Below are 121,817 nucleotides of genomic sequence, written 5' to 3'. Positions count from 1 at the left end.
TAACATGATCATTTTTTGCTTTGGGACGTTAGACTCATTGTTAAGCTTCAAATGGTCTTATACATTAGCTCTTTTCATGCACTAAAATGCTCTATGCAGCCACGTGTGGGATTGCTGGGATTCACAATCCATAACAGTACTGAAGTGATATGGAAGAGATTTCCCATGCAGTTAAAGTCACAGGGCTATTTAAGGACAGCCGTAATGTGGGAAGGATGGAGAAAGATTCCCACCTCTTTACATGTCGTGCCTGCTAGTCTCCACTAACTCTCTTGTCAGGCTGGAATTCTCCAACTCATAGCTGTTGAAATCCAAATCCAATTTATTTATATAGCACATGTAAAACAGAGGTTGGAGTGGGCACAGTAAAAAGAGTGTCAGTCAACTCGGAAAAAAATCCTGTAAATGATAATCTTTTAAATATCCTGTGATGACTCATCAACCTTACATTACTTATTAGTTTACATAAAATCTTAGATATAAATAAGAGATAATAATAATGATCATTCTCTGCCAGAGAGATATAGTGTACTGTAAAGGGTGACAGAATGAGCGAAAGATTTCTTTTATGCGTCCTCAGCAGAGCTGAATCAGGCTGTTTCAGACTGCTGCCTGTTCAGTAAGTGGTGCAACAGCTGGTCAGGATTCTCCATAAACTAACAGCTTGTCAGTGACCTCCTCTCAATCACAGCTTCAGAAGTGTCCAGTTTGCCACCAATCACAGGGTCAGCCTTTCTGATCATTTATTCAGTCCATCTGATGCTGCTCCCCCAGCAGACCACAGCAAAGTACACTTCCCTCATAACAACTGAATACTAGAAAATCTTAATCATTTTGCGGCACACACTGAAGGACCCGCTCCTCCTCTTTCAGCCTGCTATCAGTGCCCAGGCACCCCATCCATCCATATCCTGTCTCAGGATTAACACAGACTGTGTGGTTATTCTCTTCCTTCTGAAATTAATCATCTCTTTGTTCTTATTCACAGAGGATTTCTTTCAGATCACTTAGTGTTTTTAGTATAATGTGATCACTGTTTTTGTCCTTGTCACATGATCTGTAAATAGTGTCTCTGCATGTTTTTACTAACTTGTGTTTAACACCAACCTGCCAGAGGGTCTGCAGGTGGAAATTAGCCCAAGGCTATAATCTGGCATATTTACATTTGTTAAGATGTTCATTAATATGTATTGCCCCTCTTTCTAAAGAAAATAAATAAAATAAATGTCACAAAATCATCCACTTGTGCTCATACTCCTCCTCCTGCCCATCATTAATGCATCCAACCACTGCAGAATCATCTGAGTATTTCTAAAGATAGCATGACCCGGACTTGTGCTCAAAGTTTGAGGTGTTCCAGGTGAACAGGAATTGATACAGCACATGAGCTCTCCCTGCTTCTTTACTGCACATCACAAAATCAGGCAGAGCACTTCCTACTTCCACTTATACATCCTGTCTGTCAGGCAGTCAGTGATCCACGAGATAGTGGATGTGTTTAGCTCTCAGTTGCTGCTGGATCATGTTAAATGCATTTGTGAAATCAAAGAAAGCCATTCTCACCATTCACCTGTCACTTTATAGATGGAAAGAAGCTCTTTGCAGCAGGTTGATGGTCATCCACTCTCAGATTTGGTCTGTATGCAAACTATAGAGTGTTGAAAGGTGTTTTTCAACTGTGGTCTCAGGACTAGTCAAGGCTAGTCTCTCCAGCACCTTCTTCACATGTGATAAAAAATGATGGTCCAGGATCAGCATTGAAACTGAGCAGCCACTGAGCTTATGCTAATTAAATCTGGCTAGCAAACTAACATGAGTAACTTATATTGGCTCAATATTTTACCTCAGTTACACTCAAGAGAATGCATATGTAACTGGTGTGTTCCTGCGTTATGTCTGACAATGAAAGGTAAAAGAAAGAAAGACCTCCAAGTAATTAACTTGCCCGCTCCAGCTCCTCTCCCACAGGGGAATTGTAGAAAAGGGCTGCATTTATTTTTACATTTAACATAAAGTACGAACTTGCATGGAACATTTGATATAAGTTTAAAAAAGGACACCAACACGAAATCAGACATAACTGACAATGAAAGGTAAAAGAAAGAAAGACCTCCAAGTAATTAACTTGCCCGCTCCAGCTTCTACAACCAAATACAAACAGTAGGGAAGAGGGTTAGCTCAACCCACCACAACTTCCAAGCTAGCCAGAATTATCTATTCATGCTAGCGTTAACTGTGCCTATAACACACAGGATTTACAGGATCTAGGAAAGACAGGCATAATGATGATAAAATTGAACTAAAAACACAACCAGAAATTTCAGGGTTGCTAAATATACAGTATGTGTGTTTTACAGTGTTGGAAAAGAAATTACACCAACCTCTCCCACAGGGGAAGTGTAGAAAAGGGGAGAGGCCAAAGGGGTACCCTGTATTTATAGGGTTGCACCAAAGAAGAAGAAGAAGAATGAGGAGGGGCTCTAACTGATAATGAACACAACTACACGCTTGGAGGTCCTAAAAGTCAGGTTTAAAAGGAATGGTTTGGGGTCACATTTTGTTTAATTATAACAATATGTAATTTATGACCCAGTTACACATATGTCCACAGTGGATACCTCCAAAGCTAGGCAGTTCACGCTAAAATAACCAAGAAGAATACATTTATATAAATCAGATTTTTCTGACATACTTTTTGCAGCATACCTGAACACTGAAGTGCAGTTGAAGTTTACTCCAAGCTTACCTTGGGGCCCTGTGTTGGATAACTTGCACAGACCCAACAGGGTAAAAGAACGTACAAAACAGACAGCTCTGGTTGGGGTTCAGGATTTGATGACTTGTTTTGATTTTGGGACTTCTTCATCAAACTCTCAGAGGGGTTAAAGGCTAAACAAAACAGGGCAACTAAACATAAAAGCAGCATGATACCTAACATTTCCATCCAACCCTTTTTCATTCAGTTCCTGACAATGAGCTAATAAGTTTGCTGGCCAAAATCACAATTGATTGCCAGGATGACAAATTCAACTCATGGACACTCATTCACCCTCTGAGCTATGATGTAGTCAATAGTTACTTTGTAAAAAAATGTTTTTACATTCATATTTTTTTTTTCAAATTCATGCCAAAATGAAAAAGTAAACATTCAATGCACAGTCCAAATACTGTTCATGCATATACTAAGTAATGTCTTTATTTATTATTTAAAGCATTTGTCGGCATTTGTGTTTTATTGTATTTATTTTAGTTTAAGACTTTTTCTAAAGTGTGCTTTGAATTTGCTGTGATTCCTGTGTTTTCAGCAGCAGCTGGTCACAAGTCATGACTGAGTGGTATGAGCACCAGCTTGCAGAAACGTGCAAGCTGCTTGACATGTCATCCATCACAGTGAAATACAGTGAATGCTCACACTTACTTTACTCTTGGTGTTATCACTGCATTGAAATGTTGATGCCTGAAAGGAGTCGTAGGATTTTCCAGCTGCCTGTGTAACTCGCTACATGGCAACTGCAACGTACGGAAAAAAGACTTTTTATTTGGAATGTAGCATCGAGTGAGTTAGTAGTGGGATAATTATGTGGTCAGTTAACTAGCAGAGGGGTTTTGATCACTTTCTGCTGCTTTGGTGTTAATGAAATAACAACAGGTGCACTAGAGGGCCAACAATGAGACAACCCCCCAAAACAGGAATGGTTTAACAGTTGGAGGCCTCTGACATTTTGTCCCTTGTCATCTTTTCTCAATGTTTTTCGCCTAGTTTCATTTGGCTAATGTCAGTGTCTACTGGCAGAATGAGTTGATACCTGGACCCTAAAGACGTTGCACAGATATTCCAGCTCTTCCAGAATGGCACATCAATACATACCATTGCCAGAGGGTTTGCTGTGACTAACAGCACAGTCTCAAGAGTACGATGGAGATTCCAGAAGACAGGCTGTAGAAGACCCTTAAGCAATCCGGAGGACTTGTATCTCCTTTGTGCAAGGAGGAACAGGATGAACACTGCCAAGGAACAATGAGCAAGTAGTGTGCAGTTAAAATGTCATTTTTTTATCCTCAAATCTCCCATTTTTAAGTAAGATCATTGAAAAAGCAGTTTCTCAACAGCTCAGTTACTTCTTAAAACAGAATAACTGCTACGATGCCTTCCAGTCAGGTTTTAGACAGAACCACAGCACTGAAACTGCTCTGACCAAAGTGTTTAATGACATATGTCTGAATACAGACGGTGGAAAAATGTCAGTCTTAGTTTTACTGGATCTCAGTGCAGCATTTGATACAGTTGACCACAACATATTACTCAAACGACTGGAGAACTGGGCAGGTCTTTCAGGAACTGTACTAAACTGGTTCAAAACATACTTAGAAAACAGGAAATACTTTGTATCAATAGGTAACTTCACATCTGAGCAGACAAGTATCACATGTGGAGTTCCCCAAGGTTCCATCTTGGGACCCCCTCTGTTTAACATTTACATGCTCCCACTGGCACAGATTATAAAGAACAACAAAATAAACTATCATAGCTATGCAGATGACACACAAATATATATCACAATGTCACCAGGAGACCGAGGCCCTGTACAGGTTCTTGGTAAATGCATTGAGGAAATTACTGACTGGTTGTGCCACAATTTTCCCCAACTAAACAAAAACAAAACTGAAGTAATAGTCTTTGGCGCCAAAGAAAAACGATTACAGGTCACCAGAGAACTTCAATCTATACATCTAAAAACCACAAACCAGGCGAGAAATTTGGGTGTAGTGATGGATGCAGACCTAAACTTAGAAAAACACATTAAGGCAATAACAAAGTCAGCTTACTATCACCTCAAGAATATATCAAGGATAAAAGATCTGATGTCTCAACAGGACCTGGAAAAACTAGTCCATGCATTCATCTTTAGTAGGCTTGATTACTGTAACAGCATCTTTACAGGTCTACCTAAAAAATCAGTCAGACAACTACAGCTCATTCAGAACTCTGCTGCTCGAGTCCTCACTAAGACCAAAAAAGTGGACCACATCAGTCCAGCTCTGAGGTCTTTACACTGGCTGCCTGTCCGTCAGAGGATAGACTTTAAAGTTCTGATGCTGGCCTATAAAGCTCTGAATGGTTTAGGACCAAAATACATCAATGACCTCCTGACCCAGTATGAACCTTCCAGATCCCTCAGGTCATCTGGATCCGGTCTTTTATCAGTTCCCAGAGTCAGAACCAGACACGGAGAAGCTGCATTCAGCTTTTATGCTCCTTATATCTGGAACAAACTCCCAGAAAGCCTCAGATCAGCTGAAACACTCAGTTTATTTAAATCCAGGTTGAAGACTCACCTATTCTCAGCTGCATTTGAATAAAGCACCAAATCCACACTTTTAAGCTTAAATTTCAAAACTTACACTAACTACTGATCTTATCTATTTCTGATTTTATCTGTTTTGATTTTATATACTGTTTTGTTTGTTTGTTAAGCTTAAATTTCAAAACTTACATTAACTACTGATTTTATCTACTGTTCTGATTTTATCTGTTTTGATTTTATATACTGTTTTGTTTGTTTGTTAAGCTTAAATTTCAAAACTTACATTAACTACTGATTTTATCTACTGTTCTGATTTTATCTGTTTTGATTTTATATACTGTTTTGTTTGTTTGTTTGTTTGTTTGTTTGTTTGTTTGTTAAGTGGGTTTAGAGCTCTGGGTAGCTCCCCAACTGGGTCTAGACTGGGTCTAGAGAGTATTTTAAATTCAGGGAATTTAAAATAGAAAGTAGCTCGTCCACAGAAGGACTGGTAGCTCCCCTTACGATAAGGGTTCAGATCGCGCGAACAGGTGTGAAATGTGTGTGTTTAGTTAGTTTGTTTGTTTGCTTGTTTTAATCAATTTTAAATCATGCTTTTTATTTGTTTTTGTTTCTAATGTCTCTGTAAAGCACTTTGAATCACCTTGTTGTTGAATTGTGCTATACAAATAAATTTGCCTTGCCTTGCCTTGCCTTGCCTCTAAAATGGGCAGAGTGAGTCAGTCATCAGCTTGGTTATTTTTGGTTGATCACTGTTGAACATTTTCCAGAACATCTTTGGGCTTAGCTAAATAACTGAGTTACTCGTGTTTTCTTTAAGTTCATTTTGACAGTTTAAAAAAAATATTCCCATTCCAAAATGTTATGTGACAATCTCATTGGCTTACAGACTGATGATGTCACAAAGACATCATGAAGGATCTTAGACCCTTTGCATGCAGAAAGGAGAGTAGGAATCAGCAATTTTTAGTCAGTTTGTTCACAGCAGTTGTGCTCGTAGCCTTCAAACGTTTGACCAGAGATACATTTGGAAACCTGTGTACAGACTCCAACATGTATCCACAAAAACGCCAACAAAGAAGAAAAGATTACGCCGCCTCTCCTTCCTGGCGTGGCCAGCAAATTAATCATTCAAAGGGCATTACAAAAAAGTAGGAAGGAAAACTACGACCTACAGAACAAAATTAATCAACTAGAGGAGAAGTGCAGACGAATGGAAGCACAAAATAAAGAGCTGGAAGAAAAACAACAATGCCAGCCAGACATAAAAAGAAAACAAGAAAAAGAGTGCTTCAAGACAGAAACGCTACTATTGAGGTGATCCAATGGGATCTCCAAGACATGGAGCAAAACAATCAGATGCTCAGAGGAAAGCTCTATGAAGCGCTGGAAAAAAAATAAAGAAATCCTCCAACAGAAGGAAGAAAAGGACATAAAGCAGAGAGAAATGGAGCGTTAATTCAAAGGCATGGAGGAAGAAAACAGAGTGCTGAAAGCCAGACTTGGTCAAACACTGCGCAACAATGAAGAGCTTCTTCGAGAAAAAGAGCAACAGAAGGAAAGACAGGAAGAAGAAAAACGTATTCTGCAGGACTTTAAGAGGAAAAACCTGCAACTGCAACAATTCTGTGATAAAATGAAGGGCAAAACAAATGAACTTGAAGGAGAAAAGGAAAGACTGGAAAAACGATCCTCAGAGATGCAGCATAGGATCAGTGGAATAGCAAGAAACAACTCACAGCACATTAAGGTGATGTTGTTGAACTACAATGACTTGAAGCGTGAAAACACAGAAATGCAGGCACAAAAGCAACAGCAAGAGAAAATGAATGAAGACCTGCAGCGTACGCTTCAAGAAGTCCAAAGAAGAAATGAGCAGTTGCAAAACGAAGGACACGAGGCAAAATCGAAAGAACTGAAAGAAAAGCTTGAAGAAACACAAGCAACGTTAGAAGTGAAGCAAAGATACCAGAAACTCGAGAAGCAAAATGCTGAAACAATCGATGAGTTGAAAATCCTCATTCTGGAGAAAAAAGTGTCTGAAAAAGAAGGAAAAAGCGCTTGCACTTGTTCCAAAGGAAAGACATCTCACCCCCAACCAGTCCTGGCAGTTGACTGCCCCCTCCTGAGCCTGGTTCTGCTGGAGGTTTCTGTTTTCTGTTTAAAGGCACTTTTTCCTCCCCACTGTCCCCAAGTCTTGCTCAGAGGGGATCGTTGGGGTTTTCTCTCCTCTGTCTTGTTTCTTTATTTACTCGTTTAACTTTTTTTGCTCTTCGTATGTAACAAAATAATAAACCGACTGAATTGCTCCTTTGATTATTTTTCATCTATTCATTACAGAATTTTTCCAAAACAATTTCAAACATTCAGATCTGTCTTTTTTTCCCTGTTGAAGCCTCATAAATGGTGAACTAAAAACACTGGAATTGTTTCAATTGAAACCGGCAAAGTCATACGTACGTGTGTGTGTGTGTGTGTGTGTGTAAAAAGAAAGAGAGAGAGAGACATCATAAGGCCACAGAACTCTTACCCCTGCAAGAACCAAGTTTAGTAGACATGACTGAATATGTTTGGCATAGAAGCTGACTGGCTTGCTTTAAACCCTGACCTTAACCCCATCGAGCACCATTGTGATGGACCGGAATGGAGATTGCAAACATCCAACATCGGTGTCTGACCTAACAAACACTCTTCTGAATGGGCAAAAACAACAACAAAAAATGAAGAAAAAAAAAATCCACAGACACTTTAAAAAATCTTGTAGAAATCCTTGGCTGACAAACGTAAGCCATTAAAGCTGGCAATGGGTGGAGGGGATAAAGAACGTGACATCATGCTGTAGGTGTAATGTGTAGGTGGCCCAATACATGTCTGTAGAACGTATCAAAAAAATGAGTCCATTTAATGTAAGTAAGGGAAAGTCTCTCTTAATGTGCATGTATCAAATTAAAGAGAGTATGGTTACAGTGTTTTGTACCACCCAAAAATTAAATGAGTATACTGAACATTTGCCTGTATAAACATCTGTGATTGTAAGTAGCCCAACCCATCATTTTAAATCTCTTGACAGTATGGGTACAAGTGAACTTGTATAAACTCAATATTTGGGTCTTTTTAGTTTGGGGTGAATTCTTAAGAAGTTCTTCGGAACTTTTAGGAAATGGATAACCATGTACGCAAACTGTGTATTAGCATAAGTGGGGTGGTCATGTTTATATGTGAAAGAAGCTGATAAAACAAACGCTAATGCTCATAAACTCTTTTACAATCATATGGTGGTTGCAGACAGACTTGGATCAAACACTGCATCCAAACTCCACCACATCAAATGCGTATGGTAATGCACACACCCTGTCATTTTGTAACATGAATAGCAAACTATAGTTTACCTCCTACAATTCATCACTCAGCCAGTCTTCCTCATGGGCTTCCATTTAGAGGCTGCAGTATTTTCAGTGCCACCCCTGTGGGTGCGCTCAGTTACAGGGTGGGAGGAGAGAGACATAGTGCATGAAAAGGAGCTCTATGAATGAAGCCTGACTCCAGCTGCCCACAGAGCAAACCCGGAAACACGAGGAAGAATATTTTAGTTGATGCCTGCTAAGAAACCTCTGCTTTGTATTGGTGACATGTGTGCAGCTAAGGCACTTGATGAGCTTCTTATAACTTCATTATTACAGGATTATTACTACTGTTCAGTTAACTCACTCCGGTCTTCACATATTATTACATAGTGATAGATGGTGGCTTCCTCACTGACCTATAAAAATGTTTGTTGCTTACAAACACAAAAAACGCTAGCTAGTTGTGGGCCATCCTCCATTACTTCACAGTAGAGTTGCTATCTTGTGATTCAGCCACAGTGTTCACCTGCTTTCTTCACTCATACTCCAGTCAGTCCAAGTTTGCTTCAATCCTTTGTAAAATGTTCTTCTTTATTCAACTGTTTCGCGTTAGTGTCACAGCACACCTTGCTCCTAGTGTCATGATCTTCACCTTAACACCTGTAAGAAGAATGATGTGCAGTATGTTTTTCCACAGACTTTTACACGCCACGTTTGTGCAACTCTTCTAATCCTCCATTGTCCTGAGGGCTCACTTTGGAAGCGCCCTGATCAGTTGGTGGAAAAATGTGCAGCTCTCTTTTGATTGGCTGAATGTAGCGCTTCTTTTCAGTGAAGGAAACTGTTCAAACTGTCCATCAATATATTAAATGAAGTTATTCTGATGTGCTCTGGTATGTTTTATGGTACGGCTGAAATTTGAAAATGATTTTCTTTCTTTTTTTTTTTTCTTACTATGGCTCTCTGCGCTTTATGAGCAAAAAGTAGAACAGTATTCTTAAATCACAGGGCTAGCACACTAGAAATGCTGACTACATTTCCGCTCTGTCTTGTAAGACAAACTTACCCGAGATCTGGATCTGAGCTGTTATTACCTGTGGCTCATATAGCATACATAAAATAGTAATTATTAAGCCATCTGAGTTGTGAATATCACAGCACCCTTGAAATTATACTTTTATCAACCGAAGCCATCATTTTAGATGCCTCTTAGCTACAGCGTGCTCAGACGGAAAGACATTCCTGACTTTCTGAGACACATAAATGGCTTATTGCATGTCTGGCTGCAAAATTGCTGCTTTCTTTCTCTTATGTGCTGTAGCATTGAGTTGCTTCCCATTAAGAACACCTGTAGACCAGGCCAGACTGACTGCAGTTCATTTCTTTTTCTCTTGGCCCAAAATAGTTGACACAGATTTGTGTTTTTTATCCATATAAACAATAGAGGCATGTTTGGAGGAGCTTTTATCTCAGGCCTGCTTAAAACAGAATGTTAAATTTAATAAGCAACACAAACCCCATATAAATAGTTCTCTTGTGCCCAAGAATATCCTTTAGCCAGATTTTTTGTTAATTATTTGTGTGTGTGTGAGAGCGAGAGAGAGAGAAAGTCGTAAAAGATACATATGTTTATATAAATAGAAAGATACATATCTTTATATTTACTGTGCAAAAGTCTTGAGTCGTCTATCATTTCTTCATTTTTGCTTCGAAGGAACCATATGTTCTTGTTCTTTTTTCAAAGTGGTCTTGAGGAATAGTTCTCCAAGCTTTCTAAAGGTCCCTCAGAGTTTTCTTTGGATATTGGCCTGATCATTTTCAGAGGAATGTTTTTTTAAGCCAATTAACACTGACCCATGAATCATTCAACCATAAAAAGGCACCTAACTGGTGAGACAAACCAATATTGTGTCTTTAGGCACATAACAGAAAATTTAGCAAAGAAGTCATTTTAGATTGTGTTTCAAGAGACTTTGTTACTAGCAGCCTGTTGTAAAATCATGTAAAATGCCAAACATAATATAGTTTGATTGGCACAAGATGGCATTTTTTAACCAATAAGATGATTCCCAGACTGCTATTAGCCAAAACTTGGCAAAGCTTGGATTTATTCTGAAAACAAACTATCTATACTAACATATGAACGGTATCTGAACAGCACACCCTTAAGAAAAAGACAAAAAAACACCTGACACACGACCTCAGAGGTAAAAAAAGCCAAATTATACAACAACTGGACTGAAAATCAGTTTCAACAGGTCTTATGAAGCTATGAATCCAAATGTAACATTTTTTCATGTTGTATGTACAAGAGGGAGGACCAACAGTGACTGTCTAAAGCCCTAAGTTAAACACACTGAAGGCTCCATCATGGTTTGAAGTTCCTTTTCAGCCATTGGTGTTGAGGGTTGAAAGTGATGAGTCAGTTTTTCATCATCCAATATCAGCTTGAAACATCTAATTGTCAACAGTTCAATTTTTCAGCATAACAATGACCCCAAACACACTGCCAATGTGGTAAAAGCTCAACTGGATAGAAAAACACAGTACAGACCTTAAAAATGATGGTAGCAGTGTGGAATCATCTCGACAAAGCGCAGAAAAGGCAGAAACCTCCAAAGAAGAGCTTTGAATGTCCTTCAAGAAGCCTGGAGAACTATTCCTGAAGACTACTTAGAGACATTACAAGAAAGCTGTGTAAGAGAGTTCAGGCTGTGATACCACCAAATATTGACTTTCAAGCAAATTAGACTTCAACTTTTGCTTTATATACTGTATTTCCTTATGTTTGCAAAAGTTTCAATAAACTTCCTTCCTTTTCCTAGAAAATAGAAGCTAATGATTGTTGGCTCAAGACTTTTGCACAGTACTGTATATATCATTTGCAATACAGTAACAGCCAAAAATAATATTACTGAAGTCAGGGAACCTTTTCTTACTTGTTTTAGACAGAGGACTAGAGTGAGTGTGGAGAAAGAGCTCTTTATACTCGCCTCTGTGCAGTGTGTAAACAGTGACAGACAGTGGCTGGAGGGTGGCTCAAGTTTGCCTGTGAAAAGTGCTTGTGTTTCAATACCATGTCAGGTAAAAGTCAAAGCAGGTTAAAGAACTCTAATTTTTACACTTCTGCTTATATAGTATTTTTATTGCAGGTCTATTTTGCGTTAGAAGGGTTCTGTGTTTTGTGCTTGAAATATCACTGACTGCTGTTCCATATGTTTAAATTAAGGTTTTGACAAATGGCAAAATAGTTGCAAATGATTTGCAATCCTTAACATAGATTTGCATATTTGCCACTTTAGCACATTAACACACAAGCTTGCTTTTATGCAGACTGATTTTTATTCTGACCTTCATTGTATCAACAACACACACAATTTCTTTTATGTCTCTTAACACTCTTAGTTATAAAATAGATTTTTTCCTCACATGAATGAATAAATTATAAATCCCTTTATGTGTTACTCGGTCAAATGTGTCGAAATAGTGATAAATTGCTATCAGTTTGCAATTGAATGCGGTCAAGTTGGCAAATGCATCACATCAGTTTGTAATAATACAGTGAATAACTTTGATAAATAACTTTGATAAATCAACAAAAATTGCAAAATTTCAAATTAAACAAAACCTTATAGATCTGAGACAAAATTCAGAAATTCCTCCACCTTTAGTGACACAGCAGCATGGTGATTGAACTGCATAATGACAGAGGCACTTGGGAACCTTGCTTTTACATACGAATAAAACCAGTATACTGCAAACAGCTGAGTTAAGTCTCCAATTTCAGAGAGACGATTCACAGATGTGTTGCATTCTTTGTTGCAACCTGACAAAACTGGTTGCAACATGCTGGAAATCTGTTTGCATTTTTAAGTTAATATATTTGCAAGCCTTACCAGTCTCGGGGTGATTACTAGAGGTTGCCTTCCTACAGGTGACCTTGGCGACCATGCAGTCACCTAGGAACTGAAAGCAAGGTTGAGAGGGTTGCACGTTCAACCGCTGGACAATCAGCTGCTCACCTCAATAACTTGCAACTGGTTAACAAATACAAAGAAAAATCAGCGCAGTCATCAAGCAACCATCAATTCTTCCTAGCTGCAAGGAGGTTACCGACCTATTATAACTCTATTGTGACTGAGCCATAACACAGCATGCTTGAACTAAACCAGTATTAACTCCTCCTACACTTTTCCTACTGTGACCAAATAATAACTAATAAAAGCATTCTCAGCAGTTTCTGGATATACATGTAATAATGAATATTGAATTGTATAACTGTAAATACCATAACCCCAAAGTTGTAGCAGAGCACTACCCAAACTCTTGTGCAGTTATAGTCTTCATACAGCAATATATACTAATTTTGGCTGTAAGACATAAACACTTATTTACAAGTTGCTGAACAGAATCAGTAATCATTACTGTGGAAATAGTAAGAGACTAAAGCAGATAGCCAGAGAGATTATTCATCACTTCTCTGGCAGCAGTTAGTTGGCTTTGGTTCTTTGGGTTTTAGGGCCATCTCATTAGTGGAGATGGTAATAATTTTGAACAAAGGCTGATTGTTCTAATATTCACAGCTGATAACAGCTACATACACACGCTGGCAGTAATTACGGGAGAATATCTGAGACAGACTATATATCACACTGAAAGAGTTTTTATTTTATAAATAGGGACCATGAAACAGTTAAAACGTCATTAAATGGATGTCAACTCTAAAGTCCACCTCTAATGTGTCACTTTAACTATACATGCATTTTGCATACATTACACCCAACAGATTAGGCACATAAAGCTTTCTGGCACTACTTGTATTTAGCTATCTAATATTTATAACAACATAAATAATCACTAAGTACAATTATTTGGTTGCGCCCTATTTCTAAAACACAGGGGAGAATTTGCTTTACTTATTGTCCAACAGGAAATCAAACCAGCCTTAAGTGTGCCTCAATGTCCCCGGGGCTACCATCTGCTGCTGTCACCCTGGCATCTTTGAACTGTACTGTAGCTGATTCACTCACCCCAACTTTATCTCCTTTGAAGTGCACTTCTGACTCTAAAGCAATAAAAATAAGTGAAAATACACACAAAAATAAGATTCTTTGCCCTGAAAGACTTGCCAATCATGCAAATTTCATTTGACCAGATGTTTTGTTAGACCAATGTAGCAAAGTTACGTGCATGATTTACATCTGATCAGGAAAATAACAATAAAAACAGTTAAGATCCTACAAGCTAGATACATTGACACCAAATGTGTCTTAAATTTTTAACTGGAACAATTTCTTATGAACCAAAAAATAAAATTACACTCAGGATTAAGCAGACCTCCAAAAGAACCCATGGACGTCACTGGAGCCCACTTTTCTTGAATGACTGCCCCTGCTCTGTGAACCATGCTAGGATGAGATGTAGCATGAAACCATCTCTGACCAGACAGCTATTCTTCCCAGCCATGGATTCGGTCACTGGGCACTGGGACTAGCATCTGATACGATTTGGCTGGGAGCTGGCTGGGCTGGCCTGGGAGGATGAGCTGGCTGAAAAGACAGAGGCTGATCAGAGCTCTTGCCATCAGTGGAGTGAGCCAAAAGACATACAGATCTGACTCCTAAATCCTGGAATGCTTCAACTTCATTCAATTACAAGTTAAAGTTGTTTAAAAGAAAAAAAAAACAAAAGAAGGTAACTTGCCTTAGTGTGTTGTGGTCCAAGAAATTGAGGAAGTAACTCTCTGTCTTTCTGTCTTTTTTTTCTTTCCTTTAAAAAAACTTTAAAAGCAAAATGACCTAATCACTGATCTAGAAAGCACAACATAAGGTTTATTGGCTTTGAATAAGAGCATGGTGTAAGTATAAAAAAGCGATAACATTAGCAAATAAAATGAAATGTATCTTCAGGTTTTGTTGTTATTTCTTTTTTTAGTTTAACTACACATCAGGAGAACATTACCCTTCATGACCAAAAACAAACAAACAAACAAACAAATAATATTCTGTTAGCTTGTTGAAGGTCAGTGTATGACTAAAATATTCCGTAGGTCTAGTTGGTCTGGATGTTTATGAGGCATAACATCAAAACATTTATTGATCTCTCATACCCCAAAGCAAAACATCTGCATTCCTCTAATTTATTCAAGTGTTTTCTTTCATTCCACACCCGCAGGACCTTTCAGGGTCGGTTTTCTTTTCCTTTTTCATGTTTCTGTCCACGGAAAATCCTGTTGATTAGTATTTGTAGTGATGTAAAATATTGAATCCTCAGTGACTCTGTAGCACTGTCTGGTGTTTTGTTTGATTCAATGGTGCATTATAATTCACTACTATTATTTTTGAATGGTGTATAAGAAAACATTGTGGATAACAAATGATGTAGTCTCTGGTGAATTGTAGATATTATCAATGTTACCGAACATCCTGCGTGCACAGTTTTCCCAGGTCATTATGAGCTGTGTCAGAGTTTTCTTTCATGAAAAGCGCTCTGAAGAGACTTCGGGGGGCGCACAACAAAGCCAATGGGTGGACCCGAAGGAGAATTTCCAGCCCCGTGATTTGCTAATCGGGGGCTGGTTCACTTGTCATTTCCCTGTAATCCTTGCTCTGGTTTGTGGAGCTCGCCCAGCCCTCCTGTCCGTGGACGCACCAAGTGTACCGATTGCACTCTTTGCGTTTTGGATAAAGCCCGACTACCTTCACTGTGAAGGCTGGGCACGGTACAGGAGGATCAGGGCCTCGTTGTGGCTGAGAGAAGAGGCTTAAATTCGTCACATATGGCTTTTTTGTAGGACAGTATCTATCATTACTTGGGATTGTGGAAGGGACGTCAGTAAAAATCACTTAAGTCGCCCAGAAGTTTTATACACTTGTGGGCGCGCGACCATGGAGATGCAAAGGTGGTCCACAAGGTGGAAAACGAAAAGGTGGCTTATGGATTCCACTGTAACCGGATTCATCACTATAACCTTGGTTCTACAGGCTGCTAATGTCAGAGCAGGTAAGATTACTAGGTCCCAAACGCCTCTAATAAACTTTGTATTGCCGAAAAGGGGACGGTGTACGGAACGCCGACTGGATGGCAAACCTAGGTAACTGATGATGGAGATTGGGGGGTGGGGGTGTAACATACTTACCTGGAGAAGGCAGCGTTATGCTCGCATCGCAATTAGACGTGTTTTCCCGTTTCACAAACAAACGAGTCACAATAAGGTGAGACTGCCCCATATTTAGAAGCCGATGAAAGCCGAACCAAAGGCACCGCAAAGGTGTGCCCTGTTACTGCCACTGTGAGGAGAACCGTTAAATACTTTGAGACAGGCGGCGCAGGTAGTGCTCGTGAGGAATCGCTTGAAATGCGTGTATTAGTTGATCAAAATCCCGTTAATTAAAGCAAATTTTACCTCGTGCTACTTTTACGCATGAATGAAAAGCGTCTGCGGCAAATATGAAACACATGGCCTAATTAAATTCATCCTAAGCCGCTGGTATGCACTTATAAAGATCAGGAAACAGAGCATGGTGCTTTTTCTCTCTCTTTTTTGTAAGATTCACTTGGGCAAAAAGAAACCTCTTTGTTTGAACTGTGGTCCCCTAGGTGGATTGGAACACGGTTAGCAGGGTGGGCTTTTCCAGCCAGATGGCACTGGACATTTGTCGGACCCTGGACTTTGTTCACTTGTTTCTTACAACTGTTTAACTGCACCACTCATATCAGAATGCAGTTCTTTACTTCATGCCTGGCTGAAGATATATTCAACAGTGGATTGGTGTTTAACTTTGGCCGTGATCTGATTGCCAGTCTCATATTATACAGTGGGTGAAATTCTAACGTGTGAACGTGTGGAAAGATATTTAATTGAAGGTTCTTGGGCACAAACATTTTGACGTGAAAGTTGTGGTTTGCGGAACAGCAGCAATCGTTTCATGAAATCCGCTTTTATGAAAGGTCTCAGTGGATCTCCGACCTGTCAGAGCAGAGTGCAAATCAACTGTCGGTGTGGGTGCTAATGTGGTCATGCAGGTTCACCCTATCTCCACACTGCCCTGGTCCACACCAAAGCCCAAAAACTGGCCTGTGCATCCCCCCTCCCCCTTGCCACCCACCAACTTTGCACTTAAAGGTTTGGTCAGCTGCAGGACAAGGCTGTGTTGTGTCCGTGGTGGGAATGCTTCCTCTCTAAGTATTGAGCAGTTATTTGATGATGGTCCTTTTTGAGCTTCCCTATGATTTAAGAGCCTTCAAAGAGCAGACCTGCGTATGGGCCTAGCCTACCATTACAGCCACAAGTGACATGGTTCAGGATTACATGGGTCTCACATCTTGGCCGACAACTCTGTAAGGACTCCTTGTTTAAAAAAAGGCTGTTGGAGATAAACATGAACTTCATAGTGATATTTATCCAATACCTGCAGTTTGTCTAGTGGGTTTTCAGTGGTAGACTGAAAGCGTGTTCTGCAAAACAAGAGCATTTTGGTATCATTTGTTGTGTTAAAGTACTACAGAACCTGTTAAATTTGATGAAAATTACTGAATTTATGGTCTAAATTGAAAATGTACCGTTTAATAACTAAACAACTAGAGACATTTTTATACAATTTAAATATCCTCCTGCAGACTTTGTGCTCTATGGTCCTAATTTCTTCGCCACTCTTTATGGCAGTAGGAGCTGTTCCTGTAGGGTGCCCTCTCCATCTAGCAGTGTACAGACACGTTTTCTCAGCCCCTGGGGCGTAGGCTCAGATGTGCATTCCAGCAGACAAAGCTAGCATTTCCAGAGTCTTCTCCTTAAAATGCCCAACTGTGAACAAGAGCTAATCAGCTCCTTGCTGGACCTTTGTCTGCTGAAGCTGTCACACATTTATTGTTATTGTCAGTTCATTTAGAGATTTAAACACAATGGGGCAAACAAACCCATATTTCCATATGGAGGCATACAGTAAAAAGAGATAGTGTGAGGAAAAGTAAAGTGAAGGAAGAGGAGTGGGGGGAAATGCTTTGAAAACTGGGTTGGTCTCAGTGAAGTTTCTTTGGTATGACAGCAGCATAAAGCCGTCTTGTTTTAGCCGGCAGCGTGGTGGAAGTTAAAGGAAGCAGAGAGGGAGAGTGGGGGAGAGGGGCTATATATATAGAAAGAGAGAGAGAGGGAGAGAGACACTCTGAAGATGTTATTAGAGTCTCAGGGAGCTGCAGGTGAAAAGGTCCTCTTCTATTTACCAGCCAATTTTACATTTCTTTACCTTAAAAGACAAAAATGCTGAAAATGAGAAAGTGAGTGTGGGATTTATTATAGGAGTGTTATGTACAGTTTAGTTAGAGTTGAGAGTATTTGGCCTCAGATGTGAATGATGATATCTTTTGGAACATGCAGTTTACAATGATGTACACTTGTGAACATGACAAATAAATTAAATCTGTCCATTTTGATGTCTTATGGCAACAAAGCTTTATATTGCTCCTCCCATTCTCCTCTTTCTCTATAGTTTGCATTATCATCCACGCAAGGAGTGATGAAACAACAGAGTATTTAGCAGCTTAGGTACTGGTTCCTCCTCCACACTAAGGAAGGTCCATCCTGAGTTCTTCTCACAGCTATGTGGCCTATTTACTTAGCCTTGAGGGCAAACACACCAGCTCATCAGATGCACTCTTTTAAAATCTGTGCACACTCATTTGGCCACCTTGATGGATTGGCCAGTATTGACGTTTTCACAGCACCACTGTATGAGGGTCGTAGCCTGGCCAAATTGGCACATCTGGAACATATGAGTCCTGGAGTCTGAACTGAAAGCGACTCTGCGGGAACTCACAATAAGCTCCTCAGTTCACGCTCCAAAATAAGTAGTTGCTTCATCCTCACAAGCTACAAAAATGACCATGTTGTCCTTAGTGAGGGTATTCCCACAGTCACGGCTGATAATGCTCTCAACTTCGCATTTATTTAAGATGTTTTTAGATACTTTGCCTTATCTTCCTTTGAGCGTTTTGTTGAAATGCGAGTGAGTTAATCAGCCAACACAGATTTTTCTTAGAGGGATCTATTAGCGGTTGGTGTTTGTGAAGGCCTTGTGACTTCTTCAGATTTCAAAGTTCAAAGTGCACCAAGTTTAAGGAGATCAGCTCTCTGCTAGCATTTTGACCTGTTGTGACTATCTAATGATCTTATACAAGCCTTCTGTATGAGAGCTGCTAGTGGCACATTCAGTATTCAGTTGTAGATGTTAAGACAGGAGCTTGTTCCCAGAGCACATGCTTCTCCGAATGAATGAAACATGCTCTTTCTTTTCTTTTCCTTGCCATTGCTGGAATGTTAACCAGAAAGTGTTGAGATCGACATCAGTGACTTTTTTTAACATCCTCTTGTGTCAAGAAGTTAGAGAAATACAAGAGTTATTTGACCTCAACATGCCAACCATAACAGCGGCTTGAGAGCGATCAGAAGAGGCTTACTGATGCTTTCAGGCACCTTTGCATGCTTCCGCTCCAGAAAAACACATTAGTGTTATTACATCCAGCAGTCTGCAGTTGTATTGCCTGATTTATTCAGATACCGCTGTCTGCTTCATGGAGTAAACTGAGCAACTGTCATTTGAGCATATTCAGGAGTTAAACTCATTTGTCTATAAATAACGCTTGCTGAATTTATCCATCAAATATTTCACATTTTTATCAGACCTTGGGCAGGAAAAAAAAATCTTCCAGCTGCTAATGGCCTATATGGCCAATGTTGGTATATATACATATGGTATATGTTGCAGTTGATGTTTTCCCAACCTAATGTTTTATGATGAGACAGTGGTCTGAATAGAAGGCATAATTACAATGCTTTCCCATGGGAGTCCATTTGCACCCACATAGGCTCCTTTATGTAAAGCACATCAGATTGAAGAGTCTTATCAAGGTAAACCTATCCAGGTGTTATAGAGCTCGAATTCTGTTGGTGCATTGTTCATTGGTATGCTTGGCTTAGACATTTCCTGTCAGATGAGATTGTAGAGCCTGGGCAAGGCCACATTTCCTAATTTAACTATTTATTGTAAGAAACTGAACTCCACATTTAACCAGCATAACACACATATTTTTGATAAAAAGCCATAATTTATAAAAATTTAATTTAACATTAGGTAGAAGTCCTGTTAGTGCCCTGCATTTATTTACAAGCACAATGACATGTTTATTTATATAAAAAAAAAATGTTAAAAGCCCCAACACTCATCATTGTTCCCTTAATATCTTTGGACTTTGTTGAGAATGCACCTTCACTTTAGCATACTATCTTGATGGACTGCGTTTTATGTTTCCAACCTGAATCGTTCATGAGGTGGTTATGAAAAGGAAGCGCACCTTCATGTTGCCCACAGAAATCGCTGCAATAACCTGATGTTTTCTTTGCCTTTTAAACAGCAGAGCCAGTGGATGTCCTAAAAGTATTAGCATTTGAAAATTACCCCAAAGGAGTGACAAAAACAACAGGATTTTGCGCAAACCGAAGAGCATCGACGCCAGATACAGCTTACAGAGTTGCCAAGGAGGTCCAGATCAGTGCCCCCACCACACAGCTATTCCCTGGTAAGTACCTTTAACCTTAGGCTGCTATGTGCAAACTGCTAGTGACTGCTTTTATCACGACATTAGGTGAGCATGAGAAAAACATACCATGCAGATATGTGTAGATTTCCATGCGCCTTAATATTTTACCAAAATTAAAAGCGAGTAATGTCGCATCATTATAGTGTTATTATTATTGTAATTCACTGTGATAAAATGAGTATTTACTGAGAACGTACTAAAAATATTTATTGGTAGTTATTTATTACTTTTGAAAAGAAAAGTGATGCTGGGCGAAATTAAATTTTATTTATTAGATCATCTCAGTCACATTAACTTTTCTGTTTTGACCATGCAGGTGGTGTTTTTCCTGAGGATTTCGCCATCCTAGCCACAGTGCGTCCCAAATCTGGCATCCAGTCCTTCTTGCTGTCCATTTACAACGAGCAAGGAGTCCAGCAGCTGGGCGTGGAGGTTGGACGCTCACCTATCTTCCTGTATGAGGATCATAATGGCAAGCCAGTCCCAGAGGAATACCCCCTGTTTGATGGTCTTAACCTTGCTGACGGAAAGTACGTCAGATCTCGAACATTCACTCACGTAGTCACGTATTCGAACACATGCACAGGACCTCAGAGGGAATGGGTGTGGAGAGTGAAGGGTGTTAAAATGCAACATGGGGCAAAGGAAACATGCCAGTGCTTTGGCATTTTGCAGCACTGAATAGTTTTGAACAAAGTGATCCAGCATTTATTTATTGGTGCCAGTTTTGCTGGACTATGCGTTCCTATAATGCATTGAATGCTATTTTAATCAGCCTAAAAATAGTTTAATGACCATGTAAAGCTAAATATTTTCTGATTCCCACTGACTTGTTCTTTTTAATAAAAGTGAGAAAACAACCCAGATCTTCCCCTTGTTGCGCTGCAGGTGCTCATCACCGGATTAGCCATCTCATCAGGGGTCTGTGGGCATAGAGACAGGTCAGAGACAGACACTGGATTATTGGGGCACAGCAGGACTGCTATGGACAACCTGACCTCATCTATGAACTCACTGCCTCTGCTATTTTAGAGACAGAGGCAAGGGGCAGTACCAGAAATACAGGCCTCTTAACATTTAGCATAAACCTGATTATCTTCTCCCATGTTCAAAAATCACAAAATGCTCAGTGGGAGTTTTTAGGTCACTGTCAAGAGTCCATGTGCAGGGACAGGCTGGGGATAAATAATCAGAAAGGATGCTGTGCTTTACAGTTTCTTCCAGTGTTATTAAAGGATTTTGCACTTGCTGAACATGCTGAACTTTAGAAGGAAGTCAGAACCCAGTCACAATATTTTTGTGCTCTAAATTGGCTTAAGATGAGTTATAGTATATATGCTGTTATCATAATAGAAATAAGCTTGACAAATCCTTGAAAAGTCAGCAATAATGCTGCTTCGTGAGCATTTTTCAGCAAATGAAAGATACTCTGAGCCGGCTTTGTGCTAGTCTTGTAGGCGGTTTTGCCCATTATGTGCTACTTGCTTTGTTAGAGAGTGCACTGTTTTTGGTGGAGGACTTTCCAGCTCAAGGTCTTGTTTAAAACTTCAGTGGCTATAGCTGCATGCATGGATGGATTCACTGGTACTAGCAAGCAGACACTCAGGCTGAATAGGGAGGTACAATGATCTGCTATTAATGAGGTAAAAAGGAGCATTCTTTTATTTAGAAAAATGGATAAGATATGATGCAACTTAGTTTTGCCATAATTACACTTTTTAAATATGATTTATATAATAATATGCTATTTCAAATATAATCTTACCCCTCCGATCAATATGCACTTAAAGTCTGAGAAAACTGACTGAAGTCAACGATTGCTTTTCTGCCACATAAGGTGACAAATAGTCCTTTGTGCCGTAGTGCTTATCCCAGAGAGTGTTGCACATTTATTTTTCTCCAAGCTCCATTTCCTGCCCTGGAATGTGTCTGTATGACTTAGCTGATATTCAAAGACACATTTTCACTTTTGGTAACACAATTGACCACGCAGATAAATGAATTATCAGAAACAGTTCTATCTGTGATTAAAAAAAAGGTCTTTGATTGCTATCTTAAGTTAAGATGTTGTCAGGTCTCATCTTCCACCTGTGAACAATGTTTTGACTGTCTGTCTCCTGCTCTGGCAAGGCAAGCCTTCCTGGATCTTGACACACACTTTCCACAATGTTCACAACGTCTGTCATGCTAAGTAACCCAGAAGGAGGATTAAGTTTGGAGTTTAATGAGTGTAATCCCGTGTTAAACAGGGCCAAAGTGTGGGGGCAAGAATGTGGTCCAGTGCTGCCTGGTATGCAATAGCCCTCAAGTGCAGCGCAAATGGTGCAGAGGCAAGGAAGGTGTCAGACTCACGTGTGACCCCAGTTAACCCATTGCATCGATGGCGGTTGCCGATCAAAATATACCATAAACACTGGAGCATGTATTGTAATGAGTATTGTGAATTTCTTTCTCCTTGAGTTGTGTTGTGAAGCAGTCAAAGTGGACTACATACTGTTAAAGTGCTGATGTTGTTTTAGATTATGATTAAATTAAATTAAATTAGATATCCTAATTTGTACTTGACACCTATAATAATATTTTTTTAGCAGCTATCTGCTGTGTCAAGGCCTTTTTATTATGTGAGAATTCCCACAGCAACAACATGCAACAACATTTCAAAAATGATTAAATAACAAGCAGTTAACTTATTGAACTTTATAGATGTTTCCTTTTTTTCATTTATTGCTTTTCTCCTTGTGTGTGTCCTTGATTAGGTGGCATCGTGTAGCCATCAGTGTGGAGAACAAAGTGGCCACTATCATTGTAGACTGTAAGAACAAGGTCACCAAAAACCTCCCCAGGAGTGACCATGCCTCCGTCAGCACCGATGGCATTACTGTGTTCGGCACCAGGATACTGGATCAGGAGGGTTTCCAGGTAAGGTTGTCAACGTGGTGGATTGCATATGTACAGTGTTTGTGATTGAGTTTTCTAATCTGCATTTTGACACATTTGCTTTGTATTTTGGCACATTGTTTAGGAACCATGCATCTGCCATCTGTGACTGAAAAAGTAGAAGTTTAATCCATTACTGTGTGTATTAAATGCATTTTTCCCTTGTTTAATTTGAAAGAGTATTTACTGTCTACCCAGTTTTGAAAGTGCGTTGTTTAGTAGGTTATAGTTTAAATCCCGCTGGCACAGATCCTTGTGATCCTGACAACATGCGTATCAGATATGAGATATCTGAGACCATTTGAGCTTTGTCGCTTCTCATTTTCAGTAAAGCTACCTTGTGGCAACTTTAACATTTGCTGTTTTATTTGATCTTCCCACAGAAGAATTTTCCATAACTAAGGGATATTGAATATAAATCGAATACAAATCTGCTTTGTTCTGCTTCAAACTCCCAGACTGTATGAGTAACTGTCTGGGAGTTTGGGTTTGTTACCATTTGTTCGTTCAGTGTGATGTTTGTTCTGCTTTGAGGCGCAGGTCATCCAGAGGTTGATGGTGGCAGTGGGTCAGGCAGACGTAAATAATGACAAACAGAGGCTGAATTGTCATGATATTTATGGTGAAACATAAAGGTCACTGGGTGGCTGCATGAGAACTATTTTGGACTGAGGTTTGCCTAAGTGGTACAGACTAGATTTACTGCCTACTTTTACTTTTATTTAAAAAAGTAACCATTGCAGGTGTATATTAAAGCATATATTTATGTGGATGATTCACTTATGTATTTTAATATATTCCACAAAGATGAGAAAAGATAAAACAAAGACATCAGTGTCTAATATATAAATCCAACATTAAAGACCTTTAAAAGCTCAAATCAGACACAAAGACATAGACAGCACAAACAGTCACACCACTTCATGTTATGAGAACATGTTTGCTTATCCTGTTTACGTTTATAAAGCATTATTTTGCTTTTTATGTTGTATATCCTGATTATTTTTGTGAGAGCCCCTTAAAAAAGGATTGTTCATCTCAAGTGAATAATCTTTCTAAAAACATCTAAAAAATGTTTATCAGCTGACAAAACCAGATTGTAGTTTATGATCTATGATGGCCGACTTATTCCTATTTGTTGTACTATTTTTTAAACGTTTATAAGCAGATTTGCTTTCACATATCCTGCCAGTTTTGATTAGATTTATGGGGGGGGGGGGGGGGGGGGGGGGGGCCACTGAGGCCCGTGTTTGTATCAAACAGTGTGTCTAGTCAGAGGCTGGCAGTGGAAGGGCTGAAAATATGAGCCATAAGTCACCTAACAGGATCTTCTCTGTGTAGTTTTTGGAACAGGTCTCCTGTCTGTTCTCTGTCCTTGCGCTCTTCAGATATCCTCAGTGCCCATTGCATGCTGGGATGTACAGTAGAGGGGAAGGAAATACCTCGACCTTTTACATTCATGCCAATTTTTTTATAATGAGAGATGATGTCAGACCTCCCCCTGATGTTTTGATCTTTTTTTTTTTTTGTAAAATTGGTCATTGCTCGAGTTTTATGAGATTTGACCTGGTAAAAATATAACTATGTATAAGAAAATTTAAAAAATGTTTTGAAATGTAAGAAATACAAAATTGCCAGTTTGTCCAAAAGTTTTACTTCTCTGTTAAATGAGTAGTGTTCGATTTATAGGGTTAGATAGCACACATTGCTGTTATGTGTTTCTTTACTCAAATTTTGGAATTTATTTTCCCAACTTCACCTGCATTTTTCATAAATGTCTATTCATGCAGTACCTGCCTCAGGTTTGAGGCGACCACCATGGCAAAGGGATCTGGCTTAGATGAATGGGAGTCTTTCATTGAGCCTTCAGGCCTTCTTAGTTGCTCATCTCCTCCCCTCCCTGCATACTCACCCATGCTCACCACCCCCTCCTCCCACTGTATCCTCCCTAGGTTCAGGCCTCCCTACTGTGTTAAACGAGACTGTCTATTCATGCCTGGTGAAAACACTCACACATATACACACACATATATATATATGTATAAATGCACAGATATATCACTTTGCCTTTTGAGTTCTTTTTCTTACTTGCGCATTCTAGTGTTTACTAGGATTATAAATCACATATTGTTGTAATTGTTGTATGAGGCTGTCTAATTACAGCTGACTGTGGTTAGACTTAAAGGTATGTTGCCTTTGGCTACAGTATGTCAAAGGACACATGCTGATGATAAATTTGGCCAGTGATAACTTGCCTCTGTATTTAGAACTTGAAGTAGGACTTTAACTGAGAGAGAAAAACAAACAAATAGCTAACTGTCACAGAAAAAGGTGACATTGCTGCATGCTAATGGTTCAAAAAATAGATGTTATTTCAATATACCTCTCGATTCCAACAATTTTACTATGCGTGGACCTCTTCCATGTTTATTTATATCCCAAGATGCCTTGTGGTTAGGATGAGGTAGAATGTAAAAAAAGATATATGTCAGAATTTGCCCTTTGCAGATCACAAATATGATTATTTTCCAGGTTTATTTCTGTCACTTTGTGCTACATAAAGTATAAGACAGATGCAGTTTTTCCAAAAAAAACAAACATAACTTTTTATTAGCGACTCCTTGACTTAACTAGTACATGTTAACAACGATTCGTGAAATAAACAAAGACATGTTTCAGATAATAATGTAATAACTGGTAAATTTATTTGAAAATTATAATAATGTTCTTCGTAACTGCTTTGACCCTGCTTATCCTGATTAACTAAAATTAGCATAGCTTTAATTTTAGTTACTTTTCCCTTGTTAGATTCTTTAACAGATCCATTGGATGTGTGGGTGAGGGTGATTTAAGTGTCTGATTACATTTGTTATGGTATTTGTTTTTGTGACAACAGATGCGGTTTACATTGGCAAACTTTGTGTCTGCACACACAGTGAAGAGCTTCCATGCTAACGACATGTTAGCATGTGGCTGTGAGTGCTGTGAGCGTGCACACGTGTGGATGTTGCGCATGCCTGAAACAGACCGCCTTGAACAATTTGGAAATCAGTTGATTGTGGTCCCTGGCTGGTTGATCAGTGCATCTCCGTTTCTTAGTCTTGTATTTTGCTTTAACTTCTTTGCCAAAGCCCTTTGTGAAAGTGGATTTTTTTCAAAGGCATTACATAACTTTACTATTTTGGTAGCATGGGATGCTTCACAAGGTGGATAAAGCAGGTATAGAGTAGCAAACTGATTTCTACAAGGACTGACAAGTATCAGCTGTTGATCTTAGTCCCACTGCTCTTATTCATGCCCTCCCTTTTCTTATTGACCTCTAACAGTGCAGTCATTAATGTATAACCTCATGGGCTTGCTTCCATGCTGCACAGAGGTATTCTGTAGCCAGGAGGGGCATATTTTGGAGTTCTGGCTTTACTCCAAGTTGCTTTGGCTTTTTTCACCCCTTTTTTTCTCAGCAGTCCACATTAGAAGACAGGCTTAGAACTGTGGTGTAACTCTTCCCAGGTGTTTCCCAGTACAAAACATCTTTTACCATCCCAGCTGCTCTCTCTAAATCCCCGTCTGTCTCTGGAGCCCTCATGGTGTTACTTTCCAGATTTAATATTAGTTTCTCTCTTACCTTGTCTTGGTTTTGTGGTTTGGCTCTTGTTTGTAATGCAGGTCTGCAGCAGTCTTATTATTTACTGGAAAGACATTTTAATGAACCGTTAAAGGAAGAAGCTGTCTGTGGGATTTCGGTTTATACCTGAGAGATGAAAGAAGAACTTGGCAGGTATATTGATGATGAGATGATTCATATAGATTTGCTTCAACATTTATCATCCCAGCAGTCTCCAAGAATAAAATCTTAAATTTAATTTAAAATGTTTTTATCTATTAAAACTTTACTGGTGTTCTTGATTGTGAATGCCCATCTTTGATCATTTTTTTTCTAATTATAACTATTGTTGAATATGTTGGTCATGACGCAGTCAGAAGTTTACTAATTGTGCTGAGCTGGTTTTGAGTGAGAACACCATGTCTCCACAACCTATTTGTGTGCAGAAGGGTGGCTCTCAGACGTGGACTAATTACAGCTGACTCAAATCAGGGTTCAAGCATTCACTGTTGGTCTTATGGTGACACATGTGAGGTAATACATGTCAGCTTGATTCAGGAGAAAGCTTGATCTTACCTTTTTTTATTGAGTCCCCTCCCCCAAAACACTTGGACTGAGGCACACACAAATCTCTTTCCAGGCTTGATTTATAGCTGTTCAATGATCATTATACAAGTAAAATTTTGATTTAATGAACAATATGGCAAATGTCTTCAAATGATAACACAAGTTAATTTTTTATTTGTAAATGTATACACAGACAGGTATGTTAAATCAAACTAAACAAAAAGACATCACCCTTAAGCTTTATAAATGTGTGTTTGGGCTCTGTGTCTGGCATTTTGCTGCTATTGTTTGTCTCCATTTGTGTCCTTAGAGGGAAGAGACCGGACCTTGGTACTGAGTGGTTACTAAAAGCTTAGTTGTGTGGTATCTTTCAGACACTGTGGGTACAGCTATTTAATTGTCCCACTGTGCGATCCAAGAGTGTGGCTACTAAAATGTAATATATGTAGTGTAATGACTTGGCATGAGCAGAAATGTTGTGACTAGCCTAATAAAACAGAAAGTTTGAATTAGGCATGACAGATAAGATCAGATGTTTGGCAGTCCAAGGAATGGAGCAACTGCAGTAGCTAGAAGAACCAGAGACAGAGAAGATGCTTTCTATGGTACATCAGATAGACTTTTGTGTGCAGTTGCAGTGTGTTTAACTTTAAACTGACAGTATGAGGTTTAATTTTTACAAATGCATTCCTACATTCAGAAACATAGGCAGGATTCTCTGGACTGCCAAAGTGATGCAGTCAAACACGATGCGGATGGATCGTTATACACGGAGCAAGCCCCAACACATTGATGTTTATTCTGAGGTACATGTCAAGGATTCCATAGATCTGTTTTTTTAACAAAAGGAGAGTTCATGCATGCACACACAAACGTGCACACAGACACACAAACACATTCTCCTGCCAAGTTTCAGCTTCCTTGATTCCTCTTCTGTCTGACTTCCAATACTCTGTTCTGCTCTTAGACCTATAGTGCCTCTGCTGACACAGATATGTTGGGATTGTACCTGTGAGCTGCCTCAGATCCAACACCCTTCACCCAGCCATTGGTTCAGTGGTGGTGTAGCGTGTAGATGCACAAAGTCAGTCTGCAGAGACTCAGTTCAAGCAGTTCTAGACGCCAAAGAAAAAAACTGTTTGATTTGGCTATAAGACCAAGGGCTTGGCAGTGCTGGAGTGGTGTCAAGCGTTGCGGTATCCGGTCACACAGTAAACATTCATAAATCATGTTTGAAATCTACCTTTGTTTGTGTTTTAGGAACTTAAAACTGTGTGCAATACAAATTTTGCTTAATTGGTTGTCTTTATTTAGTGGTCAGCTGAGCTGTAACACAATTGCCTTTCGACACTCACTACAATCGACTTTATGGGTAAACATGTCGTCTTGTGGGTTTGCTAGGCAAATCAGAAAATACTGAGTTTGAGTCAGATAGCTGGCTGACTTGTGAACAAGGATTCGAGGGGAAACAAAGATTCTTGTGTTTGCTTTTTACGTACCCAACATTTTTGGCAAATATGTTTTTTATTTTTTGAAGTGGTGTAAAAAAGCTGTGTGCTGTGGCAGGATATGAAGTTAGAATTAAATGATCAAAACCACAAATGACACTTAAATTTTATTTTTCTCAATGTATATTCCCTGTGCACATGTGATAAGGCATATGTGGGATAAAAACAGAAATACTGCATTGCCAGGATTGTTTGCATTTCATTTTCTTATCTTTCGTTCACTATAGTTGTTGTACTGAGTATAAAGTCTTTTATATTTATAGTAAAACACACGACTACACCAGGTGTTTCTTGTGTCTTGATGATACTCGTTTATTTATTTTTCCTGAGGTAAAATCCAGTGCTGATAACAATAATTTCCCAGTGTCTGAACTCGGTTTCCTCCCAGCGCCTTGTCGGTGTGGATTCTGTGGTCTGTGCTTCAAGCTGTTTAATCATACAAGACTCTACTCTGCCAGACTCTATAAGTGTCTATAATTTAAGATTTTCATTTATTCCACTTTACACAGTGTGTGTGGATGTTGTGTGAGTCTGTGAGCAAGATGAGGCATGACCCTCATGCCAGTAGGCCTGGGTACAGCATTGCCTTGTCAGGGAGGTAGTGATCAGGTTTCATAATCCTTTAGGGAGTTGTCAGTACTAGTAATATTCATGCAAATTAACATGCAACGAAATAAGGATTTCAGATGTTGACTGTATATTTTTAAAGCTGGCAAAGAAATTCATGTGTGGTAGAAATTTGCTTATTTTTTCTGTTTTTCTGTTTTCTGCAGGGGGACATCCAGCAGCTTCTGATTGTAGAGGATCCCAAAGCAGCATACGACTACTGTGAACATTACAGCCCAGACTGTGACACTGCCCTCAGCGATTCTTTGCAGGCACAGGAGCCAGAAGAGGTCAGGCAACCACCAGGGAGGGTGGTGGAGATTCCACAAATCAACCATAGTAGCTAACATAAAAATAGGAATATAAACTAAACTGTGACAGAGGAGGGGCTTAGATGTTTTAAAGCCTTAATTACCCTTCTTTTTATATTTTAATGTATTAAAATAAATTCGATATTGGGAAATACTCCCCAGGGTAAAGTGCAATGCTTTGACTTGATCTTTCACTGTTTCACAAACCTAAAGGTTTATGATCCTGGAGAATCAGTTCATCATTTGCACTAGAGTGATGCATGCTGACATACCGACAGACATGCAAAGCTGTTAGGATTTAATAATCATGACTAAAACTTCTACTACTACTGCAATGTTGTATTTTTGTTGCAGACTATACAAATAAGGAGTAAAAGAGTACTGATTGGCTGATTTTCCATTTGTGTTCAGTACAATACAGATATATTTATCCAACACATCCATGAATTCTCGGTTATCTGGAGCTGTCCAAAACCTGCCCTTTATTTTTTCACATACTCAGAAAGATGCCATAAATTGCACTATTGATTATTCATTGGTGAATACACAGTCATGTCAGAAGCTGCTGTACATCTGGCCACAGCGATGTCCTGGAAGGTGTATTTGTACCTTAAGGGCCAATATAAGTGTGATCTACCTGTTTTTGATCAATTAGTAACTGCTAAAAGAAATTCTACCTGCCTTAATATTTTAATCATTTAACCATGAAGGCATCATGTTGAGACTGCAAATTAAAGTTCAAAAGTCACCATCACTCCTTAATAAGGAACTGCTATATAATAGTTCCACTTTTATTTTTTTTAATCAGACCAGGTATTCCAGCTGATCTTAGAAGTCCTGTCGTGTATAATTTACATGACTTCTGTGAGAAATTTCTATTACGATGTCCCTGAAATGCTGCTTGTAATTTAGTCTCTGTTGTTTTTCTCTGTTTTATGAGATTTGACACCATCCCCACCTGTTTGCTTGTAGGTCAAACCTGTATTGCTAGATTCAGTATTAGTTTCCTAAAATAAGACTACTATTTAATTTAGCAACTCGTTGTTATTTGAAGAGACCATCATAAAAAATATTAGCTATAAAATATACATATAATTTTCATGCATACACTATAATGGAATATAACATTGCATTACATTGTGTGTCTTGTAGCAGTTCAGATAATGCTTATTGTAGTTGAACTGTCAACACCTTACCTCAAGCATATTTTCTAACTGTTTGCTGTTTAAACACATCGGATGATGAAGCTGATTTAAATTATGTGTGTCATTTTCTTGTTGAAAGAAGTTGAAAGAAGATGTGTCTTGCTATTGCTAACATGAAAACCTCTCTCCCTCCTCTGTCATCCTCTCCAGTACACTACTGATGATTTAGATTACTCTGTGTTTGATGAGTATTCAGAGGGAACGACAGAAACCAGTCCAACCTATGATGATTTTGAGCCGCAGGTAAATGGAAAAAGCGAAGGACAAGATGTTTTTGCGCTGTCTCATTTAGATTTTGGTTCTTTCGTGTATTGTCTCCGTGTCCCACTGTTATGTTTACATTCATGTCAAAGCTAAAAAGGTCGACTTGCCCTGCGACATGAAAATATTGAGATCATGCCCTTAGTGTGCAGTACTGCAGGTGTAAATTTGAATGTGGATGCAAACATACACAGTGTGCTAGTCCTGTCTTGTCTGTCTACAGCCTTCTCTTGGAATGCCATCTGCTTTAAGTGAATTTCCAGCATATCTTTGAAAGTACTGTATACACTGTGGAATATCAGCAACTCTGTACTCTTCTGTGGATTTCATATCTATGCATTTATTTATTTGTTTTTTGTGCGCTTGTGCCTGACTGTGTCCTAAAATTGTTCCTGTGTGTCACATGAACAGCTCAGTCCTTGATTGTTGTACAGCACCCTGTTCTACCCAACTGTCACGCAGTAGTATTAACATGATCAGGGCTCCAGTTGCAGCCCTTTTTAGTTGATCTGCATGAACAATATGTAAAGTGATACGTGCAGACCAAGTACTGTGTATCCAGCTGCTTCTGGAAACACAATTGTATTGAAAAAATACTGTACATCAATCAAGGAGTGTGGCTTCAAATCATTTCCATTTTCCATTTTCCATGTTTGGTATTATTTATCACCGTCACCTCTTCCAGAGAAAGAAACGTAGTCTGTCCTCGAAAAAGAAGATGACCAGAAAGCCCCCCAGTAAAACTAAGCCCAAGCCCTTAAAAGCTAAAAAGTATTCCACTAAGAAGAAACATCAGATGCCTGGCTACCAGGCTACAGCACCGGAGCAACACCGAGGCGATATTAGGGTAAAAATTCATTTCGAGATTAGAGAACATCCCATCAAGATCTTCCCGCCCTGAATTCAGAAGGGAAAATCTGTGATGGCAGATTTCAGCCTCGCTAACCTTCTCAGTGTAGAGGTAGCAGCGACTTCAGTCAGCTTGAGAAGACCTCAGCAAATAACCTCTAGTCTGAGCTTTTATGCTAACCTTTATTCTTCTTTGCTTTTTTCAACATGACTCAGATAAACAATTTAGAAGGAGATTACAATACAGACATTGACTACGGAACTGTAGATGGTACTCACACTCAGTCCCCCTTTGCCACGAGTGGACCCTATGAGGTAATTTTCAACTCACTTCTGTGTTAGTTATTTTGGGGAGTATGAACCAGGATTTTACCCAAGGAAGTGCCTGGTATGATATGACAAAGACATGGAGATTCAAGTCAGTGAATCTCTGTCTTTTGACCTTTGAATTGATGGACAGAGGATAATTTTAAATGCTTAAAAACAAAAATACACACACACAAACACACAAACATATATATACATATATATTAGTGCTGTCAGTGTTGATCTCATAAAAATTACGCTGTAACCGCATTAACGCGGCAAATCTCCATTAGCGAGGATTGCCCCGTTTGTGGGGCTGCACGGCGTCAACGGGTTAGCTTGGTTAGCTCGTATATATACATATGTGTGTGTGTGTGTGTGTGTATATATATATATATATATATATACATATGTGTGTGTGTTTGTATGGCAGAAGCTGTGTCATCCAAAAATACTGATTGTAAATTATTTAGCAGAGATTATCTGCTAAACAAAAAATAAAATTCCCTGTTGTCCATCACAACATGAGCCTTGTGTTGGTCACTATTTGTTCTTATTACCTTGAAAAGAACTATGATCAAAAGGCTTAACGCTCACAGCCAGCTATGACTGTGCATTGTATACTGCAGTTTTTGACAAAGTTGATGTGATTATTTTAATGCTTAATTTGCCTAAATGTCCACAGCAAGTGTAATTGCATCCACTTTGTCTTGCTCTAGAACTAAATCCACAGCGATCACCACTGTGTTTGAAAAGCACTATTGTGCCAGGTAATCGTGGTTGTGGTGAAAATCGCTGTGGCTAAAACATTTTAATAGAAATTGATTTGCTAATTTTGATTTTATTTGCGTTTCAGTTACTTCACTTCAAATAATTTGATGTTTTTGCAAGTTGCTGATGTCTTTAGTGACATCTGTTTGAGCCTTTCTTTGCTTTTTGCATCAGTATGCCATTTACAGAACGGCCGTACGATGAGAGAGAAAAGCAGGCTCGGATAACATCAAGCCTTTCTTTATATCTATGATTGCCAAACTGATAATGATTATGTTTTGTTATCATGGTAACACTTTATTTATTCCTTTTTTTCTGGTATAACAAGTCAATTTATTGAAATACATATATCACAGTACTTGGCTGTAATGGAGTGATATATTGAAGAGTGAAAAGAGTGTAGTTGTTTTTCTCACATTAAAGATCATCTAAGATTGACAATATGGTATTCAAAATAAGTGAAGTGTTACCATTTCTTTTCTTTTCTGCATTTCCTGTTGAATGAACTTGCAATTTTCTTTAATAACATCTTAAAATGGATTATTTTACCTCAGTCGCTTAACTAACATTGTCATTTCCTTGGTTGCTCACTATTATCCCCACCCCCTTGGCTTGGTTAACACATGAAAGGCTGAGGAGGAAGATGTTGTCGGTGCATATGTCACCGAGGCCACTCACGTTGCTCCAGAGCCCACCGTTGTTGCAGAAGCACAGGACACCTTGGATACTGGTGCGGACGCATATGACTTTAAGGAGTATGACCTAAACCAGTATGACTTGGGCGAGGTTGACAGCAGGTTGTATGATTATGGGGCGTATGATGAGTATGGCACAGCCCTGCCTAAACCTGAGGCGACCTACGATGATGAGGTGGGGCCTGGGGTCGCTGCTGAAACCGATGTTTCGGAGAGTACTGTAAGTATCACACCCGGACCTGGTGACTGACGGGTGTGCGCATGAACAGCATGCATTAGAGACTCTGTGTGTCGTGGTTTCACTTAGTCCTTCAGTGCACGTCTTCTTTGTTTGTTGCTTGGCATGGGAAATGCGTCATTGACACGTTAAGTGTGGAATCAGGTGATCTGCTGCTGTTTCAACAGTGTGTGTCTGGTGATTCAGCGGTCATAGGGACTATGCATGCATCTATTTCGCTATAGTTTTTGTTATTAAGGTGGATTTCTATTTAACATAGCACAGACACTTATTCCATACACATCTTTTAATCAGTGTATGCTGACCCAGCCTACACCCACTGATACCAAACAAGGCCTATTGCACCTCCCTACCCACCTCATCTTTCAGCAGCTGGCTGTGATCCCTCCCTCTGCTCGTCTCACTGTGGACTGCAATTAGCCTATAAATCATAGGCAGCTGTCTGCATAGTGCACCCACACAGTTGTAAAGAACATGCAGACTTTACTAATCAACAGTTTGTCACAGTATGTTATTTAGTCAGTATAAAGACCATATAAATTAACATAACTCCTCATTTTGTGTCTATGTTGGAAAATTTGGCCCCAACTTTGTGCTAAATGTACACAACCAGACTCCATTAAGTGCATTATGTGTCTGTGCGCCTTTGGGTATTGATACTGTAGAATGTTAAGATGAAGCCTTATATGCCTTTTACTACCCATCTCACACACAGCTCACCCAGACTTGCACCTTCTAATCTCACCACACCTTCTCCACCTCCATAAGGAAGAACTTACTCATATTATACATTTGTTATGTTCAGCTACTCATGTGTATTTGCTAAATTGCAATGTTGGAAAAATAATGGGAAATAAAATATACTAAATTTACATAGATAACCGCTGGTATGTTATATTGGGTGATCATTTATTAACCACACTGCTCAGTGACGATGCAATGACAGCACGACTCCATTTCAAGCATGCAGAGGTCCGTTGTCGCTCATGAGGATTACCCTTCTTCTTTGTTAGTGTTTGTTAATGTCTCGCTTTGTATTATCCATGATTTACTTAGTCTAGTGCTATTTGTACCTGTGGAGAATAACTGCTCCATGGTTTAGCTTTACATTTATAAAACTGCCTCCACTTTTCTTGCTTAACTGCAGGTCGCTGGTTCCGTAGCAGGCTTTGGACAGAAGGGAGAGAAGGGCGAGCCGGCTGTCATTGAACCTGTAAGCTCCAAAAAGTCGATAATTGTCCAAATATTATGACTTATTATCACTTTCCTGGTACACATATTTTTTAGAAAAATGTTATTCTCAGAGCGAGCAGTCTCACTTTTATTAGAACTTTAAATCATATTAAACCCAAACGAAATAGTGACAAACCCAAACCACAGTTTTATTTATATACTTCTTTAAAGATCCCATTGCAGTGCTATCTAAACATCTCCAGAACACAATTTTTTCCTATTATTATCTAATCTGGAACTTATCTATGATACTGCTTTTGCATATCCCACTATTTGTGGTGATAAACACTTTGCTTGTATTTTAAGGGCATGCTAATTGAAGGACCACCAGGATCCCCCGGCCCAGCAGTGAGTATATTTTTTTGGGAAAAAAAGAGACCTAATTATGCGAAATTATCAACTCTTGTCAGAATTTCCTGAGTTGACACTCCGTTGGTCTGCTAACTTTGTTTTGCTTATTCAGGGTCTTCCAGGACCAGCAGGCCTACAAGGACCCCCAGGCACCTCTGGAGATCCTGGGGACAGGGTAGGTTTATCATTTATGTCTCCAAGCTCATAGTTTTTTATGTGGATTTACTCTGAATTCTGAATTCAACTATGTTCTTTCCGGTTATACTCTTTCAGAAAATGAATGTCTGGACAGCTTAATAGACACTCCGAATTAGTGAAATTATTTTGTTATAGGTTCATTTATTGGTAGACTTCATTTACGCGTTGAAGAATAACGATCTGTGTCAGTGTTTTATATGTGAAAGGAAGGCAGTGTGAGGAATAGAAATTTTATAGCACACTAATTGCATTGAAAACTGCATTGAGAATAATACTGAATGAACTGTGTATAGCTTACCATTAAAAGTTAATATGAATATCAAACACTAGTGATCTTGGGGGCATTACTTGTGCTACACACAGTTCACTGAAATTAAACTTCTTGTTGTAAGAATGGTTAAAAGCAAGTTTTAGCACATTCAAACTCTGACAGTCATTCATTTCTACAATAGTGCACTTGAAAGTGTATTAATAGATTATTGTCAGTAGACAGAAATAGTCTTGAGCTGTTATTTTCACTTCCTTGCTGCTCATCATTAGCATAAGCAGCAATAGCCAAGGTGAGTGAGACTATACCTGAGATGTAAAGTATTGTTATAAAAGTCTTAAAACCAACTGTTCCACAGTTCTGCTGCACGCTCACACATGTGCACAAATACGGCTAAAAAGAAAAGATGGAAAAAAGGTTGTTAGTTTTGGATTGCAGATGGTTGTGTTGCTCACCGATGGACACTCCTAGTATCTGTGCAATTAAGCATTTATGTTAATGATATGAATAGAAATAGCACAATATAAGATTAAAACTTAAACTAAAAAGGAGCAAAAAAAGTAATAAATCACCTGAGTAGAGATTCAGTAGTTTTGTGTGTCCAACATCAAACTAGTCTATATATATTGTAAAGTTGACATCTTCTTGTTGCCATCTATACACCTAAACAGTGTCCCGAATGTAAATAGTATAGTTTTGATGCTGTCATGACACAGCCTGTCTACAGACATATGGACAAACAAACACGCAGCAAATTGCTGTGAATCCTGGTATAGCAGGTATCTGCGCGTCTGCCTTTTTGCCGTGATGACACACACATACACAGACACATGATTACAGCCATACTAGCTACATCAGTGTGTCGGGTAAAAATTGTAATTTTGTAGCTCAGATAAAGATACTTATTATGTAGTTACAGATGGACAGAAAATGTAAAAAATGTCAAACAGGGCTGTAATCTGGGAAGAGGAAAAAAGTACTCAGTGAGGGTCAGTGTAACCCATCTTTGACCAGAGCCTTAATCTGAACATGAACTATGCAGTTTAGTTAAAATCTATAGATCGACAGAGAGATATATAAACACCCAGCAAATTAGTAAAGGCAATCATTTTGTTTAAGTGTCAACACACACACAAACAGAGTCACAGGGTGCACTGATGAAAGTGCAGAGCATATAGATAATTATGTTTTTACATTTTGTATAAATTTGCTTTCCACCCCCTCGTGTTTGAGTCATTTTAGCGATCTGTACCATCATAAATTCTTGAATTCAGCCAAAATATAAATGGTAGTACATACAAAGATTCAATTCAATTCCATTCAATTCAATTTTATTTCTATAGCGCCAAATCACAACAAAAGTCGCTTCAAGGCGCTTTATATTTTTCCAGTAGATCGCACAATAATAGATACAGAGAAAAACCCAACAATCCTATGACCCCCTATGAGCAAGCACTTTGGCGACAGTGGCAACAAAGATGTGACAAAGTCCACAGGAAACTGCCAGAGAGCTTTTGCCACAACTGATTTGCTAATGGTTAGATGTTATAAACATAACCAGCTATGGAAATGTATTTTTTACACTTTTTTCACGTGCCATAATTTGTTTTCAATGTTGATGCTATTAATAATTTTTTGCCTCTTCTGTATCACAGGGTCCTCCTGGACGCCCTGGTCTGCCTGGTGCTGACGGTTTGCCGGGGCCCCCTGGTACCATGCTGATGCTTCCAGTAAGTGCTCATACAGCAGAACTACATTCCATCCAAACTTATCATATATCCATAACCAAGATCATTTTTAGGATATTGCGTAGTGATGACAGAGTGAGCTGAACAAAATGCGCTGTCTGTGTGTGTCCAACAGTTCCGTTTCGGCGGGGATGGTGAGAAGGGTCCAGTGGTGTCGGCCCAAGAAGCCCAGGCGCAGGCGATCCTTTCACAGGCTAGAGTAAGTAGAAACAACATTTTAAAAGCCACAGGGAAACCAAAAGGCTGTGGACAAACCCCTACCCCCTCTTGCTGGCTACATAGAGCTGTAGGGGGAAAGGAGGGGAAGGAAGACAGAGACAGCATTTTGGTGAGGAGGGGTTGTGCTGCATTTTGTTGTCCTTGTGGGGCTAAAAGGAGACATGCCGAGTGGGCTAAAGAGCAACAGCATGAAAAGGCCACTTTGAACAGGTGGACAGGCAGGAGAGACTGTTAAAAATACTTCAGGGGCTCAGCGTCTGTGGGTGGGCTAAGAAACAGGTGTAGTCTTTGCATCTTTGTGGAAGAGGAGATGGGCACTTAGAAAAAGAGACAATTCACTTTAGACCCAATAACTGAACAGGTAAACCGAATAATTGCTAAATCTGATTATTAAATGTTAAAGTCATCACAATGAGACAGCAACTGGAGGATGATAAAGAATGTTTACTGCAGTCCAGATGAGAGGCATCTCAGAATAGGATGTAGTGATCATGTAGTGTGAGCAGCGCCACAACTTTCTTAACCAAGACCAAAAAAAAAGGATTATTAAGTGCAGACATGCCAGGATACTAGAAAACAGACTATCAAAATATGTAAAATGGGAAGGAAAATTCTGAAAAATGCATAAAGATATGCGTCATGTGCTGTTTATGCAGTTTGCAAAAAGTATTATGAATGTTTTTTTTGCCTCAGTGAAATTTGACCTTGCTCTTGTCTGTGCCCATACCTGCAGCTGGCTATGAGAGGACCCCCTGGGCCAATGGGTTTGACGGGAAGATCGGGGCCAGTGGTGAGTGAGAATTTATCCTGTGGAATTTATGCTGCAACACAGCTCTTCAATCTCTAAATATGTTTATTATTCATAGTTTTGTGTTTATTGTATTCATTAAAGTTGTCATTTACAGCCATTGTATATATCTGGAACAAGTATTCAAGATCAAGTTAATCAAATGCATATTTTTAAAAATGCAGTGTTTTATTAGATTGGATTATAAAATATCTTCTTTTGTTGCTTGTGCATTTTTCTTTGTACTGTTGGTACTAGAAGAAAGTACAATCAAATACAGAGTAGTACGTTTTTTTTGTTGCTCAGTGAAACAGAGGAAAAACACACATGTTAACAGCTGCTTTACATATTGCAACTGGGCAAACTTTTTTTTTCTTGGGCTTGTTGATACAAGATCCACAGCTTATCTCCAGGAAAAGACCCTACAAAAGACTTGCCCAGAGATGAATGCCAGATAAAACACCGATCTATCACTGTACCTGTATGTGTAATCTTAGGCCTCTGGTGCCAGCTAGACCTGGAGCTATCAGGCTAGTCTTGCAAATAAGTTTGAACTCTAACTTGGCACAAAGCGTTTAGAAGCTGATTGTTTGCAGCAAATAAAGATCAGCGTTTAAGCCAGGTGGATATAATCCATGATTCAAAAATCTGATAGGAGTGTCTTGCAGTTTATAATATCATATGTGCCAATTTGTGCTTAAAAATAATCGGTGCAGTGATGTTTATTTTGATGAGCATTGGTATATGGTTTGAGTGCTGTAAAATGTCGCCATCTGCTGTTTTTTTAAAGAACTGTTTTCCATAATCTTTCCTGAAGGAAACTGTGAAAAAAGCTTGAAAAGATGTGTATATATAAGCATGCTTGGTTTGTGTTCTCTTACTTTAGGGTCCACCTGGCATTTCTGGATTGAAAGGTGAAAGTGGAGACCCTGGTCCTCAGGTGAGGGATAAGTTATGACTTAATGAATGGGTGAAAACATTTCACACAAACTGAGAAACAAATAGTGCTGCTGATCACCAAACTGGTCCTCATGTGCTTTTACAGGGTCCTCGTGGCACCCAAGGTCCCCCAGGGCAGCCTGGCAAGGCAGGCAAGCGGGTGAGTGAACTCACTCACCTCCAGCACTCGCACTGCAGTGTGTGTGTGTGTGTGTGTGTGCTTGCATGCCTCTGTGTTTGTTGTGTGGTTGTTTGTACTTGTCGTCTCTCCTCAGTAGCTGAGAAGCTTATTTCCACTCCAACAAACAATTGCTTGAGATGTGCTTAAAGGCCTGTGGTCCCTCCAATCCTCGGATCAATGGCTGGGCAGTTAATCTGTCTGAAAATGCCAAAACATTAACACTGACTATGAATGTAGGGTGCAATTAGTGTCACGGTTCAGTCCCTCTGCAGGGCCAAACATCGTGACCTAATTGGATACTAATAAACATAAACCAGTCATTTGCAAGTTAGTAATACAAGCTTAATTAAAATGCAGGACCTTAGCTGATTTTAATGTCACAAAATGTGATTAAATATTGCTTAATTAAATAAACAGTATGCAAGCTAGTTATGTATGGATGCAGTGGATGAAATGTATCTTGCACTGTCATTTCTAACGTTTTCCCTAAAAACTAGTGAGGCAAGGAGGAGATAGAGTTAATAAGAGAAATGTAAGCTGCCCTTCAAAAATGAGTCAAATCTGAAAAATAAACATATTCTTTGGTTTTAATTCATTATTTACTGATTATAACAACCAAACAAATACTCATTTTCTTCATCTATCGGTAAGAATTTGCAACATCCAGGAAGCCAACTGGTTCACAGGAAGAGTAAATCTAAATGAAAAAACAAATATTGACATTTTATCTGATGATATAAATAGAACGTAGTCGCTGGTAGTTTTCTACAGAAATGAAAAAGGAGACTGATACTAAAATACAAAATAGAAAAGTGCGTGTTTTTAAAGCAGATATAACAAAAATAAATATATTATCTTACTTATCTAGAATCCCATAGTTATGTTCTGAACGTCTCCGCGGTATCAAAATCTGTGTTCATATTTTTAATCTCGCTTCTGTTTTAAGGGTCGTGCTGGAGCTGATGGTGCCCGTGGGATGCCTGGAGAATCAGGTTCTAAGGTACAAATGCTGCTACATAACATTTAAAGTTTATTTCACTAGAAAAGAACAAATAGTGGAAGTGCTCTTGTCCATATAAAGATTGCTTTTGTAATATTGCGTACTGTTTCCTTACAGGGTGACAGAGGATTTGATGGACTTCCTGGGCTGCCTGGTGAAAAAGGACACAGGGTGAGCATAATATGGCACTTCATACGTTAAATCATGTGCAGTCTGCTCCTTTTGCAGAGCTCTCTGATTTAGAATAGCTGTGAGATTTATCCACTGAGAGTAAATATAAAACAGAGCATCGTTTGCCCGAGAAACAACTCTAGATGTTTTTGAGCAGGTGAACAAAACACTGCTTCCTCGTGTGATAAGTCACAAAACTGGCATTAAAACAAACTCTCTCAGTTATACAGGATTAGCCGTCTTAGATTACAATAATAACCAAAGGTTTGGATATCTTGGATCTCTTTTAGTTGGCTGTAGTGGGTGATGTAGTTTGGAATTTCAGTATCTTTCTAAGATCATGTTGAGTAACATCCTTAAATTTCAGTGTGCTGAGTGAAGAACTGTTATGCCAAGAGGGGAAAATGGATTAACAATTTATAATTTGCTACATGGCTTCCACTAATGTACCTGCATTAATCACACACTGAAGCTCGGTAATTGGTTTGTACATTGAAAAATTACCAATGAAATCACTGTCGAGTACGACATCCTGCCTGTCACCTGGTTATTCGAAATCTGTGTTATGATGTCGTATTTGTTTCATTCCGAGCAATGGTTTATAGCATCAAAGGTTTGGTATGAAGGCTTTTACAGTATAGTGAGATGCAGCAGGAAGTGAAAACATAATGTGTTTAGTATGCAAGGATGAAGAAACAAAAAAGTAACCAGTGTTTGAAAGGACACTAATGTAGTTTTCAAATTAAAAGCTCCAACTAGAAAATTCTACAAAATAAATAAAAGAACATCATAATGTGAGACATTAACCTCAACCTGTGTGTCTTTCTGATCTCTTTCTTCTTTTTCTTAGGGAGAACCAGGACCAATGGGACCCCCAGGTGCCCCTGGAGAGGATGGACAGAGAGTAAATGCTTCCTCTTTTATCTCACAAATACCTGCACTCAGCTGAGATGCATCACCAACATACTTATTTAGATCAGATGTGCTTCACCAGCTCAGCCCTCAGGCAGCAGCAGCTGGGTTGAGACTGGGAACTGGGAACGAGGGGAGGTTGTGTCTAACCTTTTCTTCTTATGAAACTACCTTAACCAACTCCTGGCTGTTGGTGCATTCAGTTATGTTTGCAGTAGTTTAACATAAGCTGTAACTGATAGAGGATTTTGAGCACCTAAAATTAAAAGTGATGATTACTAATATATAATGCAAGATGCCACTGTTTACTTCCTGGTCTGGTTTATTTGAATTAATATGATAAACGCTAAAAGTTCCGTAAAGATCATTATATTTCATTTTCTCTGATTATGTCTGTTTCTTCCCTCAGGGCGAGGATGGAGAGATTGGGCCTCGAGGATTAGCTGGAGAGAGTGTAAGGCTCCTGGTTTTATTATATCATGCCATCCCAGATCTATGAAATTACAACAAGCTGCAACATGATCTTCCTTAAGTCATTTAAAAAAGCTAACACAAGCATCCAGCAGGGGCAGTAGTGCCCCTCTGACAATTATTCATGAATATTATGACCATAAAACAATTCTCAGTTTACTTGAACTCGTTTGTTCCTCATAGGGTCCAAGAGGTTTGCTGGGACCTCGTGGTCCTCCAGGACCCCCTGGATCACCTGTACGTACTCTGACTTTTACCATGTCCCCATGTAGTATCACTGCCTGCAATTAATATGATCGGTCACGAGTCTTGTTTAATGTGTCCTCTGCAGGGTGTTGCTGGAGTTGATGGTCCTCAAGGTCCAAAAGGAAACATGGTACAAACACAGCTTCCTCATTATTATAGTCACCAACATGTGACCATATCAGCTTTTAGTGCTGCAGATCTTCAGACCCTGGGCTGAACTATACAGATGCTTTTACTCAGTGCGCATTGTTAAAGTTAACTTTTAGGTTGTAGAATGCACAGCTGTGAGATCAAAGGTTCAGTGCTCAGTTGTGAGTCTGCTGTGATCATTATATCTTAAAGATGTGTTAAAAGTTACATTATGTTAAGATAAATATATATAAATAACAACAACTTACAGAAATGTGTTATTAATAAGTTTTGCTGCTTTTGAGAATTAAATGTCCACCAAGAGTATAGCCTCTCTTTCATTTATTTCTGTCCTGGACTCCTAAGTAAACATGCTGCGGTATTTTAGGAAAGAGTGGAATTTTTTGGACTTTGCTTTTGTAACCAAAGTAAAATACATTAAGCTCAGTAAAAAGGCAGCTATATTCCAGATTGGAGTATATGAAGCAGATTGGGAAAAGTAGGCATACCAAAATATTTCAATTAGTTAATTAAACTCTTCTGTAACTTATCCCCTGAGATATCATTGTTTTTTCTTTGTGATCTGGAGAGTAAATAGTCCTGGCGACAGAGCACACCTGTTAACAGTGCCACACTGGGTGTAATTCAACTGCACTGTATTTGTGAGAGTTGCTCCGGGAATAATGTTTCTTGTCTAGTTTTGACAGTCTTCTTTTTTTTTCAGGGACCTCAAGGAGAGCCAGGCCCACCCGGGCAGCAGGGAATCCCTGGGACACAGGTGAACGAATCAATCACGAGGTGTCATCACTGCACCTGAAACAAGCAAAGACAAGTGCAGTGCAGGGATATTTTCCATGGACTTATCTTAGGAGAAAAACTATTTGTTTGGTTTGGTTTTCATTGTCTTTGTGTTGGTTTAATTCCTGCAAAGCTTCTACAACTGTTGCTTCAAGCTGACACACACCCACACATACACACACATAAATATATAAGCACATATCAGATAGTGTTATGTTGTGCTTCAGTGGAAAACATTATGAGGTCAAAGAAAAGTGTGAGGCAGAATTCATAAGGACCTAGGAAAAGAGAAGTGCAGCGGTCAGAGAATCTCAGACAGCTTAATAATGTGGCAGCGGATGTTGTTGATGTGGTGAAACAGTGTCTCAAAGATGGACTACACAAAATACATCTTAGATGCCTCATGCAGTGTTACTGTGCTGTTACATGCAGGTCTTATGAAAGAGAGAAATCAGTGAAAAATATCACTTTGTTACAAAGGACGGAATTCGGACTCATCATTAAATACAAATAACGTTCACCGGAGAGGTCACCTCTCATTGAAGGTTCAAATTTTATCAGCACGTTTTGGCATCAAATAGAAACGGCACTACTAATGAACATTTAGCTGTCACATGTCAGTGATGTTCATTGCAGTTAATGATGTTCATGTATTATGTCGCTATGAATAATGGGAGGGCATTATCTCCTTTCACTTCATAAAAGGATTGGTCTAGTCTATCTACTGCTGAAGGAGGGGATGAAAGAATCACTGGAGCACCTTTCCTTAGTCATTAGAAAATTCATCCAGTTTTTATTAAGGGTTATTATGGCTGCCACTCAGAGAGATTCTGTGTCACTTCCCTCTGTTAGGATTCTTCCTAAGCAAGTTTGACAGTTTGCTTGTAGCCTCTGTATACACTGAGCATTGGTTTAAAAAATGACACACAAGTGGGGAAAAGGGCACATGGGCCGACTGTCAGGCATAGAAGGCAAAGGAGCAAAGGTGGGAAGTAAAAATACAAGACAAATGGGAAGACGAACTTTCACAGTACAACGGAAAGTAACCAAAAGATAAATAACTAATGCTGAAAGACATGAAGACAAAAGCATGGGAAACAAGGACAGAAACACAACCAAACCAACAAATATAAAGGGCAATGGCAGGTAGGGACTCAGAAATGCATATATGGGAGCACATAAACAAATATTTAAGGATTTGCAAGAATGCTAAGGACCAATATACCCCACTTAGAAAGAACAAGCACACTTAAACACACAGGCTTAACATTTCTTTACCAGCTAAACTATTTACAGCTCCAACAAATGCTTCAGTTTATCCAGCTTGCGCATGTGTTTGAGCATGCCTGTTGTTGCTATATCGACTCTCATCTCTATCTGTCTCTTGTTTTGCAGGGTCTTCCTGGTCCTCAAGGCTCCATTGGACCACCTGGAGAAAAAGTGTGTTTATTTCTGTCTTCATTATTTGAAAGCTTATTATTAAAGCATTACAGTTTGTACCTGGTGAATGAAATGTTTGTTGGTACAAAAAAACGTAGTCTTGTGCGAGGAATTATTAAGTTGCCGAATCAGTAAACTGTATTTGATATAAGATATAAAGACCCATGATTTGATGTAACTTTTGCATTATTTGGCAAAATAAGGCAAATTTGGTATCTGCAGGTTAGCAAGATTCATGCTAAGTATGCTATGTACTGCATGCTTCTTTGTCATGTCTCTTTGTTAAGGAAGCTTAGTTGCATTTATCTAACTACAATTTAAAATTTAAATTCAGTTTATTTATTTTTTGTTTATGATAGAATTTCTTTTTCCTTGAGTTTTCTTTCATCAAAACTAAGAATCTATGCTAAAGTCAAAAAGTTGCATTTAGCTTATTTGAACCTGCACGTGACCTTCATAAGAATCCTGGACGTTTTTTTAAATCTGTCTTTTTCTTTTCCTCATGCAGGGACCTCAGGGCAGGTCGGGGTTGCCTGGATTACCTGGAGCTGATGGGCCCCCTGTGAGTGCTCTTGTGACCTAAACACATGCATACTGTATATCAATATTACATACATACATATCCCACAAAAAAGATAATCTAACACCACTTTACTCATTTAATATTCACTAAAATTGTGGGTGCTATTTTTTACTTTTTATTTTGTACTAGTATTAGTAGTAGTTTAGTACTGCCGTTTAAATATGGGGAAATTGTGCACTTTTATATAACCACCAAGTTCAAAGATAGCTGCACAGCTAAAGTACTTACGAGATCATTGAGGATTAGCGAAACAATAGACATGCAAAGTTTAGTTTGTGGACAATCCACTTTGAGAGCCTTTCCTTTATTTGTTTTGCAAAAATAAAGGGAAGTTTTAGTTCCCATAGATTAAGAATTTAACTATGGGTGCTGAGTAGATGAAATGGACATTTTGCTAAAAATTGTTCTTAAGTATGCAAACAAAAAGTGCAGTCATTAATAAAAAATCAAACCAAAACCCAAGTTAAATTAGTTACATGCTTCCCCTTAAAAGTCAGGAACCATGTCTGGAACATTGTAAAATTGTGGTGGCCATAACTCACACAGATTGAAAATTTACATGTGGAGGTGGTTTTGAGAATATTCGTCTCACACGTCTCACCTGCAAGTTATCAGAAGTTGTGAAAGCAGAAAAAATAAAAAGCTTATACCGTAAAATAAGAACCATTCATTCAAATGACCTGAAACAACAGTATTCTCTATTGAATCCTCTGCATAAACCCACCAAGTGGAAAGTAGATTGCTAAGAAAACAGACAGCGCACACACAGATGCACACATATACAGTGACTCCTTGACTTATTTGTGTTATACCTTCAGTCTGTTGGTAATGATTTTTGGAAATGGCCCGATTTTTTGTTTGTTTGTTTTTCTTGAAATATCTCATATGCATTTGAGACTATAAATGAAGTTGTTGTGCAAGCTATGTGCTTCAAAAAATGCACATGGACAATATTTTGATTTTTATTTAATCCTTTTTGTGCAACATGGCAGAACTGTACCTCAGACATCTCTCGTGGCATTTTCCATCACCAGAAATTTGATAAATAGCCTACGGGATTTGTTATTTCGACCCGTAGTTGTTCATGTCATACCTCCTTCACTGCCCTTACTTGGAGAGGTGTGTAAGTTCAACAGGCAGACAGCCTTAGCTGGCCTCAGGCGCCAGAGCCTGGTGATTTACAGCCCTCTACCTCAATGTCATACTTCAGATCGGGATGTCAGAGGCCAAAGGATCCATTATGTTTGTGGGCAACCTGTCTGTCTGTACGATAAACCTTACTTCATCAGTGGCCATCACACAAATATCTAATTTAATATTATTACTAGAAAAACTTGTACTTGTAGTATATCTGCTAATATACTATGCTATTGTTTGCAAAAAAGCACCATAGAGCACACAAGTTTACCCTTATAATTAATGCAGCATTGTGTGAATGCACTACAATTCAGCTTTGCTCTGAAATAGTAACTCTTTTGTTGGTTTGCCATATGTTTGAAGGACAACACAAAAGCTAGAAATTGATCTTAATATGAATTCAGAAAGAAATGCTGGGGTTCTTTTTTGTGAAGTTGCTTCAACATCATAAACGGTTGCATCACGTAGCTCAGTGACACACATTAGGTCACAGCATTCACTAAGTTCAATAGTTTTGCAAGTTTTAACCATGTTGTGATGTCTTTGTTTTGTTTTGCAGGGTCATCCTGGTAAGGAGGGGCCACCTGGAGAGAAAGGAGCCCAAGTAGGTGTTTTGAAGTCACAGAATTTTATCTTATTTTTATTTATTTTTTTATTTTTTTCATTTGTTCATTTATTCATTCATTCACTTTTTAATTGTTATTCATATTCAGATCACATAACCTTTTGTTAACTGAGCTTATGTTGTGCCAGTATTTAATATTACAGTTTAGCTTGGTTCAATAATTGACCAACACTGATTGTTTACGATGCAATTGTAATGGCGAACCATCTTAAATTGACACTAATCGGGTATTTAAATATGTAATTACAAGTTATTATTAATGCCATCTGCATTTATCTGCTAAGCGTTAGCCCCAGTAATCATAAACTCTTTCTTTGCTCCAGGGTCCATCAGGCCCACAGGGTCCCATTGGTTATCCTGGTCCTCGTGGTGTTAAGGTATGATGTTTGATGAGGCATGTATTTGATTGTCCAAACGCTTTTTATTATTCTACAGGAGTTTGTCCTGCTAGACATCATTGTCATCATTCTAATCTCTGGCTTCTGTCCTGCAGGGTGCAGATGGTGTCCGTGGTCTCAAGGGATCAAAGGGAGAGAAGGTATATATGTCTTTTTAAAATATATATATTATTTTACACAATTTTTTTTATATAAAATATAAACAAAAATAGCTTAATAATTATACATAATGTATTGCTAAAGTCAAAGTAAAGAACCAAATGGGAGTCAGTTCAATGGGATAACTCCCTTGGTTTCTGTTAAGGAAGTTGGCAGAGTGAATTGCAGACTGTCAGTCTAAACTTCATCTTGTGATAAAACTGAAGGCATCAAAAATAATGTTTGGGAACAGCTAGTAGATAGTTGAACGTCACAGGCAGGACCTTTCCAACAGTGGCTGTTTACCAGCACTCCCAGCTTTGGTTTGAGTCCTTTGAGCTGGAGTGGACAGCTGCTGGAGCCTGAATGTAGAGGTCAGTCGATAGCCTTCTTCAGCAAAGACGGAGACTTTCAGTGACCCTCGATCCACTGTTGAATGTAAAGCTGTCATGCTCTAGAATATTTTTGAAAGCCCACTACAATCAACTCCAAGTAGTTTCTGAAGTGTTGAACTGTGCATGTATCCATGTAGAATTTAAACTAATATTTTTTATATATAGATAGGCATAACTTTTATTCAAGATCAATACAGCTGTGTCACTGTAAAAAAAATCCATTATCTGACTGAGAGATGTTGTTCTTACTACAATGACAGGTATTCATATCATTTTTTATTGAATTATTTATAGCAAGAGATCCAAAAGCCAAAACCTCGAGGAGAAAGCGTTTGTTATGAATAAAGGATGTGCTTTTCTTGAGGTGTGTGCGTGTGGTCTTTGCGATGCGAGTTGGTGGCAACAGACGTGCTCAGTACTGCATTATGCATCAGAGAGTTGAAAACATGGACAAGTGAAAGTTTCAAAGAAAAGAGTAATAAGTTTGGATGAACTCAATCGTGTCCTTCAGTCCATTTATTCACAAAGTCAATAAACCCGAGCATCATTCGGTGTATTGTAGATATACTGAGTGTCTTGTGTCTTTAAAACTAGAGCAAATTATATAATGTTTTCTAATTTGGTACATCGGTATATAAACAGTCACAAATAAAAGTGAATGGGCACTGCTGCAAATGTAGAGGATGAAAATGTCAACAGCTTTACGTTTCCATGCAGGTGCTATTCCACTATCTGACCAGCAGATAGCACTGTCAATCCTGTGATTTACACAGTGAACCTAAGAAGGCTGAAGCTTTAAAAGATTTTCAAAAAATAACTTTTAAAAAAAAGTTTCAGGGAGTTTCTTAGAAAAAATAATCAATTTCAGACAGTTAAACAATGCTTTTAGCAAGAATATAGTAAATTAACCCCAAAAATGCCAGAAAATTCACTAACTTCTCTCATTTCAGGGTGAGGACGGTTTCCCGGGTTTCAAGGGGGACATGGGAATCAAAGGAGACCGGGTGAGGAGCTTGACTGAAATAAAAACACTGATGACTCAACATTTAGTTGAATCTTTACTATTTGGATGGAAAATTAAGATATGTTGTTATATATTTGTTGATTGTAGGGTGAAATTGGTTTGATTGGGTCCCGTGGAGAGGATGGTCCTGAGGGTCCTAAAGGCAGAGCTGGGCCCCCTGGTGAATCTGGTCCTCTTGGTCTTGCTGGAGAAAAGGTAACATAGCTCTGACTGCAGTTGTGCTAAAATTGTATTCCTGTGCTTACTTGTGGTGTTAATGTCTCTCAGGGTAAACTGGGTGTCCCAGGATTGCCAGGTTATCCTGGAAGACAAGGACCTAAGGTACGTTTGTAAAAATCAAGTTTTTTTGTTGGTGTTTTTCTTGGATAATAATAGATAACAAATATTAAATGGTGGTTTACTTTGTTGGCTGTGGTACTTCAAGTCATCGGGTTTGCCAGGTTACTCGGAAATAACGCAGCTGACAAACATCCCATATTATAGCACGCTGGTTATTTTTATTTTTTTTAGTTATTTTTCAAAAAAATATTTTAAAAAAATTGGCATCACTTTTTAATAAGGTGTCACTAACAAGGCTATAATTCCCTAAATGAGTAAACAACACAGCTTTATTTTGGCAGTGCAAAATTTTAGTGTTATTGCTTTACGGAGGTAAAGTTTGCCATGGATTCAATTTTTGTTGAATGTCCCCAATGCAACATTTGAGGCTCTGCAGAATAGGTAAGCTTTTTAAAAAAAAATCCCCCTGTTCACAGTATGATTACAGAAAATGTCACTTTGTCTCGTGTTTAAAGATATTTTGTGCCATGTTGTAAAGTTTCCCTCTTCTTGTTTCAGTGTGTCAATTATTTTATATGGACTGAGAAAATGTTCTTTAACAAGAAGTATAGTGCAGTATAGATAAGGAACAGCTTTTTTTAACCCCCTTATGTTTCAAACTCTAGATTCAGGCTATTTGACAGGAGCGTGGGGTTAACAGTGTAAAAGTAACTGAAGATGACATGCAACAGCAGTGCAGATAAATACAGGATGAGCTTTAATTATTATGCATGTGCTGACCCTCACAGCTTCTCTTGTGTTTCTGTACTTTCCCTCCACGACATATCTACCTCCTGTCGACAGGGCTCAAGCGGTTTCCCTGGATTCCCCGGAGCCAATGGCGAGAAAGGAGGCAGGGTAAGAAAACACATGCATTAAGTTTTTGTGTATGAAAATCACCACGACATCACGGTCCAGCACAAAAGAAAATTGATTCCCATTACAAAGCATCTGCATGGTGACTCGGCACAAAAATAAATAAATGAATAAATAAATGAATAACAGCAGCGAAATCAATGTCAGGGAGAGAACAAAAGGTGCGGAAACAATTGTGCTTTCATTGAGCCCATGGCCTCATTTCTTGGCTTGAAAAAGAGTTGCACTCACGCAGTTTTGGAGAGTTGCTGATATGCTGTTTGAGTTTTCATATTTGCACGTTCACCACTGACGTGTGCAGTAAGCCAGATATCCCCAGCTCAACACCATTCGTTTTATTAAAGGTGGAGGTAGTGGGAGAGAGTATTAGTTTGAAATCCACTTTAATATAAAGATTATTAAAAGTATAAAAAGTTATTAAATAAATTGGCTTAAAAATCTTTTATTAAGTGGATACTTTAAACTGTATTATTTGACCAAAGCCAGGTCCATCTAACAGCTTTATTTGGCACACAGAGGTTATTTTGTGAAATAAAGCAATCCAGCCAAAGTCAAAATTTCTCTTCTAATGTGAGAAGCCAAATAGTTACTTAAAAATTCTTTGCTTTCAATGAACATAACTCCTGTACTCTTTATTTATATTTCCATATGAGCCGTTTACATTTATTAATGGGATCACAGTTTAAATTCAAGGTTTTCTTAGTAGGCCCATACAGGTAAATGACATTGCACTGTGTCCTGTAATTACAAATTATTGTTTATTTATCAGTTAAAAGGGAATAATGAGTCACTACAGTGTGTTCCCTGCTTGAACAGGGAACACACTGTTCTCTGGTTGTTGCTCGATGTAGAAGAGATGCTTTGTGTGGAACACATGTTAATGGGGTTTCATATGTTAAGTGGATTAATGCTGGATGAGGACAGACGAGCAGAATCTGTGCTTAAGCCTTTTTTAATTTTTTTGTTACCTAACAGGGCACTGCTGGCAAATCTGGTCCGCGAGGACAAAGAGGTCCGACGGTAGGTCCTGTTCACGCCATATTTTTTGTGATTAATGGGCTATTAGTGTAAACATTGTTGAATCGTTTAAATTATTCTTCCAGTCAAATTATGTGCATATATTATAGCTGTTGAACTAGACTGTTGTTGCCATAAAGTCGTGTGCTTAACATGACTTTGTCTCTCTCTCTCTTTAGGGTCCCAGGGGCGCTCGAGGAGCCAGAGGTCCAACAGGAAAACCTGGACCCAAGGTCCTGATGCTATAGCCGTTACAACAAAACACTACTCACAAAGAGTCAAGACTTTTCAATTAAATTGCTACTTTGTCACATAATTAAATAGAGCTGCTTTTTTTTTTTTTTAATTTGAGCTGATGATGATTTGTTTTTGTGTGCTGAAGGGCACAGCAGGCAACGACGGTCCTCCTGGCCCACCTGGTGAGAGAGTAAGTCCAACACACTGAGCCTGCAGTAGCTGTTATGCATTTTAAAAGCACACAAGGTTTAGGTCCATACCAGTTTGTTTTTGTTGTCCTTGCATTAGAAATATACTTGTAATTGTTGGTATTAGGTCTATCTCATCAAACTGGATTCTAAGCATTAAAGATAAATAGTAAGAAAAGATGCTAACCTATATGCTTTTTTTCTTCCCAGTAGATCTCTAGCATCTACTAAAATAATGGCTGTGCCTTACTTTTACTTTTCTAGTTCAACAGGAGGATAAATAATAATTAAGAAATTAGTTAATCAATCGATAAATCGTTTGTTTCATTTTTAATGAGGGGTAATTCAGGCATCATATAATATTATAATAAGACTTCTGTTCTATACGTTGTTGTCAGCTGGGATTTTGCCTTAATGCTATATCACTGTTCCTACAGACAGCAGCATTTTTGTTTTGTGTTTTTTCACCCTATCACTTGGCTCCCAGCATTGCAATAAAGTAAATTGCTCCTTTGCTGCATTTCAAACTGACACTCCGAAAGGAAAGGAGGAAAGAAAGGAAAGAAAGCGCTTCAAAACTAGATGTTTAGTGCTGGGTGGCTTACTCAGCAAAACAAAGGAAAGGAAACAGTGTGCAGTTGCTGCACAAAAAGAGATTCCCAGCAGTGACACCTTATTTAATAACTTTCATTAGATTTTGTTAGGTTTCTAGTGCCGTTTTAGTGGAATTTGATTTTGTTGTGTATCAAAGAAATGAGAAACATTGGCTTGATTTAGTGAAGGCCTGAAAGAAGGAAGGCTGTTAAGCACCTGCAGCAAATGCTCTGTTTCCATTAGCATTTACCTACCAGCACTATTTGTACTGACACAGTGTGATGAATTTTAGTTGATCGGGAAAACTGAGCCTCTTTCCTGAAAGTTGAAAGTTGGTAACAACAGAAATGAAATAATGGCACATGTTGCTCCTACTTGTCCTCGGCTAGGTACAGGGATTTCATCATTAATCAGTCATAAAATCGTTTTTTCAGTCTCAAAGGTAAATGTTTATCATAGATATGCTTTCACAGACTTAAAGTTTTCTTTTTTACTGATCTAATACAGTAATGGCACAGTGATTGAAGCAGATATTAATGGACTGCTGTCAACAGTTCTTTGATATTTAAGCTATCTGAGATGTAGTGTCATGAACTCTGTAACAGTATGAACATCCTCTTTTGTTAAACTCCTATGAACATGGACAAGTGAGGTGAAATAAATTTGAATCTGATGAATAAGGATGATTAAAAGATAACCTTAAATGATGGAGTCAGCTTTGAAGCTTTTATTAGACTGCAGAACATTAAACTTGTATTAGATGTTTCATCGATTTATGTTTAATCTCCTTAAATAAAACACTTGTTACCTCAATAATGTAAAGTAACTGAAATCCTTCTTTAGCATATTTGACTCTACAGACTCGGATACACAACCCCACAATATGAATGTCTCTATTTGTAACATTGTGGGTGGCCAAGACACTTTTCCCCCCTTAAGTAATTAAGATACTATTTGTATAACAGCTTTTAGTCATTACCCTGATTTTTTTAACATGCAGTTTAGCTTTCAGCTGGTTTCAACCCCTCATTAATTATATAAGCTGAGGTCCCCCTGGTCTTTTCTACAACAATGAAAAGTAATATATTAGGATACAACAAAGTTTATTTGGAGTTAATGTTTATGTTGATGAACTTGGAGAATTCAAAAGGTATTTTTGGCTTATTATTATTGCCATGATTATAATCCTCCCTGTGATGTTGTCTGCTTGATTTAGTCAGATCAGATAGGGACTTTTTTTGAAGTTATCTTTATAACAATATAATATTGGATTTCAAAAAAATATCCATGCTACTGAAATTTTAAGGTTAGCTGGACAAATAAATCATTGCAAAGAAAAACTCCAGATACACTTTTACTCTCACTACTTTTCTGTGTGGTTAGAAAGTGAGGCGAGTCTTACCAGTAGTCACATCATATCATTTATGACCTGAGGCACAGTTACTCACCTCAGGGTGAGGCTAGTTTTTCAATTCGAAAAGCTCCACTTCTCCAACCTTGTTTCGAAATTAGCCATAAGCAATCCCAGAGCCTGACACTTTTTCACTTTTAGGTTTTGTTTTGCCTTTTTGCATAATGTCATAACCTTAATTTGACCGTGTGTTGATTGCAGGGACCTCAAGGACCACAGGGACCAGTAGGTTTCCCTGGACCAAAAGGCCCCCCTGTAAGTATTTCTCCATCCTTGGAACAGAAGAAAGCCACTTGGCCTCTCAGACTAAAAAAGCATCTACACTGAGGCTTTGTGGTTTTGCAAGGCTCTGTGTCTAATCTCTTACTTTATTTACCCTTCCTCGGTGTTGCAATAGCAAAATAGCCTGTTTTCAAACATTAGAAGTCACAATTGATTCAATTTGAAGAATTCATAGGGTGTAGTAATACATAGCAATATCCCTAATTCTGTTCAGAGGTCATTACTCTAACTGTTATTGAAGCAGAGCTCATTTTCTCACTACCCAGTCAAGGCAGGAGACAAGTGGTAATTTCCACCTATTGATTCCGGTTACATTCATAGCTGGCTCTCACGTCTCAGCCCGTAACGATGTTTATTTCACACAAAAATAAACAAAAAACTCTAGCCCTGAGCCTATTTTCATGCCATTCAACTACTTCGAGATATTCAAGGGTTTTTCCTTTCTCAATATTATGTTTACACTGCCCACAAACCATTTGCACAAAATTGTAGTAATAAAACTTGTTGCTTAGAAAAAAAACTTTGAATGAAAAAACTGGTGAATGTATGTCTTGTTTTCTACCTGACAGGGACCACCTGGCAAGGATGGGCTGCCCGGACACCCTGGCCAGCGCGGAGAAACAGTGAGTAATTGCAATATCTTGTATGAACGTTACAGACCTCACGTTGAACTTAAACCCAGCATGATCTAAGAATTATACATATTGGCTTTTTTTTAGCTTTCTACATTTAAACTACTTCAAAACAAGACTTATTATTATATTATTATACATAAGCATATGTATAGTGCTTTCATATGCAGTAGATAACGATGAAATCGTTGGCACAACATCTCAGTGGGATGCCAGAGGTGCAGACCCATTTCGTAAAGCAAACTCTAAAAGAGAAAGCCCTTGTGAATACTGCCTGAGTCTGCTGCTCAGCTGGTCTTTATTCACACAGACAGAATACACACAGACACCGTCGAGGTAAATCCACAGGGCTCAGACTGTGGGCTGTGTAGCCATCCACTTCTGATGGAGTTTCTATCTTATTGTTACTTTGGCATATTTGCAAATATCCAATGAATAGATGCTAAGCCTTGACTGTTTAGTTCCACTAAGGTTTACTTGTGTATCACTGCCTACTGTCTAACAATAACACCTTACAGATAACTAAGCCAGCATAATATTTGTTGCAGCAGGATAAAACAGTTTGTTGCTTTTTTATTTGTATTGTTTGTTTATTGTTCCAAAATGTGCATGAGCTAAATGAAAAATGGCTGAATTGGCACATAGATAACAACAATAAAAAAACAAAGCGGAGTAAGATTCGATCAAATGAAGTTAGAATCCCCCGCTTTTCGATTCCTCTGCGCTTGGTATGCATCAGTGCACCATGGTTTGACGAGGCTCGGAGGACAATGATTCTACTAAAAGCTTGACTTTGCCTTTATCAAAGCTTCCTTTTCCATCTGCCTCTTTCCCTTAGATAATATAATACAACACACACAAGTGCTTCCCTGCCTTTTCTGTAATTCAGGCCCCAATAGTAGTCTTCATTAAGGTGTTTATGTGCTGATGAGTGGGCTCTAAACAACAATAAAGATGCTCATAGATGCACATCATCAGAAATGCAAGTTACATTTAAGTAAGTGCAAATAAAGATTTGAGCCGGTGTCTCTAAGCCGATGCTGCAGCAGCCTGGCTTGAGGGCTTCCTTTAAAAAATACATCATCATAAATCACAGCACATAGTGATCAATAGGCCTGGAGTCATAAGTCTTTCAGTACTGACTTTGTAAGAAGTTTGCATTTGAAACTTTGTTTAGTTATAGGATAATAAGTTGCAAATCAAATGTGCTGCGATTGTAATACCTCAGTGTGTACAGGTTATAGAAAAGGCCAGAGAATGAGGGATCCAATAGAAAAAGCTGATTTCATCTAACGCTCCTCTTGTGCTGATCCTGGGGTTGTACTTGTTTGCTTCTCAGTAACTCTCAGGAAGCTTAATTAAGCTGTACACTGTTCACTGTCTACAAGTGTGTAGCCTTATTACAGCTGTGATACAGGTAGAAGATACCATTCTTTATCTGCTTGTATCAGTACACTTAATAGTGTGTTTTAAGAAAACTGTTTAATTAGTATTTCAGGAATATACTGGAGTGCACTTGGACTCTGGTCAATGTGGATTGGATTGTTCCTCTCCCTGAAGACAGAAGTTCATCGGATTTGTACTGCACTGTCGGATTCAATGCTCGGGAATTCTGAACTTGGATCTTTTTTGGCACGTCCTGTTTTGCTGTTTAAATGTGCTTAAACGTATCCACAGGGAGTACTTCAATGCAAATCAGCCATATGCTGTGAATGTAAACTTAAAAGTTAACTACAACTAACTGGTCTGTATTCTCCCAGAGAACATATAACTTAATGGTGACTTGTACACTTAACGCTGTATGCAGTAGTAGTACAGCAGCTACACTATTATACTGCTGGCTTTGAAGTTGGCTAGTTACACATTGATACACAACATGACAGGAGTTTTATGTCACCTCAATGACATAAAGTCAGTATTTTATTAAAGATTTCAAATTAAATTCAAGAAAAACCCCAACAATCAGATGAGTTGGTGCTTGCTCAAGGGACCATAGGAGGTCCCTTTTAACAGAAAGAAACCTTTATCGGAATCAGGCTCAGGGAGGGGCAGCTATCTGCTCTGACCAGTAGGGGTGAGGGGAGGAAGACAGGACAATAGATACACTGTGGAAGAGAGCCAGAGATTAATAATAACTAATGATTAAATGCAGCGTATATAACTAAGGGATGTTTAAGGGTAACTATATGCAAAATCGAAAAGGGAAAGTTTGAAGCCTAATCTTAAAAGTGCAGGGTGTGGCTGTCTCCTAAGTCCAGACTAGGAGCTGGTTCCACAGAAGAGGGGCATGAAAGTTGAAGGCTTTTATATACACTATGAACCACGAGTTAGCCTGCAGTCTAAGAGTGACGTGTTCTGTTAGCGACCAAAGCCCAGTGTAAGAAGAAGGACAGGACTTAGAAGCCAAAATGTTCATAATTTTGCACATTTTTATTCCTCATGTAGAAATCCATCACTCTCATAGCAAACAAATGAAAATGTCATGTCAAATCTGTTGTCTGTTGTTGTGTTATTTTCAAATCTTAATTACAGCATCCAAGTACAGGTACCCCACTTTATTGTCTGAGTGTCTTTATTGCCTGGTTTGGTTTAAAGAAGAGGCGTATGTTGTGTGACCCTTCCTTTTCATGTCTACTTTGGACTGCAAGCAAAAAAAGCTGTAAAGCTTATTGCATAGACTTAATGTCCACATAGACATTAAGATATACAACATATTAAACAACTGTACATATAACTCTAGTTATTTACTACCCTGCACTGTATTGCAAAACAATATATCCTTGACTGTAGATAGAAGCTGAAAAACTCTTGTTCCAGAATCAAGGAAACGTCAGACCCAAACATATAGTAAATCCCTGCTCATCATCATAAATAATATCACAGTAATTGCTGCACATGGGCTTGAATAGATACGATTTATGTCTCCAATGCTGCTGTAACTTGTATAAATAAGGTTTCATACTCTCTCTCTTTTCTTTTTTCAGGGTTTCCAAGGAAAGACCGGTCCTCCAGGACCAGGAGGTGTTGTTGGGCCCCAGGTAAGAGGAGATATACAGAAGAGGCAAATACATATATTACTAAACAAACAGCAAAGCAGAAGGTGATATAAAGTAAGTGCTGTATTCGCAGTGCTGTGGATCAAATTCTTCTATTTTACAATTTTATTCCAACAAGAAGTACTGTGGGCAATTAAAAGAAAACACATAATTGCTCATATACAGTAGATAGGTCATCATTTACTCAGTTGGATCTTGGACACCTACTGGCTTTGAGCTCTACTGTACTGGCGTAAATTATAAGTGAAAACTGATAAGCTTTATTTATATGGCACATTTTAAAGAAGGTTACGAAAATAGAAAAGTTAAAAAACAGCTGTGAAATTCAACCTTTCATTACTTATTTTCTAAATGTAACTTACTGATTTGTGGTCATTTTCATACGTTGACCTGTAAATCCAAATGCGTGATAACATCTTAGGGACCCACAGGAGAAACTGGTCCCGTCGGTGAGAGAGGCCACCCTGGACCTCCTGGCCCACCTGGAGAGCAGGGTCTTCCAGGTGCTGCTGGCAAAGAGGGAGCCAAGGTATGCATATTGGATTCCCTTTAATTTTACTTTTCCAATTTATTTTAGATATAGTATAATAGCAAACTATGCTTTTCTAGCAGCTAACACTTTTACACACTAACCTTCTGAAAACACTCAAAAACAAACAAGAAAAGTGGCCTTGGCTTTTCTTGTAAACTGAAGAAGAGGATGCTCATGACATTGATAGGAAGTTCAAGAGGGTATAAACGGGCTGCAAATTAAACCTACACATTGTACTACATGATTTGATTTTGCAGACTGAGCCAGCTGTCCTCATAAACACTTATACTTTTGGGGGGCATACAATGCTTGATAGATTACATATTCCTTTGATAACAGTGTGGGATGTGTTTCGCAGCAATCACCCGACTATCACCATTGCTCTCTATGCTAGACAGTGCAAAATTGAAGGAAGTGACTGCTGAAGATACAGAGGATGAGATTTGAGCAGTGTCTGGCTACGTTCTCTCACTGGGCCTCCCTGCTCGAGAAGTGAGTTCCCATTAGGAGCAGACAGCAGGCATTTTGTAGAAGTATGGGCTGCTCCTAACCAACCCCCTGATTCCTAGGGCCACTCAGCATACCCTGCTCCTCAACCCCCACAACCCTCAAATCCTCATGTGTTCTTCTTTCATTTTCTTCCTGTCTTCCCCAAGCAGACAGTTTAATCAAGTCTGTCGGCTAACTCCAAACCCTGTGCCAGTCAGGTCTACTCCGTTCAGACCTGCGCATCAGTATGCCAGGGACACTTTGAAGAGACCTTGGCAGCAGAGCCCAAATCCTCTTATACCTCTCAAGCCTACTCTTCTCTGCCTCCCTGTTTGCAGATAAAGTCAGCCTGCCAGCACTAAAGAAGAGAAGACGAAGCCAGAAGTTACTTTTTCTGAAGTCAAATGTCCTTGTTTTAGAATTGCACCATATAAAAGAAAAAGAAAAACAAACAAACCAGAATAAAAATCTGTACTCAGTGAGGATGCAGTACAAAGTTTTTTTTTCTTGTAGGCAGAACACAAAAGAACTTCTGAAGGAGATGTCTTGAGTTTGTGCAACCCTTCCCTAACATAAGACAGAAGGATGTGAACTTTGTGTTTTTTTCTCTGTTTTTTGGGTTTTTGTTTTGCTTCATTGCAGCAAGAAACTGGCTGCTGGAGTGGAGCACTCTTGATTTTTGATTTTCTTTTTAAAATCTGACTGAAGTCTTTATGTTTCATATTGTGCCTGATGATGCAAAAGCAATACTACATTGGTATTAAGAGTTATTTATTGACTGTGTAATGACAGTACTAATGAATCCACAGGAAACATGTGTCTGTAAAACTAATTGCATCTAATAGCTCATGATGGCTGTCAGTTTTGAAACAGGTTCACTCCTGTCCCTGCCGGGGAGTTCAGAGGCATTAGTACACATATTTGCTCATTTTCCCAGTACTATGTATCTCTCCCTCTCTCTCTCTCTGCCTCCTGCTACTCAGCAGCCAGCACTGCAGTATAGTCCTTTTTTAAATACATAAATGGCTGCAATGCATATTCCACCAGTGGGATGAGAATCATTAAGTGACTTGGTCATTTCATAAGTTTCTCAATTTCAAGGTTTTCTTTGTAGTGCAACTAAAAATCCTTTGGGTTTTTTTTCACATGTGTTGCATCTCCAAACCCATACTAACATCATCAGTTCCTATGCAGTAAAGTTACGTTAGCAGTTGTTATGTAGATGATGTTGTTTTGTGTAAAAATCTCTCTATATATATCAAACATACCAAAACAGTAGTTGTAAGTCTTTTTTATTACAAGGACATACTCCTGCAGTAAAGAATGAAGACCTTTTCAGACTGAGACTATACGAAGAGTGAAGCTATTCAATACTTTTCTATGGAAAGTGAGCTTTTGTTATTCAGCAACAGTGCCTGAATTAATCTTTGTGAATGGTGACAGATGATTCATCTTTTATAACAGTCTTAATGTAAAGAATTAGTATGGTACAGGAAAGTTTCAAATGACACATTTGTAGTTATACTCAAAAATTAATGCAACATTTTGAATTATAGTAAGTCCAATTAAACACATGTTATTGCTTGTGTAGGGTGATCCTGGGCCACAGGGATCCCCTGGTAAAGACGGTCCCCCTGGTCTTCGTGGCTTCCCTGGAGAGAGAGGTTTACCCGGTGCCCCGGTAAGTGCTCCATTTCACCTGCATCTATTCATCATCATCAGTTTTCCTTTACACGTGTTTGCTAGTAGAAAGTGACAGAACATAGCTACATAATAAATGAACCAGCATCTATCTAGAGCAAGTCACTTCATTACCGACTCCGGCCCCGGAATTCACACCAAGTGATCAATCCGATGCAGAGGAAATCCAAAGCGACATTTTACAAATGAACAGGCGTGCCTCGGCATTGCTCTGCTGCCACCGACGGCGCTGTTTTAACAGCCACAATGGATCTTGGGCCTGTATTACAGAATTGGGAATTGTTGATTAGGGATTCATTTGTAAAAGTTTAACCCAAACATTTTTTCTTGTGGGGAGGGCAAAGTTATGTGCTGTTTCTATATGCATTATTTACCTAATAAATTATTAAGTGAGAAATGTTGGCAATTAGACTGGGTTATCTGGGAATGGATATACTGCAGGGAGAGGAAGTGTTGTGCTTCCTCCATCCTCAAGGTCAGTCGGGCTCTGCAGGACAGCAGCACCACTGATTGTTTTCTGCCATTGTAATTTACTCCAGCAAACAGCCAGAGCCAGCAAAAACTCATTACCCATACTGCTATGTGTTCTTTTGTGGCCCACTGGGGAGCTGCACATGCACATGATGGGAACTGACAAATATATAAAACAGCACACATGCGTCTAGCCTATTATGCACACCCCTGCATGAGCAAAACTGAATTTACAAGCTTGCATATGCAGAACAAGATGGAGAAAATTGTATGCACCCATACAATCGCTTGCAACTTTAAGCAGCCATCTATCTGCAAAAGAATCCCACTACACTTTCCCTGCAGTATTCACAACAACACAATTATAGATGAAATGTGTTTTTTGAAGTGTTGTATATTGTGACTGAGATTTGTGTTTACTAGGATGAAAATCTCAGCGCTCAGCTGTAGTGGAGATTGGCTTGGTTAAATGCAATTAAAACACAAAGTTCAACAGCTGTGTGAAGGTATTTATGTCTCTTGTTCCATCTTCACCTCAGGGCCCTGCTGGTCTGAAGGGAGGAGAGGGTCCCCAGGGTCCACCTGGTCCTGTTGTAAGTACAGTACTGAGAGCTATGTAAAGATAACTGTTTTTATGCTCTCTGGATTGTGTTGGTTTGCATGCCATTTATATTATCATCTTAGATTCTTCTAGATAGTTATTCTAGATAGTTCCACACTATACATTTGAAGTATTATTAAGACTTGAATATTCAAATACTACTTTAATTCAGATATTTGTTTGTTGTGTCATCATGACACTTGCGCAACACAGTACTGGCTAAATAGAATATAAACCAGATTTAAGTTTTTATTATTTATTTACATGTTTAGGGTTATTGTTATGTTGAACGTTGTAGTGTTTTAAGTTTGATTAGTGTAGTTTTAATCAATTTTAAATCATGCTTTTTATTTGTTCTTGTTTCTAATGTCTCTGTAAAGCACTTTGAATCACCTTGTTGTTGAATTGTGCTATACAAATAAACTTGCCTTGCCTTGCCTAGAACAGCCTCAGTAAGCCAAAACTACCAGTCGTTTGTATGAATTTATCATTTAAAAAAAGAAGATGCATCCCTGTCTCTACATAAAGCATTTGTTCAATAAAAACAGAGTCTAAATGATCTGTTTGGCTTTTATACTCAGAGTTTTTATCTTGTGTTTCTGTAACCAAAATTAGTTTGTATGCAGGTTGGTTCACTGCATCAATAATATAAAACAAAAAGTGCTGAGTGTCATTCATAATCATGTTTTATGGATTGAGCTGAACACTGAGTAGTATAATATATATGCAACAGAAGTCTGCTTCATTTTGTAATGCAGCTGCAGGTGAGAGTTGCTCAGGGCTTGGAGAACCACTAAGACATCGGCTCCCTGACAGGAGATAATGCTGACTACTTTCAATGAGCTTTGCTCTCTTTTAGAACTTGAAAGCCACCTGATACTGCATGTTTCTGCTAATGTTTTCACACTTTCCATTTTAAAAAGAGGGTTTTGTGTGTAGCTGTGTATCTATTGATATATTATTAACAGAAAGACACAGTGGGGTCTTTGTTTGCCATCTTCCTAATGTCCTCGGTGTTTGTTCAGTGCAACCAGGCCAACAAAACTGAAATCTTTAAAAAATCCTTCTGCCCTTGTTTTTCATTAATATTGTCCGTATTGTGCTCATGCTTACAGGGTTCTCCTGGTGAGAGAGGTGCTGCTGGCCCAGGAGGTCCAATTGGCCCATCTGGTAGACCTGGCCCTCAGGGTCCCCCAGGTCCCGCTGGGGAGAAGGGAGCACCTGTAAGTGTTACTTTGCTCCTAAAGCTTCATTCTTCTTGTCCTTTCTTTGGTTACCAATTTTCAGAATATAATTAAAAGACATTTCTGTCTTCTTATAGGGTGAGAAGGGGCCTCAAGGTCCAGCTGGTCGTGATGGTGTCCAGGGTCCTGTAGGTCTGCCTGGACCTGCTGGACCCCAGGGCCCACCTGGTGAGGATGGTGACAAGGTCAGTTACCTACATTCAGCACCACCAATTTCATCCTGTTACAGCTGCTTGTGTTCCCTAAGTGGGGCATGTGGGTAAATCAATCATTTTCCCATATTAATCTGCAACAAAAATATATTCCTCTTTTTCTAACTGTTGCTTATCCATCTTCATAAACAGATGTAACAGAAAGCACAATTGCAGGAGATGCTGTTGCATCATTCATTTCTTGTAATTATTATGGCCTTTAGGGTTACTATCAGACATTCTATAAAAGCTGCCAAACAAATGCTCATGCAGAGATTTGCAGTGCATTAACTTTGACTGACAAAATACATTTCTGTACTTGTATATACATAGCGTGAACTCTCGGGAAATAAAGTACCTAATTGCACCTTGACAGGAAGCACTTATTTTCTTCTTGAACCTCATTCTTCCATTACACAAAATTAGATTAAGAATGAAACTTGTCACCGTGTATTAAATGCTGTAATTTATCTTTAATTGAAACTGGGAATGAAAACAATATTCAGCCTAACCTAACCATTTTCTGATATTCCACCTTAATATCGAGAACAAATATTATACATATGCATACCTTTATGGCCCTCAGAAAGGTTGACATAGTTAGTTTCAGGTCTAAAAATTAGTCCCAGGAGTGCATTTGTGCAGACTGTGTCGGTATACCCTCTCACCATTACAGTTATAGATAATGTATATTTCTGTTAAGCTGAGGTTTTCAATGATTTTGCAATAACAGAATGTAGTATTGTGCTCATTTAGAAGTCTTAAATCCTACATTTGGTGTTTGGGCTTGAATTTGCAAATATGCAGAGAAGAAGAATATCAGCACTAGCTGATAACTATTATTGTTGTTGTTTATTGTTGGGTTTGGGACATGTTTTGTTTATTAGTCAAGTCATTTTTCATTATCTCAAAAACTGACTGTGTGTTTGTTTCTTTACCAGGGAGAAGTTGGAGAACCAGGTCAGAAAGGAAGCAAAGCTGACAAGGGAGAACAGGTAGGTGATACAGAACATTTATATCCATCCTTCTTCAAAATAAAAAATAGCCCGTTAGACTTCTACTCAGGAAGTGATTCGTGGGTGCTTGGATTTGTCTTTGACTCTGTGGGGATGTGCATTTTGGTGGCATTATTTTCACTGTATGTTTCAGGGTCCTCCTGGTCCAGCCGGTCTCCAAGGTCCTGTAGGCGCTCCTGGTCCTGCTGTAAGTACTGACAAAGAATGAGAAGTTAAACCTGAGCAGGAGGTCACAGCAGTGCTGTTCAAATCTTTGCTTTTGTTTGTTGTTAATAAGGGAGGTGATGGAGAGCCTGGTCCCAGAGGACAACAGGGCATGTTCGGACAGAAGGGAGATGAGGGCTCCAGAGGTTTCCCTGGACCTCCTGGTCCTATTGGTCTGCAGGTTTGTGCCATAACTATGAATACAAATTGTAATATATAGCTGTCACACAGGATAATATTCACGTTATTTTTTTCCATTCTGTCTGCCTGCAATAGTGTGTCTAATGATGTCACACGTTATAGTCAGAAACACTCATTTACCTTTTTTAACTACACTGTGACCTTCAGGTTACAAGCTACGGTGGAAAAATGGTAGACACAAACAAATTCATATTTACACTATTGCTTAAGCACTTTAATTGGATCTGGAATGTCACGTCCAGTAAACTTGCTTTGACCTGCAACGATTGCACCTCTCACCTCCATTCAACGGCAAAATCCTTTTTTCATCACGGCCTGGCTTCTCTGTGCAGTGCCAGTCTCAGCCCCCGCAAAGAATTCACAAAAACCAACGAGGCCTGCCAGTGCGTGTATTGCAAAATAGATTATTATCAGTGGCGTACTTTTCTTTTCTATGTATTCATTGGTGAGGGTTATTCATCCAAGGAAATACTTGAGGCCAGACTAAAGTTATTGGGTGCATTTTAAAAACCCAACACTTTGACACAAAAAGATACACATAAACTTTAATGATGTTTTCCTGAACTATGATAATATTCTAACGAGGTAGGACCTTTCCCATAGATAGACCTCATTTCTTTGTAATTATCTGTTTATTAGTAATCAACTTCTTAAGCTAGACGTTTTGGGCATTTACTGCAGAGATTGGGGTCATTGTCTTGATCAAATTACATAGACTGCTATTTATCAATCCGAGGTGCTATCCTGTCTCTGCAGGATTTTATTCAATGGACTTTTAATTGGGAGTAATTCACTTCCCATCACGATTCCATTAATTGCATGGACTAACCCACTCCAATAGCCTGGCCTCATTGAGCACATTTACTATTCTACATAATGAGTAGCACTGCTAATGATCTTAGACTAGACGGGACCTTTACACAGATTATATTACTCAGCACAGGAGACATTAGCATGCATCCACACACCGTTTTTTCAGCACCCAGCAAGCACACACATGCTGAGACGCATGCATGCACAAGCTCAAAACAGTCAGCACAGGGTCTTTGTTTTCATTGTGTGTCCTCAGTGTAATGTGGGGAGAAATAAATTCTTCGATCTCCCCCAGCAAACCTCCACCACTCACTCACGATCAACTCCTAAATCACACAGAAGCAAAGCAACCTTCAGCAGTGATATCGTGGCAATTACTGGTAGAAATGTCACAGATCAAAAACACATGTGAGGTCTGGACCACGCAGCTTATTTTACAAGAATTAGTGAGCAGGATTTATGCCTGCACCTTGGAATAAGGATGTACAAGTTACTGACTGCAAAAGGGAGAAAGAAATAATAGATTAGTGCTCTCTTACATGTCTGCAGAGCTGCAGGAAGAATTGTAGAATAAAAACATGACACCTTCACCGAAGAATTCATAAGGGAGCTTAACCCCCCCCCCCCCCCCCCCCCCCCCGTTTTGCTCAGGCAACAAGTACGTAACATAGAGTCTAACAAATTCAACCTTTCAGGGCAGCAGTTTTCCTTGACCTTACTGATCATACTCACTGGATGTTTGAACACGGACAGCAGGTGAAACATGAATTCAAGTAATTCATTTGTGCACATTTGGCTCACAGATACATTTAATATTTTACAGCATCACTGCATCAGTAGTATCAGCCGTTGTGACTACAGTTAACAACTCTAGTAAAATGATTGTTTTCTTTTCTAATAACATGATCATTTATTCATTTTATTTGTCCACAGGGGCTTCCAGGACCTCCTGGGGAAAAGGGTGAGAACGGCGATGTTGGACCTATGGTAAGAGAGAAACCACTCGATATTTGTTAGTACTTATAAAAGTTTGTTAAATACACTGTAACACTCTCTGACTCTTTCCTGCAGGGCCCCCCTGGTCCACCTGGTCCCAGAGGTCCTCAGGGTCCTAGTGGAGCTGATGTACGTACAAATAGTTGTTAACAACTGTACTAAGTACAACTATACTCATATGCATACTAGACTGTGACTTTTTTTTTTACTTCTATCAACTTACATTGTGAGGCCTTTATATCATTACTTGTCCTTCCCTGTAGTGATTGATGATGATTTATCTCTTTCTTATGTCCTGCTGCAGGGTCCACAAGGTCCTCCAGGTGGTGTGGGCCCCATGGGATCTGTAGGTGAGAAGGTAAGAATCAAAACTTGGCACCCCAGTGTTTTGTGCCTGCACTGAAGGATGTTAGGCACTGAGACTGAATTAGAGTCTGTTACACCTTCCAGCCAACTTCAGACAACCCAGTCACCTTCTTGTTTTTTAACACCGTGTGTTCATTTCAGTATGTTTTTTATGACTTAGAGCTTGGACACAATGTCGTTTTTAAAAAAAAAAAAAAAAATTATAGCACTTCCAGGACTAGGACTACGAATACTTTGTATAGTAGCACATTATTAGTCAGCTACAGTTATAGACTTAATAGAGTTAACTGTTAGTAATATCATTATTTATTCTGACAATAATACTTATTCTCATGTATGACTTACGTAGTTATGGCTCAATTTCAGATATCATATCTGAATTTGGAAAAAAAAAAAGTGTGATATTGAAGATTTATTTGTTTTGACATTGACATTTGTCTAACCACAGGGTGAGCAAGGTGAGGCTGGAAACCCAGGACCACCTGGAGAGTCTGGAACTAAGGTAAGTAAGCTCTTGTTTTTGTTTTCTGTCAAGCTAAATATGTGTTGCTAATGTATATTTGTGTCACTGTGTTACATGTTAGATGTTTACACACTGGACCATGCTTATCGACATACATTCAGTATTTTACTGTAGATTCTAGCACTGTAGCATGATTGAAGGGCCCGTCTTTAAAATGGATAAACTCACTTTGTGCACACCATTGCAATTGAATGGTGACAAGGAAAAAAAACAAGACTCACTAACTTTTGGTATATTTACCACTAACTCCAACCTAATGAGGAGGTGTTTTTGTTTGTTTTTTGTAAGTGACACTGTGTATTCATCACCATGATAGTAATTGTTCCTCACATTTAACAGAAGAAGAGTCATCTCAGCATGACTCTTCTGCTTTGCACCCTGGATCCACATAACCCGCCAAGCTGAGTCTATTCCTCTTAAGATGCAGCCTAATTAGCAGGAGGATCTGCACACTGCTTCTGACCTTATGAACAATGATTGCAGCAACCCTGAAGCAAGTTGCCTTTAAAACATCAGACATCCGTGTTAATGCAGCTTAAGTTGTGATTTGTCCTCCTTGATAGTTACATTGGGGCTGTTGCACAAGAAATCGGAAGTGCTCTTCAGTGCCATACTTGTTTGGAGTTACTTCTAAAAGCTTTAAACTCATTAACGTACTGCAGTCATACACTTGACCTTGCTGTTGTCGAAGAAAAACACCCATCAGTGTTTGCTTTTTAGCTCTTAATTTATCATTATTGAGGTACAACAGCAGATTGAAAAGTTGTAAAAAAAGTGTGATTATAGGTGTCTGTATGCCCTCTATTAGTTCCTCTTTGAATTGCTGGTGTGACAGTTTCAGAGTTAGGGTGAAGTTTACATTCCTATCATAAGCAATAGTGTTGGTACCGTATAGTTTAGTTAGTATAAAATAAATCTAAATCTAGCTGTCATCCTATTTGCTTACACGCATGAACCTTTACATGCTGTACATCAGATTCAGACACAATAAATTAATTTATAATACAAATATTAAGAAATGAAACAGTAGTGGACTACATGAGTTTCTAGTTTTCTGTTTCTTTGCTTGTTTCCACGTCTTAACTGAACTGTGAATCATCTTACTTTAAGAAATGTTGCAGAAACCAAGGACATTAATTACCAACTCGTACGCTCAAAGACTTGATTTTTCACCCACATAAACATGAAGCAAAAAGTAAAAATAGCCTGAAATGTGTAAAAGTAAAGATTTATTTACTCAAATTATTGATCAGTAAGGATCTTTGTATAAACTGACTATATACTGACCAGATTCCATTAAAGTTACAATCAAATTACTTTAAAGTCAGAATTTTCAGAATAAAAGATTTTTTCGCATGTATCCAAATCTTCTCCTGATTTCTCACCAAATCAGCTTTAATCCTTTACAACACTTAACAGCTGGACTTGCAAATAATAGACACGGTTTGAAAACTTGAAAATCATAACCAGCATATTTTTTCATCAGGGAGGTTTTAAAATATATTTTATTTATCTATATAATTTAAATAAGGCTTTTAAAAATATATATGTTGCACCTCATTTCACATCAGTGTTTTTGACCATCCAGGGTTGCTGTGCTCTGTTACCAACACTGGGATGATCTTTGGATCCAGTGTCTCTCAGCAGCCTCTGACTGCTTGTCTGTTTTTATCACCCCATCCTGTTCAGTGTCAGCCTTGGAAGAAAAAAATGCTCCCTCTTGTGGAATTGATGTAATGAATGCCCTCCCTTGCCCCCCATCACTACAGGGACCTAAAGGTGAGAGGGGAGAGAAAGGAGAAGCTGGCCCATCTGGAGCTGCTGGACCTGCTGGTGCCAAAGGACCCCCTGGAGATGATGGCCCCAAGGGCAACCCTGTACGTCTGGCACATACTCTCAATATCTCTATAAGAGTTTTTTAGGATTGACTCAGACAAGCTTAAATTTACTGCTCCAAAGGAAATATCTCTTGCAGCCATAAGGCAGGCAATTTTAGCCTAGAACATATTCATGAGCTAAAAAGCCTTTTTATTGATGGAGATTATATTTTATGCCTGCATAGAAATGGGATGCAGTGAAGCCTTTTCTCAAAGATTTGCAACATTATCATTAAGTCCATCATATTTCCTTCAGAGGCTGTAACCAAGTACACCAAGTCTAAATCACTGTCGAAATTACTAACCATGTCCTTAATGCTTGAAGCCAGGAAAATTATGTCTTTTTTTTAAACACGGATGCATCTCATCATCTTATTTCTTTCTTCCAAAGGGTCCTGTTGGATTCCCTGGAGACCCTGGCCCTCCTGGAGAGCCAGGTGTAGCTGTAAGTATGAAACCCTTATGTTAGCCCTATATAGAGTACAGAGTACGTATAACTCTGTTCCAGGTGGATCATGTTTAATGCAAGAATTAAAGAGTATGGTCCTAATGGATATTCCAGTGTCAGACTAATCTCTAATGTCTTTTTTGCAGGGCACTGATGGCGAACCAGGAGAGAAAGGAGAGGATGGAGAGGCTGGCCAACCGGTAAGTTGACACTTTTTTATAATTTGGAATGAAGAAATGACTGCATGACCTTATATCACGTATAACATTTGGTACACTTGGTGCAAGCACATCATATGAGGACATCAGCTTAATAGTCAGTTTCTCTGTCAAAGTGCTTTTATTAATTTTTTAGTTTTATATTAGACTTTAGTACTCCACCACAAGTTTGCCACTAAATGCTCTAATTATATTTAGTGAGTAAATAATTTACACTGCAGCATTTTAATTCATGCTAGTTACCTCATAGGTATGGGTGTAGGGTAAATGGACTTATCTGCTTTGTAGATTCATTAAGTATAATTAGAAATAAAATCCACGTATTAATGTGCTGGCCCTGTGTAAAGTGCAACGAATGACAACTCTGAATATTTATGGATGTAAATAAGCCTTTATCATTGCCAGAGAAAAACTCGACCGATGTTACATATTCTGTTTTTTTTGTTTGTTTGTTTATGAAGCCGGTTTGCATCTTTGAATGCTGCAGTGAAATATGTTGATTTAGAAGGTATATTAATACATAATGTGAACTTCATATGATGGCTTCCCCTTCTTTGAAATCAGATCTACACACAATGACTTTTGTATTTATATGTCACTGTGCAGTCATCCCAAAAATGAGCTGATTAACACTGTGAATATTTACCAGTTTGAATGTTTAAAAAAAAAACACTCTGATTGTCTGCAATTAACTCAGAGATAATTGGATGAAAGTATCTCAGGGAACACAGTGTGTATTATTTCAAGCAGTGCTGTGCACCATCCAACTTTCGGTCTGGGTGTAACTCTTACAGACTATGGAGGGGTTTAGCATTCCCAAAATGTGTATTCGGCCTCTGTGTTATTATCCTTCTGGCAGACAGAAGACGAATGCTGTGCTTTCATAAAAAATCATAATCAGTACAGATTTACTTGTTTATGCAAACTGTTAATAGTGTTTCTCTGTTTTCTTTTGTTTTTTGGCTTGCTTCTTTTAGGGACCTCCAGGTCCATCAGGAGAAGCCGGCCCACCTGGACCACCTGGCAAGAGAGTAAGCCTGAGGCAGTTAAAACTCATTTCAAACTGTTTGCATCACTGGTATGGTTCCAGCTACAATCCACAATCGACCAATCGGATGGTCCCATTGTTACAGTTGTCATTGCTGACTAACGCTTTTATCAGCTACAACATCTTAACTTATTATGCTCATTTGAGATGTGTATTAGGTCGTTTTTAAAATAGATAAAGGAGGTGGGATTTCTGTTGGCACTGTACAAAGCCTCTTTAGCCAGCGGGCGAGTGTTCTTCCTCGCTTTGCGACAACTCCTCCTCGACAGCTCAATTTTGGCAGTAAAGCCCGGAGAGACTCATTTTCATTAAAAGTAGAATGGGGACAACAAAGTGGGAGATTTAAGGGGTCGAGGCGTTACGCTGTCTGCGAAGAGAAGCCACCTTAAAGCCTACTGAGAGATGAACGTCAGGATGTGAAAATCATGAATCAATTTTTTTTTTCATAGCAAGAAATTGGAAAGGCTTACCGAAAAAATTGCTGGTAAGAGGAGAAAAAAAGCGAGAATCTGTGGGTTCCAAACTCATTTAGGTCCATATGGCAGAAAGAGCAAAAGCGAGAGAGAGATATAGCGAGTCTGACACACTATTGATCCATGGGTGCTAGACTGACAGGCAGAGCAAAACAAAAACATGGACATGGAAAAATTGCTAGGATGTTATTAAAAGAGAAGAGCTGAGTGATGTCAAGGCCAGGACAGTGCATAGCAACCAGTCAAAGTATGTGTGACAGCTGAGATTTGTCACCACTGCGGTTTTGGCTGCCATAATAGAGGATTTCAACGTTGGGAGAATCTTCTCAAGGTTGCAGGCCTGATTTAAAATGTAAAAAACAAAAAAAAAACATATAGCCACACTAAAAGACAACGTGAGTAAAGCAGATGTCCTTCATATACTTCATGAGGCTGAGATTTCGGTGAAAAATATCAAAGAAAATAAATTGCTGAACAGAATGTGCAGGTCAAGGATTGAACATTAACATATTTTCAATCCCACATGAAATTCAAAGTCCACATGAAAATGAGCAGCTATTCTCCCAAATTTGAATGAAAAGTTACAATCGTGAGTGCCTCACTGCATTTCAAAGAAAAGCACTGGGCTTCGGTCCAATGGGATAAAAAAACATGTTGTGCATTTATAAACCAGGGTTGATTGCTTTTCTAATGTCTCCAGTCAAATTTATATTCTGAGTCTTTAGCATGGTATCAGCATATGCTGCACCTTAATGTCCTAGGGATTATAGTTAGGATAAGGGCCATTTTTCCCTCCACGCAGATCCTTGGTAGTCCATGCCCGGTCGCTCATACATAACTCCTCCTAACACTTTTTTGTAATTTCTCTGCATTTGGCCTTTTAAAAATCTGTAACCGTCCTTAAATCGTTGTCTGCTTCAGCCTGTGATTCTTAATTAGTCGGTTGAGCCTGTCCACAAATTTAGCTTCATTTATTCTTATAATGCGTTAATGCTGGAAATTTATTCACCTATGCTCCCTGAAAAAAGAGAGGTGGGAAAACGTATTAACCCCGTCTGGCTTTAATTCTTTTTATTTGGGTACAGGCCACAGCTTTTCTTTCTTTTTTCTTTTTTTTTAACTGGAACACTAATAATCTCTGTCCTAAACACATGGCATATGTCAAGGTGCTTTAGAAACCTTGACATAAACCTACTTATTGACTCTAGCTGCTGTATATTGTGCCACAACTGAAATGGTTCTTTGTGCTGATCAAGAGCCTGCCTCTTCATCACCAGTAAGAGGTGCACATCAGGAGAAGATGAAAGCGCCAAGACAGGAGGCAAGCTCACATTATAGGCTCTCAGTCAATAGCACTCAGGCTGCAGTCGGCCAGATCAGAGTGGAATTTGGATGGAGAGTGGATTTGAAGAGGGTGGAGTTGAAAGAAATCATTGTGGGCCTCGAAGAGCCTGACCAGAAAGATAAGAGGATCCAACAACTGTTGGCTCTGACCGAAGACGCCTGTGTTTCTTAAATGTGATTTTTTCTGTTTTTAACATGGCTGATTGCAAATTATTGAAGGCAGACATAGAAGAGTCATTCAGATAGATCTTTGCATAATAGACCTGTTGTACTTCACACTGGATGATAGAGAAAGATCCACCCTGTTTGAAGAAAATATCCACCAAGAATTTAATTAGAAAGACAACTGACAAAAATTTCCAGCGATTCCCCTTTTGAGACCAAAATATGCATGATGCAGAGTTGCATGTAACTTGAAAAAATGAGCCAACAGACAGAGTAACAACTTCTGTGAATAACTCTGGTGTTCATTTCCTGTACGCGTTTGTGCAGTCTTCTTGTACAGTTGGCTTGTGCTGATGTTATGTCGGAATGCTGAAGCAGTGTACTATCATCCTCCTCAGGGACCTCCGGGGGCTGCTGGTGCAGAGGGCAGGCAAGGAGAGAAGGGCGCTAAGGTAGGAAAATCAATTCTTCCTTTGCAAAGTAGAGCCGTCTCAGCAAGTCCCTCGGACTTCCTCCTCCCTCACTGCGCCCACATTGTGGAATTAAAATCGCAAAAAAAGCACTGAAGTCATTTAATTTCCATCGCAGATTAGATGGAAATTTATGAACACAGTCTATTTGAGTAAAACCAAGATTCACTTGTTTCTCCTATTGTTCTGTGGCTTAATTTCGAGGCCTACAAAGGAAGTCAAGGCTATTTACGTATAGCCCTCAGGTATTCTTCAGTTATCGTGCATTTCTCTTTTTTGTGCTCGCTGAAATTCCTCTTGAGTTTGCACTTGTTGTAAGCCAATTTCTTTGTTTCATCATTGTCTAAATGTACACACATACTCTGCTGCTTTGTGCATAGGCAAAATCATTTAACACCAGATGCTGCTTGCAACAAGATGCCTCTCTGTTTATGGATAACAGGGAGGATGTGGATGTTAACCTGAAGAAAATAATATTTTTTAATGCCAGTAGTGTTGCACACTTTGCATACATGTTTGATAATCACTGTTAATGAATGACACTCTACGGTGTTCTTAAAACAGAGATTTGGCCTTAACTATCTGATTCCTGATCGAAAACATTGCATATGTCATACACAGTGGTCATAATAAATTCAGTAAAGTTGTTCTGACAGCTTTGCAATAAGCCTTTAATCTGTAAGTGCCTTGCAGCTCAGACATGGTTTATTTCCATGTGCTCTGTTTGCATAATGCTGTGTTTCAGATTACAGCTTGTCAGTATTCAGCTGTAGAACATGAGGACTTTATGTTCTCATGAGCTTTTTATTAAAACATGGCCAGAGTAACTTCCATCTATTGGGCCAATTTTCAACCCTGTGTAAAGCAGCAGCAACATAACTTTGAAAACTCAGGATCTTTTTAATTTTATTCATTTATTTATATATGAATTTTTTACTGGCCCCCATTTACCCAGTCTAAAGACGAGATACTTTCTCGGCATAATTTAAAACTCAAAGCAGCCTGCAGTTGAAATTAGTCTGTAGTGCTGAGTCACTTCAGAAAAATACTTAATAAGCTAATAAGGTTGTGTGTGTGTGTTGCAGATCTCAAACGCCACACACAGTTTTTAATCTATCCCATTATATTACACACTGCTATTACACATTAAGACTTTTATGAATAACCAGCTATATACCACTGGTTTTGAATCTGTGGTGAGTGCTTGCAGGCTATGCTTTCCTAAAAACCGTGTGCATGTTGATTTATTTGTTTGTTTTACTGCTTGTAGGCTCCAGGACACATTTCCTAAATTTCTTCAATGACTGAACACTTTGGACTAGCTACTTTAAAACCTGCATTTGCTCAACTGTACAAAACTTTGCTTAAGTTATACCATTAGATCATTTGTATGTCCACATACAGGGTGAGTCAGGTGTGGAGGGTCCAGCAGGTAAAACAGGACCAGTTGGCCCCCAGGGACCTCCAGGAAAACCTGGTCCAGAGGGTCTGCGTGGAATCCCTGGCCCTGTTGTAAGTTGAAGCTTCAGCAATGATGCCTTCCTGTTCATACGATATACTCCAGAGAGATACGCATGCTTAAACTAAGACTCACACTCAAAGTGCACACACGTTTTTTCTAAAAAAAAAAAACTACGGCTAAGGCATGATGATAGACTTCATGGACTAATCAATACTCCCATTTGGCTTATACTTTAGTTTCGCTTGTTTATTCCAGCACACTTTTCTTCCCTGTTTGGGCTATTAATCATCATGCTGGGCACAGAAAATCAATGGCAGACCAGAGAAAATACAGCAGCCTATAATGCTCACTACAATTGAATGGTTTTTCACAGGGTGAACAAGGAATGCCCGGCTCCCCAGGACAAGATGGCCCACCAGGTCCTATGGTTAGTATGCATAGCGTCCCCTACACTCTCCTGCCTTCTACCCTTGGCATTTATCTGTCTAACTAGATCTGGTGCTGTTGGAAGGGGGTGTTTTTGAAACAGTCTTGCTTCCAGACTTGCAGAGGTTAACTCACATTAGACTTGTTCCAGATTTGGTTGTTTAACAAAACCATAGCCTATCCCCTTAAATAATGTCTCAATTGAAAGTGTTTTCATCTTTTGTGTTGTTTCTTTGCTTCCCTCTCTGTGAAACGTGTGATTTTTGAGTCACTTATTTTGTTCCCTCTCATTTTGACACTCCAAGTTCTCTCTTACTGTCTTCTCTTTCTTTCTCTTTATTGCCTCATTTAAAAAAAATCAAGTCTTGTAACTTTACAGTTTTGCTTGTACTGTCATGAGTTCTTTTCTCTTTTTTTTTTTTTTGTTCGTCTCTGTGAAAATTGATTTTTAACTTCAGTTATTGTTCTTCAGGGTCCTCCCGGTCTTCCTGGCCTGAAAGGTGACCCGGGTTCTAAAGGTGAAAAGGTGAGCGTAGCACTTTCTTCTTCGTCTGATTGCAGACTGGTTTCATTTCTCATTTTTGATATAGGAGATAACCCTATAATTAGAGAGAGGAACTCTGGGGCAGAAGTGAGTCAAGACTACAACTTCTACCCAGCTTCCATGCCTTTTGGAAATCATCAAAAGCAACAGATTTAATTAAGAAGACAACTATACCCTTAAATTAAAATGAACCAAAATGAGTTCTGTCATACTTTCTGTAAGGAAAAATGCCTTAAAGTGATTGAATATGCAGTTGAATGTGATGTATCACTGTAAATCTGTCTAAACTAAACACTGTCAAATTTGCTGATGAACTATAACTGCAGAGGATATTCAGACAGCACACATTGCTAAGCTAAATTGCCTCCCACCCACTGACAGGGTCGGCTTGGGAGTGAGCAGTTTAAAAGTGCACAATTTAGGCACCGTGTTGCATGTTGTCAATTTAGCGGGCCCGGTTAGAACTCACCAGTTTCTCAGTAATCACGTACTTGTGAATTGGCCTGGCTCATGTTTGATTTTCAGAGAAGTTCTTCGGTGTGTGCTGTAAGAAAAGCATTCCAGTTTTAATCCCTGAGGATTTGTACTGTAATGAAACTTCACCCTTTGCAGCCTCCCACGTGCATTTCATTTTTGCGGATAAAGAAATAACTTCACCTTTGTCAGGAGATATGAACATTTTTTTATGGTAGAGTTCACAAGTGACATTTGTTTTCATCCTGCAGGGTCACCCAGGTTTGATTGGTCTGATTGGACCCCCTGGCGAGCAAGGAGAGAAGGGAGACCGAGGTTTGCCCGGGCCTCAAGGTTCTCCTGGTGGCAAGGGCGACGGTGTAAGTGATTGATGACTCTATTCCCACACTGGTCCACAGGCCACTTGCCCTGCACCTCTTGCCATTTTTAGCCCATTTGCCCTTCTACTGTGGCCACAGATCTTGCCACAGTCACTTGTTTTTGACTACAGCTTTTTACTAGAGCTCTGCAATGCACTGCACATCTCTTCTCTTGCTGTATCCAAAACATTTGTCTCATTGGATTACTGATGCAAATTGCTTAAAATGTGTAGAGAAAACTGTATAATTATGGCTGTGAGGTGTTTAAACCAAACTCTTTAGTTGACACTGCTTTAGCATGTAGAATATCAACATCATGGAAACGAGCAGTTCAAGTATATGAGCATCAACACTAGTATAGATGTTCTTTGACGACTCATTAACACCGTGGTCAGTTCCTATGTGTGTGTGACACTGCTGTTATAATATCACACTGTGTGATGTGAAAAACTGCTTTCATTCTGAGCCACATCATTAAAAATCAGACCGCTTTTATTCTGTCTTTTCCACTTAAATAAGAAGCAGTACTGAAAGGAGGACATGACAGCCTTCATGCATTAAAAACACACACACACTGCAGGATCACTGAATATATTACATTTGTAACACATTCTGCTGTAGTCTTCAGCCTGCCTTCGTTTAGTGATTTAAGGTGGTGTGCTGGTTATCTATCCATGTGATACTGCACTGCCTCCTTTTATCAAAGCTAAAGAATGTAAACATTTTTATTCAGATTCGTATGTTTACTTTAAGGCCTGAGAAGCAACAGGCCTGTCACAAGTGCAGTGTTTGGCCACTTTTGATAGTTTTCTTTGAATGTCACTGGTTCTCTTATCGTATTTTTTTTTATGTCACCAATTATTCAAGCTTGACAGTAATTCTGTTCCCTGCAATGTTTTTTGTTGTTGTTTTGTTTTTCTTCTCAAATATATGTACCTTCTACTTCGATCTGATCTCATAACAGGGTATCGCTGGAGCCAGCGGTCCTCTTGGTCCCCCAGGCCCACCTGGTTTGCCCGTATGTTTGTTACTTATTCTACTTATATATTAATGTCATAACAGAATGACTTTGCTAAATTGCTGTACTGTGTTCTTTGTCATACAGGGTCCTCAAGGTCCCAAAGGAGCCAAGGGTTCAAGTGTGAGTACAAACCCATGTTTCTAATAATGCATTGCTGCTGCGACAATCAGCATTTACTTTAAATGGAGCTTTAATAACATGTTTGTAAACTTTAAAGGGTCCTGCTGGTCCAAAAGGAGACACTGGTGCAATTGGTCCTCCTGGTCCTCCTGTGAGTCTTTCAAACTACTGTTTTCATTGTTTCCTGTACAAAGTCTGTTGTATATTTTTATATTGTATGAAATCTAAAACACCTTACAGGGCCCACCAGGTGAAGCTATCCAGCCTCTGCCAATTCAGTCACCAAAGAAGACAAAGCGCTCCAGTGATATCCAGTCAGATGGTACCATCATGGATTATGGCGAGGGTATGGAGGACATTTTTGGCTCCCTCAACAACCTCAAGCAAGATATTGAACGCATGAAATACCCCATGGGCACCCAAAACAACCCCGCCAGGACATGTAAAGATCTGCAGCTCTGCCACCCAGAGTTTGCCGATGGTAAGTTGAAGCCCAGCAAGACTTCAGCCTGAAAGGAAAACACACCCATGTTGTTGTCATGTTTCATTGTATCAGCAGAGAGAAGCAGCCACCAGAGATTCTCCTCATGTTTTCAGATACTAATGCTCATCCTAACAGCCATTATTGTGACAAATGGATTCTCTATTGAAAAAAATAAAACCGGTATAACAGTGATTGGCAGACCTGCTCTGAAAGAATTAAATTCAGAGCATTAGTGTTTGTTTGATAGCTCTTTGTATATCTCCTTTTTAAACCTTTGTGCCCTGTCTTTGCCTTATAATTAATGCATGAATTTTAGGCCGTCTCTCCTCTCGGTACAATGTGGGATTATCTGCTTCTAAAGTCTATAACCATAGCTGTTGCTGCGCAGTAGGTTTATTACTGCTGCTTTACTTCCTTTGAGGAATAAAATGTACCTTGGCTCAGGCATAAAAACATCATTTAATCCAGCTGTGTGTGAGCCATGAAAATGAGCAACAAATTTTTACTTAAGGTAAAGAAATCAAGCACACTAACGTTTGAAACTGAGCTTTCTGCAATTTTCTGTCGATGTAAGTTGAAGAGAAATTTTGGCTGTTCTTGGTTCTCTTCAGGTGAGTACTGGATTGACCCGAATCAAGGCTGCTCAGGGGATTCCTTCAAAGTCTACTGTAACTTCACTGCCGGAGGCGAAACCTGCATTTATCCAGATAAGAAGTCCAGTGGAGTAAGTAACTTAGGTTTTTACGAGTTATTTCAAACTGACTATTGTTAATCATCCTTTCTAAATTACTATTAAGCCATTATGCTAAGACAATGACGCAACAGAAGGCACATCACAAGGCTGCCATTGTTTATAAGAACTTGTTTGATCTGCTGCAGGTAGAAACCTGTTCAGATCTGATTTTGTGCAAGCACCTCAAACACCACGACAGGCAAACACTACACACAACTCAAGAAGTTTGTGAAAATGTTCTCTCGGAGATATAAGTTTTATCTTCTTTCCCAGATGATAAACTTTGATGCTATGCTTGAGGCATTGCTGTATACAGCAGAAATGTTCACATATTATGCCTGTGGTAATCTAAAATATTAATAAACTTTGTCTTTTTATTTTCCAAAGGTCAGAATATCTTCGTGGCCCAAAGAAGTCCCAGGATCATGGTTTAGTGAATTTAAGCGTGGTAAAATAGTAAGTTTTCTTTTTGTTTTCATCTCTCATCCATCTCTTAGAGATCTAACATAGACTGAAACATATTTAGTCAGCTGTTGGTTCAACAATATGATTCAGCACCTATTAAAAAAAAAAAAAAAAGAAGCTTAGTTTGAATTTGGCTGCAAACTCTTTCAAAGTTGTCTCTTTGAGCAGTCCTGCTAGGTTTCAGTCACTCAGTCAAAGTCCCATTTTCACTTGGAAGTGTTCATTTATCCCAATTGCTGGATCAACTCCAGTGTGTCAAAACAGGGGCAAATACTCCAGGCGGTGTCCCATCATTGTGTTGTTTTAGCAAAAACTTCAATAAAAAAAATGCAAAAACCTGTTACCAGTTTTTTCTTTTGGGCAAGATTCACAGTTGTAATTGTAAAAAAAATATTTTTTTTTTAAAGAAAGAAAGAAAGAAAGAAAGAAAGAAAGAAAGAAAGAAAGAAAGAAAGAAAGAAAGAAAGAAAGACAGAAAGAAAGAAAGAAAGATCGATCTGATCTAATGCACTTTCTCCTGACTTGGAGGCCCAAACTGCAACATAAGTAGGGATGGGTATTGATAAGATTTGCACGATTCCGATTCCATTTTCGATTCTGTTTAACGATTCGATTCTTTATCGATTCTCTTATCGATTCTTTATAAGAAAGGAGAACACTAAGTTCGATTAGCTTGGAACTTCGTTTTATATCTTCTCTTTGAACAAGATAGAAATTTAGGAGTAACATGGCCTTACAAACCCAACAGTGAGATCTTAAGAGATCCACAGCCTACGGCTCTTCAATGGGGTGTCACAGGGTCCCCAGGAAAAAAATTTGTAAATGTAAAATAATAAAATAAATATTCTTCTGTAGCAATAACAAAATATAACATAAATTATTCAGTAGCAATTATACAAGAATATCCAGTAATGTCCCTGCCTACAATTAAACACATTCACTTACCTAAAATCGGGGGCATCTGCTGTGGCAAATGGGTGCAAGCCTTTGACCACAAACTTAGACACTGCTGGGTGACATTCGTCTATCCTGGCCTGAAAGGAGACGCTACCGGTAGACTGCAGCGACAACTGCCAGCATCTGAGCCAGCCAGACTCTGTCTCTCTCATCATGGTCACCTAAACGCACAGTAATGGCAGGTTTTGTAATAAGGCAGATCGCGCTAACATAATATGCACTGTTAGTTGACCGCATTAACGGGAGAGGACGTGCAAACGTTACCGCTGCTGCTGGGTTGAGATTCATGAGTCCGGAGCGGAATTAAAAACACGACATTCATTTAAGGTTATCACGTGTTTTCTGAGCAAATGCGTTTGCATATTCGTAGTGTTTCCTCCCTTAAATGAAATCTCTACTTTGCAAGTATTGCAAGTTGCCCTGTTGTCATCCGTTCTAGTAAAGTGTAACCAAACTTTTGAGCGTTTGAGCCGCTTACGCGCCGTGTTTCCTGCTAGGTAAATGATGCTCCGCACCGTGGTGACGTCATTCGGGGCGACTGGAATCGATAAGGGAATCGTTTGCAAAAATGGCAAACAATTCCAAGGAATTGAAACAGTGGGAACCGGTTCTCAACAAGAACCGGTTTTCGATACCCATCCCTAAACATAAGTTTCAGTCAGTTTGACACAGAAGTTGATCTCTGCCAAACCTGAGATCAAGATAATATCACAAATGCAAGAAGTCAAGGAGTCAAAAATGGACTCTTAGTGAGTAATGTAAATGTAACAGAGGTGCTGGAAGCACTGCACTGCTTTACAAGAAGATGACCTTGAGAGTGAAAGCAATCACATTTAAAGCAGGTATGGATTTGCTTTTTATGGGTGCATACACTGAAGTTTTTCATTGAACTTCAAAAACTTGCTTAGACAGTAACACCACACATAAATGGTTACTGTTGAAACATTTCTGTAACCAGACTTTGCCATATACAGAAGAAAGTATCACTAAAATATCAGAGTGAAGCCGAGGAGAATTCTTCAGGATGTTAGCATTCCAGCTGTCCTCCTTCTGTCCCTGGACAGTGAAAATCTCTCTCTAAACGTCATCTATTTACTGTATTCACCAATGAAAGAAACAGGTTTGTCCTGCTCCATCAAACTGGTGTCATGGTTCATTCCACAACAGCACAAAGGCTGGCTGTGACAGAAAATGACACGACTTTGAGGTATTGAAAGCCCGGTGCATTTCCTGACTTTGGATAGTGAGTGCTTTTAATGCACATGTTCAGACATGAGTTACACAAAGTATCTGTCAGAACTGTGTCATGTCTAAAGGTCTTGTTTCTCTTGAAGCTTTCCAAGACTGTGCATGTGTATGGATGCAGAGCATCCATACACATGCATTACTATCCACATGCATTACTATCCACATGAGTCCTTCAACTTAAAGTATTTAGGGATCTGAAATTATTTTGCACTGTTTTTCACATAGTTTGTACGATCTTGCATGGAGAGACAGAACATTTTGTTCTTGTTAAATAAGATCAGGTATCAGTCATCACATTTATTTAGATTTATTTCACAAACATTTGGTAATTGCTGCTCATTCTCTCTCTTTCCATCTCTGTCCAGTTTTCCTATGTCGACGCAGATGGGAACGCAATAAACATGGTACAAATGACCTTCCTCAGACTACTGACAGCCTCAGCCAGGCAAAACTTCACCTACAGCTGCCACCAGTCTGTGGCGTGGTACGACGCCTCTAGCGACAGCTACAACAAGGCACTGCGTTTCTTGGGTGCCAATGATGAGGAGATGTCCTACGACAACAACCCTTACATCAAGGCCATCTCAGATGGATGCGAGGTAAGCTTGACCGCCTAAATAAGAATGTTTATTGCGGTGTATTAAATTAAAGATAAAGAGCAGTCCTGTTCTGAATGGCTATAATCTCTGTTTGTTATCTAATTCACATTTGTTGAATAGAGCTATTTTAAGTATTTCATTTACTTAAAAGAGACAATGCAGTTTGACATGGTTCCAATGCTGGCCTTTGTTGGGCTTTTACATCTACAGTTGAATGATCTAAATCACAATTTAAATCATTCAACTGATTCCAAACCTTCATACAATATGAAAAATGAGAAAATATCAGAGAATGGATAAAAAATTGAGCTGCTGGCACCTTTAATTACTTTAATTACAACTTTTATTACTCATGCAATTAAAGTTATCAGTTGGTAACATCTTCCTTCAAACAGAGTTTTTCCAGTAGCTTTTTTCTCTAAGATATAAATGAAATGGCTTTATGATGAGCTTACAGATTGAGCACACAGCTGAAGGTCCCGGTTTATTTTCCTGATCATTTCTCATCTGACTGCTTGTTTTTAATGTGTTCCTCTCTCTCTTGTTGCAGACGAGGAAGGGCTACGGAAAGACTGTGATGGAGATTAATACTCCCAAAATTGATCAGGTTCCAATTATCGATGTCATGTTGACTGACTTTGGGGATCCGAACCAGAAGTTTGGGTTTGAAGTTGGGCCTGTCTGCTTCCTTGGCTAAATACAAATGAAAAAGTCAAATAAAAAAATAAAAAATAAAAAAAAGGACTTGATGGGGCCAACAAAGAAAGTCAAGTTGAGACATTCTGGGTACTACCAAACCCCATTTTTAGCCCCCCACCCTTTTCCATGCCACATGCAAGTTTTGAATAAGAGATGGTGTAGCAAACATGTCTTTCCATGTATGTATGTGTAACCCAGGAAAATACTTGTTGCCCTTGTGGGGCTCGAACCACATGACTTAACCACGTCACGGAGCAAAGGTGAAGGACAATCGAATCGTGTGGCAGAGGGTGAATCGGACATAACCGAGGGGGGTGACACGCGTCTCCTCTCTGGACTCTCCAGGTGCTGTATGAAAACAACAATGGTGCTTGTTCAAAACACACACAACGTCTAAAAGAGGTGCTACAAAAGAAGGTGTATTTTGCTAATTATAAAATACTGTAATTATTATTTTGTACAAAACTTTTATTTCTAAATCCACTTTCAAAACTTGCATGTGTATCAGATTTCACTTTTGGCTCTTTCATTTCAACGCTGGTTTAAAGACATACCGTGTAAGTTAAAGGCATCATTAAGTCAAGTCAATTTATAATTCTGTCTTTTTGTTCCAACACTTACTGTGTACATGTCATGAAGAAAATAAAAGTGAGCATTCAAACAGTTCTCTATTGCTAAATTAGACTGTATGCCCTTTGTATATATTGACAGTCCAAAGCTTGAGGTTACTTGCTGTTTTGCCCTTGTGACCGTAGGTGAAACAACTGGAAGTATTACACCTGCACGTATATGACAACATCTCCCACTAATGTTGTGATCCCGTGCTAGTAGGAAGCAATCATGGCATTCATCTTCTTTTATTTAATTCTATTTTTCTTTTGTTTTGTTTCTTTGTTTTTTCCATTTTCTGACAGGCTTTCATTTTGGTTGGATACCTCAAACTTTCTTGATAACCTTTAAGATGCAAGGTTGCCATGCCCTGTATATACCTTGGTTAAGCAATTAAGTTTATATATATTTGGGTGGGGATTTTTTAAAAGAGAGAAATACATTAACTGTTAGAGATCCACTGTTCAGATCCCTCTGTGAATGCATTGAGAATCCCTTTCGGTGACCCATTTTTGTAACTAAGATGTTTTAATGTGCTTTTTATAGTTCATTTAAATATTAAAAACCGGATTCTAAACAACAGTGAACTGAATGTCTCAACAGTTTGTGTAAGATGATTTTGGAGAAGATCTACCTACTGTACATGTGAAATGCTTTAAATCAAGGATATGTTCATTCAACTAAGACTCTGGGCTGGTGCAATTCCATCTCTTGAAACCAATAAAGTACCATCTTACACTAATTTACGTTCATTTGGAGTACATGAATGGAAACATAAAATGTTTTTTATTTGCCATGGAATGGATGAAAGAGACTTACCTGCCTTCATTTTTAAATGTTTCAGTATCTGCTGCTTATTTACCCCTGATCAGCCTGTGAAATACATGCTGTATTTCACTATGATGCCTATTTGAGAAGCATGCGCACACAATAACACTTAATTCCAGGGAATACACTTTATTTCATTCAGTTGGTGGAAAAAAAACTGGGCGTATACAGAAAATGATGTAAAGACTGCAGCAAGTGGGGTTAGAGTATTATTCTTTGCATATAGATGTTACATGCTGGGCGCAATTTACTTGAGGGGTTTTCCCCCACTCATCTATGTATCCTTGCCTCTCCTGAAATATTTTTAGCCCTGGTGGGGGAGGGACCTTCACCAAAGTCATTAATAGTACTTTAAAAATAGATATACCAAGATATGGTGTGACCTTTCAGTGTGGTGCCAAGCACAGCTACCTAAACGAAAAGGATTTAGAGCAGCAGATATTCCTATTTTACAGCACTCTTACAAAATAAAGTGGAATTTATAACTGCTGAGAATGAGGTTACAATCTCATTCTACAGTATCATTAAAGCATTTTTATCCTTTTTTTTCTATCTGATAAGTAAGAATACAATCGTAAAAAGAAAGTTTTCATAGCACTCTGCAAACCTGTGAGAAACTGCATACGCCGCATGATTCAGTTGCTCGTAGAGCTACCATCAGCAGCAGGGACTATCAGTAATAGCACTTTGGTCAGGTTTATGTCTGGTCTCAGACTGGGCCACTGCAACACTTCGATTTTTTTTCTTTTTTAGCCATTCTGTTGTGGTTGCTGCTGTGCTTGGGATCATTTTCCTGTTGCATGAGCCAATTTGGACCAAGCTTCAGCTGTTGGACAGATGGCTTCACATCTGATTCTAGAATGTTTTGGTGCACTGACTAGGTCACAGTTGGCATGGCAACTGCAAGGTTCCCAGACCCTGTGTCTACAAAATAAGCCCTAATCATCACACCTCCACCACTGTGCTTGACAGATGGCATAAGGTATTTGAGCTGATGTGTTGTGTTTGGTTTCTTGACTGTGGCACTGCACATTTGGGCCAAATACCTCCACTTTGGTCTCATCTGTCATTGTTCCAGAGGTCTTGTTGTTTGTACAACTTGCAACTCTTCCAAACAAGCCAAACTACAGTACTTCAGCCTTCTTTCTAATGGCACTGACATGAACTTTAACATTTCACATGCTAACTGAGTCTCAGATGTAGAGCTTGGATTTTTTTGCAATTTCTCTGCAAAGTGCACACTTTGACCTTGTAGTGAATTTGCTGGGTGGTCCATTCCTGGTGAGATTCTGGTGAACACTCCAGACCACCAAACTGCTAAGCTTAATCAAGTGCATATGATTAACAGCACATGGCTACTACTAGCAATACTTTGTCATCAAATCGCTAATTCATTTTTTTTAAACAGAGGAAAATTGTGAGTACAGTGGTTAAGTTCAAGTTAGAATTGGAGAGCTAAGGCCTGTTTTAACTCCTACAATCCATAATGTGTATAGACAACCCGTTCTCACTCCCAAAGCGTAACATTTTACGCTAGGTGACAAATCGTCACCATATTACGTTTTCGGCTACCCACCACGTTCCTAAATGACGACCTCGGAAAAAAGAGGAAATATGAGAACCGTCTGGACTGAATCTACACATGTTCGCTCTTTTTCTTCAAATCGCTTAGAAACACGCTATTTAACTTCATTAAAGTCCTGGTTAAGGTCAGGAATAAGGTTATGGTCAGGGCTAGGGATAAGGTTAGGTTTAGGGCTGGAATACAGGGCTGGAACGTCTATTACCGCGGAAGCGTCATTGCACTGGATCCCAGCCATAACCCGCCGCGTACCATAAGAACGCCGAAGGTCTCCTTTCGCGTTCCTCAGGAACGCCGCGGGACGTGACAAAACGTCGACATGTTACGCCTCGGGAGTGAGAACGCTCTGGTATAGACCATAAAGATGAAATGCCACCATCAAGTGTTGTAAATATGAGCCAGAAGGCTAGCTAGCTAGCTTTGCTTAACAGAATAACTGAAAATATGCAATCATAATGAACTATCCTGGCTGTGTCCACGAGCAATAAAATTCCCAAAAACAAATTACATCAAACCTGACCATTTAATTTGCTCAATGTTTGTGTCAGAGTAATAGAAACACTTTGCTGGTTAATGTAATGACCAGTTAACGCAATGAACAGCTAGCTTGGTCTGCCTCTGCGCAAAGGTAGCAAAATCAAATCAGGAGCATATTAAAAGTGCAATAATTAATAATTAAATATTAAAATTGCTATCGAAATATAATCATGGAAACAGTATTTGCAAAATACCACATAATCACTAACTCTGGTGCATAAAACATTTTCAGAGTGTAATCAAAAAGAGAAAATCCAGTTTCTGAGTACATCTTTGGTGCACTGAGAGAAGGAAAAGTTTGGCTAGTTTTATCATTGTTTAATAGAGACATGAGTTTAAATTAGCCTTTGAGGTCATTAGAATATAGCTGATCTCCACAGGTTTGTTCTAGAGTTGAAAGTTCTTGGTACTTGGCCTTGCTTTTTTATCAGTAACTTGAAAAAGCTGAATGAAAGCGTGTATGGCAAGTATACAGTGTTGTGTGTCTTTGCTGATTCCTCTTGGACTCCACAGTAACTAGACGTGATTGTATTAACGAAAACAGAGACAGGCCTCATCTATCTAATGAGAAATCAAATAAATGCATTTCAAATGTAAAACTATTGCTCTACAGTCTTAAGTCATCCTGAAAGTGCCCATTGTCTTTCTAATAAATGTAATTCCATTACAGTTGTGTAGGTTGTTCCAGCCAAATCACTGCAGTTCTGCAGCTCCTCTTCTCTCCTTGAAATTATGAGGGGCAAAACAGGCCTAATTAGTATTCAGTCCTCCTGTGCCTTCTTGAAACAAATGTTAGCAATGGCCTGTGTCACTTCAAAGGACTGACCACCGCTAAACCTTTTATTTTCTCCTTGAAAGGTGTAGAAGAAATCCTCATAATAACAACTGACATGTCTGTGCTAGGCAGCAAAAGAAATGGACTTTGCATTTTCTTTTATCTTTTTTTTCCCCTTTAGATAGTGGGAATTTGTAGGGAAGCAACCAAAGAGAATACTCATGTGGAACTGCACACAAGCAAAACAATCAAGAAATGCTCCCCGTGGGTTCAGAAGCAAATTCAGCTCCACAACTCACGCTACCTTCTTTATAGTCCTTTAGCAAATACCACGTTTGTCTCAAGAGATTGCTCACACCCTTAATAGCTCTTTTTAAATATTCAATTCACAGAGTTTATTCAAATGAAGCAATCAAACTTCCTCGAGTTGTTGTGAAAGATAGTTGTAATAATAATCTCCTACATTACCATATAAATGTCAGTTTTGCTGCATTTGCTGTCGTACACTGTGAGGTGAACAAGATCTCAAAGAGTCCCGCTGACAGAACATCATTCTTTATTAACAGGAGATCAATGGGCAAAACAAGCTGCAATTGCACTGCATGAATGATTGATGATTAGTGAGTAGCGCGGCTCAAAAGCATCACAACAATAGCTTGTTAACAACAAAGCAAAGATACACTAAGCTGCGCAACTTGAAAGAAGCCAAATGTCAAGTGGGGGAAACCCTCAAATTTCAGCGAAAACACAATATTCTGGTTGTCCCTAACACAAGATCATGTTTCCAGCAGCTTTTTAATAACATAAATCTTTATTTCATGTCCCTAACTGGATATGATAAAGATCGCTTTGGAATAAGATATCCAAAACCTAAAACCACAGCACTTTTATAAGCTGTTGATGGGTCTAGTTTGTTTCTAAACTCGTTCATAGACCTAATCAAGTCCGGTTTTACTGACTCCAGCAAATGTTTGTGTTGGTTCAGTGTATACAGAAGGTAAATAATTACAAGGACACCACTCACAGGGAACATTAAGTCTTCAGTTGCTTCAGCAGAGAGGTAGGAAAAGCATTTGGCTGTCCAAATTACTGCTCTATTCCTCTGGATCAGTGGATATGAAAAGATTACACGGCACCCCAAGGATCACACAGGGACTTCACAGTCACAGCAAGAACTAAGTGTGGCTAAGATACTCTAGTGAGTCAAGAAAGCGGTAATTCTTAATCAAAATCACCTTGAACTGTAGCATACAGCTCCTTTTTAATGAAAACAAGACAGGATTGATTTAGCAAGCTCATATACAGCAAGCTAATATGCCTGACACCGTGGCATGAAAATGAGGAACATGTTATTTATTTGGAGATTGGGGTGTAGACGTTCCAACAGTTTCTCATACAATTATAATACAAGGGAACCTCATACCACTAAAAACAGAAAACATATAGTATTGAAAGCAAAAGATATTTAGAATAAATGGAAATAAGATTAAATGTTTTCAACGGAACAAACCCTTTCTGGGGATTACAAAACTTCTCAGGATTTACTAAAGTTGTTAAAGGTGTGTGATGGAAAGGCGTGGGCTTCCCCTTTCAAACAGCTACATTTAGGGGTTAAATTTAATCATACAGGCTTTACAGTCACACAATCATACAACTTTGCTTTGGTCAATTTCCTGCTTATATCATTGTAGACTTAAAAACAGCATGTCAACCAATTTCTACTTGATGTGGCTTCATTTGCAGGTGGTGGGAGGAAGTAGTAAAAAAAGAGAGAGAGAGATTAAAAGCTATAGCTGGCTGCCTGTAACTAGGTGTCACAACAGCAGGTAGCTCCACATATTTGATTTGTCAGAGTTTTGCTTACTAAGTGAATGTGTACACCACAAAACAGTCGAGCTATCAGAGAGAGAGAGAGTCGTTTAATAGAAAAGTAAGATATATTCAATTATCAGAACTTATCAGTTGCTAAGAAAGATTATTCCAAATTTATAATAAGAATTATGCAATGCCCTCGGTCACAAAACGTCTTGAAACTCTTTTTTTGTTTTTGTGTGTTTCTGTGTTTGCTGCCTCTCCTTTTTAAGAGCTCAAGCAGGGCTCTAACAACTCTTTCACAAGCATTGTAAGGTCATGTCGTGCCTACAGTACACGTCTAGACAACATTTTAAAAAAGGGGAAATTCATGGGCTATTAAGCTGAAGATTTGAACTATTTTTTCTTTTTCTTTGTTTTAAATGGCTTTAGGATCCTGGATGGATGTTGGTGGATGATTTTGGTTAAGAAAAAAAATCCTACAGATGCTGGTCAGGCCTACAGCAGCTTTGACTGATAAGCTCGTGTTATCTTGTGCAATGTACTTTGTCCGCATTCTGCACATGCATTTGCGGGCATGCTGTGTTACAGATGTCCTTTTTGCTGGCAGGTTAGGTTTTGCCATGTACAGTGGGGCAAAAAAGTATTTAGTCAGCCACCGATTGTGCAAGTTCCCCCACCTAAAATGATGACAGAGGTCAGTAATTTGCACCAGAGGTACACTTCAACTGTGAGAGACAGAATGTGAAAAAAAAATCCATGAATCCACATGGTAGGATTTGTAAAGAATTTATTCGTAAATCAGGGTGGAAAATAAGTATTTGGTCAATAACAAAAATACAACTCAATACTTTGTAACATAACCTTTGTTGGCAATAACAGAGGTCAAACGTTTACCATAGGTCTTTACCAGGTTTGCACACACAGTAGCTGGTATTTTGGCCCATTCCTCCATGCAGATCTTCTCGAGAGCAGTGATGTTTTGGGGCTGTCGCCGAGCAACACGGACTTTCAACTCCCGCCACAGATTTTCTATGGGGTTGAGGTCTGGAGACTGGCTAGGCCACTCCAGGACTTTCAAATGCTTCTTACGGAGCCACTCCTTTGTTGCCCGGGCGGTGTGTTTTGGATCATTGTTATGTTGGAAGACCCGGCCTCGTTTCATCTTCAAAGTTCTCACTGATGGAAGGAGGTTTTGGCTCAAAATCTCACGATACATGGCCCCATTCATTCTGTCCTTAACACGGATCAGTCGTCCTGTCCCCTTGGCAGAAAAACAGCCCCATAGCATGATGTTTCCACCCCCATGCTTCACAGTAGGTATGGTGTTCTTGGGATGCAACTCAGTATTCTTCTTCCTCCAAACACGACGAGTTGAGTTTATACCAAAAAGTTCTACTTTGGTTTCATCTGACCACATGACATTCTCCCAATCCTCTGCTGTATCATCCATGTGCTCTCTGGCAAACTTCAGACGGGCCTGGACATGCACTGGCTTCAGCAGCGGAACACGTCTGGCACTGCGGGATTTGATTCCCTGCCGTTGTAGTGTGTTACTGATGGTGACCTTTGTTACTTTGGTCCCAGCTCTCTGCAGGTCATTCACCAGGTCCCCCCGTGTGGTTCTGGGATCTTTGCTCACCGTTCTCATGATCATTTTGACCCCACGGGATGAGATCTTGCGTGGAGCCCCAGATCGTGGGAGATTATCAGTGGTCTTGTATGTCTTCTATTTTCTGATGATTGCTCCCACAGTTGATTTTTTCACACCAAGCTGCTTGCCTATTGTAGATTCACTCTTCCCAGTCTGGTGCAGGTCTACAATACCTTTCCTGGTGTCCTTCGAAAGCTCTTTGGTCTTGGCCATGGTGGAGTTTGGAGTCTGACTGTTTGAGGCTGTGGACAGGTGTCTTTTATACAGATGATGAGTTCAAACAGGTGCCATTCATACAGGTAACGAGTGGGGGACAGAAAAGCTTCTTACGGAAGACGTTACAGGTCTGTGAGAGCCAGAGATTTTCCTTGTTTGAGGTGACCAAATACTTATTTTCCACCCTAATTTAGGTATAAATTCTTTACAAATCCTACCATGTGGATTCATGGATTTTTTTTTCACATTCTGTCTCTCACAGTTGAAGTGTACCTCTGGTGCAAATTACTGACTTCTGTCATCATTTTAGGTGGGGGAACTTGCACAATCGGTGGCTGACTAAATACTTTTTTGCCCCACTGTATTTGATCAATTCCTCCACTAACGTCAGTTATTCCACACCGAGCAGTTCCTCTGCTTGTTCTGTAAAATAAAAACATGTATAAAACCTGTACTTATTTTTAGTCATCACTCACACCATTTTGTGGTCTGCTTGATTGCAAAACAATACGGAAATGATAAAGGTGAGTCTGTTCTCATACATTCAAACGCCGTCAGTAGATCACACAAATACATTTCTAAGTCTGGTAATGTCTGCCGGTGTGATTACCTCTCCAGATCTTGCTTTGTCAGTATAATTACAGAGCTCTTTGTTGCGCAGGCTTGGCTGCTTTTGGCTGTAAAGTAGTTTAGCAAATCACTTTCTTCTGCAGGGAACTTGTGCGTCAATGCCAGTGTGCCTTGTGTTGGAGTGAGATCATTCATCTACTGCATCCTGCTGATTCAAACTGCATTTTTGAATGACGTTATTACCATTTTGGTACTTTGATGTTACCTTTGCAGGAGGTAATTTTGTCATTTTGTCAATACACACAGCCTGAAAGGCTAAATCACGAGGGCTGATGGCTTACTGAGTCACATCATGTTTTCCATTACTTAATTATCATTATTTTATTTTCAATGTTATGTTTCACAAAAAAAAGTGCAATTTACTTAAAATGACTTAAATCGAATGCAATTTGAAAATAGGGAGTTGTCAGTGCCACAATAGTAGGCTCTGATTGGCTGAAAGCAACATGGTTCAAATGAGGTAAACTAGCTAAGCGGAGACTCTCGAGCTTTAATGCAAACTGAATTTTCTAGCGGCAATCGGGACCGGTGTTATTCACTTCAAATCTGACCAGACAGTTTGTGGTTTCAGTGTTCAAAGACAGACTTCAACTGTTATTATGGAATTAAAATTGGCTAATCCTCAAACTATAAATGATTACAGCAGAAATTTCCCCCAAATGTTAAACTTTAAAAAGAAATAACAGCAAAGCTCAGCTCTGAACGGCTATTTCTCTCCCTTCCAAATTTCCTCTCACTCTCTTTTCTGTTCAGGACATCTCTACATGACAGCTGGGTTATCGCCAGATGTGCACTTCTTCATTTTTACCAGAGGTGTGGACTCGAGTCACATGACTTGGACTCGAGTCAGACTCGAGTCATTAATTTTATGACTTTAGACTTGACTTGAAAAAATGTTCTAAGACTTGTGACTTGACTTGGACTTTTACACCAATGACTTGGGACTTGAATTGGACTTGAACCGGTTTACTTGAAAAGACTTGATATTTTACCCCAAATATAAAATTTAACATGCATATTATATAGAGATTGAAAATGTGACGTCATTCACGGGTAGAACCGCAAAGGATTCTGGGAACTCGTGGCAAGCGGTACTAGCGCACGCAGGCTTTCAATTGAAATCAGTTACACAGCGATAAAAAGAAACACAAAAATGTCAAGAAGCTGTTGTATTATTAACTGCAATAGCCGGTCGCATGACAGCCACGGGAAGCCGACGGGTAAAGAGATCGGTTGTTATCGGATTACGTCGTTGAAGAGAAATTGTTCGAGCCATGTTTCCGAAGTAACAAAAAGGCGACGGGTGGCCTGGATTGCAGCCATTCAAAGATCAAATATAACGTCCCAGAACACTCCAGCTCACAGGTTAGTCTGCTCCAAGCATTTACACGAAGGTCAGTCTGCTGTTGTAGTTAATACGTCATTTTCATAACATAATTGGTGATATAGGTTACAAGCAAGTCTGGCGCTGAACAGAAATTGTCGCGCTATGCTCCTTTATTTATTGTGCATAAATAGTGAATTGTCCTGACACAATATTGCGTTTCGCTTCTGTTATTATGGTACATTGACAAAAACATATACTTTTATTCACAGGATAAAACAGGTTTTTTGTATCACTAATTGCCCAGTACGATTACAGCATACAATATTGTTGTCACTGCTACATTTCTGTGATGCTACCAGAAATTATTTCCACTACTAATTAATTACCGTTGAGCTCAAAGGTTATATTAATAAACGGTTAACGAATGTGTATTTATGACGACGATTTGTGAGACTGGTAAACTTATGATACGTACGATGGTCTTTCGTTCTACACGGTGCATTTCAAGGTCCTGTACCCATCCGTCGGTAAACTGTACCTGGGCTTGTTGCAGTGACCTGAAGTTACTAAACTTCATGAGTGTGTGCACTCACTCCAAGAACCGTATAATTATAAATATGCATATAAATATGCTACGATGAGATAGCTGACTTCATCTAACTAGCAAATGTTGTCCAGGCTACGTTGGTGATGCAGTTTTTTTTAATGTGTATGATATTTTTGTCATGCGATTTTAAAGCCGGTCCTACAAGCGCATCCAAGAATAACATGCAGCTTATCTCAGAACTGTCGGTGAAAATTATTCTAGGAGCTAGGTTTAATTGAGCTGCATTTTAAAGAGGTGCAATTTCACAATTTGTGTATATTTTCTAAGTTCACTATTTTGTCATGTGTTGAGAAAAACACAGATTTTAAAATTACATGGTCTAATATTTACATTTAGCATAACTGCAACATTATTTTTTCGTTTTGTTTTTTTTTAAAGACTCGAAAGGACTTGAAATTCAAAGTTTCAGACTTGTGACTTGACTCGGACTTTTACACCAGTGACTTGAGACTCGACTCTGACTTGCCTGACATTACTTGAGACTTGACTTGAGACTTGAGGATAAAGACTTGAGACTTACTTGAGACTTGCAAAACAATGACTTGGTCCCACCTCTGATTTTTACTACTCCTATATGACTCTGCAACTAAAAGCAGTGCATCACACATGCTGGCTGAGTGCTCAGTCAGCACAGAACGTGAGTGGCAATCATCTGAATGCACCAGCCTGGATTTCTGCTCAATGCAATAGTCAAAAATAAGGAAACACAAGACACTGGCTGGGAAACTCAAGGAAATGATCTCCTGACAGTCACTATCACATTCAAACATGGACAACTTTATGTGTGTTTGTGTGTGCTCTAAGCAATTTTTGTGTTTGAATTAATTAGCATCCTCATTCCCACATGTTACTGTATTGTCTAAAGAAGATGAAAGGGCTGAAGGAAGCCGGTGAGCTGAAATTACATCGATAACAACTAGCAGTTACATGGGACTTTTTAAACATTTTTTTAAAAATGTCTTACAAGCTTGTCTGTAATCAGCTGAAAGACTTTGAAAATATGCTTTACACGTTATTTAAAAAACTAATTTCAGTACAAAAGCAAACAAAAAAGAAGATGAAGAAATGTGAAATAAAATGACAAAAACACTAGATTGTCATCTAAATATTTGTGTCACATTCTAGAGATATCAGCAGCAAGGCAGTGGATAAAAATGTGTCATCAACAAAGATATTTGGGTCTTTCAAAGGATATAAGAGGAAACATGTTTTGGATGAAACAGTGTACTACTTGGTGCATCAAATGCCTGATATGTATTTTAAAATCTGATTTTAAACACCATCAGACTTTGGCAAAACATAAATGAACCTGTAATTCCAGGGAACGTCCAAAGAAGACTGTGATGGCCAAACCCATGGCCACACTCTAGAGTTGGTAACTCTTGTGTATTTTTATTTCTTCACTTGAACACAATAACACATTTTAGTTTCCAGTAAGTTTATTTATTGGTTTAGGTACATTTGTTCTATTTGCAAGCATGCACATTTAGTTTACTTATGTCTTCATACCAGTTTATTACTTTGTTTGATTTTTGACTAACCTTTGTTTCTTTACTTGCTTCTTACCTGCCATGATCCCTGGGGGTTGCCAGACAAAAGGTGGTTTGAAGCCTTTAATACAAAGAGGGATAATTGGACCACACCACCACTTCCTGCTGAAGGGGAGAACGTGTATTTTAGAATAGAATTCAACTTTATTGTCATTGCACATGCACAGGTACAGGGCAACGAAATGCAGTTTGCATCCATCCAGAAGTGCTTTAGTGATATAGATATATTACAATATATATTAGCAATAATATAGATATGTGAGTATATTACAGAAATGGGTCTATTATGGTATGTTATAATGTACACGGTATGAAGTATGTTGTGAATATTCTATAACTATAAGTATGTACAGGCTGTAGTGAGTACAAGCTATGTACAGGATATGAACAGGATATAAATATGAAAAACTATACAGAATATGAAATAAATAACTTTACAGAAATCTGAGATATACAGCTATACAGAAATGGGAACTATGCAAGTTGTAAACAGTAGGATTAAAAATGATCAAATGTACAGAATGATTATTTAAACAGAGCTATACAGTAGTGCAGTTAAGATAAGTGAGATATAATTCCTACAGAGGCTATATAAAGTGCTAGTGGTTGTGAGTGGTGGTTCAGTCCATGTTATTATTGTGTGTTTGAGGGTTTGAAGACATAGCCACAAGACACAAGTGCATTTTAGCATGGCATTTTAAAACGGTGGTGTCATGGTCCGTGGTCCTGTGTCTGTGGAATGCGTGATGCTCGGGTAGCCACACACTGGGCCATCACCGGCACACCTGCTCTCCATCACGGTGACTACACGAGGATCTACTTAACCCGGCGCTGACGGATGCTCCACGCCAGTCCGTAGTCACCCCCACAGTGGTAACTAGACTTCCACGAAAGCGTGCATTCACTTCTGGTTGGAACTGTGTTTAATCCGCCTACTTGTGTCCAGGTTTCGACTCGGCGTCTGCCACCTGCCTGTCCTCCGGCTCAACTGGATCACTTGGTGCATCTTCTGGCCCATTCGCCATCCCCACGGACTTCCTGCTCACGGACTGCCACACTTCCCTCCCGAGCTCCCACGGTCCCGTTCTATCGTAAGCCCCCTACTCTAACTCCGTCCTGATGTGTTTTCCCCGCTTCCCGGCTCCCTAGTAATCATTTCCCCTTTCTATTGCAGCCTCCCACGGTCCCGATCCCGGCTTCCTCGTGTCATTGTTTCCCCGGGTTTTTAGTTTCTTGTTTTGCTCCCTAGTTTTCCCAGGTCGCCTTTCGTTATTACAATAAAGTGTCTTTTGTTAGCGCGGAGTCTGCGTCTGGATCCTTTTGTGCACGCGCGCCGCGGCGCATGACAGGTGGAAACATTTACATTTGGGGGAATTCCTGCATCAAGACATTGCCTCTCACAGTTGCACATTCTTGGTTCCAATTAAAAGAAAATCTCAGTCTCAGTACTCCCATATTTACTGTGCACTGCTGGGCATTTGGGAAATAATTCCATTATTAGGTAAAAAGGCATTTTGGGGGGGCTCGACTGTCTTGACAAGTATATCGGAGTAAGCAATTAGGGTCACTCACTAGTGTTGCATGCTCACTGATTTGATTTAATTATGATTTAATGACTGTCATTATGTCAACAGGCAGCACATTTTCTTTGGTTCTTTGTCTACAGGGAGTGCAGAATTATTAGGCAAATGAGTATTTTGTCCACATCATCCTCTTCATGCATGTTGTCTTACTCCAAGCTGTATAGGCTCGAAAGCCTACTACCAATTAAGCATATTAGGTGATGTGCATCTCTGTAATGAGAAGGGGTGTGGTCCAATGACATCAACACCCTATATCAGGTGTGCATAATGAATGAATGAATGAATGAATGAATGCTTTATTGGCCATATGCAGGTTGCCCCACAGAGGAATAGGACCCCCCCCCCCCCCCCCCCCCCCCCCCCGACTAACACACACAACAACAAGACAACACAAGGGAATACAGTCGGAGACCGGCAGCGTTGGGAGAATAACACTGAAAAAATTACACAACATTGGGAAAAGTACAAGAGGAAAAAAAGAGACCTCTTCACACGCTGGGCAACCTATGGGAGGACAGCATGAGAACAGGAAACAAAAAAACTCCTCTGCACAGAGAGCACATTAATGTCCACATCACAACATCAGAGCACATGACAAGCCACAGGGGATGGATAGGGGGGTGGGGGGTGATTCGAAGGAACACAGCAGTCGTCCTGCACCATGCTATCATTTCAGCGCGGCACGCAGACCCGCTGCCTTCCCCCGCAGGAACAAGCATCGAAGGCGTTTGGAAGGGAGGGGGATGAGTGCGTGCTTATCAGTGTAAGTGTATGTGTGTGCGTGTCCATAGTTCAGCTGAGACAGTGTCCTTCGCTGTATCAGGCTAAGTAAACAGTCCTCCAGCCGATCCAGGTGTCCTTCATGGGATGGGAAGAATAGTCATCACACAGTCGTTATCAGGGAGTTGTTTTGGTGGGCTCCAGCCTTGGGCCTAGCAGCTGGCGCCGTGGTGTCCAAATGTTGAATATTGTTGATTAATTATTGGTTAATTATTAGGCAATTATTAGGCAACGTCCTTTCCTTTGGCAAAATGGGTCAAAAGAAGGACTTGACAGGCTCAGAAAAGTCAAAAATAGTGAGATATCTTGCAGAGGGATGCAGCAGTCTCAAAATTGCAAAGCTTCTGAAGCGTGATCATCGAACAATCAAGCGTTTCATTCAAAATAGTCGACAGGGTCGCAAGAAGCGTGTGGAAAAACCAAGGCGCAAAATAACTGCCCATGAACTGAGAAAAGTCAAGCGTGCAGCTGCCAAGATGCCACTTGCCACCAGTTTGGCCATATTTCAGAGCTGCAACATCACTGGAGTGCCCAAAAGCACAAGGTGTGCAATACTCAGAGACATGGCCAAGGTAAGAAAGGCTGAAAGACGACCACCACTGAACAAGACACACAAGCTGAAACGTCAAGACTGGGCCAAGAAATATCTCAAGACTGATTTTTCTAAGGTTTTATGGACTGATGAAATGAGAGTGAGTCTTGATGGGCCAGATGGATGGGCCCGTGGCTGGATTGGTAAAGGGCAGAGAGCTCCAGTCCGACTCAGACGCCAGCAAGGTGGAGGTGGAGTACTGGTTTGGGCTGGTGTCATCAAAGATGAGCTTGTGGGGCCTTTTCGGGTTGAGGATGGAGTCAAGCTCAACTCCCAGTCCTACTGCCAGTTTCTGGAAGACACCTTCTTCAAGCAGTGGTACAGGAAGAAGTCTGCATCCTTCAAGAAAAACATGATTTTCATGCAGGACAATGCTCCATCACACGCGGCCAAGTACTCCACAGCGTGGCTGGCAAGAAAGGGTATAAAAGAAGAAAAACTAATGACATGGCCTCCTTGTTCACCTGATCTGAACCCCATTGAGAACCTGTGGTCCATCATCAAATGTGAGATTTACAAGGAGGGAAAACAGTACACCTCTCTGAACAGTGTGTGGGAGGCTGTGGTTGCTGCTGCACGCAGTGTTGATGGTGAACAGATCAAAACACTGACAGAATCCATGGATGGCAGGCTTTTGAGTGTCCTTGCAAAGAAAGGTGGCTATATTGGTCGCTGATTTGTTTTTGTTTTGTTTTTGAATGTCAGAAATGTATATTTGTGAATGTGGAGATGTTATATTGGTTTCACTGGTAAAAATAAATAATTGAAATGGGTATATATTTGTTTTTTGTTAAGTTGCCTAATAATTATGCACAGTAATAGTCACCTGCACACACAGATATCCCCCTAAAATAGCTAAAACTAAAAACAAACTAAAAACTACTTCCAAAAACATTCAGCTTTGATATTAATGAGTTTTTTTGGGTTCATTGAGAACATGGTTGTTGTTCAATAATAACATTATTCCTCAAGAATACAACTTGCCTAATAATTCTGCACTCCCTGTAATTAAACTGACAGACCTCGAGGGGAGTCCAGTATCGGGTTTTTTAATAAGTAGCTGTTTATTTTCCTAATAATTTCACATTTTTAAAAGACTTCAAATTTAGGCCCTTAAAGGTTTGTACAATTCGATTTTTTTCTGTACTTCACCACAGTGGGCTTTAAATAAAACAATCAACTTGTGGCTGAAGTGCAGACTTACAACTTTAATTCAAAAGGTTTACCACAAGCTGGTGATGTATGTTCCCTCGTTATTGTTCCTTCATTATTATTGATCTGGAGTTGAGTCTAGATTTTGAGAACCATGACTGTTGTCCAATGGTAATGTGTACTTTTCACTGAGAACTAGAGAATCCAGAGAAGATGTACACTAAGACTTCATTTTTTATGTAAGTGGCCTCTCTAACTCCCTGCTCAAACCAGTGTCCCTCCCTTCACGGATCATGTACATCCTGTTCATTGAAAGAGTGGTCACTGGGCTATGGATGTAAATGCAAAGTTCGGGTCTAAGGTAGTTCTTCTGTGTTGAGCCATCCACTTAGGTAAAGGTTGTTTGAGTGTATAATTCATGTAAATCCTCTTGGCACTTAACTACGTGTGCTACGTTGGTCTGTTTGTGCCGGGGGATCCGATTCGTAGGGTGGACTGATTTCTAGTATAGAGTGTTTTGGGGTTTAGAAGTCACAAGACTTTTTTCAATATGCATCTGAGCTGTTCCAACAACACTCCAGACACACAAGGGCTCAGTGTCGTTTCAATTCAGTTTCTTTAAGAAGAAAGCAACAGACATACTTATTATATGTTAATATTATGCCCTCTTGATTGTTAATCAGTGGAATGCTTTCTTCTTGCTGAACATCATCAGGTATGTCTCAAGGTCTGCAGTCTTAATCATGTCATAGACTGACTGCAAAGACAGAACCATGTAGGAGTTTTCTGGATGAGTTTAAGGAGTCCGAGTGGACAGACTGGTATCAGTCACTCTCAGAACATCCTTGGAGAAAAACCTTGGACTGTTATCAGTGATTCATTGAATAAAATGGCCTGAATTGGTAGCTAGTGTATTTGTTCTTGTTCTATATTTGCCTTTTAAAATCCTCTAGTGGACTTCAAGGTCACAATTAAAAAGAAGGGTATAAAGAAGCAGAGGGAGTGATCAGAGAAGCACCCGAAGTGATTGTGAATAAGCCCTAAGGCAAATGCCAAGGCTCCCCTCGTTAGAAAACCTGAGACTGTCAACGGCACATCCACTGGGAACCATAACAAAGCTCACCCCATGCAATGCTTCAAAGACACACTCTCATTTGAATAAGTTTAGATGAGTTCTGCGCTCCACCCTCTCATTCTATGCACCGGGTGCTGCAGCCGGTGCGTGGCCATGAATCTCGAACAGGACAGCAGGCTCTCTGACCTCACTACCAATAAATTTTAGTACATCTCCTGGGAAGTAGTGAGCCGATACGCTCTTAAATAGCAGGTAAGGGACAAGCGTGAAGATTGTGTTTACCAGCCAAGGACACGGGATTCAAATACCCCAGGCTGGGGGAAGACAGGGCAGGCGGAATAGATCTTGGCAGCACCTGTTAAAACATTTAACAAGTCGACTTTTCAAAAGTAATTTCTTTACTTGAAAGGGCAGGAATACATCTGAGGAAACAAAGGGGCGATACAGAGAGGGAATTGAGGCTCTGCATTTACATTTAATTATAAAGTTGTAATAAAGCTGATGTCAGACAAACAATACCTCGAAGTAAACAAGTTCAGCAAAAACCTGCATAGTCTGAGTGTATTATAAGCATCTTGAGTGAAGTCTGTGGTCTGTCTTTAGGATTACATCAAATATTAACTCTCTGAAAATGCTGCAGTTACTTCTGCTTACTTGGTCAGTTTGTGTGTGTGTGTGTGTGTGTGTGTGTGTGTGTGTGTGTGTGTGTGTGTGTGTGTGTGTGTGTGTGTGTGTGTGTGTTTACTATACTGTGTCATTAAAACTCACACTACATTATTCCCATCCCTGCTGTATCTCCCTCCCTTCATCTTTGTTCTCTTACTTGGAGCTTTTAACATTCTTTTTTTTCACCTGTTTTTTCGGATTGTTTCCACCTGCTTCCACATATCCTCCCCCCTTTTCTTTATGCTAACTTACACAACTTCTCTCATCCTGTGATCTGGAAAATCATCCTCCATCATCATCATGGATAAGCTTTCAGTTTTTTAATTGAACTTCAAGGTGAAAGTAAAGAGGCAGCTTTTGGAGGAGCTTAGAGAATGGGAACACATTTGTATTCTACAGAGATTTGTTATCAAGTGGTGCGCCATGTGACAAAAAGCCACGCCTCCTCAGTCTTGTGACTGGCTGAAGAGCCAAAGTCATTTGGCAGCTTTGGCTTTTCATCTCTTCCTTCTCCTGATTCCAGCTCTCACTCACATATTGGCTAGAAAGAGCTCAAAACTGGAGATGAGAGTCGAGTGAAAAGATTATGTAGACATGTTAGCTGAATTAAAGGCACCCTTCTGCTTAACTGTCTGTGTGTCCTGCATCCTTTCTGAGTGTCTCTTTGTGCCGTCACATTGTCCCCTGGGGGTTTGCTGTGTAGGAGTTACCTAAACCCTAACCCAGCAACTCATCAGCCACCTGTTGTTATTTCACTGTCAACCTTTGTTAGCTTCTCCCACAGACTTTATCCAAGTACCTTTGGTTTATTCTACCTCACTGACTGCTGTTCATCTTTGCAATCAGGTCCTTTTTACTGAACTCACAACAGCAGTTTGTGTAGCAGAATAATACATAATGATACTTTTTTCCCCCTGGTCTAACAAATCATTTTACTCCCCTTCATATATAATTAAATATTGCATTAAAATATTATTTTTAAACTGACTGTCCATTTTTTTGCATGCTTATCAAACATCTGTGTTAACTTTATATGCATTTAATTTGCATATTAACTACTGTTTTTCAGTATGTACTTGAGTGTATTTCTAACAAATTTCCTGATATTATACTTGGTCCTTTCACTCTTTTTTTAATTGAAGAAAAAGGTCTGAATAGTTCTTCAGTCACAGGATGGCTGGAAAATAAGAGAAAGCCATGAAACTCTGACAGGATTCACTTTCACATTCACTGCTTCCTTCTGCAAAGAATGCCGTTTGCTTTTCACAGGTAAGAATGTTCTACACAAGGTCGCACATATCCACCCACCACTGATGGATCTGATCTTTAGCGTGCACCTCCTCGACAGCCTTATTCACATCACGACCACTTGAAGTCCTGACGTCCAAAATAGTCTACCTGAAAGACTGACATTTTCATTTGGACATAAACTATACGCCACTGAGATGCTGTCATCCTTTCAGAGCCAGCTGCTTTCTTTGTTTGTCAATATGGCTGTAGATGGTTAGCCTGTTGGGTTCCTATCACTATTTTTTCTTTTATCATTGTTATTGAAATTGTGTTGCTGAATGGTGATGACCTTCAAATGACTAACAACTTTCTGACTCATTAAAATTGGTTTAGAAATCTACAGAAAATCACCCTGGTAAATATCACTGTGTGTTCAACCTGCAATGAAAAACTTGTTTTGAACCAAATCTCTTAATTGAGCCAAAAATTGATGATGTTTCACATCAACAGTCTGAACCTTTGACCTGAGAACCCCCTCCATGGCTGCACAACGTGGACTATATTGTCCTACTTGACAATGCCTTTATGTTTATTAAGTGTCCGCTCTTATCCCTTATGTATTCCTTACATACATTAACACAGAGGTTGTTTTCTGATTTTAAACAGGCCCTCGGTGCAGTAAATGACATGATGGAATGCGGCTGTCCTCATTCAGCCTTCACATAACATAACAATTTTTCCACAACATTCAGCACAGATTGTGTGAGGAGAAAAAAAACCACTGGAGTAGAGGACATTAATGTTCTTGGATATGAAAGCATTTGTTCCTGCATTCAAATGCTGATAGAATTTCATTTTATGTCCATGCAAAGTTCAAAATTAAAGACATCAACCTTGTTCACACATTGCAAATTTCATTTAACAGCCTCATCACCTCAACGGATGTTGATTAAAGGTGGTTGTAAAGAGAGGCAGAGGTTTCAGCCTCTCACTATTACTGCATTTATTGACAATAAATTAAAGTAGATGAAGACCAAAGACAGGAGTAAAGGATATTCTTGCATTTAAATGTGAAAAACTTGGGAGGCATTTTTCCCACTGAGACTTGAAATTAAGACCCTCGGGAATGGAGGTGAATTGAAAGCAATCATTGCTCATTTGACCGCGATCCATCTGGCCTGACATTTTAATGATACATCTCCAGAGCAGTTTCATCTCTGTGTAGCCTGAGCAACAAAAAAAAGTGTCACAGCATTTCTCTTCTCAGGAGGCCGAAGAAAATGAACTGATCTTCACCTTAATCTCACAAACACTTACACATAGGAGAAGATCGTGGATGCTGGAACCTTTGAGATAGGGCATGTTGACATGGAGCCTGACATTTTACCTGGGAAATTACATCTATGAAGCACGCTATTCTGTTCCCTGTAGAAGACAGAGGGGGGGGGGAACAAATCATTTCTGTGACTGTAGCTCAGGTGGTAGAGCAGGTCACCTACTAATCAGAAGGTTGATGGTTCAATCCCTGTCTACTCCAGTCTGCATGACACTTAAAGTTTCGCTCAGAGCGTGAATGTTAGATAAAAGTGCTTCTGTGAATGAGGCAAGTTGTGTAAAGTGCTTTAAAAGCCCAGTTAGAGTAGAAAAGCACTGTACAAGAACCAGCAGTCTTTTATTGTAGTTTAGAACTAATTAGTCATAAAATTAATTAGGTTGCAAAACAATTAGGAGACAGGTAATTTATAAAAATGTAGAAAGCAAATTCATGATTTCTTGCTTGATGTCTCTACTCTGTTAAATCACAGTGAAACAATAATCACAGCTATTAAGAATACTCAAAAGACGGCAGCTGTTGTTAACACAATGAATAGGTGCTAAGAATAAGGTGAAAAATCGTTGCCTTGTTGATGCCACTCAGTTCTCTTCAAACGAACTTTAAGGGGATTTTTTAAAAATGCATGCCTAAAAATTGTATGGGTCTTAGCTTAAACATTCACACACATTTAGCTTTAATACTTAGGAGTTTGTGTGATGAAAAATGTCTAAATTTACTCTGCTGTTTTAGCCCCTTTCAGTTTACTTCCTTCACTAAACCTCTTTTTCCAGAAGGACTTTGAACAATCCCCTAAGAAAAGTCCTTGTTGAATCCAAATTTTGGTTAATAGTACAGCTGGAAAGGAGTGCAGGAGTCATTCACAAGTAAAGGAGTGTGGCAAGATGTGCTCTTCACAGCCGCACAATGGGTCCACATGTTTCTGACAATGCTCTCGAACATTTTGCATTAGATGGAAGCAATTGATACTGAAGATGGGTTAGTGCTGGACTAATAAGCAGTGTTGGGGTGTTTACTCATAAAAAATAATTTGTTGCACATTACTTGTTACTTTTCTAAAAAGTGTTGCATTAAATTACTCAGTTACTCACTGGAGAAAGTACTACTCATTAGATTATATTCGTATTACTCCATAAAAAGCTACAGTCCCAAACACCAATACAGATCCTCCTCCTAATAATAATAACAACAACGTATACTTTATTGATCACCGTGGGGAAATTCCTCTCTGTATTTAACCCATTCACTCAGTGAAGCAGTGGGTAGCTATTGGGCACCTGGGGAGCAGTGTGTAGGGACGGTACCTTAGGGTAGCCGTTCAGTGGATTCGAACCCTTGACCTTCCAGTCATGGGGCCACCACGCTACCTGCTGAGTTATCCCTGCCCCTAATAAGGACACACTATCTTTCTTTTAGTGCTCACATGTGAACATAATGTTGACAACACAAGGCAAAATTGAAAACCAGCCTAACTAGACTTCAATGCGATCTCCACAGTTATTCTGCTGAGAAACATGAACAGGTAGAAATGAATGCTGCAGGTCTGACCTCTCATTGCTGCCTATTTAAGTTCAGATTCTGGATGTTGGGTTGGGGGTCAGCATACACTCAGCTTGAACATCATTCTGGATTTTTGGCTAGCTTTTTGTTAGCATGCTGTATGTGCAAATGCTTGCAGAGAGCCAAAGTTGTGTTAGCAGTATAATGCCATTGTGTTTTTGTTGTGGTGGCAGTTTGCCATTTACCATTCCACACTTCTTCTTTTGTGCACTAAGAATAAAAGAAATGTTCATATCTTCACTCATGAACAGCTGTAGCCCACACCACCATTTTCCTGCTGCTGTAAGTATCAGCTGATGAGCTGATACTTACAGAAAAAAAAATTAAGTGAACTTACAACAAAATTGTAACTGTAATTTGATTACTGATTTTAGTGCTCTAACACGTTAAATTACTTCATTACTAAAAGATATGACGTCATTACAATACTTGGTGTGCCAAGGTGTACCGTGTACAAAGTAACGGGGTACACTGGACTTTTAACTGCTGCCAGTGTCCCCTGTGTGAAGGCCAACAGCAGCTTTGGTCCATATTTTTATTGTTAATTTTGCTGAATTGTAATCCACACTGATTCAGCAGTGTTTCAGCATGAGCAAGCTGACATTTCCCCAAGACTTGCCAGTCATGCAGCAAGAGTAGTGAAATTACTTGTCCACGCATCTCAGTAGTATACAATATTTCATGTCAAAACAGAAGAAGAAAAAACACAGAGATCTGAAAAGTGGGCTGAAAAGAGGAGAGGATATAGAAAACAAACTAATTATATTTGCAGCAAGGATCCAGGCCACTGTGAATCATTCAGAATCTGGTGAGTAACAGTGGGAATAAATCAATGGAATAATTCACCCATGTCATCAGATATACTCAGGGTGTTCTTTATAAGCACGATATTAAACTTAAGAGTTCTAGTTGGCATCAAAAAATTGATAGTAGATTCTTATATCCAGACATAAGTCTGCACTAATATTCATAGAGTGTACATATTTTAGTGTTTATTAGCAGTGCTTTGTGATCTCTGTCTCAGGGTTTGGTCTCTCTTCCAAACAGAAAAGCAGCTCTCTTAAAGAAGTGAGTGAGCAGAGATCCACGCCTTTGGTATGTTGAAAGTGAGGCTGCATTGTGTTAGCAGGACTTTTCTTAATATTTACCTGATACCACTATGAATATGTAGGCTATGCTTATTCACTGGGGTTGAATTATTAGACATTACTACCATTTTGGTGGGTGGCCAGTTAGGATCAAATAACAATACAAATAATCCGTTACCATGCACAAGTATTTAGCCACCCCTCATTTTATGGTTTTGAGTAAAGAACCTATATTAAATAGTACGTTTTGGCACTTTGTTGCTGGCGATCTGTTACAAAAACATATCATTTGTTCCCATTTCTTTAGCTGAATCTATTAAAAATGCCAGTGATAACAAACAAGGTGATTAACCAGTTATATGCCAAAAAACTTGGTATGGTGTGCTCTGTGCTCATGAACATTTTAAGGAAATGAGAAAAGTGGGTGACAAAATAAGTAGTAGGTAGATCTAAAACTGTATATGGTAGAAGAACCTATGAATCTGAAAGTCCCTAGGAAATAGGAAAAAAATACAATAAAGACCTGACACAGGTCCTGAGAGACGCAACTGGCTCTTCAGTTGATCTGAAATGGCCTCAATGGAAGGGCAGCTGTTTTGTTCTTATGTCAGTAAGTAGTAAAGTTTAATTTTATAGAGCTTTTCAAGAACAAAAGTCACAAAACGTGTTACAATATAAAATGAGATACAACCATTAAGTATGAATAGACAAAACTAAATTAAAAAACTAAAGCACACATGTGCAGGTAAATCTTGGGCTTCTTTTAAAGGTATCAACAGCGGCCACAGAAAGTGCAATGGAAGCAAGGTCCACAACCTGGGAGTCACAACCTTTAAGTCTCCTTGTCTCCACAGTCTTCTTGTGTCCTTAACTTGGACCTGGGCAGCACCAACAACCATTGATGAGCTGACCTTAGACATGGGACCTTTTAGATGACCTGGTGAGAAGCCTTGCAGCAGCATTCTGTAAGTGATCCAGGGATGTTTTCCTTAGGCAAAGGAATAATGGATTGGAATAATCGATGCATGATCAGGTAAAAGCATATATAATCATAATGATAATCTTGGCTGTTTTTTAGAAACTTGTACAAAACAGCCAAGATGCTTATCAAAGCTGAATACTGATCAAAACACCCACATTTTTCACAGGAGGATGAAATGAGTCCATGGGAAAAAAAGCTAAGAGAGACAAAAATGATTTTTTTAAAGAGAAATAATTAGCTGCCATCCAGTTCTTTAGAACATTTTTGTATATTCTGCATGATTTATATAGATGGATATCATCTGTGTAACAGTGGTATGTCATGTCCTTAAAATCATTCAGGATGTCCAAGTGGAAGCACGGGAGTGACAGGGAGAGAATCAATTCAGCGCTAACCCAAAGATGCTGGCAGAAGAAAGACCTAAAAGTACAGGAGCAAAATATTAAACTCTTTGCATTAAATCACCCAAAATTGATTCTGTTCATCTGGATGTAGCGTTTCCAGTGGGAGGAACGTTTTGTCACTCATCCAAGTGACTTCTCCAGTCTCTATGCATTAAAATATATATAAAAATTCCCCACTCGCCCCTGTGGGCGGTCAATCCTTCAAGCTCGGGTCCTCTACCAGAGGCCTGGGAGCTTGAGGATCCTGCGCAGTATCTTAGCTGTTCCCAGGACTGCGCTCTTCTGGACAGAGATCTCCGATGTTGTTCCCGGGATCTGCTGGAGCCACTCGCCTAGTTTGGGAGTCACTGCACCTAGTGCTCCAATTACCACTGGGACCACTGTCACCTTCACCTTCCACATCTTCTGGAGCTCTTCTCTGAGCCCTTGGTATTTCTCAAGCTTCTCGTGTTCCTTCTTCCTGATGTTGCTGTCATTCGGAACCGCTACATCGATCACTACGGCCGTCTTCCTCTGTTTGTCTACCACCACCATGTCCGGTAGGTTAGCCACCACCATTTTGTCCGTCTGTATCTGGAAGTCCCACAGGATCATATATACATACATACATACATACATACGTACGTACGTATGTATGTATTGTCACGGTCGCAGAGAGTGTGGAGAGTGTGGAGGACTCAGGTGCAGACACAGGCGTGGACACGAAAACTGAGGTCGAACGAAAAGCGAGCCTTTATTGTGGCTGAAGACAAGGAGTGCAAACAAGGCAGAAGCGCAGTGACAAAACTAAACTATAACTAAACTGGGGAAGTGATACCAGGATAAACTATGAAGACACAGGAAACCATAACTATGAATTCAAAAGACTGGCTGTGACAACATGGAGAGTGGGAACACAGACGACGCGACACAGACTACATGAAACACAGAGACTAAATACACATGAGGGATGATCAGGGGAAGTGGCCACACATGGGAGCACAGCTGACACACATGAACCTAACGACAGGACAGGACATTTTTGCACATGTCGAGGAGCGTGTCAGGCTACATTTCACTGTGTGTTATACTTGTATAACTATGCATGTGACAAATAATAAAGAACCTTGAACCTTGAACCTTGAGAGGTGAAACTGAATACACTGACACTGAATACAGACTTTCAAAGTAAAACACGAAACATGGAGATTAGACATGACATGAACTAAACATAACCACGCAGACATGACGCATGAACCAGGGAGACTTAGTACAGGGGGAGATGACATAAACAACTAAGGAACAAGACTAAACAGCAATCTAGAAATTAACTAGGTGAACTAAGCTAGGCACAAATGAATACAAAAGATACATAAAACTCAAACACTGGGTCGCTCGTGATTAAAACAGTGTAGGAGTTCTCTTAGATAATGATGTTTAAGATGAACCTGGAGCTTTCTGGATTTCCACAAATGCTCCACTTTTTGTCAGCTACACTTGAAACAGTCAATACTTTCATTCATCCAGGGTAAGGATTTAGCAGAAGGGCCATTTCTGGTTTTAAAAGGAGCTGCTTCGTTTAAAACAGATAACCTGTAATCATTAAATGACTGGACCATGAAATTTGCATAATTGTTCAGGAAAACAAAAAAGGATAATTGAGGTTAAATACAGCAGAAAATGTATCTACTTAAAGATGATGCGAGAGATAAATAGATGGTAGGATGAGTCAGATCTGAGGAGGAATTAAAAAGAATACATGTGTGTTCAGATATAAAAATAGTCCGTGTTCAGGCCCAGAGAAAAACATGCTCTAAAACATGTTCCTTGTTATGAGTGTGGCCTGCTGCTTGCTGAGTCAGATTAAAAGATTCCATCGAATTAACGATTTTTGCTGTAGATTTATCTGTAGCATCAAATATGTGGGAACTGAGGAGGTCAGGACAGAGGTAAAGCAATGAGTGTTTATAGGTGCCTGTGAGACACAGTGGTGGTGTTGGGGATTTTGTCAAAATGGACTGGGAATGCATAAAAAAGTGTGGTCAGATTTTAGTCCAGCATGCAGTGTTATCTGGAACGTCTTTTTCTGTATGTCAATTATCCCAAACACACTGCCAATGCAGTAAAATCACACCTGGTTAGAAAAACACAATATGGATCAGTAACAGGCATGGACTGACATCCCCAGACCCCGCACCTCAACATTATCAAAGAAGTGTTGATTACCTCGACAAAGAACCGAACCAAAGGCAGTCAACATCCAAAGCAAATCTCTGGATGTATTTGAAGAAGCTGGGAAAAACTATTCCTGAAGACTGCTTAAAGAAATACAAGAAAGCTTGACTAAGAGAGTTCAGGCTGTGTTGAAGAATAAAGATGACTTGGTTTTTTCCCTATATGCTGCATTTACATTTTTGTTTGTGCATGTTTGAATAAATCAATAAAGAAATGAGAGACACAGCAAAACTGAATAACTTACTGTCTGTGTCATAATGAGCAAAGTGCTTACTCTAATTTTATTGTGCATTACTACTCTATAAGTACCACACAGTATACCTTTCTATAATGTCAAATGCGTACATAGTAACCTTTAACCTCAGCATCTGTGGGAAATCCAGACAGAGAATCCTGCATTTCTTTCCCTAAATGCACAGCTATTGGTAAATTAGCTTTAAGTATAATGGAGAAATATATATTCCCTAATAAAAATTGGTTTTCAGCTAATCGAACTAATCCTTTGGCTAAATAGGCCCCGCTGATCGTGCTGTAGCAGTGGTCCAATGTCCTCTCCTCTCTGGTCGGGCATTTAATATACTGCTTGTATTTCGGAAGCTCATGGCCATCAACATGGCCCTACACTTCATCCTGCAGCATCTGGACTCCCCAGGAACCTACGCCAGGATCCTGTTTGTGGACTTCAGCTCTGCCTTCAACACCATCCTTCCAGACCATCTCCGAGGCAAGCTTTCCCAGATGAATGTGCCTGATCCCATCTGCCGGTGGATCACTGACTTCCTGACGGACAGGAAGCAGCACGTGAGGCTGGGGAAGAATGTCTCGGACTCCCGGACCATCAGCACCGGCTCCCCTCAGGGCTGTGTTCTTTCTCCTCTGCTCTTCTCCCTGTACACCAACTGCTGCACCTCCACCCACCAGTCTGTCAAGCTAATCAAGTTCGCAGATGACACCACCGTCATTGGGCTCATCTCTGACGGGGATGAGTCTGCCTACAGGAGGGAGGTTGAACGTCTGGTGTCCTGGTGCAGCCACAACAACCTGGTGCTGAATGCCCAGAAGACAGTGGAGATTATTGTGGACTTCAGGAAGCACACAGCCCCACTCCCCCCAATCATCCTGACTGACACCCCCATCACCTCTGTGGACTCATTCCGCTTCCTGGGTACCACCATCACCCAGGACCTGAAGTGGGAGCCCACCATCACCTCCGTCATCAAGAAAGCCCAGCAGAGGATGTACTTCCTGAGGCAGCTGAAGAAATTCAACCTGCCAACACGGACGATGATGCAATTCTACACTGCAATCATCGAGTCCATCCTCACCTCCTCCATCACCGTGTGGTACGCTGGAGCCACTATCAGGGACAAACAGAGACTGCAGCGTGTTGTGCGCTCTGCTGAGAAGGTGATTGGCTGCAGACTCCCATCTCTGCAGGACCTGTACACCTCCAGGACACTGCGGCGTGCAGCCCGGATCTCAGCTGACCCTTCTCACCCTGGACACAGTCTGTTTGACCTGCTCCCCTCAGGCAGGAGGCTCCGGTCCATTCGCACCAGAACCTCTCGCCACAAGAACAGTTTCTTCCCCTCTGCTGTTGGACACATGAACAATAACCACATGACTGTCCCCGCCACTCACACATGACCCTACGCTGTGTCACTGCATCATCTCATGTCTGGCACTGATCACCACCTGCACTCATGTATATATCCTTCTACGTAGCACTCTTAATTCTTATTCTCATGTATATATCTCATGTATATCTCATGCACATATCTTTCTTTCTACATAGCACTTTAATTCTTATTGTTTGCACTGAAGCACCGCAGCAAATTCCTAATGTTGTAAACCTCAACATCTGGCAATAAACCCATTCTGATTCTGATTCTGATTCTGATTCTGAAATTAGCATAATCTTGTAAATACCAGATACAGGGGCAGAATGCATTACACTCTTAAGTTTGATCTTAACTGTCTTAAATATCAAATCTGACTAACAAGCGAAAACCTATTTTATTATCGTGAGTAATAAAGAGATCTTTATTTGGCTCAAACAAAGGAGGAGTCATACTCAAGAGGCCACTCAACTTCCAGCATTCAAGAGCCAATTATCCAAGTATAAGCTAATTGGCACACTATACATTGTAATTAGCTATGCGCAGTAGGATCAGTGTGTTACTGAAGGTTCTTGAGCTTCATTTGAATAGAAAACACCATTTCAATGAGTCTATTTTATCTCTCACCATGAGAATTTATCAAAACTTCCTTTCATAAAGCCAAGAATGCTAATCAGAGCAGAGAAGAGGTCAAATAAAACATGTTTAAACTTTATTCTCACATAGTGGGTTAACATTAATCTGCAAAATAATGAGCTTTTGATTTTCAAAAAAATAATAAATAAAATATGACAACTATTTCCTATTAATGACATCATCTGAAGCAAAATTAATGACTCACAGTGATAAGGTACACTAATACAGTCCTAGCTTTGCAGCTAAATGCTATTCACTGAGCAGTTATTTCTGCAAATGGACTTTTTTCAGCCTGACATATGAAAGTGGAAGTTTTGTTAATAAAGTCAAACTGCATTAACAAGTAAAAGACTAGCATAGCTATAGCAATGCCACACATCTGTTTTTGATTTGATTTTGATTACAGGAGTGGATTTATTTTTAAGACTGTATGCACGCACAGTGTATGACAGAGCAGTCTACAGGATACACCTTGCTATCCAAGCTAGGCAGCATTTTCGGCTGACGTTGCACTCTTGTCCAAGTATCATCACCTCTTGCTGCTATAAAACAATAGTTTCATACTGTTGTTTTCAAATGATGTCACATAATTAAGGGAAAATACAGCTGAAAGGCAAAATGAGCTCCTATTTGTGCTTTCTAGCTTTTTTATCAGGACTGTCTAGCCAAAATGCTAACAACTGACCACTCAGTCTTTGCACAACAGCTAGGAAAACATAGGGTAAGCCTCTGAATGTGAACACACTGCTAATGCTGTCATGCAAATGCTGTGGCCAAATTCCACAATCCCTCCTCCATAGTATAACAGCCAAGGCTGTTAGTATGTCATTTATTCGTGTTTTGACTAAGTTCATGTCATACAGGGAGTGCAGAATTATTAGGCAAATGAGTATTTTGTCCACATCATCCTCTTCATGCATGTTGTCTTACTCCAAGCTGTATAGGCTCGAAAGCCTACTACCAATTAAGCATATTAGGTGATGTGCATCTCTGTAATGAGAAGGGGTGTGGTCTAATGACATCAACACCCTATATCAGGTGTGCATAATTATTAGGCAACGTCCTTTCCTTTGGCAAAATGGGTCAAAAGAAGGACTTGACAGGCTCAGAAAAGTCAAAAATAGTGAGATATCTTGCAGAGGGATGCAGCAGTCTCAAAATTGCAAAGCTTCTGAAGCGTGATCATCGAACAATCAAGCGTTTCATTCAAAATAGTCAACAGGGTCGCAAGAAGCATGTGGAAAAACCAAGGCGCAAAATAACTGCCCATGAACTGAGAAAAGTCAAGCGTGCAGCTGCCAAGATGCCACTTGCCACCAGTTTGGCCATATTTCAGAGCTGCAACATCACTGGAGTGCCCAAAAGCACAAGGAGTGCAATACTCAGAGACATGGCCAAGGTAAGAAAGGCTGAAAGACGACCACCACTGAACAAGACACACAAGCTGAAACGTCAAGACTGGGCCAAGAAATATCTCAAGACTGATTTTTCTAAGGTTTTATGGACTGATGAAATGACAGTGAGTCTTGATGGGCCAGATGGATGGGCCCGTGGCTGGATTGGTAAAGGGCAGAGAGCTCCAGTCCGACTCAGACGCCAGCAAGGTGGAGGTGGAGTACTGGTTTGGGCTGGTATCATCAAAGATGAGCTTGTGGGGCCTTTTCGGGTTGAGGATGGAGTCAAGCTCAACTCCCAGTCCTACTGCCAGTTTCTGGAAGACACCTTCTTCAAGCAGTAGTACAGGAAGAAGTCTGCATCCTTCAAGAAAAACATGATTTTCATGCAGGACAATGCTCCATCACACGCGTCCAAGTACTCCACAGCGTGGCTGGCAAGAAAGGGTATAAAAGAAGAAAAACTAATGACATGGCCTCCTTGTTCACCTGATCTGAACCCCATTGAGAACCTGTGGTCCATCATCAAATGTGAGATTTACAAGGAGGGAAAACAGTACACCTCTCTGAACAGTGTCTGGGAGGCTGTGGTTGCTGCTGCACGCAATGTTGATGGTGAACAGATCAAAACACTGACAGAATCCATGGATGGCAGGCTTTTGAGTGTCCTTGCAAAGAAAGGTGGCTATATTGGTCGCTGATTTGTTTTTGTTTTGTTTTTGAATGTCAGAAATGTATATTTGTGAATGTGGAGATGTTATATTGGTTTCACTGGTAAAAATAAATAATTGAAATGGGTATATATTTGTTTTTTGTTAAGTTGCCTAATAATTATGCACAGTAATAGTCACCTGCACACACAGATATCCCCCTAAAATAGCTAAAACTAAAAACAAACTAAAAACTACTTCCAAAAACATTCAGCTTTGATATTAATGAGTTTTTTGGGTTCATTGAGAACATGGTTGTTGTTCAATAATAAAATTATTCCTCAAAAATACAACTTGCCTAATAATTCTGCACTCCCTGTATAACCTTCTCATTTGTCATTATTGCCCCAGAATTCTGAGTAATTTTGATGTTAGTCCTGAGAACTAATCCTGATAATGCTGAACTGTTTATTAACTTACATTAGCTAGTTAACTGGCAACTTTGGCCTGAAAATGAAGAAATTCCTCATCCACGTTACTGACACATCCTGATTTGATACATATAACTGCATATACTTTTGTACACTTTGATGACAGAGTAACCGGAGAGACTTTAAAAGATGTGGCATATATAAACATCGCCAAAGTGGAAATCTGGCAGGCATGTCACTGTTTTTAGTGGTTAAAATACTGCAACAGTCCCAGAGGTGAATTTACAAGTGAATATTGTCAGTGTGCAATTAATAAACTCTATAAAGAATTTGCAGTTTGTTCTCACATATGTGTTGGAACAGTGGATTGCCCACCAGGGCTCCGCACTGGAACTGCAGTTGTGACTTTAAAATAACCTTGTATGATGTCACAGTGGCTTCATCCACCACTTTAATACTATACTCATATTCACAGCCTTCACTGTATCCATTGTATATGTATACATATATTGGCAGATCACTGGTAAAGTTATTGTCTCATCAAGAATGTGGTTTTGGCATCATCCCATAAAACCCAGTATTGTACGGTGGATAACTGCCACAAACTGGTGCTGTAGTAATGTGCACTCCTGTATTAACAGTGTGCTTGTCACTCATTGCACATCAGAAGAAAGGTTATACTTAAATGTACACATCAAATAAATAAATTCAATATTTATTTCATTTTCTAAGTTTTGAAATAATAACTAGCAAAATGTTTAATCGCTAAAAGACAGCCTCGGTATAACTCCACTCAAAGTTATTTGCTTTTTGGACCCTGCAGCTCTGCAAAATGAAAAAAGACCCCTCACAATGAACTGCTGTTTCTGCCTCACTATTTTTTCCTGTACCAACAAATACCACTTGATGTTGCTGAGCAACTAATGCCAGAAAAGAGGAAGCAAGCATATGAAAAAGGAATAGCACAGCAGAGGGAATGACAGTAAAAGGATAGCAAAGCAATAGCATATAAGGTTTTTAGATGAGCACAGCAAAAGGAATGCAATTCCTGCAAAATGGTAGGGTGAGAACAGAAGAAAGGGGAAATAGAGGAAGGAGTAAAAGAACAATTTGGGGAAAAAAAGGATATTGGTCTATTAAGCTTTGGCATGAAAAACACAATTCACATGCATACTCACTTTTTGTAGCTTTCAGAGCTATGGATGGTGCACTAATGTCTGCCTGTGTGATGTTTCTGGTAAGAAAAGAAGAGAGTCTTGACAAACTGAAGAGGATGTAAGAAGCATTGTAAGTTTTAATGCTTTTCTCAAATAGGGTATAGAGCACCAAATGCTAAACATGCAGTGCTGAGCAAGTCTTGAGCTAACCTATTTTCTTTATATTTTTATAGAGTTTGCATGTTTTATAATGAGCTTGAAAGTCAACTTTCTTCTTCAACACATCCTGGATTCTCCTAGGCAAGCTTTCTTGTACTCTCTTTAAGTAGTCTTCAGGAATAGCTCTCCAACATAGAAGGACAACCGAACCTCTTTTGTGCCTTTTGTTCTATTCTCTGTCGAGATTATCCCACATTGCTTCAACAATTACAAGATCCAGGCTCAAGTTTTCAGGTTATGGGTCTTCAGGAATTACCTTGTTGGCGAAAAACTGCTATTTTATGCCTGTTAACTGTGTTAGTTTTGATATATTTCATATATATCTAACATTTATTAGTATTAACTGTACACACACTTAAGTAGCATCTTTATTGTGGAAAGTTATTTAAAGAAAATCAGTTTATTCCTTATTTCCTCTGATTGGAGATAAACACCTTTAATCAGCTTACAGTGTTTATGCTTGTGTGACATCAATCATGTTACAGAAAAGAACCCCGGTGACTCAGATGTCCCCCTGATTTGCACAAGTGCTGCTCTTGTGTTACCTTTCACTAAAAGAACACAAGACCCCTATAGATAGAGTTGGATGTCTCGAGACCGGTCTTGGTCTCGGTCTTGGTCTCGGTCTCGTCTCGACTTGGTCTTGGTCTTGTCTTGGTCTCGATACCCTCTGGTCTTGGTCTTGTCTTGGTCTCGGATTAGGCGGTCTTGACTACAAGTCTACCTATAGCTCTATGAGATATCTCGAAACATTTTTATTTTTCATTAATGTGAACAAACACTTTTTTCTGACAGACACTTGTCATGGACAGGCTGTCTACGTCTTTTAAACCAGACTGGAGAAATCCATGGAGGCACATTGTTTTTATGGTATACATTGGATGCAAAGCACTTTTTTTCAAATATTATGTCACTGTTGCCACTATGATGACAACAAGTTAAAATGTTGCATTGCACAGTAGAACTCTATAACTCCTTTGCATGAAGCAGCACATCATGCTTCGTGGTATGCTTCATCTCTCATGGGTGACTCAGTTTAACAACCACTCATTGATTTCTTGAAAACACATTCACAGGTTCACAGGTGATGAATCCTACAGCCTTTACTGCTCTGCTGACCTTTCCTTTGGCTTCACCATGAGCTTTATGTTATCAGTGGATTAAAGTTACTTATTTCAATTATTAGTCATGTTCATATGGAATCCACACATCGCTTTTGGTGCTTTTTTCAAACTTTTTGTATAAACTGTAATGAAACTTGCCTTGATGAGTAACGAACCTATCTCAAACATATCTTTCACAATTCTTTCACTGCAGTAGAGATCTGGTGCCATGAAATATCAGACACAAAGGATCTATAAAACTGCGGCTCTTATTGTCTGTGTACCATTATATACTTTACATGCCCCGATCATACCGCTGTGCCCTGCTTTGGAGTGTCTGATTTTTGGAAGTGAGACTGGCAGCTTCAGCTTGAACAAGGTAAGTACTAAACAGTTAAAAACACCGTCGACATCAGTGTTTATCTAACAGCCATGCTGCTACTTCAAATATCTGGAGGCTTTACAGATACCTAGTACCTCAGAAAAAACAGTCCATGCTGGAGTGAAAACGTGCCCATACTAAGATGTGTCCATGTGAAGTGCTCACACTTCCTTTGGACTTGGTGTGTTCTTATCATCCACGGCTTAACTATCTTTAAAAGTCGGCCCTTCCATGCTGAGCTAAAGCTCAAGAGTCCCCTTCTGAACAAAACCACTGGGAAAACAAAACAAAAAAACCCACTGTGGCTGCTGGTAAATCTTGTTTACTGAGACTCTGACTGGTCAGCTCCCCAGACTACTTATTAGATGCCCTACAAAGAAAACTAATGTAGATGAACATACACACACACACACACGCATTCACACACAAACATTTATCCCTCAGTGATGCATTAACCTTTAACCTCAGCTTACATCTGGTAAGCACACAGACATATGTGCAAACATTTCAGCTAATGTGAAATAACACTATTGGTGTCTCATACACCAGCTAAACGGCTGATACATTATGGACGTCTGTACTTCTGTGTTTTGCTGATGACCTTTGATAAGTCCAAAATAGAACTGAAGACCACAGGGAGATGAGAAGCAAAGAGAGTGTGAGACTGAGCTGTTTCAAGGTGTAAAAAACAGCGATCGGATGGAAGCTTTGAATTAGCAAAACAAATAGCACTATTCAGAGATGGAGCAATGAATGACGCAAAAGCATTGTACATAGATGTGTGTTAACAGCTTTGCACATGACAAACAGCAGAGCCTGGAGTTCCCAAACACAATCTTCTTAAAGAATATAGAAATAAGCCCATTGCTCTCCGAGCAGTAGCAGGTCTGTTTAATTTTAATTACTCGAACTTAACCGTCTGAACCGGCTCTGTTCTTGCTCCATTAAGACTCCATTATACTGGTGGGAACAGGCATCGCATCACTTCTGGTATTTCTTTTCTGTTCAACTACAGATTTAATTCCTTTAATTGTCCCAGGAAAAAAAAACTAGAGGTCGCATTTAATTAAGATGCAAACACGGATGCAAGCTGCTTTTCCTTTCACTGTCAGTGTTTCTTCATTTAAAAAAGAAGGGCTGAGAAAGTCTTTGTGGGGCTCATTGGTAAGCAGTGTTTATGGTGGTGTAGAGAAAACTGCTTCACTCCCCATTGCTGTAAAACTATGACCAACATTTCTGTCTGCTACTGAAGAAACACTGTGCTGCAGTCTGAATACAGCAAACCACCGGGAACAGCAGACTGCTGAAAAACATCCTTTAAGGAACTCTAAGGAATTAGAAGTAAAATATGAGGGGGTGAATAAGCAAAGGCCACAAAGCACAATGCTAATCTGATCTCACCTGGTGTAATCTAATTGGTTTGGTGGGGAAAACATGATCCAGACTTGTTCATGGTAAAGGTTTTACACATTTATTCTAAGAGCATTTGGGGGCATCACGAGTGAACCAGACACAAGCTTAGTGTCCACCTATGGTGTGTCCTAACTGTTTTGTTTTAAAAGCTTTATAAAGAGTCAATTAATATTTAACCTTTCATATTCCCGATGTTTGCACTTGATGAAGGTGGTTTCAGTTAGTATGGACTTCTCACTTCTTTGAACTACCTTCAAACTACCCTCAAATTACTATATTCCCCTGGAGATCTCAATGCTTTATTGCCTTTTTACCTTTTTTGGGTGCTATCTGTTTAAGTTGTCCTGTTGCTTTTGTCTGCTCAGTGTGTTTTATAAAGGTTTTTCTTTCTTTCTTTCTTTCTTTCAGGTAAAACTTCTGAAAACTAGAGTTTAATTTTAATGACACTGCCTCAGAGTATAAAAATGTAATATTTACAGCTTAAAATTAGATTTTTTGTTTTGTCTTGTCTTTTAAGCACATTTAATAATATAATTCAGAAGTAAAACTATTTTTTCTGGTATTTTTGAAATCTCACTTTGGCATGAGGATAAGGAAACTAAAGTGTGTCTTATTCAGAGAGCTCAAGATTTTGCTTGAATGTTACTGTTGACTAAATCTGGGGGTGTTTTTTCCAGGTGAAAATAACAATAATAACTTTTTTAAGGCTTAGAGCTTGGGAAGTGAATGAAGAATGTTTTCTTCTTTTTATAGACCTCCTTCTATATATGTAAATACATATTAAGATGGGTGAAAGAAAGATAAGGTTGAATTGCATGTCTGTTTGATCTGTGTAGCAAATGAATCAAAATGACCTTGTTTTAATCATCATGTACATTAGCCATAATCCTCTGCACAATTCTACTTAGCTACCCCGTAATTTGTAGCAGCATGAATAATAATAACACGATATTGGATGTGGCTTATTTGAATGAATTTCAGAATTAAACATTTCATCAGCTACACCAGCATCTACTGAACTGCATTCTGAGTAGGAGAAACTGGAGATTTAAGTTAATTTTTTAAGGATTGACTGACCTTGTACGGATGAAGAGGAAAGGTGACCAATCAAAGTTGGCTGGGATCAACATTTCTAGCACAGAAATAATGTTGAGGCATCAACCAATCATAAGTCCCTGTGTTTACACAGTGTAACACTGCGCATCATTGCACAGTGGCAACAGTGTCACTGGTGACACTTTGTCTTTACTGTATGTCACTTTTTCTATTGTGCTTTCATCCTGGCGGCTCTTTGATGCTCAAAGCGAGCATGTCAGCATGCTTATGTTACATCATCTCTAATTTATATAGATAGCTATAAGATTATATCCCATTATATTTATCATCCCACTTTCGAGTGTTAGCACACCAAGAGGAGTCAATTACCTCTAATTACATAGTGATGTGAATGCCATTTTTATGCCATAAAACTGTGATGCTGCTAATAATTATACATGGCTGAAGTTATTACAATTTTTCTAGAGGCAATATGCAAATTCTGTGTGAATGCAATGTAATGCTTTTCTAGTCTTACTCTCTATTCAAATTGTTTTAGATCACAAGTCTAGACGCTATACACTAGGACTTTATCCACCTCTCATCCATTACCTAACAGGAGTCACTGTTTACCCTTTCCGTGTCTTTGGACTGTAGGAGGAAACCCATATAAACAACTAGAAACAGGTAGAAAATGCTGACTACACACAGAGAGGACAATTGAAACTGGAAGCTCATTGCTATGAGGTCAAAGTGCTAACCACTGCACCACCGTTACAATGCCCAGAAGTCTGTAATACTTTGTCTAATCTAAAGATAACATGGACGTGAAGGTTAAACCAAAGCAAAAGCCAGGCTATCACTAAAGTATTTAGCATTCATCACATGTGGACCATGAATGTTTGTGCAAGATTTCATGGAAATCCATCCACGAAATACGTATTAAGATCGGTCTAAGAAAGATAAGGTTGAATTGCATGTCTGTTTGATCTGTGTTGCAGCTGAATCAAAATAACCTTATTTTAATCATCATGTGCATGTACATTAGCCATAATCCTCCTTATTTAAAGGTTAAAGTTTGTACAAGTTCAAGTACAAATGTATTAAAGCATCGAACTGATGACCCTGTGAAGAACATTTTACTGATTTATGCTTTTAGTTTGCTTCAAAGTATGCTTCAGCATTCTCACCATGATCTCCAATTCATAAAATAGCAAGGATGAACTTTTCACTTTTAGTGCTTTGCTTTTTGAAATATTTATCTTAACGTGGGGAGCTGCAAACGTAGAAAGTGAGTGTGTGTAGCTGCTTCAATAAAAAAATAAGAAATTTAGAAATTTGAGAACAGAGCTCAAAAGCTTTCAAACATCCTGAAGAATAAAGGATGCTCGTAACAACCGGCTTGTTGTCTAGAAACATAGATCAGTGTAAGACAGTGAAGAGCGAGAGAAGCAGTCTGGATAGACTGAGACTGACAGAACTCAACGAGAACCCCCAACACAGTGTCACAAACCAGATGACCAGATCATCAACAGCCCTGCTGACTACCACTGCCAGCATGGCATTATATTGCTGCTTTCCTCTCATCACTGTACCCTGCACCAGCATCTCATCTCCCTACTGCTGCTTCAGTTATGAATATCTCAGACATGATATATTCGTGAAACTATATGAATGTAACCACAGAGCTGTGCAGTAACCAACTTTGTAAATAAAAATCTCTCAGCCCAGGTTTTAAATAAGAGTCATAAAGAAACAGAGGCCCTCATCTTCTCAAGAAAATGTAAGGAACCACAGTCTATTCTCAATGATGGCTTTTTATTATTACAAAGCCTGTTTTGCATCTGCTATTTCCTCCCCTAAAGTTTAGTATATCATATAAATGCATGAGGTGGGAGAAAAACACCT

General features: G+C 39.3%; 1 protein-coding gene across 3 annotated transcripts; it reads left to right on the top strand.

Annotated features, from left to right (window-relative positions):
* Positions 1 to 15,258: 15,258 nt before the first annotated feature.
* On the top strand, positions 15,259 to 84,435 carry col11a1a (collagen, type XI, alpha 1a). 3 transcript variants are annotated; one of them, XM_080865205.1, is made up of 68 exons: positions 15,259 to 15,652; positions 20,057 to 20,221; positions 20,559 to 20,772; positions 22,999 to 23,161; positions 29,632 to 29,754; positions 31,131 to 31,223; positions 31,927 to 32,088; positions 32,307 to 32,405; positions 33,798 to 34,082; positions 35,248 to 35,313; positions 35,640 to 35,681; positions 35,797 to 35,859; positions 37,806 to 37,880; positions 38,014 to 38,097; positions 38,851 to 38,907; positions 39,791 to 39,844; positions 39,950 to 40,003; positions 40,971 to 41,024; positions 41,142 to 41,195; positions 42,046 to 42,099; positions 42,517 to 42,561; positions 42,762 to 42,815; positions 42,910 to 42,954; positions 43,678 to 43,731; positions 45,147 to 45,191; positions 45,700 to 45,753; positions 47,471 to 47,515; positions 47,860 to 47,913; positions 48,030 to 48,074; positions 49,418 to 49,471; positions 49,579 to 49,686; positions 49,759 to 49,812; positions 50,614 to 50,667; positions 51,661 to 51,705; positions 51,882 to 51,935; positions 52,085 to 52,129; positions 54,334 to 54,387; positions 54,984 to 55,037; positions 58,031 to 58,084; positions 58,524 to 58,631; positions 60,715 to 60,804; positions 61,835 to 61,888; positions 63,012 to 63,119; positions 63,218 to 63,325; positions 64,273 to 64,326; positions 64,481 to 64,534; positions 64,625 to 64,732; positions 66,499 to 66,552; positions 66,637 to 66,690; positions 66,866 to 66,919; positions 67,376 to 67,429; positions 69,220 to 69,327; positions 69,719 to 69,772; positions 69,922 to 69,975; positions 70,971 to 71,024; positions 73,422 to 73,475; positions 74,898 to 75,005; positions 75,329 to 75,382; positions 75,854 to 75,907; positions 76,651 to 76,758; positions 77,723 to 77,776; positions 77,864 to 77,899; positions 77,997 to 78,050; positions 78,140 to 78,380; positions 78,995 to 79,107; positions 79,504 to 79,572; positions 82,152 to 82,385; positions 82,936 to 84,435. In XM_080865205.1, exons 1-68 carry the CDS (start codon positions 15,538 to 15,540, stop codon positions 83,080 to 83,082), a joined length of 5,589 nt encoding a protein of 1,862 aa, XP_080721331.1. In that variant the 5' UTR covers positions 15,259 to 15,537; the 3' UTR covers positions 83,083 to 84,435. The 3 variants fall into 3 exon arrangements, with proteins under 3 accessions (XP_080721331.1, XP_080721332.1, XP_080721333.1); XM_080865206.1 differs by lacking the exon at positions 31,927 to 32,088 and having other exon boundaries at positions 15,260 to 15,652; XM_080865207.1 differs by lacking the exons at positions 31,927 to 32,088; positions 32,307 to 32,405; positions 33,798 to 34,082 and having other exon boundaries at positions 15,260 to 15,652.
* The last annotated feature ends 37,382 nt before the right edge of the window (positions 84,436 to 121,817 follow it).

The sequence above is a fragment of the Rhamphochromis sp. 'chilingali' genome (genome assembly GCF_963969265.1).
Source record: "Rhamphochromis sp. 'chilingali' genome assembly, chromosome: 18".
Lineage (NCBI taxonomy): Eukaryota > Metazoa > Chordata > Actinopteri > Cichliformes > Cichlidae > Rhamphochromis > Rhamphochromis sp. 'chilingali'.
The sequence above is the reverse complement of the archived record's forward strand: the minus strand, read 5'-3'. Positions and strand labels throughout refer to the sequence as shown.

Bases quoted from the DNA above. Each gene is read 5' to 3' on its own strand.
- col11a1a (XM_080865205.1), top strand. From the start codon at position 15,538: ATGGAGATGCAAAGGTGGTCCACAAGGTGGAAAACGAAAAGGTGGCTT. The intron at 41,196-42,045 runs GTGAGCATAATA...TCTTTTTCTTAG, and splicing joins CTGGTGAAAAAGGACACAGG to GGAGAACCAGGACCAATGGG. The intron at 77,900-77,996 runs GTGAGTACAAAC...TAAACTTTAAAG, and splicing joins AAGGAGCCAAGGGTTCAAGT to GGTCCTGCTGGTCCAAAAGG.